Source organism: Mytilus galloprovincialis, chromosome 6, assembly GCF_965363235.1.
Source record: "Mytilus galloprovincialis chromosome 6, xbMytGall1.hap1.1, whole genome shotgun sequence".
NCBI lineage: Eukaryota > Metazoa > Mollusca > Bivalvia > Mytilida > Mytilidae > Mytilus > Mytilus galloprovincialis.
Window position 1 is genome coordinate 5329477 of NC_134843.1, and position 144179 is coordinate 5473655.

The 144179-nt window shown below is 32.2% G+C and overlaps 7 protein-coding genes across 9 annotated transcripts in view; 3 read left to right on the forward strand and 4 right to left on the reverse strand.

The window, feature by feature from the left end:
- Positions 1-6315: 6315 nt before the first annotated feature.
- LOC143078781 (glutathione S-transferase theta-1-like) lies at positions 6316-15383 on the reverse strand. Its single transcript, XM_076253746.1, has 4 exons — positions 15169-15383; positions 8713-8843; positions 7700-7819; positions 6316-6772 (listed from the first exon to the last, which is right to left on the reverse strand). The coding sequence occupies exons 1-4, from the start codon at positions 15289-15291 to the stop codon at positions 6412-6414; spliced, it is 735 nt and encodes a 244-aa protein (XP_076109861.1). The 5' UTR covers positions 15292-15383; the 3' UTR covers positions 6316-6411.
- Positions 15384-19798: 4415 nt separating this feature from the next.
- LOC143078784 (cyclin-D1-binding protein 1 homolog) lies at positions 19799-29753 on the reverse strand. Its single transcript, XM_076253751.1, has 10 exons — positions 29634-29753; positions 27181-27243; positions 26124-26203; positions 25274-25355; positions 24419-24512; positions 23891-23961; positions 22623-22699; positions 21216-21527; positions 20809-20855; positions 19799-19927 (listed from the first exon to the last, which is right to left on the reverse strand). The coding sequence occupies exons 1-10, from the start codon at positions 29707-29709 to the stop codon at positions 19819-19821; spliced, it is 1011 nt and encodes a 336-aa protein (XP_076109866.1). The 5' UTR covers positions 29710-29753; the 3' UTR covers positions 19799-19818.
- Positions 29754-29762: 9 nt separating this feature from the next.
- LOC143078785 (programmed cell death protein 5-like) lies at positions 29763-37662 on the forward strand. The gene is made up of 5 exons (XM_076253752.1): positions 29763-29941; positions 32145-32262; positions 32873-32964; positions 36524-36595; positions 37242-37662. The coding sequence occupies exons 1-5, from the start codon at positions 29885-29887 to the stop codon at positions 37281-37283; spliced, it is 381 nt and encodes a 126-aa protein (XP_076109867.1). The 5' UTR covers positions 29763-29884; the 3' UTR covers positions 37284-37662.
- A 7436-nt stretch (positions 37663-45098) lies between these two features.
- Positions 45099-57129, forward strand: LOC143078782 (uncharacterized). Of its 2 annotated transcripts, none has more exons than XM_076253749.1 (2): positions 45099-45182; positions 52875-57129. In XM_076253749.1, exon 2 carries the CDS (start codon positions 52878-52880, stop codon positions 55830-55832), a length of 2955 nt encoding a protein of 984 aa, XP_076109864.1. In that variant the 5' UTR covers positions 45099-45182; positions 52875-52877; the 3' UTR covers positions 55833-57129. The 2 variants fall into 2 exon arrangements, with proteins under 2 accessions (XP_076109864.1, XP_076109862.1); XM_076253747.1 differs by lacking the exon at positions 45099-45182 and adding an exon at positions 45225-45379.
- Positions 57130-57980: 851 nt separating this feature from the next.
- Positions 57981-62800, reverse strand: LOC143078783 (uncharacterized). Its single transcript, XM_076253750.1, has 2 exons — positions 62512-62800; positions 57981-59968 (listed from the first exon to the last, which is right to left on the reverse strand). Exon 2 carries the CDS (start codon positions 59963-59965, stop codon positions 58190-58192), a length of 1776 nt encoding a protein of 591 aa, XP_076109865.1. The 5' UTR covers positions 59966-59968; positions 62512-62800; the 3' UTR covers positions 57981-58189.
- A 23284-nt stretch (positions 62801-86084) lies between these two features.
- On the forward strand, positions 86085-110900 carry LOC143078786 (uncharacterized). The gene is made up of 2 exons (XM_076253753.1): positions 86085-87234; positions 109651-110900. The coding sequence occupies exons 1-2, from the start codon at positions 86499-86501 to the stop codon at positions 110034-110036; spliced, it is 1122 nt and encodes a 373-aa protein (XP_076109868.1). The 5' UTR covers positions 86085-86498; the 3' UTR covers positions 110037-110900.
- Positions 110901-139794: 28894 nt separating this feature from the next.
- Positions 139795-144179, reverse strand: part of LOC143078787 (uncharacterized) — a 12360-nt gene continuing 7975 nt past the window's right edge. For both annotated transcript variants that reach the window (XM_076253754.1, XM_076253755.1), the window contains 3 exons: positions 141865-141985; positions 141381-141475; positions 139795-140230 (listed from right to left, as the gene is read on the reverse strand). In XM_076253754.1, coding sequence (XP_076109869.1) covers positions 140069-140230; positions 141381-141475; positions 141865-141985 — 378 coding nt within the window. In that variant the 3' untranslated portion in view covers positions 139795-140068. The remainder of the gene's footprint in view (positions 140231-141380; positions 141476-141864; positions 141986-144179) is intronic.

The window sequence follows — 144179 nt, forward strand, 5'->3', positions numbered from 1 at the left end:
TAGACTATTTACCGGATTTATAATAACACGACTGTTGCAACATGTGGTGCAGGATCTGCTTACCCTTCTGGAGCACCTCATATCACCCCAGTGTTTGGTGGGGTTCGTGCTGCTTAGTCTTAGTTTTCTATGTTGTGTTGTGTACTATTAATTTGTCTATTTGTCTTTTTTTTTTATCCATGGCGTTGTCAGTTTATTTATCTATGAGTTTGACTGTCGCTCTGGTATCTTTCGCCCCTCTTTTTGTTATCCATTCGTTTGATGTGTTTAAGCTTTTGAATTTGTCATTTGATTAGGGACTTTCTTTTTTTGAGTTTTCCTTGGAGTTTGTTAGTTTTTGTTATTTTACTTTTGTGAGAAAGTTTGAATTATTTGTAATTACAGGTTTAAGGAACGTTGTTGATACAAGATGTGTACCCTCTAATAAACCAATGGCAACGTTCATGTTTTGGCAAGAGAAATCCTAAGAGTGAATCTTTCAAAGCAAAATAAGAGATGTACAATAGCATTGTATTTTTAAGATTGTGAGAACGTTTCATTAAATTGTAAATATGGGGTTTAGGAGAAGTTGTAGATACCAAATTGACTAGTAAAACAGATAAAAAATAAAGCAATGGCAGGGTCCCGCATTGGTAAGGACAGCACGAAAATAATCCTTACCAACTGAGCAATGATTGGTATGTTAAAAATCTGAGAAAGCTCATTGATTTAGTATAATTGGTTTTGGAGTAGACTCGGACACAAACGTGAAGTATAGTGTTAAGATATTACGAAGTTCAGGCCATTCCAAAGATAACTAAACAAATTTATTCAGATGAATAAAATGATATTGGGAGTGATAAAGTTCATTCAAAAGGAGGGACGAATGATACCAAAGGGACAGTCAAACTAATAAATCGAAAATAAACTGGCGTTCTCAAAGATTTACACAATTCTGTCAGGCTAATCAGGATCAGTTGGCAAGTACAAATAAAATGCTTCGCTGGCGCACCTTACGACCATGAAGAGTTGGGGCAAGTTAAGACACTACATTTAAGATTGATACAACTCTGAATTAGAATTGTGATATAAAAAAAATGGACACATCATATGCTCTTTAACAGAAGTAATTTGTTCAGAGACCTGAAAAATTGAGTTTGAATTTTATCTTTTTTGGTTGGTTCACTAGTATCCAAATTCTAAATACAAGATTAGATTCAGCATATCCAAGTACACCAAGAAATTAATTTATTGATTGTTAATCGACAAATGTGTGCGATTCATAAAATAAAATAAACATAGAAAACGGAACCCAAAATCTAAAATCTAAATACACGATTGGATTCGGCATATCAAAGAACGTTAAGAATAAAATTTTTGCACACACATAGTTTAGTTTTGAATACTTTGGACCTTAATTTGAATGAGTTTGAAAACAAAGCCCAAAATCCAAAACTATTAATACCGTTACATTGGGCACATAAAAGAACAAAGGAATTAAATTTGTTGATGAAATAAAACAAAGTTTATTTTTTGACCCCAACTTTGACCAACTTGAATACTGTGCCCAAAAAAAATAAAAAAAAATAACAACAACTCATAAACACGCTTAGATCTTGCATATCAAAGAACCCAAAGATTGATTTTTAAATCAAACAAAGTTCACTAATTTGAAAATAAGTCTCAAAATAAAGAAAATAAAATAAATGTTTTGTTTGAATAAGCACTTCAAACTTCAAACTTTTGAAATTATAACTTCAAACTTCTGGCGTATGAAATTATGATCCTGGTACCTTGGATAACTGTTTACACCACTGGGTCGAAGCCACTGCTGGTGGACGTTTCGTCCCCGAGGGTATCACCAGCCCAGTAGTCAGCACTTCGGTGTTGACATGAATATCAATTATATGGTCATTCTAATAAATTTCCTGTTGACAAAACTTTAAATTTGTCGAAAAACCAATGATTTTCTTATCCCAGGAATAGATTACCTTAGCCGGATTTTTGGGTATTCAATGCTCTTCAACTTTGTACTTGTTTGGCTTTATAACTATTTTGATCTGAGCGTCACTGATGAGTCTTATGTAGACGAAACGCGCGTCTGGCGTATGAAATTATTATAATCCTGGTACCTTTGATTACTGTTCAAAGAACACCAATAATTCAATTTTGAATGAAATAAAAAAACGTTTACTTTTGAACCCTTTGGACTTAATATGGAATATTTGTTATTAAAAAAACAGGACCGAAAATCCAAATTCAGTACACCCATTTAGACTCGGTATAATGCAAATATCAAGACTTTGAATTAAATCTCATCGCAAGAAAATGTTCAGGAATCAAGAAATAAGCAATGTATACAAAGTTTTACAAAAGTATTGTTATTGGCCCCTTTTCCAAAATCTTTAGGGTCATTACACCAAAAATCAACCCAAACTTTGCTTTTCTGATATAAAACCTTGCAGCACAATTAAAAATCAATCCAAAACCTTATGTTCAAGTAATTGTCCAGAAACTAGAAAGTCTCATTTTTTTGGCTCTTAAAACTATATTAAACGTTTTCAGCCATGACCCATAAATAAATCCAAACTTTCCTTTTGAAGTATGGAACCATGTGGTAAATTTCACAGGGATCTTTACTCCTTTGCAAAAGTTTTTGTCCTGCAACATTAGAATTCATATTGATGGCTCATTTCTGGCTCTTAATACTAAACAGCTACGACATTAACCTCCCTCATAAATCCCGACCTTTCAATTGTGGTATGGAACCTTGTGCTGAAATCTAATAGAGATCCATACACTTATACTCAAGTTATTGTCTGTTTACCAGAAAATAATTGTGAATGGCCCCTTTTTGGACCTTAATTACAAAACTGCTACTACAATAACCATATACTAAACCTTTCATACAGGTCCACACACTTATACTCAAGTTATTATCTACGAACTAATTTATTGTCTATGAACCAGTAAAAAATTCTGTTTTTGGACCCTTTTTGACCGCCAATAAACAAAACGTCTACAATACAAAAAAGAAAGGAGTAGGTCCGGTAAGGGCCGATTTTGGCCTAAATTTTCAAGTTCATCTGAGGAAACACTTTTTATACACTAACGTGTCTATTTCAATTGATTCAATTAGTTTATGTGAAAGATTTTAACTGATTAAGTCATTCAAAACGCTCCGATTCAAGCTTAAATATGGAAAATCTATCAAATATGCCAAAAATCGTCACTTTTCAGATGGTTTTTGTCAAAAATGAAAGTGGTCGTGTTCATCCTCAACCTTTATATATGTTATGGTTTATCATCAAATACAACTTACATTTCAATATTATGAATGAAAACGAATGCGGCCACTTTCATTTAAGACGGAAACCGTCTAAAATTTAACTAAAATGCTAAAATTGTGAAGATTTCAGTAATTTAGCAAGACTTTATGATGCTAGTACCCGATATATGTGCATTGTATTGTCAAAAACAGCCCATATTTATGTAGCAGAATCATCCTACTTTCCAATAAATAGCTTATCGATTACATTATCACAATTTTGTAAAACTGCTATATTTTGGGGCCAAAAAGGAATCTTACTGAACCTACTCCTTTGCGGTCGTATAAAAAACCACTTAGTGTTATCAAACAATAGAGTTGTTTCATTAGCACTCACACCACATCTTCTTATATTTATATACATGTATGAATATTTTCCAAATATTTTTCTTTCATTTGTTACAAACTAATATCTACAACTAATCTATTGTTGTCAACAACTTTATCTATTGTGATGAAAAATATCATTTGATAAAAATGAATTATTATCTTAAAAAACCTCTATAATTGTAAAATAATATAATGTAAGGCACAACAGTAAAAATTTCACTTACCTAAATATTCACTTCAACAGACAAAGGTTTATCTTATTTTTATGGAATTTTCAACCATAAAAAGCATTTCGTACTTGTTAATATTAACAGTCTTTAAATAGAACACAATGCATACACAATTATGACTAAAATTAATATATCGGAATCCGCATAATCTATTTAAATCAATTACTCAACTTAGAATTTCTAATAGTTATGCAATACATCTATTACATATTTAATATAGCAAAGTTTCTGACACAAAATGAAAGTATTCAAATTCTGAAGAAATCCAACAAAACCTACTTTTGGACACTTTGAACCTCAATGTGAACAAAAAAGATAACAAGACAAAAATCTAGAATCTACATGCACCCGAAATGTAATTTTGAACTTCAAAACTGTGCCCTACACAAACCAACTAATTATATTTAAAAAAGAAGATGTGGTATACTTAGATTCAGCATATCATAGACTCCCAAGAATTATTTTTGTTAAAAACAAACCAAGTTTAATTTTTGGATGCTTTGGAACTTAGTGTAGACCAGTTTGAAAACGGGCCTAGAATCAAAAAGTCAAAGCACGGTTAAATTGCACACATTAAAGAACACCAATGATTTAACAAAGTTTAATTTTGGACCCCGAATTTTAGACCCCGATTAAGACCATTTGAAAACCAAGCCCAAAATCAAAAATCTAAAACACTGATTGGGGTTTCAAATAACAGCAATAATTCATTTTTTGATGGAATCAAATAAAGTTTATCTATTATATAGTCATTTTATAAAATTTACTGTTTGCAAAAGTATGCATTATTCTAAATAAAAAGGATGCTCTTAACCCAGGCAGAAAACCCTAGCCGTATTGGTCGCAACGTTTTGGAACTTTTGGTCCTCTTTGTAATTTCAACTTTGTACTTTTTCGAAATATTTTCATCTGAGCGTCGCTGGTTAGTCTTGTGCATGTGGACACGCACGTCTGGCGTATTAAATTTTAATCTGATACCTTTTGTTAGTTTAAACATATTTTATTGTTCAAAACAGGTGTTAGCTATTATTCGTGTGTTTCTCTGTCCTTTATGTTCTCCCATTTATTTGTATTGTAGTCCTGTCATGTAATGTTTGGCATGCCACAAATCCAGGTTCAACCCACCATTTTTTTTTCTTAAAATGTCCTGTACCAAGTCAGGAAAATGGCCATTGTTATATTATAGTTCGTTTCTGTGTGTGTTACATTTTAATGTTGTGTTTCTGTTTTGTCGTAGTTTTCCTCTTGTATTTGATGCGTTTCCCTCAGTTTTAGTTTGTAACCCGGATTTGTCCTTTTTTCAATCGATTTATGAATTCCGAACAGCGGTATACTACTGTTGCCTTTATTTATTCTGAATTCTTTGGACCTTAATGAGGACCAATTTGAAAACAAGCCCGAAAATGAAAAAAATCTAAATACATCATTATATTTAGCATATCAAAGAACATAAAAAAATGATTTTTTGATGAAATTTATTGAACTTTGAACCTTAATATGGATCAATGCAAAAACAGACCTCGATCCAAACAATAAATACCCAATTAGATTTAGCAAATTAAGGAACCCCAAGAATTCAAGACTTTGAATTGAACCCCATTTGAAATTGCTAAAGAAGTCAGAATTGCAAACAAAGTATTACAAAAGAATTATTTTTGGCCCCTTTTAACTAAACCGTTACGGTCATAACCCATTAAATCAACCCTAGAATTAACTTATACACACATAAGTGTCCTGAAACTTGAAAAATGTTTCTTTTTAGCTCCCTTTTGGCTGATAATTCCTAAATATTTACGTAAATAACGCTAAAAAAATTATAAACTTCATATTGTGCTATGGAACCTTATGCTAAATTCTTATGAACCAGACAAATAATTGGTTTTAATAGGCCATTTTTGTCCCTTAATTCCAAAGCAGCTGTGACAATAACCCCCCAAAAATTAATCCAAACCTTTGTATTGTAGTGTGGAACCTTGTGCGAAATTTTAAGACATAATATAACTTATACTCAAGATATTTTTTTAAAACCAGACACACAATTATTTTGTATCCTCTCTGGCTCCTAAATGCAAAACAACTACGACACTTATCCTACATTTATTGAATGCGAACAAATCAATTTTCTACGAACCAGGAAAACTGACCTTTTTTGGCCCCTTATTGCTAAAGTGCTGAGACAAACCATCCAAAAACAATCCCAGTCATCATTTAGTGATAAGGAACCGTGTGCTAATATACTCAAGTTATTGTCTGGGAATAAAGATGTTTTCGATGCCGACACTGACATCGCCATAACATAATACGAGCGCAAATTTTGTTTGCAGTATACAAAAGTAGTACTAAAGCACGAAATAACGAATGAACAGACTGGCGGACTCCCTGAATCACTATATACCACTGCTTAAAGAATCAGCGTATACTAAATTAACTCTACCAGAATTTATAACATATTTTGGCAAACAAATTTAATCAGAAACGGTGCAAGCAGACGAAGAAATTCTTATAACATACTGTATCTTTTGATTCATTTTATAAGAAAAACGCTTAGTCGTATATCAAACTTGATCTTTGAATATCCTTCACAAAGTCGGCATGTGTTACGTGAACTTCGTCCCAGAAATGATGTTGTTTAACTCTTGTTAACCATGCTTCCACTTTCGGCCACATTTTGTAATTAAAGTTTGTCCATTCCAAGAGCACTAAAACAGTTGCTACAGATGTATCTGCAATAGTTGTCCTTGGGCCTGTTAGATATTTGTTATTCATGAGATACCGATTTTCAATAACTTCCAGAAGCTTTGTCACTTGACGCAGTCCATGTTCAATCAAACACTCATTTGACTCTGTCGTTTTAAGACTGTAGTAGTCCAAAAATTGTGGGTAAATGTAAGAATAACCAATTACCCTGAAAAAAATTTAATTTTAGATATTTACAGCAATATGTTTTGTACTTTTAGATGCAGCTATTGTTAAAATACCATATATACATATTAAGCAAAAAAAAAAAAAACCCAAATTAACAATAATGCGTTAAAGGTGTATGCTTTGTTATTTTTTAATCCTTGATGCAAATAAACTCATCATAGATATCAGGAAGCCTGATGCGCGTTTCTTAGATACAAAAGACTCATCAGTGACGCTCGAATAAAAAAGTTAAAAAGGCAATATAACAGAGAGGCAATGCAAATTCGTTAGTTCAAAAAAGACAGACAATCCAGAGTCCGAATGAAAACAAGAAGTTGCACGTGTTGTCATTCTAAGCGTACTGTTACTGGAGAAAAGTGTGACCAAAATATCAAGTTCGTTCAACCTATTGAAAAATATAAGATATCGGTATATATGAAGAAGCCGTTCCTTTGGTTCATGCTCAGTAAGCTGGGTATTCACAACATTCTCTAGAAAATGAATAGTTACGTCTTTAAATTTTGATTTAATGACTTGAAGAGTCGTGGTGTAGTGGTTAGTGCATCGGACACTAACACAAATGTTCCTGGTTCGATTCCCGTTCGGGATGAAAATTTCAGGAACTCAATTTTCGGCTCTCCCTAATTGACACCATTTGCGAGTATGGTCTGGAGGAAACGATGATAGTCCGTTGGAAGGGGACGATAAATGGCTGACCCATGTTAAGAGAGAGCCATATCTCTTGCACGTTAAATACACCTTTGTAGCTTTCGAAAAATATTAGGATAATGCCGCTACAAGGCAGCACTCGCACCCGCAATGTGGAAAGGGATTAATATTAGTTGCAAAACTTGTTTCCCAATCCACTATAAATAAATATGTTTAAACTAAAAGGAAAATGAAAAAAAAAAATAGTATACAAATATACCTGTGTACTTCACTAAAGCACCAACTAATGACTGATTCAGATAACATTTGCTGCTGAAGACTTAATCCATATCCGGCATAATTTGTATACTTCATCGCTAGGTATCGCAAAATAGCTTGTCTGTAAAATACAATTCAGAAATGTACAAAAGGAAAAACATCAAGTTTCTTTATTAATATGTACTGTGAACTTTTCTCCACTAATTTTACCAAGGCTCAAGGTTGTTAGGTACTGTGGATTAATTTATTTTCGTGGGCTATGTTTTGGACCGTTTTGTTGGTTACTCTAAAACGTGTTATACCTTTGTTCTCGAGCATACCAAATGAAAGAGTTTATGTAGTAGGGCTAATTTTCCTGAGATTTATTTCACGTCTAGACCTTTCAATCAATAGTCAAATGCATAGTATTGTATAGTGTGTATAGTCTTTCCGATACAAATTATTTCGTTTTTGTTAACGTCATTCGATGCAAATCTGACAAAACTTATAAGACTCCCGTATAGCAGTTATGTAAAATATACCGTGTCACCATGACTTATTCATACATACTAGGTTTCGAAAAAAAGATGCTCTAGACTACTGCAAATTATAAGTGCTAATCTAGAGAACGTAATGATCAGGATTATAGATCAGAACTTAAAAAGACATGACCTTTTCCATTGGTATAATAAATGGAAAAGACCTATTATTGCTGTTTTAACTAATGCTGGTGCAAAAAAAAGTCAAAGAGTGGAGGCATATTTCTTTACTTATGTATATATATAAATATATATAAAAATAACATTTAACGGTATGTGTATGTCGAAAACTTGGGTCTCTTCAGTGATTCACAAGGACAACAGATATTTCAATGAAAAACTTTATAAAATGTGTGCAAAACTAGAGAAGATTTATTCCTTAGTTCTAAATAGTTGAGAAGTACATCATATGATAAGATTGAATGTTAGAAAATATATTTCTGAGAAATGAAAGTAAGTTTATTGAGTTTTTTGTTGTTGTTAATAAAATAGATACCCTTCAAAAACAACGATGTCTCCATCTACTAGTAAAGGAACTTCCTGATGAGAATGACTTTTGAACACTTCGGGTATCTTCGTAGAATGCTTTGAGAAGTCTACATCATGTAAAATGTGTGGAATTTCGTGCTGAAAACAACAGAACAAAAAGATAACAACCGTATGTAATTATGAAAAGCAGTAGACATCACACATTGATTGGAGAATATTGTGAAGAAAATAACAAAAGATAATAAAAATATATAACTAGACCACGAATATATTTCTCCAACTACGCATACTTTTTTGCATTAGCTTGTGACAATTAATAAAAATACAGATTGTCACAGACATTGAAAAGTCCCTTCTTTTTTTGCTCGGACTCGTACTGCTTAATCTTAAGATTTCTTTGAAGTGTTTTATGAACTATTGTGATTTTTGTTTCCCCCTTTTATTAAGAAAAGACTTACATATTCTTTTCTACTTTAGACTTTTCTTCATCCCTTAAGTATAGTCTTTCTTTTTCTAAATATAATACACCAATGAGCTACACCAGTCGATAAATGTTATGGAATGGGCTGAAAAATCTTGGTTAATTTTATTACTAAAAAAAGTTAATCGGGAGATACCAAGAACTTGTTGGTAAATATTCAGTAACAACTTCACAATAACAATTGATGGTCTTCAAGTATAGATTCTAGGTTCTAACGTTGTTTCTCATCTGAATTACGTGTCAATTGTGTGTTTTTTTTTGCCTTTGTAAATTATTAACCTTTACAGTTAAGTAATTTTGGTAATATTCGTTTGGCGTGCCTGGGTACATAAGCCAGCCGCTAATGTGTTGTTGTGCGGTGGTCATTTTTGTTTTGTATTCCGGTCTTTAACTTCTTTTATATATATATATATTGTTTTTAAGTGATTAGAATTATAACACAATGTTGACTGCTGTACCTGTTTCTTTGATGTGTTTTTCATCTATTATGTATGTTAGTTTACACATTGTTGCCAATATAATGAAATTGTATGCCTCTTTCAAACAATTGGAAGTTTAGCTAGCTATAAAACCTGGTTTAATTCATCAGTTTGTACCTCAGGGAATGCTTTGACCAAATCAGGACAAGTGGCGGACAAATTAAAACAATTCAATGCAAACCAGATAAAACACAAATCTACAGAGCCGAAAATTCATAAAAGTTGTGCCACATACGAGTAAAGAAATTTATATGGGGGTAGAAAATTTACAGAAAATGAACATCATAATAGTTCATGTCAGTATAAAAGTGATGACTGCCGGGCTGGTGATACCCTCGGGTACGAGAGGTTTATAAGCAGTGGTATGTGACCAAGAATATATATTCAAACGTCATTAAAAAATTCATCATATAGAATCTCTTTATTTCTTATTGAATGACTTTTCCAGTATTACTTTAGATATTTAATAAGTTACTACAGGATATTTACAAAACCAACATAAAGTTACCTAAGACGTTTATGATTGAATTATTTTCGTGAATTGAAATACCATCTATGAAGAAATATCTTATCATACAATTTATCCGTTTGTAATTCTATAACTAGTTAATTTTTCTGCAGTCTATTTATGATAGAATTATAAAACCTGTAAAATTTTGGATGAACTCTTTTTAACCTATGAATTTCTTGTGAAGATATCAGTACAATAGGGATTTTAATTTCAAGTGTTCCAAAAAATGCCACCATACTGTTCCCTGGATGAAAATACTAAATCTCAAATAGATCCATAATAAAAGAAGATATTTATACACTTTAATTGGCATTTATTTTTTTTCTATTTTAATTCAAATCGCTGCACTATAGGTTGCATTTCTGTAAATATTGACAATGCAATTTCCCATAGGAACTCCTTTTACGGCTAAAACTGTACCACTTTTACTATGAAGTTTTGAAAAAAATCTTATCCTAGAATTGAAAGTTCATATGCACCACAATTTTTTTCAAAGGTCAAAATATAGGGCTGTGCGGCATATTTTCAACGTTTATATGCCCTGAACTTCGCAGAGTTTAAACTTACACTAATTTTCTTAACTACCCCTACCTCGAATGAAAGGTTACCACAGATTTCAATGTAAACAATATGCACGTGTTTATTTACTGGTAACATTCCCAAGTTCTGTCTCTGCGATATGGAACACAGAGAGCATAACTGGGAACCAGTATGTAAACAAAATGAATTTTCTATGAATATTCAATTACTCCCCAAAAGAGGCGTGTTTTGAGAAACAGCTGTATTTACAAAGTGCAACCTTTAAATAAAACTGCATACAAAAGGAAAATATGATTTGAGTATAAACGATGTTTGATCTATAAATTTTGAATTTAACAAAATGGATGACTATTTTCTCTTGCGAAATGCACAACAGCGTATGGCGGCCCTTTAGTTACAAGTGACTACAGAAATTAACAAGAATACATTTTTTTTTTCGTTGTGGTCTAAGTGAATATCTGATGTAACCCTTTTAAAGATATGACTTTTTTAAAAAGGAAGATATTGCTATTCCTTATTTGGTTGATCCAGAACTTTTTAAAAGGGGGCACTGACTGCCATAAGACGGGGCCTGCTATAGTCATCTTCTGTGATTCCTCATATAATCAACTAAATGTTCCCATGAAGCGCCCCCCTTTTTTCCCCCGCTGGATCCGCCGGTGGCCTTGTTCATTGCAAACGTATTGATCATCAGTTTCATTTTGACATTTTTTTTCTGTCTTATAATTATGTAACTTAATATATGATTAGGAAGTGTTTTTTTCCTTCTTCTTACATTTACCCTTGATTTCAATTGAGTAGTTCCCCGCCCTCCTATTCACAAATTGCTCTGTAAATAAAGAACAAGTCTGGTTTTAAATCAAAAGTTATTAACATAGAATTTTGTTTACTAATATTTTCCAGTTATGTGTGTAGCATAATTATAGTATATTGTAAAATTAAATAAGAGATATTAAAATAACAAACAGAGAGTATCTTAAGTAGTTATTTTAACCGATTATTTCTGTACTAGTTCTGTATTTATGAACATAATGATATGTTGATGAATTGCCTCGTCTTAATATGTACATTTAAATGGGATTTGAAAATAACTGTTAATTACTATATTCGGAATACTAGAAATACGATAAATTTCCTAAATTTTAAGTGATTTTCAAGGAGGAAATTCATGTGGGTATCGGGTATCGACCAAAATAAGGCCTAAACTTGTTTAGAATACCTTTAATATCTATCAACTTATTAAAGAGGATTTTATTTTCAGCACATAAAACTTCTCTGTTGACGTACACTTGTACTTTGAATTTTAAACATTTGTAACATGGCTTACATTGAAACATAAATATTTTCATATAACATAACAACCAGTGGAAAAAAGAAAGACACACTGGTAAACATTTAAACATTTAGTGAATACCTATGGAAATTAAGGTAATTAAAATCAAATAGTGAATGAAAAGCCCCAGTACTCTTTGAAATTCAATTTGATTATTTTCCTGAATAAATTATTCAAACAAAATGCGTACTCAGCCTACACATAAAGCATGTTTTGGGGTTAAACACCCGTTTTGTTCATATATTTAATAGTATGGGGAAAATTTCAACTAACATCTCAAATATACGACTTTAAGAGTTGACTTTTGTTACAGGTGGAAAATTTCATAAAATATTTCAAAATTAATAAAATTTTAAGAAACAATCGCACTCTCTGTTAGTGTAATGTATATGAGTACAAATCTTCGCTAGCCAATAGTAACGATCCAAGAGTGGACTGGATCGTAACCCTTGGCTAGCAAAGATGATCAAAACTACAATTTTATGTAATTCGTGATGACAATGAATCGTATTATTAGTAACCTAATATGTACTTAAAAAGCGGTATTATTATTTTTATAATATCCACGTAAATGCACAGATGAAAATGCGATTATAACCAGATGACTCTTGTGTCATGCCAAATGTTTCAAACTTTAAATAAGCATGTTCCTTGTTAGTTCTAAAGATGAATAACAAGGCTTAATTAAAGTCAAATTTTATTACACAAGTACATTTTCCGCTAAAGACTTCACATATTATAATCGAGCAATTTTTACGGATTTTACACAGAAACTTCCTAGGCAGACAGAAAAGAAGTTAGCAATATCATCACTTCACTTTACGCTATATAGATGACGTTTCTTTCACTAAATGATTCAAACATTATGTTGAACGCCTCTATTCCATCGAACTTGAGATAATGGACAAATAGATACAGTTAAGTTGGTATCTTATATCTTGACTTACCACTAGACGTTGCTCATGAGGGTCGACTGAAAACAAAACTTTACGTCAAAAGAGATGAGTATATAAACTCATCATAGATACCAGGACTAAATTTTGTATATACGCCAGACGCGCGTTTCGTCTACAAAAGACTCATCAGTGATGATATTCCAAGGTTTGTATTTCGTATCATGATTTCCTTGATTGATCGGTCGCTGCTCAGAAAGAAATTTTAAAGCAAGAGTTCCAAGTGGTGAGGTTGAAATAGTCCATTTGTAGATTTACGCCATACCCAGTTGGTTGACCGTTATGGAATATTAATTTGACAGATGACAAAAGATATATATTCCAACTGTCGTAATTGCAATCCCGTCCCCTTTCCGCAAATGTGACCGTCCGAAATAGACTTATTTCCGCTAAGTCCGATACATGCAGGTAGAAGAGCAAATAATTATATTGTCGGAGTCAGCATAGATGTCGCATCTTCTTGCTCACTGAATCTTTGTGATTATGCATGATTAAGCAAATTATTAGACATTAATTTGCATCGCTTATTGTTCAATCTTACCAAATTAAGACAACAGTAGTTAAAGATATTCAAATATAATTAATCGATTATAAAGACAAATTATGGTTACACACAGAAACTGAAGCTACTGTATGCCCTTCAAAAGTACTAGCGAGACGAGGTTCGTCGACATATGTCTATCAACAAAGTCAACTTTATAACTATTTTGATCTGAGCGTCAGTGGTGAGTCTTATGAAGACGAAACGCGCGTCTGGCGTACTAAATCATAATCCTGGTACCTTTGATAACTATTGCTGTATGTGAACTCTTCAAAATGCAAGTCTACTATAATAATTTATTGATTTTAATCCTTTTTATCAATAATTATTCTACATTACAGTTAAGTATATTAGATTTTGAAATATGTTGCCTAGGAGCCTTCCTCTTGATCTTTAACCCAGAAAATCTATTTGAAAGCAATACAATTTGTGTTTATGACTAATTTGCTAATTCATATAGAAAAAGAAATGTATACTATTAAACATTTTATTGAACCTTTTTAATTGAATTAAAGTTAAAATTTAAATAATATGGTATATTCATTTAAGCCTTTAACAAAAAGTAAATAATTCTATTTCTTTGGTTGATTCCAGTTAACATAGAAAAATGTTAAATGATATGTGATAAGTAGATAGGTAAATATCAAAAATTATATCCTTTTGATGTGCACTGCGTCACGAAATGCCAAAGTTCCGCCTGAGAATAATATTAAATGTTGAATTTAAACCGATGTTGTGTACTTATGTCTTTCAAAACAAAAAAGTTTAAGGAAGGCAAATAAGTTATATGGGTATATCTTTGATATTTTTTTTATTTATGGTCTTTGAATTCTGAAATTTATAAGCAGAATTTGATTTGTTTTTTGTCCGTTCGGGATTATGGATGTTTTTAAACTTTGCGTTTGTCCTTTATATTTTGTGTATTTCCATTTTATAAATTATACTATTATATATATAATGTATAATTCTAGTGATAAGCAGATGTTTGCTTTCTTTCCTTTTTGTTTTAGTGAACACATTACCTGGTGACAGTCATACTATATATCCTTAAATATATATCTTATTTACATTATATTGTCTACGTTTTCTGAGACACGTTTGCACTGAGAAACTCGTACTTTAAATCATCTATTTATCATTACAGTTATTTGATCAAGACTGTTATATAAGAAGGTCATATTGCATAATATCTATTACTTATTATGAACATTAGTTTTTTTTGTACATAAAAAATCATATTGAATTACAGGATTTAATTTGTTTAAACTTTACAACAACCTTTTTTCGCTTTTTTTTATTCATTCCATCATCATAAAAATAGAATAGACAGGGATAGAAATTAATTTACAAAAGAATGATTTATTTATTAAAAGAATATTTATTTATTTATATAGTTTTCGATGTGTTGACAAACCTGTAGCAGATATAGCAATACTGCTCTACATAGTGGTGATATTATGAAAATTTAATTTGTTATAACTTCACATACATTTTCTTTTTCGTTTTTTAAATTTTCATTCTATCATCATAAAAATGAGATACTAGTAGATAGGATTGTAAAAAAAAGGTATACAAAACTATGAATTATTTGTTTAATGAATAAAGTTTTCGATTTTCTGACTAACCTGTAATAGATATAACCATACTGCTCTGCATGGTGGTGATATTCTAATGAGGTATAATTCCATAGGACCTTTATCATGTTTATGAAATCCGTTTATCTTTTTCTCATCAACTCCGTTTTCCATAGTTTTTTATAGAGTACTTTCACATGCTTCTATCTTATCTGAAATTTAAACTTTAGTATGATACAACCTATATCAATACTACTTGATTTTAGAAAAATAAATTAACGGTTGATTTGAGATCTTTAAAACCACAAGTATTGACTGAAATGCTTATCTTTTTTCAACCAACAGGTACAGTACTTATATGTGTTTTTTTTTGTGTTCATAAAAGATAGGACCTTGAATTTCGTAAAAAATCTTGGTTTCATTAATTAAGTCATTAATTCGTAATTTTCAAATCTGGGGTAAATAATGTACATAATTATTTAAACGATTTTGTAGATAACCATCATTAAATGTTGTAAACATTTTTGACATCACGCAATATAAGTCGTAAACAATTTGTTTAAACTTCTAAAAGGCAGTTAGTCCAAACCAACAGTAATATAAAACCTTACAAGAAACATATTATAGAAACATTACAGGTAATGTATTTAACTATATATGCTGGTGTTATGTTACTACAAGAGAATGGTACGTTTCATTAAACGGAATTGACCCTAGTGTAGATGCCACAATGCCCAATGAGACATTTCTGATTCTACTCATAACTTCAGTTCTATAAGAAGTCGTTTCACTGGTTGATATAATGATTCTTTTTCTTTGTCACACGAATAATTAATTTTGAGGAATTCTCGAACTAAAACATAACTGACATCGTCATATGTATCTAATAGGAAATAATGTTGCTGCATAAAAAACGTATTACAAAAGTACCCAACTCAAAAGTAAATTCAAAAAGTGTAAGTTCACAAAAACTGACAAACCAAACATTGTCAACAAACGGAACGAAACAAATTGCATATTTTCCAAGAAAATGGTAGATTTAAGTTGGTTTTACAACTAGATAAACCTCCAAATTGTATGACAGTTAATTATTGGTCCGTTATATTGGCAAAATTGGGTCAGGTACCCAAACATACATTAAAGTTAATATAGCAATAATTGAGATACAGCAACCAAAAACTGTGTAAACGTATATCATGGATAGTTTAGTCTTTCTGGGGTTTTAAATAAACTCAGCTTCGTATGAGAATAAGAACAGATATACTAGCGGGGACGTGCAATTGAAACCTTATGAAAAATACCGATTTTCACCAGGGATATCAAATCTCTATGAATACTGTCGAACAAAGATTTTTCTACCGACATCAGGACTGGTTCTTCTTATTATGTTTTTGGTTAAATGGTTTTGGTATGCCCTGAAATTCCCATATCTGTATCAACGTAAATATCAAAATAAAGAGAGTATACAATATCACAAAAGATGTACTATTTTAGGCACCTTTCCGCTATCTAGACACACGACTTACATCTAATACCGATACATATGCTCACCTCTCTTTATGTTATAATATGTCTTATTTTGGTAATGAGCTGAAAGTTATGCAACAAACTACTTCACGCGATGAAAATAAAATACTAATCATATGCCTGTACTTGAGCAATTATACGAAACAACTCCTCCAGTTTTTAATTGTTACTCTCGATTTGATTTCTTAATCCGACATCGGTTTCAGACTTTGTGTATTGTTGTGTTTGTTTTTTCTATATTGGAATGTATAGAGGTAGGGTTGATATCTCAATAAACATTATAAACATTAAGAAAAAAACTATTCTGACGAAGACCCATTGCTGGCATTGGGCTGTTTTCTTCTCTTTTGTCCGGTGGTTGTCTGCTTGACACTTTCTTCATTTCCATTCTCAATTTCATAAACAGATTTGAACATCGGCAAACGACTGTTTTCCTAATCTATCTTAATTAGTATAGACAATATTGCAATTGTGTAGTAAATAAATGTTTTTGTTTATCCTTTGTGTTATCATTTTTAATATACTAAATTGGGAAAAAAAACCGTCTACCTGGTCTGTTTGACCCTGAAATAGTTATTTTCCACACAAATGCTAATTACAGTAACAGACTACCTGTTTTAGGTACAGACCCTACTTTTTAAATAACTACAATGATTCAAAAAAAAATTAGACCGCTTATGATTTCATCAAAATGATGGGCTGTTTGATTGGTAACACCTTTGCGGAGTTTGAATGATTGATATTTATAAAAGGCAACTGGGTTTCCTATTGGTACTAGTTGTGCACGCCTACTGGCCGACTTGTTTTGATACTCATATGAAGCATTATTTACAAAGTCCTGTCGTCTCATATACCCCAGTGCACTTGAGGTTATTGACAGTTCAAGAACTGTAAGGTATGCTTCATATCTTGATGTTTTTCTTTCAATTGATTGATTGATTGATTGATTGATTGTTGGTTGCTTAATGTCCAGTGGCAAATATTTCGTGCATATTCAGGACGAGAACAAATTAACAATAAACACAATAGGTAGGTTGTTATAATAGAGGATGATGGTCGGGGAAATTTAGACTGCCACTGGAAAAAGAGGGTATATTGGATAGGGACCGAAATTTTGCCTTGCAACAGGCCACCTACAGACCCCTCAGAGAGTTGTTGCAAGGGTTCTTAACGTGCAAAGAGCGTGGCACTCTCTTTATCTTTCAATTGAACGAAAGTACTTAATTGTTATATGATAAAGACATAATCCTTCAATCACTTTAGTTGAGGTCAGGCTGGCATTTCAGTAACTGCTAGTCCTTTATTAATTTATGTATCATTGTAATTTTGATTAATTTCTTTTGTTACCTATTCTGACATCGGACTCGGATTTCTTCTCAATTGAGTTTTACTGTTCTTATGCTATGTGTTTATTTATTCTACATTGAAAAGAGGTATAGGCTGAGGGTTGAGATCTCACAAAACATTGCTTAATCCCGCTGCATTTTTGCACCTGTCCCAAGTCAGGAGCCTCTTGTCTTTGTTAGTCTTGTAATTTTTTTTAAATTAGAGTTCATTTATATGTTTTGAAGTTTAGTGTGACGTCCATTTTCACTGAACTAGTACATATTTTTTAGGGGGCAGCTGAGGCCACCTCCGGGTGAGGGATTTCTCACTGCATTGACGACCTATTGGTGGCATATTCCCCATTTCCATTCTCAATTTTATAGACTTTTAACTAGAATCTTAAATCAATATAATGATTTCAACATTCCTTTTCTAGGTGCTCCTTAAATGCTGCACGAATTCGCATGGAAGGTAATGTAGGCAAAGGAGGATATTTCTGCCCCATCAACTGTACTATTTAGTCTAAGAGTGTAGGTACATACGATTCCATTGCAGGTACTTGAGTTAAATTGTACTACAATTTGCCATTACTTTTCATTTCATATATAAATCGATTTATGTGTAGTTACTCTATCTGTGTTTTGGCATTCTGATTAACCAATTGCACTTAAAAAACGTTTTTTAGTGCATTTTTAAGTGTTTCACTTGTTTGTTTGCTGATTAAAAAAAATGACAATGGTTAATAAACTCATCATAGATATCAGGATTTTGTATTTGAACTAGGTGTGAGTTTCGACTACAATACTAGTATCTTCACCAAATTTTGAAAGCAGAATTTGATGTCCGACTTTATACATTTGCTCTGCGATTACGAACTCAGCATTGATTTAATTGAGATTTAGAATATAAGAGGTAAAGTTCTCAAAAAACCTAGCTTAACCCCAATGACATAGTCCTGTGCCTGTCCAAAGTCAGAAATCTCAGCAGAAATTGTCTTAAATTGCTTGTTGTCATTTGGATAGTTTGATATCGATGACATTCTTTGGAGGTTTCAGCTATAACAGTTCATATTTAAAATGATTTATCCTTTTATAATATAAATAGGCTACAATAATTTACCAAGCAGCCTTTTTAATTCATCTCTTCCGACTCATATTTGTTTTCTTAAGGCTCTTGAAATGGTGTTAGTCTAAAGCAAGTGCAGTGATATAAGCAATGTTTCTTGTCATCTTTTTAAATACGTTTTTCATATTTACCATCAAGTTGCTGATATCAAAGGGAGATCATTTGAGAGCAAAAATTACTTTGTAAGACACATTCAAAATGATTTCCCTTTAATATCACATATTTAACATTAAAAATAATCTCCTCTTGCAAATAAATTTCAGGGTTCTTTTCAGAACGGGAGGGTCTAAAACGCGGAAGTGGAAAAGGTGGAAGTAAACAATTGGTATATTACAATTAATATTTCTGGAATCGCTTAAGATTGATTAATAAATAAAACTGATTTTGCAAGCTTATATAATAGTCTAGCCTAACTTAAGGTTAAATTAATATTGAATTTCTAGACACAATATTTTTCATGATCAAGGGTTGCATCCAAAGTTGCTTTTTTAAAAAAAAACTGTCATAAAATATGACAAAAAAAGCATAACCTTAATTGTATGAGTCTGAAGCACTTTTGTGGATTTATCATTACCAGGAAACCTAATAGCTCATAAGTGTATTTTCTTTTCTTAATTATGTACTTAAAGGCAAAAGAGAAGAAGTTTTAAAGGTTGTATGTCAGGGGATGGCCTCTGTGCTGCTTTAACAAATTACATATCAATATTGTCTAGGTATTTTTATTCAACTGACTTCATTTAAATGTGTGTTAATGTTTTCCCAGTTGTGTTGATTTGCTTTGTGTAGAAAATCTATCCACTGTTGATCATTTTCTGTCACGAAATCACATTTTCTGAAAAAGAGAGAGAAGTATGAAGTATTTAGCTCACTAAACAGTTCAATTAAAAGTTGTATATAATATGAAATGATATGAAAAAAAATCTGAATTTTTCTGGTTAAGGTAAAACCAATATTTTTTTCCAATTGTACTTATACTGGGGATTCATTTATTTTCTTGGGTATCAATTTTCATGGATTGATTATTGGGGACTTGCATTTTCATGGATATTTGATTTCATGGTTTTTGCCTATCTCTGCATACATAGCTATAGAAAATTTATTATTTGTTCATCATTTGAATTCATGGCTCACATGTACCCAAAATGACGTCATATGTCCAGTTCAAGCATTAAATTTTAACATCAGACGTTTTAAACTTTTTGTACACTTCAAAATGTAATATAATTTGACAAAAAGAAGATTTTCAGGCAATAAGTATGAGTGTAATGCATTTTATTGAAGAAATCACATCTGTCTAATGCCATTGACAAAATTTTCATTGTCTGAACCTTTGAAAGTAATCAATAACCTTAAAATGGCAAATGGAAATTAAATGTTGTGATATCGTTTCAGGATGCTCTAAAAACCAATCCATTTTTTTTTTTTTCATTTTTCATACGAGAAATATTTTTTCATGCAAGATATAGATGGCCACGACCATAAGAGAAAACACTGAAATATATAAATGACACCAGTCTTGATAATATAATTTTATGCATTTAACTGTTTATGAATTTAAGCTCTTTGAATTATTTGTGTTTAATACTGCTCTTGCTGGAGTCATTGATCCTTATTGTGATATTCAGATTTTTTTTTTTAATATAAGAAATTCTAACCATGTTCACCGACTCTAATTCTTTTTTTTTAACAGTCATATCACTAGATATAAATTACCTGATAAATTCTAACATAGTTCCTTGGATTTGGTAAACAGTCTTTCCCTAAAATTATTAGATATCACACTGTACAATATTCTTATAATTCATCAACATGTATTAACACACAAATATTTTTTTTTAATACTGTTAATAAAGTCTTTGTTTTGTAACACTTATCATGCTTATATTTTCTTTCCAGGGGTACCTCTTCCATATGCTAAAATTTTACGCATCAAGCTCTGCTATTGTTATCATTATTAATCAAGTTTATATATGCATGGGTGAACTGAAATCTGATATAATTTGTTTTATGCATATAAGCTGAGTGTATAGATTAAAATAAACCATAGAAAATATCAAAAAATAGTAATGACATGATATGAATATTTCCAGTGAACAAATAATTTTAATTATCATACTTACATTTTCATTCAATGTCTGGTAATGTAACGGTGGATACAAACTAGATGCCAATTCATCAACGGCAGGACTTAATCTGTCAACAAGATCTGCTAAATCATCAAGCTGTGTTACAGTCTGTTCACTATTACAACAGGCATTCTTCTTTACTGTGTCCTTCGTCTTCTTAAGTAATGATTTGGAGGCTTTCAGCAAACCAAGACATGGACCAAGTAATGTTTTATCTCGTTCTGACCATGTGTTTTCATTATCTGATCCGACATCTTCACCAAGGAGTTCATCAAGGTCATCTCCCATACCTCCACTGTCTACAGCCTAGACATTAATAATTTAAAATTACAAAAAAATTAACCAGTTTCCAATTAATTAAATGTATATAATTTTTGGTGGATAATGACACTTTCAGCAGTATTGGCGTTTGAGGTTGCCAGTTTTTATTGTTTGAATGACCAGAGAGAACCACAGACCATCAGTAGGTAAACTGGCAATCCAAGTCGATTAGGATTGATGTTAAATGTAACTACCCAGAGCAGGGTTAAAACTAACAACCATAAAAGTGTTAAAAGTCAGAATCTCAGTGTTCACAAGCTAATGATACAGTAGCTGAACTACTAAGATCCAATTTGAAATAAAAATATGAACAATGGGATGAGGAGATGAGACAGCAACCCAATTTTGTACTTTAACTTGACTTGCAACCGGAAGTAGTAATTTCTTGGCGTATTGTGATAATAAATATGATCAGTAGTAAAATGCCTTCAGGTTTACACTATTTGTCAAAGATTCAGGCCTCATAACTTTGTGTTTCAGACCTCGAAGGTGAGCCCACCCCTCCAAAAAAATAATTTTGTCCAATTTCAATTTTTGAAATTCGTATTTGAGCTCAAAATAAACATTTAAAAAAAAACATAACAATCAATAGTATAAGATTGAGGAAACATGCATACACTTCGAATTAATTGGCATTACAATGACCTCCAATTGGTGCCAAATAACGTTGGTCTGGGTACGGCCGTAATATTACGGCCCCCACATGGTAAGGGTTAAAAATTAAAACTTATATCTTATAAGATAACCTTTGATTCATCATTTTTTTTGGTATTCTGAAGTAAGAGTCGGATCCTGTGGATTCATTATCATTCTTACCAATTTTCGTGGATTTCATTGCTCATGGTAAATCACCAATTTTAATGTTTGATGAAGAACAACTTTTCTACAGGTTTGCTTTCAGATTTTTGCAAAACCACGACACATAATTTTGAATACAATTTTTCCTTAATCAACATAAATTGGTATCCATGTTAGTTTTAAGTTTGCATCATAATTTTAAAATTCATAAAAAGATGTAAGAGACATGCATGACAATGGTAAATCTTTTGCAATGAAATGACTTATTGCTTATTCTTGTACCTCTTGTATTTCTTGTAAAGCATCAGTAGCCATCCCCTGTGCCTCACATATAACCTTTAATACAGCTTCTCTATTATCTGAAAGTACAATACAAAGTAAATAATAGAATTATTGTCATAACTCAAGATCAAAGAGATATTACTATCAATTTAAAAAAAAAGGCTCTCTACTAAGAGTTACACTATAAGAAAGCTTTATATCTAACAATCAAATTTAAAGCTTGCTAAATTACATTTAATAAATAAAAATCATATCTTCAATAAATTTATATATAACTCAGCTGATCAGTAAACTTCTTTCTAAATTTTTAGGAAAGCAATGCCTCATAATCTTCTTGAGATGAAATTTCTAATGGTAATACAAAAGCCATCTTGATTTTATAAAACAGTATTTCATAATTCCTTGAAGGGGCAGATCCAGTCATTATTTTAAAGGGGGAGGGGGTTCCAACTACCAGTATATGTCCCAATTTAAATGCATTGATTGTCCAAAATAATAGGGGTTCTAACCCCTGGAACCCTCCCCCTGAATCTGACACTGCCTTGTACATTAAAACACTTCAGAAATTCTTTTTTTCTAAATTTTTGAACAGTTCAGCAATATAAATATTATTACCACTTAACTATAAAAAGTAAAATCACAAAAATACTGAACTCAGAGGAAAATCAATTCGGAAAGTCCATAATCACATGGCAAAATCAAATAACAAAACACATCAAAAACGAATGGACAAGAACTGTCATATTCCTGACTAGGTACAGGCATTTTCAAACGTAGAAAATGGTGGATTGAACCTGGTTTTATAGCTAGCTAAACCTCTCACTTGTATGAAAGTCGTATCACATTCCATTATATTGTCACCGATAGAATTTTAGTCAATCTAATGGACAATTCTTTAGTGGAACATGAAGATGAGCCAGCAATATACCGTTGTTTGTACGGAATTTTATGAAGCTTTGGTATCCAATACAAACAAGGTAAGTCCTCCGATTTAGTGTTCAATGTAATGTTTATTGAAACCATGAAGGACTTATGATTTGATAAAATCTCATCCTTGTCAAATGATATGTCTTTGTATGTGGGATTACCTGAGTGCTCCTTTATACCCAATTCTTTTACAAGACATTCGTAGTAATACGATTTACATACAAAGACAATATTATTTGAAGCTTTGTCCGCAGGAACAACAACATACTTATCATGAAGAGATGATAGACATTTCATGGCCTCTTTGTCTCTGAAAATGGACTTTGGTCGGACTATTTTACCTTTTGGAATCTGAGGAAATATATCAGCACCATTCCATACATTGCCTGTAGACTGTAACTGTTCAGATGATCTGGTATATAACAATAGATACTGCTTATAAAACATAGGTCTTCACAATTTATTATTATCAATAGTTATAGGTCAAACTGGGTTTTTTTTATAAAATTATCTTTATGTATTGTCACATACAGTCATATTTTGCTAGCTTGAAATATATGTGTCAAAAAATAATAATTATAATAATGTTGATAAAATCTGCTAGCTTTAATTAACAAATGCAATATATTAAGAAAAAGACGCTTTAATTAAGAAATGCAATATATTTTAAGAAAAACACAGAGTCTAAAAAAAAACACAGCATTACCCGGACTTTTTTTTTAAATATGAAAATTTCCCACTTTACAGTAAAGAATTTTGTAAAGATATTGAACATCACAGTTCAATTTGTTGACATGAAACTTTCAAACTATGTGTATCAACAGGAAGCTCTAAAATAATCAAATGTCTTAAGTAAGAGTTTTACTTACCCACATCCATACTGCTTGACAGCTTTAGCTAAATCTGTAATACCCTGTATCACATCAACCACAGCATTCTGTGTAGACTTCCTTAATCTAAGACCTATCAAAAGCAAAACACTGAACTTATTTTAGTAACAAGAATGTGTACACAGATGGCCCAATCGCACTATCATTTTCTATGTTCATTGGACAATGAAATTGGGGTCAGAACTCAAATTTGGCATTAAAATTAAAAAGGTCATATCATGAGGAACATATAAACTAAGTTTCAAGTTGATTGGACTTCAACTTCATCAAAAACTACCTCGACCAAAAACTTTAACCTAAAGCAGGAGACACCAAATGAACGCACAGACGAACGGATGGATGAACAAACGGAGGCACAGACCAGAAAACATAATGTCCCTTTACTATCGTAGGTGGGGCATAAAAATCACTTCCGTCATTATATTAAGTCAAATAGGTTTAGTTATAAAGCTTATGCACGTGTTGGAAGAGTGTCATTCTTAATAAATTTTATGTGCATGGATTAGCTTTAAGTGTAAATGAACTTCTATGTGAGCCAAGGCTCTATGTTGAAGACCATACTTTGACCTATAATGGTTTTTATTTTACACATTGTTACTTCGATGGAGAGTTGTCTCATTGACACTCATATAAATTCTTCTTATATCTAATTATTTTCCTACTGTCAGGGGAAGGGAGCAGCACCCTTTATTTACTTCACCCAAAGATACTGAAATAGAAAGCTCCATTTGTTATTGTTTTTTTCTTCAAAATGATTTGTATCTGTAGAGAACATAGTTTAGTTTTCAATCTAAATTAATTACTAGATTTTCATCAGCTCCAATTTCATCCTACCTTGAGATTTAGGTAAACAGTAATATAATGACACTAAAGCTAAAGTTGTTTTCTCCACTCCTGTTATTAATGATTCACACTCCTGCAAACAAAACTTTCAATTTTCAAATTTGTTAAATATCTTTTTAAATTAATGTCTATCATACCAAATCCATCACAGTCAACAAATAAAGTATCTTTAATTAATTAATGTGTATCATACAGTTTTGTCATCTGAAACACATCTCATTCAACAAAACAATCATTTCTAGTGTTATAAAAAAAATAAACAATCATCCAGCCTATTACAGCAGAGCAACCGCATGGAAAACTTTGGTAGCCTATCTTTGAGTGTATAAGTATATATATATCTACTGTTTTGACAAGACGATAAATATCTGTTACTACTGTTCCTTGTCATGATCATGTGTGTTACTTAAAATGAGTTTTAAAATTGAATGTAAAAATCGAATTATCTCCCTTGAAAGATGATAAATCATGCTTAAATGTTAAATTATTCCTTCTATAATGTATATAGCATTTATCCACTTAAAACTTAATTTAGAAAAAGGTTTAAATAACATTGGTGTTAAATTTGTCCTATTTGTCAATTTGTGATCAGAATAAAATTGACAATATTCAAAATTTACCTTGTGCAATGTATATTGTGAACAAGCATACAAGTCGTGCCATTATGATCTCTAACTGTAGTTTAGGCTAACAAAATTAGAATGCAATGAAACAAAAAACAGAACAGCAACAATGAATTAAAGATTTTTGTAATGATGATAGCTTTATACCTTGGTTATGATATAACTGATTGAAGGCAAGCGAAAACAATCAATACAACTTCATATATCTATACACTTACCTGAGAAGAAGGCAATGGAGGGGAAGAAAAAGTCAGGGATAATTTTGTAGCTTCATGTGCTATAGCTTTAAATACCAATCCTAAAATAACCAAGATATTATTAAATAAATTTATTAGGCAACATCCACATATTTTACATGCCACAAGACATAGGTATACATGTAGGTATAATTCATTCAAAACACAAGAACAGATATGTCATAATTTTAAAACCTTTGACTAAATTTCTCCTGTTAATTTAGAAATTATTACAAAAATCTAAGGCTCCATCCCAAGGACCTTAATCATGGGGATTTGGCTACTTTTTGTTGGTCTCTTTTGGTGACCACTCCACAAGTATTTACACCTTCTTTGTATTCAAATTTTTTGGTTTGAAAATTTATCGAAAATGGCCTTAGTGCTACACAAAAAAGATGTTTTATTTAGTTATTGCCCTTGTACCTTGGATAGATAAAATATACATGTGCAAACATGGCAAAGTAAGGAACATTGGAACTCTGTTCTTTTATTGAATAGAACTCATGGTATTTAAGCATTAGACTAGTGTATTATGGACTCAAGACAAACAAAAGAGAAACGGCAAAGAGGCGTAAATTTGGCCACAAAATTTAACTCAAAAACTAATATTTTCCATCTAAACTGTACAGATTTATATAGACGAAAAAAAATTATGAATGTTATTGTTCTTGTCTTGATTCCCCAATTTGTTTATAATTTAAGCCATACCTTCTCAAAGTGCAGTGATTTTGTAACCTTCATCTTATTAAATGTATTACAAAAATAAGACATGGTATGATTGCCAGTCAGACATCTATTAAACAAAGTCAAAATAACATGAATAAAAGCAACTAAAGGTCTCTGTACTATAAATATGGCCATCAACAATGACTTAAATAGAACTTGCTTGAAGTATTTGATTTTTCTTAGTGTTGAAACTAGTCATTTTCATAAAATTAAGTAGCAATTTTTTTGTTCCTCTTTTTAATATCAAGATTTTAAATATGTCCTGTATACCAGACCTCTCCCAGGACATGTTTTTAACTGTGCAATAACTCACCTAATCTGTTCCAGAAATCTTCTGCATTAAACTCAATTCCATCAGTTTTTTTAGTTTCTCCTCCTGTAAAATATAAATGACATGTACGGTAAGTTTTGGTTCACGATGATAATATGTACTCTTTCTTTATGATGATTAAAAGTCTTTTAAGATTTAATGATTTGGCGAATCACATTAAATTTTGTTCAAAAATAATGGTAATGACAATTATTTGAGACCTCTGACTAATCATGATAAGGATATTTAGACAAATCACATTTAAATTTTAAAGGGGCACTAGCTGTCAAATTCATGTTAACTGTTTTGACACAAATTCTCATATTTTATTCATAACAATGTAAAACATTTATTCCAAACTATCAAAAATCTAAAATAAACAATTTACAGGGCACAGGCTAAATGATATGTAGCTTCATTTCATGTGTATTTTAATCTAGAGGCCATCTAATTAACTATTGAGTTGACCTCCGATGAAGCGATGTAAATGTTCCAGACCATATGAGTATTTGTACTGTACGCATACAGTCCGGACCGTATGGGTATACTCGTACTGTCAGACCATATGTGTACGGTCGAACCATATGGGTATACTTATACGGTATATATAGGATGAACTAGACAATATATGTATTTGAACAATATGGGTTAATTTAAGATAAACATTTATCAAAATCTTTTATTGAATTTACAAATTTGTTTTCTTGCAATTAGATGAATAACATGAAATATGTCATCAACCCTACACACTAATCTGGAAAAATACTACAATGTATTAACAACTGGTATTATTAGAGTAACAAAGCTACTGTATTCATTCTTTGCATTAATTTTCGACAGGTTTTAATTATATTTTCAACAGATTTTTTTTTATAGATTTTGTCTAGTATCTTTGACAGTTTTTTGTAGAAAAGTTCCTAAATATTGTTAAATCTTTTCCTTCAACACTCATATATAACTTCAATTTCAGTGAGCAAAATTAAATATCATGTGTTACTGACATGATAAATACAAGAGCTATAAACAGATGAACAGATTGAATTAACTTGACCTTTTTAAATAGTTAAATTATTAAGTTTTGAATTCATTAACATTTAAACTTTTAAGATTAATTACAGATTTCTTTTTGTTGATTAGTAATATACAATTCTATCTAATAAACATGACATCTTAAATAAGCCAGACCGTACACGTACGGTCCGACTGTATGAGTATTTTGAAAAAGTATGTGTACGGTCCAAATACTCATATGGTCTGGAACATAAACATAATTATAGATATAAATAGAAAAGGGAACTTGTGCAATTGGATATTTATAGGTCTGTTTGATTTTATATTTTAGGTTAAAAATATATACTTGCAAGTGAATAGTTCATTATCAATGTTTCTTTAATAGCTTAATTTGATAAGATTGAACCATTTTGGTTGCTAAAAGTAAAATTATTATTTCACAATTTCACTTTCATAAATGATTGAACAAATAAAATTAAATTTTAGATCTTTTTATATCTCTTAGCTAGTGCCTAACCAATTTGATGCTGACCATTTGATGCCTGATGGTAAACATGGTAAAGGGCTTTTCTACCCTAATTGAAGAGTTGTATACAGTGACAGTGTAGTCTTCATACAAAGTTAAAAAAAAAATTGTCTTCTTTACAGATTAAAGTCTTTAAGATGATGAGATTTCATTATGGCAGAGGGTGGAGAATTCATCTTCGCTAGCCAAGGGTTACGATCCACTTCCCTCCTCTCTGATAAGTGGATCTTAACCCTTGGCCCGGGAAGATGGGAGAGATAGACTAAGCATTAAATTATTGAATGTAAATGCATCATAATCATATTTAAAAGGTGCCTTTTTTAAACAAGTCTATGTTTGTGTGCGCTTTCTTGTCCTGCATTTTCCCAGTCATAAATATACATATATCACAATATACAGAGCTTACATATAAAATTTTCACAACAGACACCAGCATGTATGTACTTCAAGATTCCGCCTGTTTAGACGCACCCCTTGGTCGACTGCAAGGGTACAGTGGATCCATATACACTCCCTAAAAATTAATGGAGATGTGTCCTTTCCAATATTATCCCACCACCAGAACAATCCCCAACCAACACCGCCCAAGGGAGCGTGTTGGACACTAGGAAGTCTGTTATTATGATGGAGGAAGCCGAAGTACTCGGAGAGAACCACCGGGCTTCTTGTCGTGAACAGACAACCCGAAGAGATTTCAGAAGATTGATCTACGAGAAAAGCTCTACTGTACTGTGATAGTCGACTTTGGTATATTTTTACCCCCTTATTGATAGGATTTCAAACTCCTCAGTCCTGTGAACCCACATGGTCATCATGAAAATTGACAAAAACTGAAAAAGTGTCAAGTGTGCTAGACAATTGTCCTTATTTTGTTTCTCCTTTTATCTGGTATCTATCTACTGGTAAGTGGTCATGTTACCTTTCACTTGATCTATTGCTATAGCTAAATTTGCTGTTAAATTGTGGAGTAGTTCAACATATAAGTTTTCTGCCATTTCCGTGTTTGGTTTAGAAATTATTTACACAATATTTTCGGATTTTCGGGGTGAATCTGTGTTCTTTACGAACAATCTAGAGAATAAAAATTCCGTTGTCATTCTCAGATTCTGAATCAAACACATTTTTCTCACCTTATAAGATCTTATAAATTTGTTTAAAGAACATTACGAAATGGCTGATGATGAATTGGATGCCATAAGGGCCAGAAGAATGGCAGAACTTCAAGGGGTAATCACAATGAATGAACTATGAATTTATGATTCTGACAAACGTGTTATGGCTTATGTCGTATGATATCCAGGTGTAATGATAAGTCGTTATCCTAGGGCTATTTTTTTCTTATTTTTTCTGTACACTTAGCTTTCATTTTTTATTACCATGCATTGTCAAGCTTGGTAACTCATAATTATTTGTCAGTAACTAAATGTACGATGCTGTCCCATACTGAACCTTCTGACCTTGTTTGTTTACATTTAAATTTCAATGGCGTCAAAATCACGTGATGTCAATTCGTTCTACCCAATCAAATTGCTCTACTGTCAATTAGGGGGTTTTTCAGTCTACGGCAATTGCGTTATTTCTTTGTGGGATATTGCTTCAAAATAGTTTGCAATAATTTTGGGTTTTATTCAACAGGAAAACTCTTTTTTTGCCATCCCTTTTGACATCAATGGAATTCTGTATGAATATTTATCTACAGTCATGATGGTCAGAATATCGATCTTTTTATAATGAATAAAAAGAAAATTCTATGAAAAATAAATGTAAATTATTTTTCATTAACCTACTCTATATTCCTGTACAAAATTATGGCATGGGCATCGTTTTTTCAATTAGTTTTCCTTTCATTTTGGTTAGGCTTTTTTCGCGGGAAAATCGCGAAAGACGTAAGGAGCATGTCATTTTAAAATTCCTAAAAATACGATTTGCTTGACCTGTATTGCCTGCCACAAGATTGATGACGCTGAATGGAATGTACACAAAGCAATGGAGGCCGGAAGTGGGATTTTGTGAAGTTCTAGAATGTTTTTAGACATTCGGAAGTCGGGATTGAAACGAGCATTAGAAATTTGGCATTTTTTAGCAATAATTGAAAACAACAATGAAAACTTACCTTCAGAAATGTTGTTTTATTCAAAAGTGCAGAAAAAACGTATTCTACATTGTTTTTCTACGCCGGAAGTAGCGTAGTGACGTCAATGCGGAGTTTCCCCGTGTGTTAAGTTCAAACACAAATACCTAACGAACTGACAAGATGAACGATTTTAGACTACGGTAGGATATATGTAATTTAATTTTTCTAGTCACTTCGGCACCTGGTTAAATCGGACTCTGGTCAAATCGTACCCGGTATAGTCGATTCGGCTGCTTGTCAAATCGGGTCATAGTTAATTCAGCACCCTAGACAGTTATTTCTCTACACTACTTCAGGAGCAAGTTAAAAATTTCTGCACCCTTCATTATGTAGATAGTTATTTCAGTACACTACTTCACTAGCTGCAGAACCGTAGCTCTTACATGTAGGTCCTTATATTATTGTTTGCAAATAGTAAAAAAAAAAAACATAAGATATACACCTTATCGCTATTTGTCCGTTATTACTGGACATTACACAGGTTTCCGTAAGCTTTTGATGTCATGATAATACAAGATGTCTGACACCACAATGAAAAAGTGATTGTTGTATGACGCCAATTGTTCAAGCAGGACAGATTCTCATTAAATTCTACCTTTGTATGGGCCATTTGTGTGTCTTTCAGTAAATTCATATGTCCCCAAATGGGTTTCAATTCTCAAACATTGTCAAACTCAAGTTTGCCAAAAGTGACTCAACCAAATGTTATGAAAATAGCCATATTGTATGCAAGTTGACTTGTATGCATTCTTTATTTTGTTTAAAGCTTGAAGCTTATATAAACACAATGTAGAAAACATGTCAGTCAACTGGCATATATATATTTTAGCTCCATAAAAATCTCTGATGATTTACATTGTGTAGGTGTTAGATATTCTTAAAAGGATAGGGTACAATGTACATCAAATCCAAGAAATGACCTGCAAAAATAACAAAACCCCAAAACACTATGCAATGGACCTAAAAGCATGTGTTCATTATTAATGTAAAAAAGTGGTGTAATTGATAATAAAAGCTATTATTTCGAATGTTTATATTTCCTGTATGCAAGTTCCTTGTGTAACAAAATTTTGGGTGGCAAAACATTACAATGCATTTTAAATTAGACAGGAAAAAGTCACTAGACAACAAAATAAGTGTTAACATGGCTCCATTCTCAATTTTATTAAAAGTAGAAAGTTCTGTTTGTTATTCAGATTTAAAAAAAAGTTTATATTGATTGTATAATCCTTTTGATTTAGTTTTACTTTTTTATGTCTATTAAAAGTACTGTACAATATTCAAAACATTTTTTAGGGAGGAGGAGGACAGAATATGCCAAGTCCAGAGGAGCAAGCTGAAAGACAAAGACAGATGAGTGATATGAAAAATGGCATCCTCAGCCAAGTACTGGATCAGTCTGCTAGAGCTAGATGTAAACTTTGTTTTATCATTTGAGCTTACTTGTTCCAATAAGGCCCACTTGTGAAGGCACCTGTTGTTGTACCTTAACTTAAGATAATATTTTCTCCTCTAAAGCTACCGCCATTTAGAACAAAAGTCATAGGGTACATGTGAAAAATGTAGATATGGTATGATTGCCAATGAGACAACTCTCTACAAGAGACCAAAATGACACAGAAATTAACAACAATGCATGGACTAATAAAACATTAGAATACATGCAACCTAAAAATTATTGTGTAGTCTTTCAAGATTTGTTTAAATTAAAGTGACAGTTACAGGTCAAAGTATATTTTTTAGTTATTGCTTCAATGTCCTAATTTGTTCAGGTGGAAACTTTATAATTAAACATTTATTGAAGTGTTTGATTTTAAAAATTAGAAGATGTTGTACACAAAATGTATGATTGCTAATGAGACAATTATCCACCAGAGATCAAGTGATAATCAGATATATAAGTTAACAACTATAGGTGACTTTTAACTTTGGATATTTATAATGTACATGTATTCATCTTTCATTAAATCTGTCATTTATTGTCTAATATTTCATTTTCATGTGATTATACTCTTTACTTGCAGTAAACACAATTTCTTTAGCAAAACCTGAAAAAGCCAAGATGATAGAAGGCATGTTAATGCAGATGGCTCAAAGTGGTCAGATACAAAATAAGGTATGTGTTAAATAGGTATACGTCTTGAAACAAACAAAAGAAGAACACATACAATGTAAATAAAGTACATGTATGTGTTATAAAGGTATTGAAACAAACAAAAGAACACATACAGTGTAAATAAGGTATGTGTTATAAAGGTATTAGGCAAATAAAAGAACACATATGATGTAAATAAGGTATGTGTTAAATAGGAATTGAAACAAACAAAAGAACACATACGATATAATTGGTAATATAGAATTGGAGAATGTGTCAAAGAGACAACAACCTGACAAAAGAGCAGAAAACAGCAGAAGGCATCCAATGAATCTTCAAACACAAGTCTGCTTCTGGAATATGTTTACTTTATAAGAAATCATATTTTATAGGATATACATGTACATCATATCCAGCAAAATGTTGATATAGTTTGTTTAAAAACTATTCAAAAGTTCCCATATCAATGTTGTTATTTTTTTTGTCGTGAGAACTACACTGCAATACTTCTAAGATGATAAGTTCATACTTTCTTGCAATTTCTACTGAAGTAAATATCCTAGATTAACATGTTTTATCTACAAATACTTTAATAACCTAAAGCTCTAACTCAACACCACAATGGTCCCACTATGTATTGGCTTTCAAAATTACATATATATATGTATATAGATATATTAAGTCAGCTTACATATTTTGATACACATATTTCGTTTTTTCTGACTACAATTGATAAGGAATTTTTAAAATATTGTGTCAAAGGGTATGTAAATGGCTACAATTCATATTCTTCTTTGAAGGATAATGTAGGTTGTCTCCCTTGACAGTTACTATATACAATATTTTTTCATATTTTTAGCTCACCTGGCCTTCAGGCCAAGTGAGCTTTTCTCATCACTCGTCTGGGGGTGTTAACCTTTACAAAAAATCTCCTCCTCTGAAACTAATTGGCCAAATTTAAAAAAACTTAGCCACAATCATCATTTGGGTATCTAGTTTGAAAAATGTGTCTGATGACCCGGCCAACCAACCAAGATGGCTGCCATGGCTAAAATAGAATATAGGGGTAAAATGTAGATTTTGGCTTATACCTCTAAAAACCAAAGCATTTAGAGCAAATCTGACATGAGGAGTTGTTTATCAGGTCAAATTCTATCTGCCCTGAAATTTTCAGGTTAATGGGACAACCCGTTGTTGGGTTGCTGTCCCTGAATTAGTAATTTTAAGGAAATTTTGCAGTTTTTGGTTATTATCTTGAATATTTTTATAGATAAAGATAAACTGTAAACAGCAATAATGTTCAGCAAAGTAAGATCTACAAATAAGTCATCATGACCAAATTTGTCAGTTGACCCCTTAAGGAGTAATTGCCCTTTAAGTTAATTTTTAACCATTTTTTCTCAAATTTTTGTAACCTTTAAAAAAATATCTTCTCCACTGAAAGTATGTAGACAAATTTAACCATACTTGGCCACCATTATAATAATAGTGTCTACTTAAAAATATGTGTCCCTTGATCCGGCCCACCAACCAAGATGGCCGACATGGCTAAAAATTAGATATATTAAGTCAGCTTACATATATTTTGCTACACATATTTCGGTTCTTCTGACTACAATTGCTAAGTAATTTGTCAAATGTTGTAACAAAGCTTATGTTAATGGCTACATTTCATACACTTCTTTGAAGGTTATGTTGTCTTTCTTGGCAGTTACTATATATACAATATTTTTTATATATTTTTTTTATAGTATTAGATATATAGATAAAGTAGGGGGATCTTACGATATACTAAAATATGAATATAAAACCAGTTCATTCCTAAATAATATTAAATTTTAAAAAATATAGACTAAATATGGTTTGTTTAATAAGGTATGCTGGCACAATACCAGCAAGGGCAGTCACCATTAAACTCTATCTAGCAGTACTCACTGTAGTAATAAAAAAAATATTCATCATGGACAGGCATTCACATATATTCATTTTTAGTGGCATGTAATAAAGCAAGCGATAAATAAGCAGAATAAGCAAAATTATACTAAATATGTTTTTATTTTATATAGAATATATGTATGAAGTATAACATTTTCATTAACATAATGATAATTTTGATTACAGTTTTAGCATAATTATACATTAATAATTCATATCTAGTCAGTGACTTTAAACCATTGGTTGCAGTACATGTTGTATTCTATATACAATATTATTGCATAGCAATATATTATTTCCTACAAAAAGTAACCAAAAGTTAGCGTGCAATAAATTCTAATATTGCACTAGTGCACTAAATCTTCAAAATTCATGACGTCATCAACGACAAAATCTTAGTTATAACCAAGTTTTACTTTCAAATATTATATTGCTATACAATAAAAGGGTTATTGCATGAATATTGGGGAATATTGTCCCTCGTAGTACATATATTGCACTCGCAAGCTCGTGCAATATAAAATTCTACTCTGGACAATATTCCCCAATATTCATGCAATAACCGTATATTACCAGATGATAATATCAAACATAAAATTTTCCTACTGTAAATCCAGAAATTATTGCATGCATTGATTATTGTGATTTTGTCATTTTAGACTTAAATGCGATTTTTATTCTTTTTTGATTTTGTGAAAAATCCTGTTTGATTCATATAAAAAGATTCTAAATGCGAGTTTAGATTAATGTGTTTACAACTCTGTTGCATTTTTCGCAATAATAAAAACCTCGCAATAATTTCTGAATTTATTGTACTTCAATTTTAAGTTCAGTCATAACCTAACATTCCCTTCTTACAATTTCTTTTTCATTTTATAAGACTTAAAAGATTTATTTTATTCTTATTTGACATGCAAAGAAAATATGTTAGCTATTAGTTTTTTGTTTGAAAATGTTTATGTCGACATTAAACTATCTGAACAACAATGTATGATTAAACTTCACAAAATACTTAACAGGTCAAGGTTTATCTGATCAGCTTATTTCAGAAAAGTCACATAAACCATTTTCCAGTTATTGCCCTTCAAGAAAGGACCAAAACAGTATTATCTACAAAAGGTCAAACTGCCAAAATGCTAGACAATGAATATTAAAGAAATAAAATATCATTTTTAATCCAAATTCTGTTGACATGTTTTAGAGAAAACACAGTTTCAAGAGAAAAAAAATGCATATTTTTTGCTGTCTTGTTTTTCCATATAGATTATTTACATTTATGATCATATTTCATGTGTTTATAGACCTTTTTTTTTTAAATACTTGGTTATATTTTGCATTACAAAGACTACATATTATTTTTTCTACATTCAGATGCGGTTCAAGAGTTCTATATGCATACAAAATTTCACCGAATGTATTTTATTGTAAAAAAGGAAATAAGAATTTGCAACAGATTTTAAGAAAAAGTCTTCAAAAAATGAAAAAGAAAGTGACTCAATAAAATTTAAAAAAATAATATTATAGGAAACCAAAAAATACAACAATCTATATAATTTGTTTTTGTACTAACACATTGCACATTTTTATGCATCAACAATATATGAAAGAACAGATATAATGTTTCTCACATCTATTAATATTTCAGCTTGGTGAAGATCAGTTAAAAGGATTGTTAGAAAAAGTCAGTGAGAGAACAAACAAAAAAACTACAGTAAACGTATGTCAAATTAATTCTATCTTAAACTAAATCATAAGGAAATTTAGTGAATATTCATGAGACACCCATCCTAACTGCTAGACTTGAACTAAGCATATACATGTATCCTAGAATCAGCACTTTTATTATGCCCCAGATAAGATATTTTCAGGAAGTTATAACAATTGAAATTTAAGTTAAAAAGAGGCATAGTTAATAACTGTAAACTAAGGTGATCCTGAGCTTGCTGGTTACACATCCTCTGCCTAATCTTAAGGTGATCCTGAGCTTGCTGGTTACACATCCTCTGCCTAATCTTAAGGTGATCCTGAGCTTGCTGGTTACACATCCTCTGCCTAATCTTTTCTGTTCATAAAAAAACAACATTTTCTTTTTTCTTTTGAAAAATAATGATTTTATATATATATTCTTTTTTGTTCAGTAAATGGGAAATCTTCAAAAACTGAAATCAGTCCAAAACATTTTGTCAGACATACAGATGTCATTTAACAAAATTCCGCAAAATCAGCATTTCTAAAAATGAAAATGAAAATCATCCCAATCTTGTTATTTTGATAGGCTCATCCATTCTATAAATAAAACCCTTGGTTAAAGGAATCTTTTAGCAATTCTTATTCATTTTTTCCTATCTGTTTTTTTTTTTTAGTTTAAGAGAAGAGGATTAGACGACTCGGATGATGAGTTTTAGAAAGATTGTGCTGTAATGAATGTTTCTTGAGGATGATGTTTGACATTCTGTGATGAAGCCAGAAGATAACATTGTATGAACTGTGAATGGCTTACAAATGACTTGTTAATATTTATTATCTTTCCAAAGCAAATGTATTGAAAATATAGAACTGAGAAATTTCATAAGTAAAAAAATATATAGGCTAAAAAGTTTATGGGTAAAATAATGGTTTTATAGATTGATCTCAGTGTATTTGGATAGGAATGTTTTATTGTAAAGTGCAAAATGTAGTTCAAAAATGAAAAGATTTCTTCAGTGTAGCATATCACCAATTTTAGAAATATTTAATGCACATTGTGATCATTGAAGTAAATTAAGAAATTATCAAACATATACATATATATGATTTATTCATTTTGTTTGTTATGATAAAAAAAATTAAGATTTCATAGAATATTAAATTGCTTGCCAACTAAATTTCTAAATATGAATCCAACATAAGGTAGGATATGACATATATATTTAAGGAACCAATTTTTGTTAATCTCAAAGAAATCCAAGAGTTACCAAGCATAAGAATTTCATGAATTGCCTAAGGTTATACAATAAGAGTAAAAACATCATAAACAATGTGAACAGAATGAGGCATGAAAACATCCCTAAAGCTAACCAATTCTAATTTTGTTGGTGCATTGAAATAAAAAAGTTTTTAAAAGAAGATATCAACACATATTTTTCATGATTTTAATGCATAATATCACCCTAGTCTCTAGTACTTTTTATGTATTCTGCTTCATACAAGTTTAAATTGTGCATTAACAGTGGTGTGTAGAAAGTATTCCATTTCCTATCTATAATTACTGACTACCTCATTGTTTTGATCAAGTCATCTAGTTAAGGATTACTATTAAAGATCGACAGTAATGTGCCATTATTAGAATGAGATGTTTGCTTCCAAATGTTGCAATGTATTTATTGCTTGCTCTTTAAAAAGTATTTATATGACATTTTTACCAAATAAAATTGAACTAAATGACAAACATAGTAATTTTATTGTTTTTACTCCATGGATTTCAGAATCTGTTGTTTTTGCCATTAGTTTTTAGAAATGTAGTATATTTTAAGGATAACTGTGAAATTAATAAGAGTTTGAAGAGAAATGTTCATGTAAGTGGTTATAATGGAGATTACGAGCACAAAAGTTAAAATGTCAAAAGTCTGAAATTGTACCACAACAGGCCAAATCAAGCATTTTTGTAGTTTCCGGACAATAACTTGTGTGTTAGTGTGTGGATCTCTCTGACATCGTACCACAAGGTTCAATAGCACAATAGGAAGGCTGGGATTGAGTTTGGCTGTAATTGCCCCATACATGCAGGAATTAGGTACAAAAAGGGCAAAAAAAAAAGCATTTTTCTAGTTTCCAAACAATAACTTGAGTTTATGTGTATGGATCTCTCTTAAATTGTACTTTAAGGTTCCATACTACAAAGGAAAACTGGGATTGAGTTTGGGGGTAATTGAGCAAAGGGTAGGCTTAAAAAAGATTGGGGGGAGGGTTCCAATTTTTTTAAGGTGTTCATATTTTTTTTTCAAAATTTTTCAAATTTCAAATTTTTTACAAGTTTTAACAAGAATTTCAATTGCAGTATTGTTAAATAGATTTGTAAGATCTTTGACCAGATTTTTTTTTGTCAGAAACCTATATTATGTAAAAAATAATCACAATTCAAATTCATGCAGTATCAAGCTTGAATATTTTGTCCAAATTTGCTCCTAGTGTTCAGGGTTGAATCTCTGCAGTCAAATCAGGCTGATCACATTCAATGCATTCTGCTTTAAGTTTTTAGCTTACCTGGTCATATGTCTGTCTGTCTGTCAGTGTTTAAAAAATGTCTTCTCTAAAACTACTTGGCAAATGTATTTTAACTTTACCTTTATTATTTCTGATCGATTATTATAAAAAATATCTAAATATTTGTTCCATCACCAAACATGGGCACTGTTGCTGACCATAGAACATAAATGGGTGAAATTCAGTTTTTGGCTTATATTGTATCTCACAAACTTGAGCAGTAAAAAATTGGAAAAATTGAAAAAAAATTGAGGAAAGCATAATTTTGATGACTCAAAAAAGTTGTTAGAGGTCTTTAATCAGGATTATTTCATTTGTTTCCAGATTTTGTTATTCCGGAAACAGATGGTTTGTAGCTATAAACACAAACAATTTGACATGTGATCAAATGTTTGAATTAGTGGGTAAATCAAAGTGTGACTGATATGTATATAATACCAGTATGACAATCTCCAATAAGTTCATCTGTAAGTAGTTAAAAAAATACAGTATACAAATGTAAGCTTATATGATTAAACATGTTATTTGGGCATATTCTGTTTGTTATGCCCCTATTTATATTTCAAAACGTAGGAGACCTGGATGCTACATATCGTGTATGCAGGTACCTTATGTTACAAAGTTTCTGTCAATCATTTGTTCATTGTACTTGACCTCATTTTCATGGTACAGCAACTGCTTGAAAAAAAAGTTTTGATTTTGTTTTGTCATTTTAATTTCTCAATCATTATAGTAATAGGAATTTGGACAACAGAAATGTATGCATGTTGGGCAGGTGGAAAAGTTTGCAAGAACCAACGTGGTCTGAAGATGCATATTGGAAAGATGAAATGCAATCCAAATCAGAGCATAACACAATGCACAGGTCAGCCTGGTGAGACGGAGGAGTAGGTGGTTCAGGATACAAACCACACATGCCACAGTGACCACAGCTTCCCTATGTTATACAATGAGGAGGACATTATAGTAGAGAGGAGTCAACAGGTACAAGAGGGTTAATTAAACAACAACCGGCAGCCACAAGAGCCAAAAAGAACATCAGACACAAGCAAGTGCAACAAAAGGGGGAAAAAGAGTGAAATGGCCCAACAATAAAAGTAAAAAGTAATGGCAACAGTTTGATGAGGATGTAGATGCAATTTTGAAAACAACATTAGCAGGTAGCATAGATACTATGATAGAATCGATCACATCATATATTTACAACATTGGTATGGACAGATTTGGTGCAGATGAGAAAGAGGTGGTGAGGCGTGAGGGTCAAAAGAACAGACGAGAATCCAAGCTAGCGAAGCTGGGGAAAGACCTTAGACAACTTAAGAAAAGATATATTTAAGCTGCAGAGGATGAAAACCAGTTTTATCTGAACTTAAGGAAACCATCAGGAAGAACCTCAAGATTACAATGAGAGCAGAGAGAACTAGGAAAAGGAGAAAAAAGAGAGAAAGCAAGAGCTTAATTTACATTTTCAAGATTGTTGGGGAAGAAAGGGTACTGAAAGCTAGTACATAGGAAGTAGAAGAATATCTAAGAGAAAAGCACAGTGATACAAAAAGGGAAGAAGACCTACCGGAGATAGAACAACTAAAACGCCTGGAAGACCCAGAGCAGGCTTTTATGAATTACCACCAAAGTGGATAGGGGTAGTAGATGTCATCAAGAAAAGAAGAGCAGTATCAGCACCAGGTCCAAATGAAGTACCATATAAAGTATACAAGAACTGTCAGAGAATTATAAGACGTTTATGGAAACTGATAAGGGTCATTTGGAGAAGAGGTTGACTTGCAGAGAGTTTGCACAAGGCAGAAGGGTGCTTTACACAAAAGGAAGTGAAGTCCGAGACGGTGAAACAGTTTAGAACAATTTCACTGTAAAATGTGGAAGGAAAAATATTTCTTGCTATTCTTGCCAAATGACAAACTACATGCTGAGCAATAACTAAGTTGAACTTGCAGTACATAATAATGAAGGTGTACCAGGTTTATCAGGCTGTATGGAACACACACCTGATTATCACAGATAATCCGAGAAGAGAAAGATTCAAAGGGTGAGCTTGCAATCGTCTGGTTGGATTTAGCGAATGCATATGGGACCTTACCACACAAGTTAGTTGAGTTATTGCTGGAAATATACCATGTACCTGACGGAATAACAGAGCTGATAAAAGAATATTTCAACCATCTACAGCTAAGATTTACAGTTGGAGATTATACAACATCATGGCAACGTTTAAAAGTGGAAAGAGTGACAGGATGCATGATATCTGCCATCCTTTTCTCAGCAGTAATGAATATGACTTGTGAAGTCAGTAGAGAAGAAGAGCAGAGGGCCATGGATGAAGTCAGGAGTACGGTAACAACCAAGAAGGTCATTCATGGATGATATGACAAAAAGCACAAAGACAGTGATTAAAGCCAGATGGGAAATACAAGAGCTTGCTAGAATGGTCAAACGGTCAAGAATGAAAATAAAGACAAGCGAATCCAGAAGTTTGGTGATAAATAATGGTAAAGTTTAGGAGGAAAGGTTTAAAATAGGAGACGAGATATTTCCATCAGTCTCAGAGAAGCCAGTTAAATGCCTGAGATAATGGTCAACAACACTTTGTTAGATAAGTTGAATGTGGAAGATACATATCAGCAGCTGCACGACTGGTTCAAGGAGGTAGATAAGAGCGGATTACCAGAGAAATACAAGGCATGGATTTACCAGCATGGGATATTGCCTCGGCTGTTGTGGCCACTTCTTGTGTAGTTTGTACCAATGACAACGGTAGAGGGAATGGAGAGAATTTCAAACGGTACTTACGAGATGGCTTGGAGTACCACGCAGGTTTAGCAGCGTCGGCCTATACAGTTTAGGAAGCAAGTTACAGCTACCACTCAAGTCAATCGCTGAGGAATTCAAGGTGACCAAGGTAAGACAACATCTGATGTTAAAAAACCAACAGGGATGAGAAAGTACGGTCAGCAAAAATAGACATAAGAACAGGAAGGAAGTGGTCGACAAAGAAGACAATAGAAGATACTGAGTCACGATTAAAACACACTGAGATAGTTGGCAGGGTTGCAGTTGGAAGACAGGGGTTGGATGTAACTTCTACAGCAAAACGGAAGAAAAAATCCCACCTTGTACAGAAAGAGGTACGATCAATGTAAAAAGAAAGTATAATGGTTGAGGCAGTGATTATGAAGAAACAATGACGCTGGTTAAACAGGGAAGGAGCAAGGCAGCTGTAGTTAGGATGGAATGAGATCTGGAAGATGGAGCCATACAGGATGCAATTCAAGCTGAAGTCAGTATATGATGTATTGCCAAGCTCAACAAATCTAGCAACTCGGGGATTGATAGATGACCCATAGTGTGTTCTTTGCAGTAAGGCAGCGAACTTGGAGCATATACTATCTTCATGCTCGAGTGCTTTGAAAGACGGGAGGTACACATGGCAACACGACAAGGTATTAGGGATATTAGCAGACACACTAGAGAGAAACATCAGGAAGCCAAGAAAGAACAAGGAAGGCCTTACCTTTGTCAATTTTGTTAAGGAAGGAGAGAAAGGACAGAAGAAGAGTGGGGAAGGAAGTGGTTTACTGGGAACAGCAACTGATTGGCAAATGTGGGTTGATCTGATGCAGAAATTCCAATTTTCGCCACAAATTTCCGTAGTAAACCAGCAACCTGTCATCGTCATTTGATCAGCCTCAACAACACAGGCAATCCTGCTGGAACTTTTGGAAGAACGCATAGAAGATGCCAGCGAAAGAAAGAGATTGAAGCATCAAGACCTACTTGCATAATACAGAGACAATGGGTTGAGGGTTTGGTTATTTCCAGTGGAGGTGGGAAGCAGAGGGTTTGTTGGGCAGTATATGTGGAGGACATTGAGAGCACTTGGTATTATTGGAGGGGAAAGAAGTAAGCTGATTGGTAACTTATACAAAGAGACAGAGACATCATCAATGTGGTTATGGAGGGAAAGGTCTGAGCTGTGGAAGCAGTAAAGTGTAGAGGCAGGGATGGATAGCCATGTGGTTTCGGGCTGGAACTTGATCGCCCCAAACTGTGCACCACTGGAGGCTGTAGTGGACAACGCCGAAACTGCCGAGGAAGGAGGATTCAACTGAAGACGGAACCACGCATCTTTCCAACAGGATGTATTAAGGTACTAAAAAAGTAATAGGATAACAACATTTCACCTGACCTTGACCTCACTTCATGGATCAGTGATAAAGATTTGGGTGATAAGGTCTGTTTCTGAAATACTATAAGTAGTATGTAAACTATATTTGGTTTATGAAGTGATTGTTATGGGTATAATTCGAGTCTGGCAGTTTCATTTTACCGTGACCTAATTTAGATGGTTCATTGGTCAATTTTAATTTTTTGTGTTTTGATCAAACACTGTTTTTATAAGTCCTTTGAGCACTACGTCAACTATACTTTGTATATGGAATGAGTGTAAGGTGTACTAGTCTGTCTGGTAGGTATAATCTTTTACCTTTACCTCAATTTCATGGTTCATTGGTCCATGTTAAGTTTTTGTGTTTTGGTCTTTTTCAATTTAGCATACGCAATAGGTCCACTATATTTGGCCAGGAACAGTCTATAAATTGTATAGACTGTACCTGATTTAGTGTATGAATAAATTGAAAGGTGTATATATATGTATGACAAAATTTATCTGACTTTTTCCTCCATGACATTTTCTAAAAATGTTATAAATTTTTGTAATGCTTTTAGTTAAACCTTCATTCTTAAGACTTTCAGCATAAAAGCAATTGTCAGTAAAGCAGGCGATGCATTTTAGCGTGTCACTCTTGTTCAAAATATAATTTCCGACAAACTGGTAGAGCAGATTTGCGACTTATGGTTACCACCCCAAATGCACTTTTTTACTTCTTTGTCTTGCATAACTTTGTCGGTGAAGAAATCAAGAAAAAGCAGGAAATTCGGTGCATTTAATTTTGAATTTTATCTTGTACTGACACACGTATATTAGTGTAGTTTATATCTTAGATTTGTCCGCAAATAATTGCAAGTCGTGCAGATTTTTTTCTATCAAAAAGATAAAATGGTATCGTTCCCTATGCTTACCCCGTTATTCACCAAAAGCTAATAAGCCTGTCAATATGTACATATGCACACAGATTCAATGCACGTTTGGTATTTTACCTTGCCTGCGGTTATCTGTTAATGTATATATTTGGTGTCGATATGCATGTCAAATTATCTTAAACAAACTTTACATCAAGTTAATAAGTCGTTGTAATTACACATTCCGTTTCAACAAATAAAATGTCAAAACTACAAATATATATATATTGTTCTTGCAATAGAATACACAAGTATGCACCTGTCCTAAGACAAAAGGCTGTTCAGTGAATTGTCGTTTAATAGTCGAATTGTGTGAATAAATAACAATCTGTATAACAAACAACAAAGATCCAAAGAGGCAAATTAATCGGAAAATGTCAGAATAATTAATTGAAACCTCAGTTGGTGCACGCGTTTTAGAACTAGAAAAGGGAAATCAACAATAAGAAAATTACGAAATCGATAACAGCTAATGCATATTATTCACCTTGAGGGCTTTCCAATGTAAAACGTTTATACGAAAATTAGATATTTATACCTATAGCGTGCAATACATAATTATAAATTCCACTGAAAATAACCTGGATGATCTATCTTTTGTGATAATAATGGAGTTCTCATACTGTCTTTGTTAAAGGATGGGAAAAATAAATTGTAAATTTTGACATCCCTATTAATTGCCTTAAATTTATATTAAAATGTACTTAAATTACTCATCACAACCCATCCAAACATTTGTACATTTTATGAACAGAAATTTATTCCTTTTAACCAATAAAACATAGTCAAAATGTAACAATTTATTTTACCTATACACGAAAGATCTAGACATACATTATAGGTGTTTTTGACCTGCGGTTAAAATCCTGACGTAATCTAATAGATTATTTCATTAAAGATTATTTCATATATGTCAAATAGGTCACCAAAATCAATAGATATTTCCATATCTATGTTTAGTATAGGTAAGTTATAAGTTTTATAAATTTATGAACCGTATAAACAGCGAATATATGCTTTGAAGATTAAGTTCAAAGGTTGATCGCTTCTAACATACACAAGTTTTTATAACCAAAGGGAAGGTAGATGTATGTGTTAGTGGTCTATACCGTAAAAGTTACACGTTTATAACTTGAATGGTTTACAGTATTTTACGTTGGTGGTATGTATTTAAACTTTATTTGAATACTTTCTTTATTTTTGTTTCTAATATTTTAAATGACCAATTGATATTTAATATGTTATACTGTTTTATTTTAGAATTAATCTTTACAGAAAGATTTTATTTGTTAATCGTTTAATGTTTTGTTAAGATTTAAACCACCACACCTTTGTATGTAAACATATTTTTATATACAAGAAATTTCCCTATTTTCAATTCTAATTGTTTGAAACGTGTATTGTTATTTTCTTTCCAATTTGTAAGAAACGTTTACCAGTAATTTATTATCAACAAACTTTGTAAAAGGCTATGAAAAATATACGGTTTGTACAGGGACTGTTAATGTGTATTAGTCTAAGAAAAAAACATTAGAAAGAAAGTTTGGAATTATCCTAGTATATGTGATTTTCTCAACATCATTTAAAATTTCGAGAAAATCCAAGAATTAGAGATTACTGAAAGCCAGTGACAAATATTTCATACACACCAAGTAGGCCATGTTATAAGACCAATAAAGTTTGTGTGTATCTTTTATGGTCTTCAAATAAATAATACATATCACAAATAATGTAATAACCGTCACATTTGCCTTCACGGGCAAGTATCTCTGTTGACCTGTGTCAAATCCGGAGATAATGCTATTCAGAATCTAAATGGATATATTAATTAAATGGCATCTTTCAAACATAGACAATCAAAATATATTAAACTTTAATAACCCTTTAAATATTGACGTTCGTGTTTGTTAGGCTCGTCAATTTGCATTATTTGTTGTTAAAACAGGTTTTATGCCAATACCAAACACAATTGAGTGTATGGCCCCCCTACTTTGACAAAATTGCAATGCCTATCCTAGAACACTTAATGGACATTTTGTTAAGCACAATTAAAGTCAACATTTTCCTTTTTGTTTATGAACATATTTAAACTAAAAAGAATTATCTATCTACCTTCACAATGATTTCTGTCAGGAACGGACAGGAAACAAGTATATATATGTTTTAGCCTTTCTTAAATTCAATTGTTGGCCTTAATTTGCTTTGTATAGAAAGCAGTACACTTTTGTTTCAAACGCATGTCTTTGTTTCGGACTCGATCAACTTTTTAAAACACTGCGGTGTCTACTTCAACCTTTTTAATTTTCCTTTGTTAGTTCATATTTCAGATTTGAATTTTATTTCACTTAAGAAAACAATACAAGAGCAATCTAGTCACAAGTTTTTTTTTTTATTGTGATTTATTTTGTTCTTAATTCATATGTATATGTTCCGGACCATATGAGTATTTGGACCATACGCGTATGGTCATGACCATATGGGTATATACTCATATGGTCCGACCGTACGCTTATGGTCCGACCGTACGCGTATGGTCGGGGTAATTAACACTCTGTTACAGTTTACTTTTAATACTTCTAAACTCTTCATATCAAAAAGACGCTATCATATAGGTAATTTTATTATTATATTATAATAAAAAGATAAGCTAAATAAAAATTAGAAGTATCACCAAGTAAATTTTATTTACTTGTCAAAACTATAATAAACACATTTTATACTTATGGTCATTACCGATGGTCAATATCGATTTGTTATTGCGAGTGAATGGCAATATTTCGAAAAAATAACTTTTAAAAATATCTTAATCAGAGGCGGATTTAGGGGGCCCCCTTTTTTGGAAAAAAATTGGTTGCTTATATAGGGAATCACTGAAGCGTGACTGGAGCGGGCCGCCTCTTAGGTCAGTTAGTGGGCCCCCACTTATGAAAATTTCTGGATCCGCCACTGTTAATGAACTGAACAACATTTATGAAGTACTGGAAAGTAACATAGTTTATTTAAGTGGTTTGTGAATATAATGTATTGCAGTCATGTTATGATATTTGAGATCTAGAGCTTCTTTTGAAAAACACCGTAGACATATTGGAACGGCCCACGACCTCGGTGTCACTGTACGCAGAGCTACAAAAAGGCTAGCTTTTCACTCGCAAATAAAAAGTGTAAATGAAAAGGATCGTGCACAACCAAGACTTGCAATTGCAAAAAAAAAAACTATCATCGGATACCGTATTGAAGTAAATGTCACCCAAGCCTACATGTAAGAATGTAATTAACGATGAAAACTATGGCATCAATGTTTAATTTTTACGTAGTATTTGTATTATAAAAATATTACCTTGTCATGTTACCATCATTTTGTTTTAGATAAGGTTTTTGTATTATTGAAACTTTTATAATGTAATTAAAAAAAATATATATACCTATATGGTCCAAATACTCATATGGTCCGGCCCGTTAATAACCAAACGAGTATTATACTCATATGGTCCGACCATACGCGTATGGTCGGACCATCTGAGTATACGCATATGGTCATGACCATACGCGTATGGTCCAAATACTGATATGGTCCGGGACATATACATTCCTTTTTTTCCAAAGTTTTGGTATGATTTGTTCTGTTTCCTGTTTGTTGTGGGTTTTTTAATTTATTTTTAGGGGTGCAGGGGTTTAATCGTTGTGTTGAAGACATGTATTGGTAGCATTGGACTGTTTTCTGCTTTTTGGTCGAGTTATTGTCTCATTGACACATTGTCCATTTCCATTCCCAGTTTTATTTTTTTCCACATTCTAGCAACTGCTACAATATTTATAATAGGTTCTTTAAACAATGCATAAATGCGAATTACAGTGTTTTATTCTGGAGGTTTTATCGATGACTTTGACATCATAAACTGCATAATATGATTATTCATAAAATTTAATTCTGACAGGTTTAGGATGTCCGGTTTTTTTCAAGTTGCAGTTTTTATACAATTAATGGAAATATATTACATAATCTTGAAAGGGAATGGCTACCTAAACGTATACATACATTAAAACAATCAGGACATCATGGAAATTACAAATCTTTGAAAGAAATATTACTCTTTGAAGTCAAAGCTGGACAGTGGCGGATCCAGAACTAATTGTAAGGGAGGGAGGGGGCAGCCCAGTCATTCTTCAGTGATAACCTCTATAATCAACCATTTTTTTCCCACAAGAAAGGGGGGTCCATGTCCCCGCTTCGATCCGCATGAAGCAATAAATATAGAGTTATTTCTTAAAATAAATATTTAAAAACACATCAGTTTGCAAATACATATTTTCAACAAAGAGATCACATTGCTATTACAAATTATACAGTAGAACAAATGACCTATGTCATATTTGTCATAGGTACAAATCGGTACCACTCAGATGTCTATATAAAGTAATAACTATGTAAAAATAGAGACATATTATTTCTGGTCAAAACAATAAAAGGGGAATATTCCATTATTTTAGCCTGAAGCAATTGTTATTATTTTCACTGACACAGTTTAGGACCATCAATACTATGTAGATCTATGTACTTTATACATAATATCACAATGTTCGAAAAGCAAACGTCGTAGTCCTATATCTGTTATGATTTAAACCTGTCATATATTACATTTATATATTGGTATAAACAACAGTTAATATGTCAGCAAGAACAAGTTAAGAATTAAAACAATCGCCCTATTTCCCTGACTTAAGCCCAAGTATTTATACTTGTTTGAGTTCTTCATTTTTAGTTATAGTTTTTCTGTTCCAAAATATTACGAACTCGATCGTAATTGAGAGTCACACGTGTCTGCCCACTTATGTATGCATCAAACGAAATATTTTGAAAAATAAACAAATATTCATAAAACTAAATAATTCACAGAATGAAAATACAAATTACTAGAACCTGGGCGAAAAAAAGCTACGATACGAACATTCATAAACAATGAATTACAGTTTCGTTGAAGTTGTCTATAAATCTCTGTTTATGCATATATTTTAGTGCACAGTTTGGACTGAATCGGTAAAGTATATCAATAAACATATTGAAGGTGAAATTCATGAAGAAAATGCTTATACATACACTTTTATAATATGTCACGTTTTTAATTAAGAACTGTAATGGGGCTTGTCCGTCGACCGAGACTAAGTCCGGGGCCTATATACCTAGTTAACAGACTCGTTCATCAAAGGTTCCATTTTGAAGAGAAAAAAACGAAACCTACAACTTTCATACATGTGAAGCTAAAACTGTTCTTGTCTTTCCCCTCGCTATCCCACTTTCATTTTTTTAATTTTCAAGTTTGATAAAAACTTTTAGATTCTGTTTATCGCTTTAATGAAAACAGCAACTCTTTTTGGTATACTTGTGCAGTTGTTATTTGTTTTAGTTTTGATGTCAACTAAAAAATTTCAATGAATTAGTTGTCACATAACACATTTCTTCTTTTCTAGACATGTTCCCCGGATACAAACAAATCCGTGATTATAACATATGTGACGGTAAAATATGACGTCTACAAACTATTAAACAAAGACTATATCGTTTTGCCGAAAGCAAAATGAAATTTTTCATCACATTTAACACAATTTTCATTTTTATATTCCTTTAAGATCTTATATCACCCCTTATATCCATCAGCCAAAGGCGTTGTAATAATATATGTTTCAAGGTCATTTTGAATAATAACTTTCCGAAATGTATCCAAGAACATTGCAGGTTTAGAAAAAAAACAGACCCAAATTGAAAAACAAATTGTACGCAAATGGTAACAAGCCCTGCATTTGTGAAGTACAATGTATACAAAAGCTCTGTTTAACTGTTATAAATTTGATAATAAACTATGCAAATGTTTTCATTTCAATAAACTGGTTGACATTTGTTATACTATTTCGGTAATAAATATTATTGAAGTGTAAGTCATTTTAAATCTGTTTTTATCCATATGCATCTTGGTATTAGTATGTATATTGAATCTTAAAATATTGAATTTGCTTGCTCGACATTTGCCTTCACATTATTTGAAGAGAAAACTTAAGCTTTATTATAAAAATATTTTTCACTTTTAAAGTTTAGTGAAAGGTTAAACAGGCTTACTTTCAAGTGAAAAAGTACTGAATGACGCTTCAACAAAATTAAGCAACATGTGCTCGAATTCTGATTCAGATCAACACCAGATATTTATTTGAAATATTTTAATTCGATCGATCTATGCATGTTTTAAACAAATTCTTTGATCCTTTGAAATATTCGATGAGCTGTTTCTATACAAAGTTCAATAAGGAAACAAATTAATAGACCTGTTTAATTCAAAAGCAGAGCAAAAGTAAACAGAGTAACAAAATAATCACCTTAAAAAGGATATACAAGTACCCGGCCACTCTGTGTTTTGTTATTTCTATTTGTATCCATTTAATGAGTTAAGCCTTTTCAACTGATTTGTTTGTATTACACCACTGTCTCAGATTAAGGGGAGGGTTTGGCGCCCGCTGACATGTTTGGCCCGCCACATTCTATATTTGTCTGTCCGACACCAGAAGCCTATAAATGAGTGGTTGTTGTTTGTTGCTGTTGATCATATGCGTTGTTTGTTTATTGTTTTATGCAGTTCTTGTATTGTTCTGTTGCACCGCTGCCACATGATTAGGGGAGGGTTCGGTGCCTACTAATATATTTAACACCGTCACATTTTGTAAGTTTGTGCCTGTCCAACTTAAGTCAGGAGCCTTAATTTAAATGGTTGTCGTTTGTTGCTGTGTTACATATTTGTTTTTCGTTTGTTTTTTGTAAATAAATTAGCTGTTAGATTTCTCGTTTGAATTGTTTTATATTTGTCATTTCGGGGTCTTCTATAGCTGACTATGCAGTACGGGCTTTGATTAGTGTTTAATCCGTACTGTGACCCATAGTTCATGTTATTTTTTTTGTCATTTGATCTCTTGTGAAGATTTGACTCATTGGCAATCATATCACATCTTCTTTTTTTATATATTTTAGAGTGCTTTAATACCATACCGTCCGTTATAAGGTTTTTTTGCAGTCGACTTTACAGTATAGATTTCACTTATTGTTGAAGGCCAATCATACATGTGTTTATAATCGTTCTTTAGTGGATAGTTGTCTTATTGGCAATCATTCCGCATCTTCTTATAAACAAATGTATAAAGTGCGAATACAACAGTATCTTATATATTATATGGGGACAATCACTATTTTTGATTGGGCACAGGTGACCCGTGAAAAGTCCAAGAATTTGACCAGAATAGTACAAAATGACCACTGCATTAATTGATTTTTCTTACATGTTCTTCGTATTAGTTTATTAACTGGTTTACAGAAGGCTGTTATTTCGTTATCAGATTAGGGTGTCTCGTAATACAAACGAAATATATCAAATAATAAATAACTTCAATGTCAATAGAAACCAAAAATTGCTATTGATCCTGGTAAAACAGTTCTTAGTAGTGTGATAAAATAATCATATACCACTGTGCAATGTCTATATCTTAGTAACTTAAAATGTACTATCACCAAAGTTTAGAGTTAATTTCAAATTTCGATTATTGAGTACTGTCATCGAAATAGTCAGTTTTGTTTTAACACAAAGTCAACTTATACTGATGGTTTGGCGACTTAGTACGACCTCAGTCTGTCACAAAGAAAACACGAACATGTCTGTATAACAAGCGAGTGAGGACAGACACTATTGTACTTTATATCGTTTGCTATTGGTAACTTTTCTTCTTAAATTATTTCTGAAGAGATATAATGATTATCAGTAGTAATATATAAAAAAGACTTTACAACAAATATATTTTGTTCTCAGATTTAGGCAACAGCAGTTAACAAATTAAGTCAGCAACAAACAAAAACTAGGCGAATTGCATGAATTTCAAAGGGAGAGAGACCGGGTAGGTCGAAAGGGTAAACGTCTCCTTCTTTGCACCAAAGGTCATGAGCGGGTTATATGCCTGAACATATGAACTTATATATTAATGGCCGGACGTGTGACCATATTCTCTTCAAACAAGTTCATTTACTACATGCTGTCTTACTGTCAAAGATCTTATTCTAGAATATATCAAGTTTTTATTCTATCAAATTTCATTTTTGTACTTCCTTTCCACTTTTATTAACTGACTGTGTATATCAGTTAACATAAACCCAAATGTACAATGGTCTACCTAATAATGACAAATAGTTAACAAGAGCACGAATTGTGGTAATTATACAAATATATATTTACACATCTTACATGTGCACTTTGACATGCATAGTTTTATCGCCCTGTTATAAGACTAATATTTTGAACAACCTGTATGAGTCATTAACATGTAGGTAAATATCAAAAGTACACTTTCTATATATACTAACCCCTGATTATATCACCTATCTTTTTAGGTGTTCTTATGTTATAATATTTCGCTTCACTTAACAAATCAGCCGTATTTCGATTCAGAAAAGTTAATTCATTTATTCGTTATTCAATAAATGAATCGCCCCAATTTTATCACATTTACATGCATTGTCAACATCTTTCTATGCTGTGTTTCCTAAAACTTGAGACACGACAGGAACTGAATGTTCAGAATATAAGTGCAAGCTTGGACAAATTGACTCAAATTATTTAATTCTTTTATTTCAGAAAATGGGTAAATGGGATGTGATACAGTGGACAAGGAAATCAACGAACAGTGTACGTGATAAACAACCAGTAAATTCCTGCTTTGGATTGTATCCACAAGTATATACCCCTACAAAATTGGTATACAAGGCTGCAATAATCTGTAATGAATTTGAAAAACCGGAAGTAGGTGTCGTCAAAGCTAGGCGATATAGACCAGGGACAGAAAGATACTGGCAGGGAGAACTGGATCAAAATCGCTATGCACATCAAGTAGCAACCGCATTTACAGACCAAACGCTTGCTGCTCGAATAGAAATCGTGGACCAATATCTAGCACCACTCCATAGACACACCAGTTGGGACAAAGTCTGTCTAAAACTAAAGCCAAGATATTTCAGACAGTTGTTGAAGTTTGAAATTGTGTTACTGGAAGAAGTTGTGCGAGATCTAAAGCCTTTCAAAAACGATAGAGTTTTAGATGCGTTTTCTCATTTTTCATATTCAGAAAGCAATGGTGAAAACATGTTGAATGCATTTCAAGGCAACAAAACAGATGATGGAATATATCTATTGTTAACCCCAGACATGTTAACTCATAAGTACGATATTCACAAATGGTTTGAAAAACACACGTGTAATGACATTTGTGGCAAATTTAAAAAGCCACCAAGTATTACTGAAACCATTCAACCCATGAATATTCCACCAACCGACAATATGTTCTTTAATTTTCAAAACGATTCTCGACCGCCGAGCTACGAAGACGATATGTCGAGAGATGCACCGAACGAAAAGGGTAATGATAATGCTAACTTAGAAACTACTTTTGGAGCTAAATCTTGTGATGGGTCGTTTTCTGTCGTCACTGCATTAGTACATTCCGACAGTTTTGGGAAGAATAAACCATTATTACAGGAACAAACTTGCAACCAAGTTGGAGAAAAGTCGGCACTTACAACAGAGCAGCTACCAATCGACAATGTGGATGTTACCGACCAAGATTGCCTTGACGGGAGAGATAGTCACATATACGATACTGAACCGACGAATATCAACCTTTATAGATTTAAAAGTTTAGACGAAGATAAACAAATGAATAAGACTATTTCTTTAAGAAGTGAAAACTTGCCTGGAAATGACATTGAAGAAATAGAGGTCGGCAACTACGACATGGCAAGTTCAAAGTTCGAGGCAACAACCCTTGTCATGAGACCTAACTTTTATTCTTTAAATGTCAGTGAAATAGGAAATGAAGACAATGTGAATAGTGCTGAGCACTATGTGGACTTAGAGAAAAAAGAACAACATGCAACAGTTTCCATGGAAAATTGTTTCGGTGACGAAGAAATACCAAGATATGTGAACAGCTTTGGAAGAGATATAGTAACGTCATCAACATTGCCTAATCAAAATGGGGCAAATGAAAATGATCCATCACAACAATATACATCCGAACAGAATTCCTCATCTCAAGAAAGTAGTCCGTTGATACAGCAACAAATTCTATCTGAAGAACATTGCACGAGTGAAAATTCTGACATGACACAGAATCATTCAGAAAACAGTGAATTATCATTTTCATCCACATTATCATGTGAACCTGAACAACCAACAGAATTTCAAGTCTGTACTTCTGTACTACAACCGCAATGTCAAAATACATATAACATTTCACAATCAGAAAACATATCTCCATTTATTCATACTGAACAAAATACTAACCAACCGCAACAACGAAATGAACAATATAAGCCTCTTGTTACTGAAGAATGGAACTCTGAATCAAATACATATTGTGAAATACAAAATGTTGGAACTATTTCTTTGCCAGTGACAGAGGTCTCATCTTCGACTATGATGGAACCAAACACTTATGAGCATGACATTTCGAATGAAAGTACACTAAGCTCCTTAGAGATGTTTGCGAGAAATTATATCATACCTGAATATGATGCAAACGAGCAAAATAATTCAAATCCTTTTATGTTTAAGGATTTAAAGGAAACAACCGAAGAACTGATACCAGATATCACAGAAAATGTTGAAAATAGCAATAAACATGAATCAGGAGTAGAATCAGGAGTAGAACGTATTTGTGAAGAACACGACAAAGCAACTCCAAACGCAGGAACAAATATAACAACCAGTACACTTCTTGTGAAAGAAGAACCGGAAATATCATCTAAAGCAATAGAATTAAAAAATAACTGTATTAATACAAATCCTACTGATTGTGAAAATGTGTCGGAAAGGGACGTAACAGAACCAATGTCTGTCCTTGACGAAAACAAAATTAAAGAAAAACCCGTGGAAACAATGGAGCGTGCAGATTTAATGGCAAATGATAAGACCGAGCAAAATTCTTTTCTAGACAATGATGATAACGATGTCCAGAAATTACTTGATGTACAGAAGTTACTTATATCAACCTCAGATAACACCGATTCTATGGAAAAAGAAAAGAACGAACGCAACTCTCGTCTCAACAGCGATCCTCATAAACCATCCAACCCAGAATTTTTGATAAAATACAATTTACACGAGTTTGTTGATCCAAACGAGAACGGAAGTTATTGTCATTCTCCAAACTCTACTCCTGCGTCAATACCAACCACTTCAGAACTATTGGAACAACCAAGTTCACCACATATAACAACTACCGAAGCAGAAGTAGTTCCATTTCAACGACAAAAGCCGCTTACATCATCACTGCGTTCAAGTAAGCAAAAACACAAGACTAAAAGCGTGAAATTTGCAGATGATATAAATGTTGGGACAAGAAACAATATTAATGGACAGCAGACTGAAAATGATCTGGGACAAAAACCACAAACAATATCACCAGTGATAAAAATTTCAACGTCAGATTCTACAGAAACAAAAAGTTTAGAGCCTATAAACTCGGTGGATGCAAACTGGTATACACATATTCCTTGTGAGTGTTGCGACAACCAAAACATAACCGGACGAGACTGAAGATAATTTTGCGTTTAAACCAATGCTGTAGAACTTTTACTGGAAATTATTCAATGCACACATTGGTTCGGTTCCGTGTAAAAGAAGAATTTATCTCGATGTTAAACACATCTGGACAACATTTTAAGCTTACTTATTTCTTTGTCGAGCCAAAAATGTAAAGGTTAGACAAACTATTTCCTTGACTGGATTAATCAACTCCTTAGATATATAAACGAGTGATACCGATTTCAGTAAAAACCTTTATCAGGTTTGTCAAAGTCAGGCACTGTCAAAGTCCGGCACTGACTTATATTTAGCAAACGGAACTTGGATTTTTCATAATGGTTCACCTAACGTACAAGTAAACTTGTACACCCGAAAATGAAAAAAGTCGTGGACAAAAACTAGTCGTCGGCTTTACACGTAGTTCAACGGTAAACAAATTACGGATATCGTATTTCTATCAACTCTAAAACTCAGTCAGAATTATGTGATAGCTTGGCATGGATTCCTAATTTCAAACTATGAAAATAGTTGTTTGTGTTTCTATTCATACATTGGATTACGTAAACAACGTCAAGTTAAGACATAATAATATTATGCAATTGTAAACAATGCTGTATATCAAAATGTTATTACATAAATATAACTGAAATTAACTATTAGTTTATGTGCATGTAGTGCAATTAATTATGTAAAAATAAATCAAATTGGTAGTTTTCCAAACAAGTGCAAATTTCATAGCGGATAGTTTGATTCAACAGTTGGTCATATGAAACAGAAAATGCAAACTTGTTGGAAAAGGGGGGGGGGGGGGGGAGGGGGTAAAGATCTTTTTGCCAACTATGTATTTGAAAGCAATTTATGTATTACTTTTTAATATATACAGTAAATCAATATTTACATAAATTGTTCAGTTTAAACGAAATCCGGGTCAAACGTTTGCAAAATGGCTATTACTTTAGAGCAGCAGAAGGAGGGAGGGGGGGGGGGCAATCTTTTTAACGTTCCTTTTTTTAGAAATATATTTCGTATGGATATGAAATGTAAGATAACTGTGATATTTAGATCCAAATTTGTACAACACATTTTTGGGGAAATAAACTAATATATAATATAATATAGTCCTGGTGTGAAATGAAATTATTGGAAACTGTTTATGTTTTTTTAATAAGTTGTAAAATTTCAACGAAATAGTAACAAAAATTTAAAAGTCACACAATTGATGCAATCATGGGCAATTACTGTTTTATATATGCGATATAATTATTGTTTTCTTAATTTACTGCTTAGAATTAAAAGTACGTCTATGGTTTGTAATTATTCATGATTTTTAGCAATTCATTACAAAAGAGCAGAAGACTTTTCTCTATCAGAGAATTTCATTATATCTATTATTATTCTGAATATATCAGACAATTCTTTCCAAATTTGAACACAAGTTTTTTCAGACGAAAAAAAAACACATAACGCTTACGCGACCGGCACCAATGGATGTCAAATACTTATATGATTGAACTAATGAGATGATCGTGTTTTGCTGTTTTGTACGGGTTTCTGATGAGTTATTATAGCAGCAATACATGGTCTTTGAGTCGAGGCCAAATGGTAAGCGATAATCTACGTCAATGAGACAACCGCAGTCAATTTTTTTTAGCCTGATGATTACGGAAAATTAAGCCAAACTAATTAATTCAGAGACGATGGTCATCATCAGCGACATATGTCACGGTAGGAAGGGGATGACTTAAAATGTTGGAGAGCAAAACATGACTTGACTTAGTTTGTTGAACACTGGTGGTAAGGTTTCCAGATTTATAGCTTCAAGTATGACTCTTGTACTGTTGCACATCTCATAATAATGTACTGAAGTGTTTGCTGTCACAGAAATTGGCAATTAAAATGGGATTGTTTGAAGGTGTCCGTTAATTCAAGTGAATGATATGCAATACCTGACTATACGTATACGGTATGGGTGTTGTGTATTGTTGTAGACTGAACGTTGGTTTAATGTCCCCTACATCTACGATATTTTTGTTTCTGGCGGATATATAGTTAGCTCTTTGGCAGTCATACCACATCTTCTAATGATATATAAGGTTTATATAAACATAGAATTGTTTCATGAAAATATGTGTTTGATTGAAACAAGTAACAAATAAAATATGCAGGTCTCAATATCAGGTCTCAAAACCCTGGTTTAATAAGAATTTCGCAGTAAATATTACGCAACACTTAAATCGCCTCTCTGGACAAATACGTTACAAGTTTCGAGTCAAAAACATGTTTAAAAGGCAGACGGATAGCGGTTTAGTAATGAACAATTGCATATTGTAACTAAATAATACTGGTATGTAATATATATAATGTATCCATTAAGAGGCTAATGTAGCCTGTTTCCGAAGAGATTTTTTAGACTTTACTTTGATTTCACTGACACTGTCGTTGCATTTCGGAGATTCTGCTGCTGCAATGTTGGGTGGATTTACATGTATACTAGGTTCCCGCAATGAAGTGTTAGGGAGGTCTTGTTTGTCTGAACGATGTTCTAATTCATTTTTATCTAAATGAGGTACTAAGATAACTTTTTCCGGTTGACTTTCCGGTGTATCATTTGTTTGTTCAGATGGCCTATCACTCAGATTTGATTTTAGGAACATTTGTTCTTTGTTGACAACTTTTGGTAATCTATCGGGGAGATTTTGTACACTTTTAGTTTCCTGGGTTTGCTTTTCATGTAATTTTAACTTAGGGTCTTGTTTCTCTTTATTAGCTATTCTGGAGAAACGCAACCTGAGTTCATCTTGTACGGCCATTTTATGAACACCGTATTTATCGTCAGTACCTGTATCATTTTCATTGTCTATCCTTTCTTGTTTCTTTAATTTTGGTTTCGGTTTGATTTCAGGCTTTGGTTTTACTTCGGGTTTTTGTTTGATTTCGGGTTTTGGCTTGATTTCCGGTTTTTCTGTCGATTGAGCGTTCATCTTTTTTGGCATCCTAACATTTTGAACGTCCATAGTATGAACTCTTACCGGTTTATTTTTAGTACTTGGTGAACTATGTTCAGTATTAGTCCGTTTTAGAACATGAACATGTGAATCGGATCGGTCCTTTCGGATGGCATTGTCAACATATGGCGCACTTGTTCTTTTGATTGACCCACGCCTCTCTTTCTCGTCTTGTTTTTTAAGCGAACCTCGTCTCACTTTTTCATCGCTTTTAAGTACTGACCCCCTTCTTCCTCTTTCGTCCTGTTTTGGATCTTCATGAACATAAACGGCATGCATAATAGTGGTCACTTTTTTCTTCGATGATGCAAATGATTGCTCCTGTGGTGGGGCAGATGGATTTCTCAAAATTCCAGGTGAGCGGTGTGGAATTTTAATCTGTGAGGCATGTTCACCGGGTTCGTGGACTCGTACAGATGTTTGTCGTTGTAGTTTCAAATGTTCGCTGGAAGCAGGTATATGAAATAATGGTGTATCTGTTGTAATCTTAACATCAGGCTTGCTCCAGCCAACGCACAAATCGTTACAAGCATGGTCGTCGAAAAATTCATTAATTTCCTTTTGTTTCTGTAATATTTTTGGAGTTAGTAGATGGTATTCATTACCACTTTTAACTCCTTTGAATATGGCGATAACAGACTGATGATTTCCTTCTATAAATGAAAAATGCGAAAAGGCATCTAAGATGATATCTCCTTCAAAGAAAACCATTGTATCCGAAAGTAAAGGTTCAATTAGCACTATTTCATCTTTTTTAAAATCTCGAAAATCGTACTGTTTCATACTCCGACAAATTTTATCCCAACGAGAATATCCTTTTAAGGGGGCAAGATACTGCTGAACAAAACTGATTTTCCCCGCCCCAGTTTTCTCTGTAAAGGCACTAGCTACACCAGCAGCATGGGTATTTGAATCTAAACGAGGCTCCCAGAACTGCTCCGTTCCTGCTCTGAATCTTCGGAATTTAACAATGGCTTTCTTTGGTTTGGGAAGATGCTCGCCATACATAACAGCATCATAAACAAGTTGTGTGTACGTTACATCTTTGGGATAAAATCCAAAGCATGCCCACACCGATGGTTCGTCGTCTTTATTCTCCAACGAGGCCTCCGTAAAGTGAACTATATCAAATAGGCCCATCACCTGTAAAAATATATATGTAAAGTAGTAAAAGATGCTAAATAGACGCCCCTCTTCCTATATACTTAGTATATCATTTTCCTTTCAGTCAATTATTACCTTGCTGTGTCAAATAGTAACTCATTTAACACTGTTTTTTCTTTTTAAATGTTAAAGTTGTGAATCGTCTATCGAAACATTTTTGATATTGTAGTGTTTTGAGCCATCTTTGTCACATGGTTTCATGTTCATAAACATTACATAATGCTATCAAAACACAAAATAAAAATATGTAATCAGGAGTATAATTGCAAATTAGACAACTATCCCGAGTTCATGTTTGTAGCTATCATATCTGTATAGGATAAAATCTTATAAAGGTCGTTCGTCCTGAATATATATGCATGAAATATTGGTCGCTGGACGTTAAGCAACTAACAATCAATCATTATAAAGGTCGTAGAAGTTGTTTAAAAATAGCCAAAGTGTTAAATAATTTCAGGGACATTTGTTCTTCCTCCTACAAATATACTACATAGGGTTTCCTTCAAAACAAGTGATAAATTGACCACTTCCATTGTAGATAAAAAAAAGTGTTTGCTTTTGTCCATGATTTACAAGTATTTACATTTTAAAGGGTTTAAGTCCCCACATAATTTCACAATGGAAATAGTCGAAGCTTATTGATAAAAAAAACATCAACCAAACGAAATACCCAGACATTGAAGCTTGCACTGGTAATATTATATGAATATGAAACTATTCGTAATCCTAATGGAATAGCCCGTTTGGGATGTATTATTCAATAAGAGGTATACATTAACTGTGTAAAAATACTTTGATTTCGGAGAAACGATTTCAAATGAGTAAAATCGAAAGGCAAACACTTTCTGGTTACATGACGACGAATCATTCAAATTCCTCATGTAGAGTTGGTATCGTCATGGTAACTATCAAAACAAAAATTTCTACATTTTTAAAATATTGGGCGCCGGGCGTATGCGTGTTATTTTTTCTTGTAACACGGAGGACATTTGCGCTACAGGCACTATATGGCAAGTACACTACAAATATTTTGAATAAAAAAATTAACACAACCATCCCTTTTATATGACAGAAAATTGAGCGCCATTAGTGCATGCTAAACAGATCGAAAACCTTTACAGAGACAATCAAAGATAATTCGTTAAGAATTGGACCACACTATTGCTGCTTCCTATGAATTTAAAGGCAGCGTCGAAGGCCTCGTACAGAGTAAGAAGAAAGGGTATCATTGACCAGCAATCTATTAATAACATCAAAATTAGGTATGGTACACTTCAGTCCAGAACTGAAAGAAGGAAATAATTAGAGATGTGGGATAAAAACCAGTCAAGATAGTTTCATCTCTGGGTTACATGTATCAAGCTAAATCGGGCTTGTGATGACTACACATGTCCTACACTCATGTTTTTATAATTTCAACTACTATAGGTGAATATAAATATATGAATGTGTTGTTTTGTTTTGGATATGAACTCCTATGAATGTAACCCTATGAAGGTCAAACTTGTGGGTATTTTCCGTATGAAGGGTGAGGAAAGTCACAAAACATTAAATCTCAGAATGCTGTTTAGATTAAGCGCAAATGTCAAATGTCCTGTAGAAAATCGCAAATGTCATAGCAAAAAGAGAAAACGTCCCAAGCCTTATACATTCGGATGAAATTCATTCTAAGATCGTTTGAAATTTGTAAATCTATATCCTAAAAGGATTAGTCCAATCATAAGAGATATGATCTATAAAGCATCTTGGTAGTTGGGTTACTAGTAACTGGAATTCGTTTTTGTTTTTTGTTTTTTTTTCTACTTTGCAAACTTTCTTGGGTTGGTATTTGAAGCATGAAGCATTAAATAAAAGGGTAGGTACGGAAATCCTGCCTTTTTTATAACTCATTTGATGATTGGTCCTAGCCTGTTGTATAGGAAGATATTTAAGAGATCCGGATTACTAAAAACTTAAACAAACGAGTTTTATGTAACTTACAAACGCCGGGGGGTGTCAATAAAGGTGCATTTCGTGAGACTATTTGATACTAAGCCCAAATATAACGTGACTTTGAAGTGTAAAATTGAAATTAAGTGTATTTAAATCTAGTTTAAATTGCAGTGTGTCGAATTTCGTTTTATTTAATGTCCCCACAAAAGAAGTAATTTTGATTGTTGATTCTTGCTTGCTGAAAGTCCAGTGGCAATTATTTCATGCATATTCAGGACCAGACTTCTATTATACATTAAACAGGTTAAATGTTCACATTTAGTCTGACAACACTGGTATTCAGACAGAATGTCCTGATAAAATCAATGAATTGATAGCGGTTTAGGTGTTTGTTTACTTTGAGCCGAAAACATTATCTGTCAACACAATATATATCTATCAGAAATATATACCATGTGTATCATAGGTCACAGGTTCATATGTAAACAACAGTAGACATAATATTTCTGTGATTAAACGATACTGTGATTTAAAAGGCTAAAATAAAATAATGATTGTATATAAGAAACCTTCAATTTTGACAAACTTACCTTTTTCACTTATACATGTTATACACATATCTGTACTACATAACGGTCAATTTAGTCGTGGTAGATGCGTGAAACAAAGGTACAATCAGCTCATTTGCAAAGTAAAAGTAGATATTTCTGTCCCATCTATGGATACCACGTGTTTCATAGAAAATAATAGAAACAATATACTTTGTTTACACATTAATCCTGGCCACATGTGTCACATTCCTTCGTCACAGGTGAATTTTCATAGGTAAACTTACGCGGGTGGAGGTATTGGTGAATTTAACAAGTTCATGGTCTAGTTGTTAAAATGTGAAACGTCAATTGTAGTCTATTTATAGAACGTTACTTTTTCAATGCTATATCTTGAGTGCGATAAATAATTTATGGACTGTGCGCATTTGAAGAGACTGTACTAATTATCTCATAAATCATAAATGAGATTATTAGACGGCACTAGTCAAATAAAGGTTAATTGCAATATGCTTATTATCGTCTAAATGCCCCCCTCTAAATGGTAGGGTAATAGAAGAAATGGAGAGAACAATATGCATGTAGATAAAGATTTAGTTGGGAGACGTGGAAAGTAATTTTTAAAGGTCAAAGGAAAAATAGGAAAGGAAGGATGAAAAACGGGCATAGTAATCTATCTGTCCGTTTATACAACAGAATTTTTTAAACGCAACTGTAGATTTTCCTTTTTAGTTCAGTTCAGATCATTGTTAGGCTTTTATGCAATTTTGTAAAATTAATGTATAAACATGAATTGCATTCGCATTCATTTTTTTTATTTTTATTTTTTTATTACTTCATTAGAATGAAAAAAAAAATGCAGTTCGAGATTTTAATTGATCACGCCATGATTGATCTTCAAACCATGTGATATACACTGAAACACTAGTCTACTGAGTTCCCCCTTATGTAAATACCTTGGCATTTCAGTATATGGGACACCTTCATGACAGGAACCTGTATGCCATTGATTTCGAAGCTATGATTGCTAACGAGTGAGCTATCGATCAGGCAATTGACTCTGAAAAAAAAACCCCACAAAAAACCACCTTAACAACAGTCATTTCATGTACTTTTCGCAGTTATCAAGTTTATCGACAGGATTTAGGTATATTCCTATGGGAGCGAACTGTGCTTCTTTAATATCAGACATGTGTTACCGTGATGATATTTTCACTTTAAATCAAACGTATCCTTATTATACTGCGGAAGTTTCCTCTATGCAGGAAATTGACTTTTAAAAGTAAATTTCTTATGATCAGCAATAAAATTCCTTTCAGTTACTGAGTATAATGATAATGATAAAGTAGTTTTTTAACGTCCAGTGGCAAATTTAAAATGCGTATAAGGACAAAAAAATCCTATGATATAATTCTTTTTCAATTTTCAATTGTTGTTAAATATGACTTTAACATGTTTAACGAATTATTTAACAAAAATAACGTAACGAATTATTTAACAAAAATAACGTAACGAATTATTTAACAAAAATAACGTATCAAATGGTTTTTATGGCAAAGGGATGACAACTCTAAGACTCATGAATAAAATGCATATTCTGCAATCACGAATGTACAGTAAGAAAGTATTTATGCATCTTAGAATGATTTTACCAAGGATTTTAGTTTAAACATATTTATTTATAGTGGATTGGGAAACTAGTCCGATGCACTAACCACTACACCACGGCTCTCCACAAGGAATTACCATCAAATTTTGTTGTAGATCCGGTATAACGAAAAAACTACAAATTGTGTCGGGCAAAAATTGATTAGAAATATATTGAAATCCTAGTATATTTCATTTAAATCTTTGCCAAACTCGATGGGGCAAATATTTCTAAAGGCCTTGTGTCAACTTTTTCAAGCATATAAATGATAAGACTTTATCATTTGGATCCCATGTCAATGCTCTTCAACTTTGTACTTGTTTGGCTTTATAAATATTTTGATTTGAGCGTCACTGATGAGTCTTATGTAGACGAAACGCGCGTCTGGCGTACTAAATTATAATCCTGTTACTTTTGATAACTATTTATTACATTACATTTGTCATAACATATAGGCAGTACAACTTTTTAATTTCAGATGGTCAAACTCTGTTTTCCTATATAAAGAAAAACTAAAGTTCTTTACACGACAGTTTAAAAAGAATCGGCAAGAACATGCTTGCAGATACATAAGTATGCAACAATATTTAAACCGACTTCCGACTATAAGAGGTAAATGGCTAAAGGAACTATCATGTACCAGTTGTTTTGATGCAGACGAACTTAATGGAAAGAGGCATATTTCTAAACAGAGAACCCTTGTCCAGCCTTCTATGGTTAAAAGGTAATTTCTCAAAAATACTGCTCCGAGAAAAATTTAAACCGAAAGTCCGTTATCAAGTGGCAAAATCAAAAGCTTAAACACATCAAATAGATAAGCGAATTGTAATATTCCGGACTTGGTGCATTAAGGATTTGTAGGTAAATGTAACAATCTGAAATTAATTATTAATGAATGATTTATTGTGACACCACCTGCCATAGGAAGCGAAATTATATGGAATGGATGAACACATGAAGTTTAAGAGCATGAATTTGTTGCTTTCCTTCATTTTGAAGGTTGTTTAAAGATGTGGAAAAAAGCCAAAGTACTAAGTACCTTATTTTTGAAAGGAGACAGACACTTGAAAATTTGGAAAAATTAATTATATGAAAAATTGGATTGTAAGCTCTATCAAACATTCGTTTCTTGAGAATTATTGCTGTAAAATTTCAATCGAAGAGGTATATAATAAGGGTAATTTCGAAATTCAGCGCTGATAAAGTTTATAAGAGTTACGTCCCTTAAAATGTAAATTCTGTAGAAATTGCATGGTAAGTAATCTGAAGTTTTAAATACTTGACAGATATTTAAGAAATTGATATCAAAGTTAGGAACTCAGCGCCGATCAAATATTTTTGAATAGGTTTAAATATCATTCATTAATGTCTCGGGTCGTTTTTTAATTATGCAGCGATGATCTATTATTAACAGGAGTTATGTCCCTTGAAAATAGAATTATATGAAAAATAGTATTGTTAGCGATATCAAGCCTGAACTTCTCTTATATATTTGTAAAAAAAAAAAAAAAAAAAAAAAATCAAAGACCAAAAAATGTGTTTAGTTGTTAAGTTAATTGTGTTAGAATATGCGCAACTCGGGGGAAACTTGAACTGAATTCTTTTATTGCATATTATATGAAAGTTTATATATATGCATACACTTTCTTTAAGCTGTCTGTGGGGAAGGTAGGTAGTTTTTTTGCAATTCAAAATTCCTGTTTCTATCCAATAAAGCTTCATTTCTCAGTGACAGTGCAATTCATCCAGGTTTACACATCTTTCTTAACCTTCCTATTACATCGATTTTTAATTTATTTTTATCCTGAATACGCATGAAATATTCGATACTGGAAGTAAAGCAAGCAACACTCAACCTATCTGGTTACATTCGAGGTATTAGCTGATAGCCATGCCAGGCGGAAACCCGGTTGAAATAGAACAAAAGAATCGAAGCTCTGTGTTAGAGAAGGCGATAAATGCTGTGACGTTACGCACGGTATTCGGTCTATTTTTCATTTGACCATTTCTTGATTCACCAATCGGATCGAAATTAAATAAAACCTGATTTTAATAAATTCAATGTTATGTATTATTACATAATTAAGCAATTATCCCGTGTTCATAATGCCATTTTTGCTGTGTAAGACGTAACAACAATAACTAACCACCCAAATATAAACAAAGAAAACATACAAACTACTGAATGAATTTCGATGAAATTTGTACAGATGGAATATAATATGATCATATTTATGGTGTGAAACGGTCGAGATAAATATCCTGTCAGTTCGTAATCTAGCGGCTATTTACGAAATTCAAAAGAGCTGTGAGATTTGAAAATTCGAGTATTCAAAAATGAAAGCAAGCACTTTCATATATCAATATGTTCACATAAATTATAGAAAAGGTTTGCCATCTCTACATGAAAATGTGATTTTATTTAATATTACGTACACGTTTTTATTTCTAACACAGCTTCTCTCATTTTTATTTTTTTGAGTATTTTCCGTGTCTCCCTTAAATGTTACCATAGAGAAATTGTTCAAGATTTTTCAGTACCATGATAATTTGCTGTATTTCAAATTTGTGACAGACAAATAAACTATGAAAACAAATGTTACTACTGAAATGTGATTTTTTTAAAGATTTGTTTAAGCCTTCAATATTAAGGAAATGCTATCTTTTTCATCAATTTCCACGAAGTTGTCCGTGTCTCCCCAAAATGTTACCACGTCCAAATTGAACGTTTTTTTCACGGAACGTCAATGTAACGTAATGTAGCAGGAACAATTCTGCCTAAGATTCGGGGATGCGGACCACAGCTAATTCTAGTTTGTAAACTGATGTGTGCGGAAAACGACTGATGCCAAAAGTGATGCGCTATAATATATTTAAGTAAATGAAAACCAAAAACTGAAAACAATATATAATTTATTCAACAAAGTACAACTTTTATCATGTAGAGCCAAAGGTGAAAAGAAATGGAGCATTCAATGACTTCAAATTAACCCGTACTATGGAGGCATATAGCAAATGCACTAGGCTAATGGATCCTTGGTTGGAAAGCCTGGCTTTCCTTAATTGGACTGAATGTCAGTCCTCAGAGGTTTCAAACTAAGAATCTAAAACTACTTATATAAAATATATAAATTTCTCACAGAAGGTAACCAAAGAATTTGCAACGATGCAAATATTAAAGAGGGGGGGCAAGGGGGGTCCCAATAACAGCAAAACAGCAAATTGATTTGGCTCATAACAGATAACAAGGAATTAAAATGGACAAAAACAGATAACAGTAAATGAAATATTTAAAAAAATCGGTCTTTGACAAATCAGTATTTCTTATTACGGATATAATCCTTTGTAATGCATTCCATTTTCTATGACTATGTTTTTAGTATTAATTTGTGTATCTAGAATGTGTTTAAATTACTACTCAATATATTATAATATTTTTTATACGCTCGTTTACGAAACGTATTATGGTATACTGTTGTCCGTCTGTTGTCAACATGTCGGACATTAACTCAAAAACTCTTTAACCAATTTGCATTAAACTTTAGGAAATTGTTTATATCTATTGACGTGAGCTCCCTTTTTGTTTTTTTTTATAAATTTTAGATTTTAAGTTTCTGGGTAATGGGTTTTTATTCAATAAAATTGGTGCTTTCACAAAGCAAGGATTTTTGGTGAATAGTTTATATCTATTAACATGAGGTCACATTCAATTTTTTATAAATTTTAGATTTTACGTTTCCGAGTTAACGGGTTTTATTAATTAAAAAGGGGGATTTTCCAGTTTTCAGACATTAACACAAAAATGTTTTCAGCAGTTCTCATGAAACTTTGCTGAAATGTTTATATCTATTGTTGTAAACTCCCTTTCGATTTTTATTAATTTTAGATTTTATGTTATTGAGTTAAGGGATTTTATTCATTAGAAAAAGGTGGAATTTTCTAGTTTTCAAAAATAACTCAAAAATGCTTTCAGCAGTTCTCATGAAACGTTGGTGTATTGTTTATATATGTTGACTGAAGCTCCCTTTGTTGCTAATAAAAAGAATGACCTAAAAGAGTTTGAATATTCTGACTTTTTCTAAATGATCATTTAATGAGGTGTGTGAATTTTTCTTAATAAGACTATGAGGCAAAGTGGTATATAGGGTAGCAAAATCAAAAGCACCAATTATAAGCATGCAATTTATCAAGTACTTCGAACGAATTTTGACACTCCAAAAGCAATTTATTCCACTATTTTCAAAGGCCTTATTTGAACAATTTTTTATCAGCTGAGGTTTTTGATTGTACCAAGTGTACTAGTTAATAGAATACATAGTTTAGTAGGGAAACAATGGCTTGAAGCGAAAGAAATCTCTGTTTGTAATGAGTTATGTGCAGCTTGGGAGCCAAGTACATGGTTGGAACTTTCATTTTACAATGCATTTGGTTCTGCTTTGAAAAGAATCACAGAGATGAGTCTATGTACCATATTATATAAAAGGTTAACTGGTTGTTAGGACCTAGTCCTTAATTGAGATCCTTGTCAGATATTCCTGGCCATATGTTTTCCTTTTTGTCATATTAAGAATTGTTTTAATTTAATATGTTCGTACGGGAAACAAGGAACATTATTCTCATACAAAAAATTAAGATCATTCTAAATACACATTCATAAAAAAATGGAATTTATTACAAAGGATAATCATAATTTATACTTGAATTGTCCTGGACCTCACTTCTGTGATGGGTAAATGTTAATGGAATCCTTCTCTGAATACAGGACAAACATATTAGTAGTGGTAGACCCGGCCAATGTCCAATGATTTTCAATTTATACCGAATATTGACTGTCAAAAAAAAAAAAATGCTAACATTCCAATTTTCAATAACAGTTAACAGCAAATACATTATCACAATAACAGATAACAAAAAAACTAATAGCCCAATAACAGCTAACAAAGAATAAGACAATAACAGCTAACAGCAAATATATTTTCAAAATAACAGATAACAAAGAATTAAATTTCCCCATAACAGCATAACAGTTAAACCACTTGCCCCCCCTCATTAAACTTTACAATATAAATAAATATCTTTAACCAGTGAATTAAAATAGCAAAAGCTATGTAATTTAACAAATATATCCTTAATAAGCTTCATGTAAATTAATTAACAATGAAATACATCAAATATGAAATTTAGAGTTTTACCAAAGGGAGCTAAAAATTAAATAATAACTCTGTCTGCTACAGTAATATATATATAATTTTATTTTCCATTGACTGAAAGTTTAGAATTTTTGTGTCTTTAGCAATTGACACGTTCTGTATAATGATATATTTGTTGGAGATAATTTTTAATAATTTCTTTTAAAAGTTAATAAATAAACAAGGAAGTTTGACCTCCATCAAAGTTTTGTAAACATTTTAATGATCTTAAAAGCGTCGAAGTTTTTGGTAAAAAAATAAGTTTTCTATAATACCGAACCTTTCGATTTTGGAACATTAGAAAGATAAAGTTGATAACATTTATACGCTTCAAGCCCTAACAGCTTTAGTACTGGCTGTATCCACGCGATATATATGTCTAGATTTAAATACTTGTGATGACGGAATCCTGAGCATCATATTACAGTATATGCATTTTGCAACAATTGACATGCTTGGGCAGTGACAAATATTTGAAATATATTCTTTCAATAAGTAAAGTTTATGAGGAAATACAGTTTATTTTTTCAAAAATATGTAATCAGTCATGTTTACAGTCTATTTTTTTAAGTAGTTAAACATCAAAATGTCAGCTGTATTAAATATAGTGCAAAACTTTGACGTTTTGTACAGAAGTCGGTTGAAATAGACATTCACCATTTCCTTTCTCAATTTTATTAACTTTCGAGTTCGATGCATTTCCGTCAAAAACTCTGGTTTTAGTGAACGTCATTTGTGCGTTTAGTGGCGTCGTCACTTCCATTCCAATGTTGAGCGAGTGGTTGGAAAACTATAATTCTATATTGTACGAATTATACGACAAATTGAATTATCAAAATTGACTATCAGCATTGATGTCATTAGGGAATTGTCATTAAGTACCTACAGAACAACCATTATTTCTAGTTTATCCTGCACTATGACGATCACCAAGACGCTTGATGAACGTAAATAGTGCAGGGATACAGGCGACCCCCTCTATCTGGTAAATGACGTCATAAAGGCGTGTATAATTGACGAGTTTTTTCCGGTGACGGATGAACTCGTAAGTGGTCTATTGAAAAACTACGTCGAGTAACGTTACCATTACTAAACCGAACACTGTGCGTAACGTCTTACTGTAATGTTTACTATAGTAACAAAAAAATTAAAAGTTAATAGAAACAAATAAAATGACAATTTTCTTCTCAATTACGAAGTTTTCTATTATAAAAACACCATTTTCATTAGGTTTCAATTTATCTATTACATAGTTAAGCAGAACAATTAGATATCAAGTCGACGACATGGGTATCTATCAAGTTAGATGTAGAAAATGCATAACCTCCGTTTTTTTTTTTTTTGAAAAAAAATACCACGGACGGAGAACATATTAATCTATTAGTTCTGTAATTTTCGTGTCTGCCCTTCTTTTATGTGACTCAAGAAAAAAATCTAAAAAATGGGTAATTATTGTACCGAAAAGAGAAAATCGAGTGCACCTTTTTATGTTAGGGCGTGTTAGAGTTGAATTTTTTGTCTTGAAAACGTACAAAGCAAGAATATTTGATACATTATCTCGCCTCAGATTCTATCATTTTTATATATCAAACCTACAGGTTGACTTTGTAACATAAACAAATCACAGTACTAAATAAAGGCAACAGTAGTATACCGCTGTTCAAAACTCATAAATCGATGGACAAAAAACAAAATCGGAGTAACAAACTAAAACTGAGGGAAACGCATTAAATATTAGAGGAGAACAACGACACAACATTAAAATGTAACACACACAGCAACGGACTAAGCATTAGACAAAATCCGATGAGAATAACCAATATAAAATCAAAACCGAATACATGAATTTGGGATAGAAAAGTACCGTGACACTTACGGTACCGTATAGTAATGTGAATTCACACTCAAATATAGAAGAAAACAAACGACACAACGGAAACACAACGTAAAAATATTACACACACAGAAACGATCTATGATATGGCCATTTTCCTGACTTTGTACAGGACATTTTTAAAGAAAAAAATGGTGATGGCATTGTTAAATATAACATTAAAATGACAACATAATAATACAGGACTACAATACAAATAAATAGAACTTATTAGGCAAAGAAACACATGAATAATAGATAACAAAAGGCATCAGGTCTAAAATTCATTACGTCAAAAACGCGCCTCGTCCAAACAAGACTTACCAGTGACGCCCAGATATAAAAGTTCGAAAGTCAAAAAAAGGGGATGTACAGCTCTGAAGATCAAAAGTTGAAAAAGGTTGTGCCAAATACGGCTAGGGTTTTCTGCTTGTGATAAGAACATACTTATTATATAGAACAATTTATATTAGTGCAAACAGTAAATTTTATCAAATGAATATAAAAGATTTGCATGATAAAACTGACGTCTTAACTAATTAAAGAAAAAAAAAAAAAAAAAAAAAAACCGAATACATAATACATTGAAGACCAACACAGAAAATAGACACACCTCACTCAGACCAGGCCTGAACGCAAAAAGTCATAACAATGACGTGACATACGAAGTGGTGAAAAGGCTTAATATTACGTCACGCAGACATTTGAATTTAGAATTTACTAAAAGATGAAATATATGGGTCAAGTGAAATATCTATCTAATGAATCATAAAAACAGAGAAGGTGTGTTCGAATAGCTATTTTTTTTTACTAAAAATACTTGAAGACAGTCTTTCAAGTTGGCTGATGAAAATGCATATCTTCGAGAATTTTTTTTTTTTGTGTGACAACTAAAGGTTGATAGTCTTCAACTTGTAAAAAGTCTAGTCTGCCCTTCCACGAAATATTTAATTAGATTTTTTTTTAATGTTTATGAATTTTCAAAAATTCCACCTTACAACCGATTAGACAATAGTTTTAAGTTGAATCAATACAGACAAGATCATTAACTGATGCTCATTAGCTAGTAGATACATTTGTCTTTTAAAATACAACTGACATATAAGGATCGTATTGGTCCTATGCGGATAAATTCATCGGTTTTCATGAGCAAAATTGGCAGCGCGTCATCCCTACAATGGCTTCCATTTTACGATTGTGAAAATTAACTGGCGTAATGCGAAGATAATTTTGACGAAGTGGAATCCTGACTGATACGCTGTCACGCGGTGTTGGCATATTTGCAGCATAGTGAATATTGTGATTGGGAACCAGTCTACACTCAACCAATCATAGCATACTTCTTAACGTTTTAGAAAGTTCTGATGATTCTGATGATACAAGTTTACGTCATTGTTTCTTGTATTGATATTGGGGCTTTAGTATATTCTTTAAGCACTGAATAGTAATTAATATATTACAATGAAAAAGATTTTTATGCCCCACCTACGACAGTAGAGGGGCATTATGTTTTCTGGTCTGTGGGTCCGTTCGTCCGTCCGTTCGTTCGTCTGTTCATCCGTTCGCTCGTCCCGCTTCAGGTTAAAGTTTTTGGTCGAGGTTGTTTTTAATGAAGTTGAAGTCTAATCCTCTTGAAACTTAGTACACATGTTCCCTATGATATGATCTTTCTAATTTTAATGTCAAATTAGATTTTTTACCCCAATTTCACGGTCGACTGACCATAGAAAATGATAGTGCGAGTGGGGCATCCGTTTACTTGGGACACATTCTTGTTTTTTATATAATCTTTGTTCTCTTGTGATATTCATGTGTCTACCCATTCCAATAACTAGGGAATGTGCACTTAATCTAAGTTTTGATAACTTATTGTCTAAACGTGAAATAATTTTAATATTCCTCAGTCTGACAATCAGTTTCAAACTTTCCATAAATGCAAAGTTTAGATAAGGACTGTACTCTACAGGATCATTACAAGCCATTGTACCATAGAATAATTGCCTCTTGAGATATCAATAAATAATAAGTCTAATTCATGAAGAAATGAAATATTTAGATCATTATGTCGCTATTCTGTAGTTCAACGTTTGACGTTTGATTCGTATACGTTAACACATTGGATTATATCTAGATAACAATCTGCAATCATATTCTAATAAAGACAATACTGCGTAAATGAAAGCAACAGTAACGGAGAAAAGTACACACACCTGTAACTACATTTAAAGACGATTAAAAGTAAAATCACAAAAATACTAAACTACTATAGGAAAATTCAAAACGGTTAGTCCCAAATCAGATGGTTAAATCAAAAGCTCAAACTCATCAAACGAATGAACAACTTTCATATTCTTGACTTAGTACAGGCATTTTCTTGTGTAGAAAATAGTGGATTTAACCTGGTTTTTTAAATAGCTAGCTTTCATTTGTGTGACAATTCCATAAAATTGACAACGATGTGTGAACAAAACATACAGACATAATAGGTAAAACATAAAGCGTAAATACGTGTACACGCAAATGTAACTGAAAAAATACAAACACCTGTGACCACAATGAGACAGATTTTGATATATAATTTTATATAAATTTGCGGAAATTTGGAAATTGTTATGCCGACACACTCACAAAAACATATCCCATTACTGTTTGGGGGATACCTGAAAATAATAGTGTTTTTATAAAAGAGGGACGAAAGATATGAAAGGGACAGTCAAACTCATAGATCGAAAATAAACTGACAACGTCATGGCTGGAAAAGAAAAAGACAAACAGGAAAATAATAGTACACAAGACACAGTATAAAACATTAAAGACTAAGCAACACGAACACCACCAAAAATGGGAGGTATAACACGCACAACTTAAGACGATTTCCCTTAGATTCTTTTATGGAAGTATGTATTTATACATATTGGATAAGATTTGCTTAAATAGCAAATATGGTATAAATGTTAAAATGGTACGCCAAAGGGAATTCAGATATTATCACAAAGGTTACAATGTCTACATAACGGTTGTAGTAAGAGTGATATACATTTTTAAAACAGACAATTTTTATAGAAAATTTGTTCTGTGATGAGACAACATGAAAGGCAAGAAGAAGCCTTCTGATGGCGACATTTCATTCATTTTGAAATAGTATCACTTTGTTTTAACATTTTCACTTTGTTTACATTTAGCATCGACTAAATATGCATTCGCCTATTACTCAGGATAATGATTTAAATGACAGCTAGCTGTTTAACATGATTAATTTGACAGTTTTCTGAATGATAGAATAAATCTTTAATGTTTACATGTAAGAGAGGCTAGACATTGAGGAAGTAAAAATTTCAAAAACGGAAGGAACATGCTTATTTATAATCAATGTATTAAAACCATCAAACCAAGACTTCAATGAAATTAAGTAGTGAATGTTGACTTGCTTTCATGCATTGGTTCTGTTCTCCTTTTTTTCTGTGTTTGTTATTGTTTATTTTTTAAATATCGACCGTCTAGAATTGGGCTTCTATTGACAAAGAAGGGCATGCAAGGTATGACCATTTCTAAGTTTATTTAAGAATTGAATGCTCTTTTTTGTAAATTTATTGGGGTGTAAAAGCGTTGACCGAAGTACATTTTGTATGAAGCGCGGAAGCGCTTCATACTAAAAATGTGCGCACGGTCAACGCTTTTACAACCCTATAAAGTTACAAAAAAAGCATTCAATACTTATAATTACATTTTTACCTATAGGATCATGAAAACACGCCTTTTATCAAGTTTTAATTTCATTTACCTGTGCACTTTATTGTGGGACCTCGTGTCATCATGAATGAAAAGTTGTATTGTGTAATGCAATTGATTAAGGAATATCACGAGATTGCTAGTTAGCCAATCAGAATAACGTATTATAATGAAACATACATCTAATGTAATTATTAATATTGTTTTAATGCACATTTTGCGTTGTACTGTAGAGAACGGGTTATCAGATTAAACGCCCCATATTCCAACTGTTTATTGGATTTTTGCTCAAAAATGAATTTGGTAAATGAGTTTTACTTTTTTTGTGCCTATATCGAACATACTGTTTTTACGGCAAAACATACAAAATTCAAGTTTCGTTCAGTTCATCATTCCACCATTAGTCCGGCCGATCGGTGAAAAAATTGCTCAAATAATGAGGAAAGCACCAATTTTTGCATGATGGTACATTTTTGTGTACAGAGCAATATTAGCCATGGTCCCACCCTCAAAATTAAATATGGCGGCTTATTTCAAGATGGCTGCCGTACGTTCTAAAATATTTTCCATTATTGAATAAACCACAGAGGATTTGATGCTGGAAGCACAAATATCAACTTATTTGAATGACTTGGTGTACTTAGCAAGATTTTGTTTTGATCTATCTTTGAAATACAAAATGGCGGCTATTTTCAAAATGGCCACCTCGAAAATTAAACAAATATTCATTATTGAGAATTGACCTGAATATAAGCATTTTATTGATGTTTGGTGTCATTTAGTATTTGTCCCAGTTCTGTTCTTTTTGATTTTGCCTTGCTTGTCATTTCATGCACAAAGTATAGTAGCTTTCATAAAAAGATGCAGTAGTAGCTTTTCATTTTGTGATTTATCTGCCTTAAGATATTATTCAGTGCCTATCATTTCTTGGATCGCAATATTTTGAAATTTGAGATATTATACTGTGAATTGAAAATCATTTAAACACATATCAGTGAAATGGCAGGAATTGAGGACCATAAGGAAAAGAACATTGAAATGGCAGAAACTGAATCACTTGGGGATATGGAGAAACCCACAGATGAAAACGCTTTAACAAAGGACAGCTTAAAAATGACTATTAAACAATTGTACCAAGAATTTTTAGCAGATAGAAAATCTAATACTCAAAAATCAGCTGAGATTTACCGCAATATAAAACATTTTTAGCAGATAGAATATCTAATGCTCACAGAACAGCTGAGATTTACCGCAATATAAAACAGAGCAAAGCGCGAATTGATGAAATATGTGTTGGTCTCATTATGATTCAAACTGAACAGAAAGAGGCAATGCATATTAATAACGAACAGATGGGAGCAATATCTCAGCAACTTCAGTAGTCTGAAGACAGGATAAACCACAAGGCTAGTGGTAATTGCTTGATGGTCAGACCAATAAGATATTCAATGTTGTGGTGAGACGGATGGACAAGCTGACAACAGCAGGGTACCTTTCAACAACTGACATCTGTTGTAAATTAATTAGTGGACAATCGAAATAAAGCAGTTAAAATTCCTGCAATGGACACATCATCTAAGCCAAAATTTGACCTTAGCAAGTACAACGCAAGTTTACAAAAAGTACACAACAAAATCTATGCCTTGGGTCTTTCCCAAATTGTAGTTCGCATGAACCATCAACCGCGCCAACTATGTAGAAGGTGTTTTCACCTTAAGTCAAAAGTCCTATGTCAGGGCCCTTGGCCCTGCATGAGACAGTTCAAATTATTCAACAACAATCTCCATTTTAGAATATACTATAAACCTCTAGTACTAATCAAGGATACCAGCAAAAGGCTTATATGTCTTCTTACACACACTTACCATCTACTATGAGTCAATGATATTTGGTTCAGAGCAGCACACCATTACAGAAACAATTGGCTGCAAGTGGATTCTATCAAGTTTCTCCAATGCGGAATGCAGTGCCTACTTACGGTATCATCCCCGTCGAGTCAATGGCAAATCCCACATTTATCACTCCAATTATGACAACCTCGTCAGCTCCTGGAGCTCTAAGAGAATTCCCATAACAGCAAGCTGACTGATCCAAGAAAAGGCAGAGGAAACCAAAATAGTGTGGCATAGCTCTTCTTCAGACTTCTAACTGGAGAGAGAATATACCCGATGGCAAGAAAATCTTGGTGCAAGAGACCGAAGCCGAAGAAAAATGCAAAAACTCAATTGAAGAGGATTCTTGAACTGGGAGGCGTTCATTTACCAATTTGAACGAACTGCCGGTAGATGAAATGGGAAAACAGGAAAAATGTGTGTAGGCCCCAGATTGCCAGGCCGATGTTGGCTTTGAGTACGCTCGCAAGGTAAACACAAATGATCATTCCAAGGCCTTAAAAAAAACATTCATTTGGAGCAGCGCTTCAGCAAGAAAGACGATCAAACCAGATTGGAACCGAAGCATTCCTCCGAGGATGTAAAGACAAAGATTCTTCAAGGCTTGTAACAGAGAGGAACCCAGAAACATTCAACAAGGCTTTAAAACAATTAAAAACCTCAAAATCAAAACCAGGTGGCGATATATGGATCAAAAAGTGCCAATTATGACCATCGACAAGTCTACTTTGCTGATGGCGCAGTATCACTGACCGATAAACGAAATATGAGCAGTGCTTTGGATAATGAGGTGCGTAACCTCACATAAATTGTCACAAAACTAGATGATGTTATGCTTTCAAATAATCAGCATAACCGTGGAAGATCACCTGATCAATATACACGCGGTAAATCGCCAGATAGAAACACAAACAAGCTTATAGTATATCGATCAGCAACACCCCCACTAAGCTATATATCATATAGTCCCTAAAGACAACGGTTAGCATCTCCACGGACAAACTCCAGAAATCCCGGTTATTTCAGACAACGGTCACCTTCACCAGGATACGTAGCAAAGTGCAACCCCAACAATGGAGTCTTTCAACAGCAAAGGGTCGGGCCAGTAGGCCAACGCACGATTCCAAAGTCTATTAGCCATGAAACATCACCTCATTACAAAATCGAACAGAGGCCCACGGCCTCGTCCGATATTGTCATTAGACGAACCATTTAAAATAGCTTAGCAGTACGAGGTACTATACATGACCAGAATGTGAGCATGATTGTGGACACTGCTGCAATGATAAGATTAGTAAATGAGAAATAAATTCCGCCAGAAAATGGAGATTTGGAGAACGTAACGCTACGTGATTCAGGTTAACAGCTTGTTATTGGGAAGATTATAAAAAATGACTCTCGACATTATTAGAGTAAACATACAATGGAATGTTTGCAAAGAGCCATTAACAGACGATGTTATTCTAAGGCTAGATATTTTGGACACACTTAGCGCAGTGATAAACCTGAGTACTCCCACAATTACCATCAACAGTAAAGTGATAAATGCGGCATTTGTTAACAGCGGAAACGAGAATTAGACTCCGAATTTCTTTTATACAATTGTATGCCTGAAATTTTATGCCTGATAGTTCTGTACAAATTTTTCTCATTCATGATAAGTCTGAAATGTCTTCCCCACAGTTATAATATCACTCTCTTCCATTTTAAGAATATTTACTAACTGAGAAAAAACTGTTCACTTACATATATATATATGTGTATGTTTATAAAAATTCTGAGTAGTTTTAATCAATTTATTCACTAATTGCAACAAATTCCGTATATATTTCACGTTTGATTCCCGATCCGATGGCATTTTAATAGAAAACCGGATGTGGGTACGCGCAGCCTAGAACGACAATTTGACTATTCGTACCCGCATGCGGGTACGCGCAGACACTGCCTAGTTGGAAAAGGAAATAGTTGCCCCATAACCCTTTTAAATGATGGCAATCGTCTAATCTGCCTGAAGATTACATAGAATAATTTGACGATGTAGTGGGGACGGCAGACGAAAACGCGATAAGTGACGTAAGACGTGGCATTGATGAGACACGAGACAAGGTGCCGAAAACTGCCTCAAAGTTCAGACGAGTTACCTACTATTCCACCACATTTAACCGACATATATTAACGTTCAATCGACTCGTTTGAACCTATTTTATTCCAACCATTAAAACTGAAAGCTTTTAAAGAACAATTACAATAACATGTAACATATTGATTAACATTTATAATTTCACTATTTGTTTTTGTATATGCAGCCATATTTGCAAATGTATGTGTTATAGAAATAACCAAAATTTTTTTAAATATTTTAAAATTAATTGATAACAATTTCAAGAACATGAAGTCCGTTTTAGACAAATTTCCTGTTTACCAAACTTTGAAATTTTTGAAAAACTAAGGATTTTCTTTTTCCAGGCATAGATTACTTTAGCCGTATTTGGCACAACTTTTTGGAATTTTGGATCCTCAATGCTCTTCAACTTTGTACTTGTTTGGCTTTATAAATATTTTGATATGAGCGTCACTGATGAGTCTTATGTAGACGAAACGCGCGTCTGGCGTACTAAATTATAATCCTGGTACCTTTGATAACTATTAGTGGAATCATTACTTTAATTTCAGAAATTATATACAATACCTTTAGTACAATCTTGATATTTATACCTTTTTTCCGCCATCTTGAAAATGGCAGCCATATTGGATTTTTCAGAGTGGGTCCATAGCTGAAATCAAAGGGTATATAACCAAGAACTACTATGCAAAGTTTCATGCTTTCCTCATCAAGTGAGCAATTTTGCTCTATATTTGCACCAATCGGCCGGACTACATGGTTTCTTTAAAACGACCCCTCTTACTGTTTCCACTATTAAGAGCACTAATTGGTTTTTCTAACATTGTGTGCATTTAACTCTGTAATATATCAAGAGATTCACAATTAATATCATGTATCTCAATTTGATTACCCCAAAAAATAACAAGAAATAACAAAATTACCGAGCTCCGAGTAAAATTCAAAACGGAAATTCCCTAATCAAATAGCAAAAACTCAAACACATCATACGAATGGATAACAACTGTTATATTCCTGACTTGGTACAGATATGTTCTTATGTAGAAAATAGTGGTTTTACCTGATTTTATAGCTAGCTAAACATCTCACTTGAATGGCAATCGCATACAATTCCATTTAATTGACAACGTATGAACAATACAAACAGACATACTAGACATGATAGACATAATAGGTAAAAATGCCAAAAAGGGAAAGGGGGGGGGGGTGAACATCGGTCAATATTGTGTTATAATTTAATTTTGGATGTAACGCGTCTTCTGATTGGCTGACGTTATTTTGTTATCAGCCCATAGACATAATTTAGTCATGTGACCGATACGTCATCAACGTTTTTTAATGGTTTTCTACGGTTTAAAATGGAATTTAGTATTAAATTATAAGAAATGACTGTAATATTTTTTCTGTCTATTCGAAATAACATAAAAAATGTGGTGCTCACTGTTACATAACCCGCTACGCGCGTTATTCAATGTGCACCAAATTTTTTTATGTCATTTCTTCATAGACAGAAAAAATATTACAGTCATTCCTTAAATAATGGTAATCACTATAAAACAAACAAATATGTCAACAACAAAAAAAAAAACACGAAAAGGCATGCAGACACATCACACCAGCAAAAACGAAAGACAAGATAATAAAACACAACAAACCCATGACGAGAAGTACAAGTACAGTCACACCAAATGGACAAAACCAAAACATTACTAAACAGTAAAAGTGATATTCACACATACAACAGATTTCTTATAAACGTTATTTAGGAGATAAACAATGTCAGTACAGTTGCACTTCGAGACCATTCTGTATACACATTTAATTAGCTCTACCAATCTGGAAGCTTATTCTAATAAAGAAAAAAAATTGGATTGTTTGCACTAATTTGGAAATTATTATGCAAACACGCTCACAATAAATTTCATACATTTTTGGGGGATAGCTCAAAATCGTAATGTACATATAACTTGAGTTCTATTCTAGAAGATTTGCAAATAACTCATTATTGATACCAGAATTGAATTTTGTTTTTACATAAGACGCACGTTTCGTCTACAAAAGACTCATCAGTGACCCTCGAATCCAAAAAAAATTTAATAGGATAAATAAATATGGTAAAATGTTAAAGAGTATGCTAAAGGAAATCCAGATAATTACCACAAAGGTTGCAATGTCTGAATAACGGTTGTAGTAAGAGTGATATACATCTGACATACAATTACATATAGTAATATTGCAGATGTGATTGAGACAACATGCAAGACAGGAAGAATCATTCTCAGGTGACATTTCATTCTTTTTTAAACTAGTATTACTTTGTTTACAACAATTACACTTTGTTTACATTTATAATCGATTAAATATGTATTGGCCTATTACTCAGGATAATAATTGAAAAGACAGCTAGCTGTTCTTCTTGATCAGCCTGATAGGTTTACGAATGATTGAACACATCTTTATCGTTTAAGGAAGACAAGAAATTAAGGAAGTAAAATTTCTAAATAGAAGGAACATACCCATCTATAGTCAATATATTGACCCAATAAATCAAGACTTAAATGAAATTGAGTAGTGCATATTGACCTGTTTTTATGCATTGTTTCTGTTTTCATTTTCTCTGCATACTTTGTTATTGCTGTTTTGTGTAGTTTCTTAAACGTAGGTCGATCGTCTAAGATTGGACTACTACTTACAAAATAGTGTATGTTCGATATGACCATCTCAAATATTTTTGAAAGTATGAATGCAAACTGCGTGGCACTCTAAAGAACGGGTTGTCGGATTAAACGCCCCTATGACAACTGTGTGTCGGGTTACTATGTTTTTATTAATCCCTCATATGGGTATACTTGTACAACGTGGAAAGTGCAAGTGATCAAATTTATATACTTAAGTAAACCCTTTAGTATAGCAGAAATAAGAATTCACAAGGTGCATGTTCAGGATAAGTAAATTTCTGTACAGTTGTGAATTATATATGTATTCCACTACACCACGTTGTGTTGATGAGTTTAAGGTTTTCGGAAATGCTACCGACAGTTTTCAGTACCCCCACAAAACAGTTAAACTGTTTTTTGAAATTCATAAATTTCATTAAATGGCGTTTACGTTGATTAAACACATTATATTGAACTTGACTAGAGTTTCGATTTCCGTTTATATTTAGAAAATTTGTTTCACATAAAGTAATAAATCATTTTTGCATGCATAGCAGCGAAACTCTGCCATCATTTTTCCGGTTTAAACGACAATTTACCTTTTAGATTTCAAGCAGATTGCTTAAAGTGCAAAAGAGTAATTTCCTGTTTCAGTATAAATAAATATTAGTTAAACGGAAATAAATCTAAGCTTGCGTAACCAGGCGAAACGTGTTAGCTCATTTTCTTTTCCAAATGAATGTTTTTTTCTCTTCGGAAACAACTATTTGTCAATTATCTTTCCGCTTCTCTCACTTATATAGCATATAGTTGGACTTGATTTATGAATGTACTACATTTCGCGAGAGATATGAATTGCATAAACTCAAATTAAAATATAAATGCAAAATAGTCACGGGTAAAGTTAGCTAACACGTTTGTAAAAACTGAACAAAGCAGGGTAGTGAAAAGTAAAAACATTGAACTTCAGCGAAACTTAAATTAGGAAATTAAAATCCCTTATCAAATGGCAAAACCATGAGGACATTCACATCAAACGAATGGATAACAACTGTCATATTCCTGACTTGTAACAGACATTTCCTTACGTATAAAATGGTGGATAAAACCTAGTTTTATAGCTAGCTTAACGTCCCACCTGGTTGACAGTCGAACACAATTCCATTTTACTGACAATAATGTGTGCACATAACAAACAGACTTAATACTAGCAGATGAAAATGTCAAAATAAGGGTACAGCCGTACATATAATGATTTTTTAATAATAGTATGGAGATGAATAGTGCAAACTCCTACGCTCTGACTATTCCCAGCTCTTAAACTTATGCAAGGAAAATATATTTTCATGAGCAATGCATGAACTCTGAACAACGATTTTTGTTAGATCAATGTAGAACTCATAACTATCATGAAAAAAGTCATAAAACATACCAATGGTACGAATGTTATGGCAGAAGTGATCAAATAGTTCGTTTATATGTGTGTTGGCGTTTGTTTTGGTTACACTTCAGTGTTCCTGGTGTTCCTTTGTGTCTCTTATAGTTGATGTTTTTCCTTGGGGTTTAGTAACCCGAATTTGTATTTTCTCAATCGATTTATAACTTTTAAACACCGGTATACTACTGTTGCCCTTAATTAGCATTACAAGGGTGAAGCACCATTTGACTATTCTGTCTGAAGTATCGCCAGAGGCATTCGAGCCTCAATAAGTTCAAAGACTGGGCAATAATGACTAATATCCTTTGGATTGATACAAAGTGATGTAAACTTAGTACACTGTATAAGACTATAAGCATTACAAATGGTATTCAAACTATTTCCTTCTGTCACATATTGTAACGCCCCGGTGATTTGAAAGCTGATATATTTTACTGTGGTCTCCGTTCCACACTTTATACACGCAGATGTCCGTTGTTGTATTGTAATTCGTATTTTACAGAAGAAATAGCTTACTTAGACCTTATATTGTATACTGACTTCTTTAAATCTATATATCAACTCTATTTATGTGTGTAATTGTTCATTTTGTATTTGTTAATACTTTGTTTCAGTATAACGCGCCAAATGTAACGTTACGTGTTCTTGTTTATGAATGACTTGTGTATTACGTCACACGTTGTATAAAATACGGAACGCATGTTCCTACGTTGAGCTTCTCTCCAAAAACCTCCATGCAGTTAGCAGTATCTCTTAAACTATAATGTACTGCACCAAGTAAAATTGCTTGGTGAAAATATTTATGCTGTTGAACTGTTTGCTCGGGTAAATGACTTACCATGCACCGAGTATGCAGAGTATTTAAATGCATTGCACCAAGTAGATTTTCCTGCACCAAGTAATACAGTGCACCAAGTAAGAACACTTTGTGATAATGCAGTACACCAAGTAAGAGCACTTGATGTTAATGTAGTGCACCAAGTAGATTTGCTGCACCAAGTAAAGTTGCTTGGTGAAAGCATTTGAATGCAGTGCACCAAGTAGATCTTCTTGCACCGAGTAATCCGGTGCACCAAGTAGGAGTACTTGGTGATAATATTTAATGCACCAAGTATGCAGAGTATTTTAAATGAAGTGCACCAAGTAGATTTGCTGCACCGAGTACGCTGAGTAGTTGAATGCCGTGCACCAAGTAGATCTTCTTGCACCGAGTAATGCAGTGCACCAAGTAGGAGTACTTGGTGATAATATGTAATGCACCGAGTATGCAGAGTATTTTAAATGAAGTGCACCAAGTAGATTTGCTACACCGAGTACGCTGAGTAGTTGAATGCAGTGCACCAAGTAGATTTTCCTGCACCAAGTAATGCAGTGCACCAAGTAGGAGTACATGGTGATAATATTTAATGCACCGAGTATGCAAAGTATTTTAAATGAAGTGCACCAAGTAGATTTGCTGCACCGAGTACGTTGAGGAGTTGAATGCCGTGCACCAAGTAGATCTTCTTGCACCGAGCAATTGTTTTTTTAAACCTGGTACAAGTAATACACCTTGCCGTATTGCTTATTATATAATTAACGTATTTTGTTTCATGAACCACTGTAGTTGATGTATTGTTTAAATAGAAATAATACAATTAAATGACTTCCATAATGATTTTTATTATTACTTCCTTCACCGGAGACCCACAAAAGTAACTACGGGTGTATATCCTGACAAGAAAATCCGGAACGTTACAATATATAGATTGTAAACTTGAATATTGATTGTTGTTTAAGAGTTACATTATGTATGGAACTTTACTTTTTACAAATGTCGCGATAAATTAGATGTCTTTCAGCTCTCAATAAAAAGAAATCATGGTATAAGGGCTGTACATGAATGGAATAGGAATAACAAACACGAACGACATTTCTCCCATTTTTGCGTTTGCCTGATCTACCTATAAACATTGAACCCCAAATTATAAAAGAATGTAAAAAACCTGGTCAGATCGACTTTTTCATCCAGTTGTAAAACCCACTCTAGAGAGTTGCATTGTTTTTTTCTTTCACATCGGTGCTTCTGTTTTGTTGTCGAAATTGTACTGTTTGTTTGTGTAATTCTTTGTCCTGAATGTTCTTGCATTTATTTGTACTGTATTCCTGTCATGTAATAGTGTCATTTTAGTGTTATATTTATCATTGCCATAAAAGTGTGAGGTTTGGCTAGCCGCAAAACCAGGTTCAACCCACCATTTTTTTCTTTAAATGTCCTGTATCAAGTCAGAAAATTGGCCATTGTTATATTATAGTTCGTTTCTGTGTGTCTTACATTTTAGTGTTGTGTTTCTGTTGTGTCGTAGTTGTCCTCTTACATTTGATGTGTTTCCCCCAGTTTTAGTTTGAAACCCAGATTTGTTTTTTCTCAATCGATTTTGAATTTCGTTCAGCGGTATACTACTGAAGCCTTTATTTCTAAAATAATTTCAGATAGCTTTCGACAGCTCCATGACTTAATCGTAACAATGATTAAGGTACTGCAGTAAGAATGATAGCAAATCTTAATTATATCAATTACCTGATGGTAAAAATCAAATTAATTGAAAGCCCAATAAGGCGCAAACCAGGGCCGACTGTGCGAGGGCTGTATAGCCTGTCAAGGTCGTTAAAAACTTTCATCATCATCATTAACTGGTAGCACAGTTTACGATTTGTGGCATATGGACAACCACTCATCTATCCATCCATTCATATGGACATAATTGATTCTGTGTTCCTCAATAAATATAAATCTTATAGAAGTGACCGTTTTCACTTGTTTTGATGACATCTAAAGATCGAGTAAAGCAAACAGACCGGACATTTGCCAGTGAAGTAAATAAACAACCCAAGGTGAAAAATAACATTAATTTAATTTCAGAAACTTTATACTATCGAATTACGTTAAGAAATAAATTTCATTCTGTTAACGAACTTCCTCTTATTGAAAGGTTAACTTCCTTAATTACACTAGTACTGATGATCTGTTTTTGTCACCAAACACGATTTGCTATTTGTATTACCTACATTATGAAATGGATCTTATTGGAGTATAAAACTATTGGTATTTTCCGGTTCTACAATTAAATCCTATTAATGTCTGTGTTTACCATTAGTTAATGCGAGTCAAAGTGGCGAACCTTTTTATTGCCAGCAGTATTGATCAACATCAGATACATGTGTGACACAGGTACGATCAGAGTCATTTGCTGTTTTTACAAATTTTACAAGGAAATAGATTTTAAGGATCTGATTATGAATCAACAACTAGAATGATCAGTACAGGATAAACAATTAGATTTGTAAAACGTATTTTATTCTAAACATTTTGGACTTAAAATGCTTGATACGAGTGTTGAAATTAAAATCTGATTGAAAATATATTTGTGCAATTAAACTTTTTTTCCGAGAAATATATGTCTTGATATTCCAAAACTTTTGACATTTTGACAATATAATAATGTCGGCTGAGCCAGAGTCGTCCGTGGAACCGGAGCCAGAATACACTTTGTCAGAATCAGAACCAGAGACAACTGTAGAACCTGAAGTGGAACCCGAATCTTTACTGCCCGAAAGTTTCATATTAATCAACAGCGAGCCTCAAGCTGAAGCATGGCCAGAACCAGAACCGGAATGGAATTCTGCATTTAAAGAATGGGGCGTTGCATGGCCGTTACATGTTTATATTTTTGGACTATGTTACGTTTTAGCGGTAGTGTTTTCAGCCATCTGTATAGCTGCATTACTGAAGTCTGTGAAAGCTGGAAAAGGAAAACTGACTTTATCTTTACTTCTCATGGTGATATTTTTCAGCACCACCCGGACTGTATCACTTTTTACCGAACCTTATTATGCCTATAATAATATTCCCTTTCTCACAGCCAGAATAATGTGGTCAGTTGGTTTACCTTTCTTAACTTCATCATTCAGCTTGGTATTTTTAGTTTTACTGGACACCACTAAGATGGACATAGGACCACCGAAATTTCAGAAATTTTCAGCTATTTTGATCATTACTGCAGTTCATTTGGTAATAGTTGTAACTTCTGATTTTGTTGTATTTTATGAAGCCTCTGCAAAAGTTATGCTTGTTCTTTGCCAGATCGTGTTTTTAGCCTATGGATTTTCACTCGCTATTGGATATTTTTATGTGGGGTTCAAAATGAGACAAAACTGTTCAGCTGGCAGTATGCACGGTAAGTAAAATAAATTTAGAAAATAATTATGTCACGGTTTAAATAATGGAACAGTAGTTACCAGGATTATAATTTTTTAATACGCCAGACGCGCGTTTCGTCTACATAAGACTCATCAGTGACGCTCAGATCAAAACAGTTATAAAGCCAAACAAGTACAAAGTTGAAGAGCATTGAGGACCCAAAATTCCAAAAAGTTGTGCCAAATACGGCTACGGTAATCTATTCCTGGGATAAAAAATTATTAGTTTTTCGAAAAATTCAAAGTTTTGTAACAGGAAATTTATAAAAATGACCATATAATTGATATTCATGTCAACACCGAAGTGCTGACTACTGGGCTGGTGATACCCTCGGGGACGAAACGTCCACCAGCAGTGGCATCGACCCAGTGGTGTAAATAGTTATCAAAGGTACCAGGATTATAATTTTTTAATACGCCAGACGCGCGTTTCTGAAATGTCAACAGTGAAAAAGTAAACAGCTAGTATTGCCGTCATCAAATTTGAAGTCATTACTAAGATAAACACGTTTCCATTTTTTCTGATAATCCTCAAAAACGTTATTTCTCTCTTTTGAGGTGAAATAGCTGCTAAAGTTATATTTGAGTATGAACTGTTCTCCTATTCATTTGCATATGCAAACTGTGAAATTATTCCATTTGACCATATTCTTGATCTGACTTCTTTGCGTATAAAATCTTGGCCCAATTTTCCAGTGAATCATTTTCCGAATGGTTTTCGTTCGAGCGCCTCCAATGACTCTTATGTAGACGAATAATGCGTCTGGCGTACCAATTTATAAGTCAAGTATCTTTGATGAGTTATCATTCCTAAATTTCTTTATTAATTCTATATATTTGATCAAAACATTGAAGTAGTTGAAGGATTTCAAGTATCGGATATAAGAACAATACACACTAATAGCTTCCTGGTATTTGTCGAAATAGTTTTAATGTCAATATTTTGTTGCGGGTTTATTGAAAACTTTTATTTACATAAATTAGTTCTCTTCATCCAGCAATTAACCGAGTTATAATCAAAGTTTTTATCAATATTTCAAATGTAAGACACATATTACATTTTCAGGTCATTGAAGTTATTATTTTGGTACGAAGTAAAATATCGCTGCTATTTTTTGTTTGTAACTATTGATACGAAGTTAAATATTGCTGCTATTTTTTTGTTGTACTTTATGATACGAAGTTAAATATTGTTGCAATTTTTTGTTGTAACTTATGATACGAAGTTACATATTGCTGCTTTTTTTGTTGTAACTTATGATACGAAGTTACATATTGCTGCTATTTTTTGTTGTAACTTATGATACGAAGTTACATATTGCTGCTATTTTTTTGTTGTAACTTATGATACTAAGTTACATATTGCTGCTATTTTTTATGTAACTTATGAAACGAAGTTACATATTGCTGCTATTTTTTTTGTTGTAACTTATGATACGAAGTTACATATTGCTGCTATTTTTTATTGTAACTTATGATACGAAGTTACATATTGCTGCTATTTTTTGTTGTAACTTATGATACGAAGTTACATATTGCTGCTATTTTTTTTGTTGTACTTATGATACGAAGTTACATATTGCTGCTATTTTTTTGTTGTAACTTATGATACGAAGTTACATATTGCTGCTATTTTCTATGTAACTTATGATACGAAGTTACATATTGCTGCTATTTTTTTTGTTGTAACTTATGATACGAAGTTACATATTGCTGCTATTTTTTGTTGTAACTTATGATACGAAGTTACATATTGCAGCTATTTGTTTGTTGTAACTTATGATACGAAGTTACATATTGCTGCTATTTTTTTGTTGTAACTTATGATACGAAGTTACATATTGCTGCTATTTTTTTATGTAACTTATGATACGAAGTTACATATTGCTGCTGGTTTTTTTTGTTGTAACTTATGATACGAAGTTACATATTGCTGCTATTTTTTTGTTGTAACTTATGATACGAAGTTACATATTGCTGCTATTTTTTGTTGTAACTTATGATACGAAGTTACATATTGATGCTATTTTTTGTTGTAACTCTTTGATACGAAGTAATTTATTGCTGCTTGGTCTATTTGAATTTTTGTTGACATATTTGCTTGTTTTTGTAGTGATTAAGATTATAACACAATGTTGAGTGCTGTACCCTTTTTTTGGGACATTTTTTACCTATTATTTGTCTGTTTGTTTTGTTCATACATCGTTGTCAATATAATGAAATTTTATGCGATTGTCATACAAGTGAGCGATTTGGGTAGCTATAAAACCAGGTATTATCCGCAATTTTCTACAAAAGAAAATGCCCTTCCAAGTTTGGGATTTTGATTTTGCCATTTGCTTAAAAATGGACTTTCGTTTTAGAATTTTCTGATAACATTAAACAGCCCATCGAACTCAATGTTTATTTTACAAGTAACATTTACAGAATTTTCAAATAGTTCCCATAGATTTAAATAAAAATATTTTCATAGAAATTACGAATATTGTCAAGCTCTAAGAGCCACATTAATTAATTATTTTTTTGACCTGAAACCGTAAATTTTTAAATTGAATATCCGTGTTTTATTAATAAAATTATTTACCACATAATGCGGTCTTGCGAAAAAAATCAGTTGTATTTGTTCTTTTCTTCTTGCAATCAATCAACTGTATAGTCGTTTGGTTTTAGGCCATAGGACAAACAGTTTTGTGGAACTTTATGAATTCTTGTATATTCTGTGAAAGGTTATATAGGTAACTGACCGGAAAAAAAGTTTAGAATCCCGTATACGTGTCCCTAAGTGAACACACAAATGCAAAAAAAGTTTCAATGAATCTTCATCAACTTATTGACCTAGAACATGGTACATGTTAATACTTTTTACAGTTTCTATGAACAGTAAAAGTCGGCTTACTATCTGTTTTCATCATATACCTGTAAATACTTACATGTGTTTTGTTGGAAACAGTATTTTGATAAATTGGAATATTTGTCGACAGGAAATGTTGTCCTTAGTGAGAAATGAAATCAGTTATAATCAGTATACGAACTAATTCATCCATAGGAAACTTATTTCCCGGATTAAATTTATGCATTGAATACCTTTATTTATTATCTGTTTTAATTTACCACAAGGAAGTATTAAGTCCATAAAAAAGCTGTACTAAGACACTCTCGGATAAGTACATTTTGGTCATATCCAGTCGATCGATTGAAATCGAAGAAAAATGGTGGGAAACTGAACGTCAGTTTTAAAATGATAATATTTGACTGAGATATTCAATTTAAACTTGCAAAATTAATTTATCAGATAAGAAAATAGGAAAGAGGACATTTATATCCGACCATTAACGGATATACGTACCTTCTTAGACCACGGTATCACTAGTCCGAACATATTTGATATATTGATAACTGTTCGCATGACATAAAATAGTGAAGATAATTGCAGATATCACGTTTCCAATACTTTTTGATTTGGCCTTAGTTAGTACATATTCACTAATAAAACGAAAAATGTTTACTTCATTAAATAATGTGCGTCAGTTTATGAATTCATTAGCCTAAATATTGACAGCATATTAATAGCAATAGAATATAAATGATACAAAATTTAAAAAAGATGATAATTATGTCATTAAGGTATTGTCATCAATTCCAATGCTCATTGCAGTAATAGAAAGAAAGAACCCTATTTTGTCTTGTAATTTGACCTCTTTAAAAGTACAAGATACTGAAAAGGTATAAGTGTTAATTTAGTAAAACCATATATCATTTTTGTCTATTGAAGCAAATGGAGCTTAAAATTGTTCTTCAAACATAGCACATTTTAGTGTTGAGGGTGGGGGTCAATGAAGATTGGTGATGTCAGATACTTAATTGTTTTACGGCGTCTCTGAGACTGAGCTTTTACTCGTTTATATACATCTTGGTCTTTTATTTTTGACCGGATATATCTATTTCTTTTCCCCATTTACTGTAGTTTGTTATGCTTACATTTTTCTCATATTTTAGACACAGGATGTCTTTTAAATATTTCCTTGCCATCTTATTTTTAAACATCAAAATGGTTCTCCTTTACGTAAAAGCCCAGGGAATTGCCACAAACATTGCTGTATTTTTGTGTATGTGTTATATCATAGCAGTATATCAAAATTATCACAATATTTGTTCGTGTTTGTATACATTTCTCAAACTTTTGTTGTTACCACACTTTTATGATAAATGTTGATTGTTTGTAAGTACTTGTAATATTTACTTTGCTAATTGTTTTGGACCTACTTTATTCACAGTTGGTTGAGCAGAGGAAGATAGCAATTGCGGTCTCGTTTGTTGATTAATTCGTTCGTTTGACCTTCTGCTCTATGTATCAGTGACTCATCCTTTTTAAATAAAGGCAACAGTAGTATACCGCTGTTCGAAATTCATAAATCGAGAAAAAAAAATCCGGGTTACAAACTAAAACTGAGGGAAACGTATCAAATATAAGAGAAATACGACTCAATAGAAACACAACATTAAAATGTAACACACACAGAAACGAACTAAAATATAACAATGGCCATTTTTCTGTGTTTGTACAGGGCATTTTAAGAAACAAATGGTGGGTTGAACCTGGTTTTGTGGCATGCCAAACCTCCCGCCGTTATGGCAATGTTAATTATAAATGACAACGTTACATGACAGGACTACAATACAAATGAATAGGAGAAAATATAGAACAGAGAAACAAACGAATACTAGCCAACAAAATGTACCAGGTTAAAAAAAAAGGATACGCCAGACGCGCGCCACGTCCACACAAGACTAACCAGCGACGCTGAGATGAAAAAGTTTGAAAGCCAAAACAAGTACAAAGTTGAAAATAACCGAGGACCAAAATTTCCTAAAAAAGTTTTGACCAATACGGCCCTGCCTGGGACAAGAACATCCTTATTATCCAGAATAATTCATACTTTTGCAAACAGTAAATTTTATAAAATGAATATATAATAGATATACATGATTAAACTGAAGTGGTAACTAGAGACAGCATGAAAACGGATACACTATTAACCAGTTTCTATCTTTAAACTATTTCATATACCTGAAGATCCAAGCAATTCTGTGGGTATATTGTGCGGATGATCTGTTTTCCAAGGATTTTTAAGTAATGCAAAAACTTATGAATAATACTCTTTCCATCCATGCTTGTTTATTCGCGCATTTCCTTTAAATGTAAAATGTTTGGTAGTACTTTAGTCTCATTGCTCTCCTACTACACAAGAAAGAGTATGCTGCATAATTTTCAAGCTACATCAATTAAGATTTAGATTTACGACATGTAGTCTAAAATAACCCCACTTTTATGCACTTAGTAATTATATGCACCTAAAATCCATTTGCAATTTCCTGAAACTAAAATTATTTAAACCTTACTATCTAGTTACTTTGTTAGAACCGTATAGTAGATCAGCTTGACTGATTACTTTACACTATCGCTTGGTAGATGAATGAGTGTTTGGCAATGATAGAAGGTGTTTTGAAGAAAACAAAATTGTCATTTGAATTTTATTTACTTTTTGTTGCATGCAACAAACGTTAGATTAAAGAGCTGAGTATAATAGGGAAACTAAATACAACAGTAAATAACCGATATATAAATGTCCAAAATCAATTAACAAGATACAAATGATAACAAACCGAAATCATGCAAAACATTTATTTGTAAGTTGGCATGACACATGCACAGCAACAAACACACAATTATCAAAAGAGCATTGCTTTAATGTTCTTTCTTCAAGGCTGAGTACAAACTATAATACGTTCTAGGGAAAACAACAAAGAAACGTCTTAATCCGATTTTAATACTTGATAAATAAAAAAAAATTATAGACCTATCATTAATTTCCTTTGTTGATCTATTCAGTGGACCTAAGTTTTAGCAATTGCTTCTGTCCGTTGTTATGCTTTAATATGCATTATATTATTGTACAAAGGATATATTTCCTCAAAATTTGAAATCTCTGGCAGGAAACTTATGGATATTTCTTGCAAAATAAAAAAAAAATGACAACAGGATAGCCCCATCATGAATATGTCATACATAATCTTACAAAAATTTAAGAGCTGTTAATAAAATTGATTGTTTATTGAGTGCAATTATTAATTATTTCCTGTTTACAAAAGCTTGAATTTTTCGAAAAACTAAGGATTTTCTTATCCCAGGCATAGATTACCTTAGCCGTATTTGGCACAACTTTTTGGAATTTTGGATCCTCAATGCTCTTCAACGTTGTACTTGTTTGGCTTTATAAATATTTTGATATGAGCGTCACTGATGAGTCTTATGTAGACGAAACGCGCGTCTGGCGTACTAAATTATAATCCTGGTACCTTTGATAACTAATTACGTATTATTCAACATTTATATATCATCTTTTATGCTTATTTCCTCCATAGAAAAATATAAGAAGACACACTCATGAAATATTTTAACGTTTTATGTCTGTTTGTTTTGTCCACATTTCATTGTCAATGTAATAGAATTTAAAGCAACTGTCATACATATGAGAGGTTTTGCTAGCTATAAAACAAGGTTTAATCTACCATTTTCTACATTTGAAAATGCCTGTAACAAATCAGGAATATAACAGTTGTTATTCATTCGTTTGATTTGTTTGAGCTTTTGATTTTGCAATTTGATTAAGAACTTTCCGTTTTGAATTTTCCTCGGAGTTAGATATTTTTGTGATTTTAGTTTTTACTTCAATCATGATGCGTTTGGAGTTGTAATTATTCTGCAAATGAACTTGGATGACATTTAATGATAAAAGGAAGTATTATCGTATTCAAATAACATTTTCTGCAATCATATCATTTGGGACCTGAATGTATCATTCCATGGACGGGTTCATCTAAATAAATCCAAATATCAGATTCTTTTATTGTTTGGATAAATAAAATTAAAAATATTCTAACACGATCGTATTGGAATAGTAAAGCGAGTGCTAAAAAATAATTTAACCTCGGTATACAATTTCGTGTATATGTTGATGGTCTTAAAGCTCGTTTGTTTATTAATATCACCTCTTATCACATGTCCCTTAAAAGAGCATTAGCTACGATTCAGATAAAATCATATAGATTTTTTTGTTTAAAGTATCATTAGAAGCGAAAAGTTTCATTGACTTGCAAGTCAATAATTCAATTTAATCGAACACGTATTTATTTGACGTACAACTTAACCTCTTCGCTGAAGATGGATACGAATGTACTAGGCGTGTCTAATTTTTAAAAGGAAAATAACGTCAACATTAAAAGTGAAACAAGAATTTCTAACACAAGTAAAACAATGAGTAACATTTTGTTTTCAACCTATATTAGTACACCAGATGAAAATATCCATTTGCACGTGCTCGCTATCTATTTCCATTTGTTTTTCTTTCGGGTAATATGAACGTCGACAGTAATTGGAGGTCATCTCGATGGTTGGTGTGATGGCGTATAGACAAAAAAACTCGAAATAATGATTCATATTATCGAATGTAAGGTAAAGGGCATTTTAAACTAGACGTATTGTATAAAAAAAATATCTTGTGGTAACGACTGTATGTTGATATGTAGATGTGTTTTTAGTTCATTTGAGTTGCTGTTTTATATCTGTTATTATAAATATTAGTTTCAGGTTATTCTCCCAATAAACTCTCCTTTGTGTTATAAATTGTTGCCGAGACGTAATATCTCGACGTAAAATATGAGTGACAAATGCGATTTGAAGAATGAAAATAAAAAAGATAGAATTATTTGCGGTTAACTGAAGCTTAAAGCGCTTTTATCATCTGACGATAAAGGCATTGTCATTCTCCTTACTATCAAATAATTCTATGATCTTGAACCAAACGATCTCTGTCAAGATTATACTTTTAAATATAAAATAAAAATCGGGTTTGATCTTGCATTTCTAAGTAGCCTTTATGCTCAAATTTGGTGAATTTTCAAATAACATTTAAAGTCCCTCATTGGTTACATCCCTACACTAACAACTTGTAAGTTGATAAGATTCGTTTCGATGTTGATATTTTTCATTTATTTATGGTTGTATTGTTTCTCTCACTTTAAGGTTTGTCAATAAATCAAAAACATATACATATATGCGTGTATATTGACAAAAAGTGTGGAAAGTACTACTCAGGAAAATGTTTGGCTGCTGCTTAATCACATTAGAGTTCATTCATCGCTCCATTAGACAGTCCATACAAACAGTCAATCACTATCTATAACTACTGTGCTGACATAAAACTCGTGTCACAATAATGCATATCACTATGACAGGATACATTAATCATCCGATTGCAACTTCCAAACAGTGAATAATAATTGATATTTCAAGTTAATTCATGATATAAGATGATAGAAAAGTTGGATATAGGAATATCGTCACTCAGTCAGACTTAGATTTTTTTAAAGAAATATCTTGAAAACAACCCACACCTTCCAAAAGGTCATTTATTTTATTCAATGAATCATGTACCAAATATATTTATATATTGACATCTGCAAATATTGCCATAACACTTATTACCAAGAAATGAGACTAAATTCATAAGAAATAATGTGTAATGGAATGTTTATTTGTCTTGATTAATAATGTTAAAATTTTAAACAACGTTATCCGTTTTTTTTTTTACCAACTCCTAGGACTTGTTGGTGTTAATGGTATATTTGTATTTGTTAATAAAAATAAATTCTTAGCATGTCTCTTCATCGCGTGTTGTGAAACAAACTGCTATAATATGTTATATGCTGTATACATAACTGTTTTTTTTATATTTATTATTTGAGGGCTGTCAAATCTGATTATAAAAGAAGACATCTGTCCTTTCATTACATTGAAAATAGAACTGTTTGTCATAAAATTGTTTAATGGGCTGAACTTTCATGATACATAATGGCAGATCAAAGCATGACGATTTAATTGGACATTGGGGAAATATCTACTTGTAATTAAAATAAAACATCGACGAAAAAGTTTTGAAAATGCATTTGACAGTTTCTACTAAAACTTCCTTATTAAAAATCCACCAAAGATAACCAAATGTATTTCCCAACTGACAGTGTTCCGTTTCCGGCATAATATAAATAGTTCGCTGATGATAATCATTTTCAATTTTCATAATATAAATCATGTGTTTGTACTAAAAGTTATTCTGAGATTTTCCACAACTTTTACTATTGAATGTTTCATTTGTTTATTGGTTTAATGCTCCAAAGTTTTATGTGATTGGTTGTACTAGTATATATGTGCCTGATTGGGCGTGTGCTTGCGATATATAGTGGTGCTAGTTCATCAGAAAGGCCGGTGAGACTATTTAGTGTTTTTAGAATACAACATCGTATGTAACCCAACAGTTATTAATGAAAGTATCGTTTCTATAAAAGAAGATAAAAACAATTATCAGGTACCATCTTAAGGTGGTATGGTGTCTAAATTAAAAATGATAGAATTTGTTCATACTTTGCCAAAACGTAGTGTCTATTATATTAAGTACAAAAATTAAAAAAAAAATGATAGGAGACCGTGCATTTTTTCAAGCTACAGGTTGTGACAAAATGACACATTTTGTATGGATTATACATTATGCGATTAGAAGCTAAACTAAATGATAGAATTGTAAAATAGAATTGTAAAATAGAATACGAAAAGATAGCTTTTAGAAAATTTTATTTATAAAAAAGAAGAAGTGATATGATTGCCAAGAACACAACTGTCCACAAGAGATCAAAATGACACAGACATTAACAAGTATAGGTCACCGTACGGCCTTCAACAATGAGCAAAGCCCATACCGCATAGTCAGCTAAAAAACGCCCCGATATGACAATGTAAAACAATTCAAACGAGAAAACTAACGACCTTATTTATATAAAAAAAAATGAACGAAAAACAAATATATAACACATAAACAAACGACAACCACTGAATTACAGGCTCCTGACTTGGGACAGGCACATACATAAATAATGTGGCGGAGTTAAACATGTTAGCGGGTTCCCAACCCTCCCCTAACCTGGGTCAGTGGTATAACAGTACAACATAAGAACGAACTATAAAAAGCAGTTAAAAAAGGCTTAACTCATCAGATGGACAAAAATACAATTGGACGTGGCCGGGTATTTGTACATCCTGACAACAAAAAGACACTAGGAACAGATCTGAGAGTACTCGCAGTTATCTGACAGCTAGTTAAAAGCCACTAACCACTAATAAAAACATCATGCATCTGAGACTGAACTATCAATCCGTACACATCCAAATTACAATGGATTAAGTGTAACGACGTCATAAACAGTCAGAGAAAAACATGACCTTGTGCAATGCCAAGTTACAACAGATTGTAGATCCATGAATGTGTGTATGTATATAACATACTAGTAATATTTATTTTGCTTTTAATTTACTGATAACAAAATCAATATTTATACAAATAAAAACAATATTTAATGATCTTATTACAGTGTAAAATTGGTAACTTTTTAGAATAAGTTTATTTAACGGAGCGATAAGTTTACAAGGATCATTTCTAAATTTCCTAGCACGGTTAACAACATTTCCATAAAAATGAGGATGGGCTATCCCGTTTGAAATAAGTTTTCTACAGGTACAACCAAACTTCAAAACCAACTCTTTATATCTATGGAAAAATTAAGAAAAGGTTTTAAATGATTTATGGTAACGATATCCTTGGTTCAATAATTTACCAGTAATTCATAGATTGCGTTCGTTAAAATCAAAAACGTCACAACAGACACGGACATAGTTGTGAAATATAAACTCCGTAAGATGGTGCCTAAGGAACATCACCATCTAAAAATGGAAAATTAACAATAGGGAACGAAAAATCGTCCCTTTTGTCGTAAATTTTAGTGTGGAGTTTCCCGTTTAAAACAGAAATATCTAAATCCAGGAAAGGACAGTTATTATCGTATAAATTTGATTTATTTAAATTTAGTTCCATGGGGTAAATTTCAGCAGTATATTGAGAAAATTCTTGATTATTTAACGAAAAAATATCATCAAAATAACGGTATGTGTTGTTGAATTTATCAATTAAATGCAATTTCGACGGGTCTTTACTGAGTTTAGTCACAAACTGTGATTCGAAACAGTACAAAAACAAGTCTGCTATTAAAGGGGCACAATTAGTGCCAATGTGGATACCTACAGCCTGTCGATGAACTTTGTTGCCAAAACGTACATAAATATTATCAAGGATGAAAATTAACAGCTTCAATCATCTCATCACACCTCTAGTAAGTATATCTAGCATATTTACCTTTCTTATTAGAGAAGAAGGCTTTAAATGAGTTGCAGCAAATATATTTGCATTCAGCTTTACCAAACGACCATTTATTTAAATAGGAAAACTTTTGTTTAATAAGATAGTGTGGAAGTGTAGTGTAAAGAGTAGAAAAATCAAAACTGTCAACAGAATCAAAAGGACCATCAAAAGCACTTAATTTGTCTAAAACATCCAAAGATTTTTTTACACTCCAAAAATGGTATAATTTTTATTTATTAATATTTATTTTTTTCTTTGTACCAAGTCAGGAAAATAGCCATTGTTATATTATAGTTCGTTTCTGTGTGTGTAACATTTTTACGTTGTGTTTCCGTTGTGTCGTTTGTTTTCTCTTATATTTTAGTGTGAATTTACATTAATATAAGACGTGTCACGGTAATTTTCTATCCCAAATTCATGTATTTGGTTTTGATGTTGTATTTGTTATTCTCATCGGATTTTGTCTAATACTTAGTCTGTTTCTGTGTGTGTTACATTTAAATGTTGCGTCGTTGTTCTCCTCTTATATTTAATGAGTTTCCCTCAGCTTTGGTTTGTTATCCCGATTTTGTTTTTTGTCCATAGAGTTTTGAACAGCGGTATACTACTGTTGCCTTTATTTATACCACTATGTTCATATATTTTATTTCAATAGTTTATGATAAGCTCTTTAATAGTAGTTAATGCACTTCGGTGTTGACATGAATATCAATTACATGGTCATTTTAATAAACAAAAAAATTAATTTTTCGAAAAACTAAGGATTTTCTTGTCCCAGGAATAGATTACCTTTCCATTCTCAATTTTACCTTAGCCGTATTTGGCACAACTTTTCGGAATTTTGGATCCTCAATGCTCTTCAACTTTGTACCTGTTTGGCTTGATAACTATTTTGAAATGAGCGTCACTGATGAGTCTTATGTAGACAAAATGCGCGTCTGGCGTACTAAATTATAATCCTGGTACTTTTGATAACTATAATGAACTGTTAAAAGCACTGAAAGATAAGTTGTAGAACACTTACTAGAGGCCGAGATGAAACGATATTTAAATGTTTAGTTAGTGTAGTATTTACGGCATATCACCACCACATTTTTGGCTGCTTTGTCGGCCGGTACAAACACAAACCGCTTTGAAAGTTCTTGAAGTTTATTTCTTATTCTGGAAATAGGTGTATTATGTACTCTATTATTTACTTCTAAATTATTTTTAGAATGTGATATTCTCTTACCTTCCACATTCATACACTTATAAGAATCAAGAGATTTTTTATCAGATTTTTCCCGTTTACACCACTTTTTACAAAACATCTTTGGTGACTTGACGACACTCTTTCCAATCTATTTTAGATAGAGGACGATATTTTGGTCCTTTTTTCAAAAAGTTTTTAACCTCTCTGTCCTGGACAATATTGAGGTCCCCTGTAATAATATGGCCAAAGGGAACATATCTGAACTTCGACGATTCACAGTTTCAAGTTAAGGGAGTATTATTATCTATATTCACGTCTGATGTAACCGACGTATAATTAAAAATTAAACTTCTGCTGTTTTTTTGTATGTGTGTGAAATTATGGGTGGTTCTATGTTATCAAAATAGGGAGGTATAAAGTTTTGAACGGTAGAGTCATTTGTCTGTTTGTCTTTGTCATTTTTATCCTTGGCGTTTTCAGTTTATTTTCGATCTATGAGTTTGACTATCCCTCTGGTATCTTTCGCCCCTCTTTTGAAGGACACGTAAGAAAAGATGAAAAAAAATGTTATGTGGTATCATAGATTCAATACAAAATAAAATACAAACAAATTCAATCAAAGTTTTTTTTATATTTCATAAATGATTGATTGATTGTAGATTGCTTCACGTCCATTGGCAAAAATGACATGCATATTCAAGGTAAATGTGTCACATAATAAAAAAAAATAAAGGCAACCATAGTACACCACTGTTCAAAAGTCATAAATCGATTGAGTGAACACAAATCCGGATTACAAACTTAAACTGAGGGAAACACATTTTTACCTATTATGTCTGTTTATTTTGTTCACACATCGTTGTCAATATTATTGAATTGCATGAGACTGTCGTACAAGTGAGGGGTTTTCTAGCTTTAAAACTATGTTAAATCCAGCATTGTCAAAATTAAAAAATGCCAGCACCAAGTAAGACATAGGACAGTTATTTGATATGTTTGAGTTGTTGATTTTGCAATTTGCTTACTGATTTTCTGTTTATAATTTTCCTCGAAGTTTGGTATTGTTGGTTTTTTTTTTACTTTTTTTCTGTTGGTAATGTTTAACTCATGTTTTACTATACTCTTCTGCTTGTTATGTAACTATCTTATGATTCCCATTTCTTCCATCTCTAATACATAGATAATCCTCTTTACGTTATTAAAATAACAAATGAACAAAAAGAAAATTTGTTGAATTTCCGATAGTTGTTGCAGAATCAAAATTATTGTTACAACTAAGGATTATTTGCCTTTGTTATATCCTAAGTAAGCTTACTTTGTGTTTTCTAATCTCCGGATTTGATATGAATCAAAATATTGTATTCTTCCACTATCCATTTGCAAATGTCTGCATCATAATATTTTTCCAATAGAAATTTTATGATTGCCTTGACTCTCTGGTAGGAATTATACAGCATCCGCAAAATGAAATAAATAAACAACATTTAAAAGATGAATATGTGTTGACAATAAAGATTGTAACCGCTACATTTATTTATATTTCAATAATGAGTACAGTTTATTAAGAGAAGTTAACGGAAGAGACTAGGATGAAAAAAAAATAAACAAAAGGAAAATACTAGTCGTTTACTCAAAATTGATGTTGGGAATATTTCTTAATACTAATGTTATTTCACAGCTGACAATATTGACCAACCCATTATTTACAGACAGGTGAACATGAGTGTGACAGGAATAAAACAGTTGTTTTCCAATCGTTCTTTTGGTTGATTGATTACATGAGTGTGACAGGAATAGAACAGTTGTTTTCAACTCGTTTCTTTGGTTGTTTGATTATTTACAGACAGGTGAACATGAGTGTGACAGGAATATAACAGTTGTTTTCCACTCGTTCCTTTGGTTGATTGATTACATGAGTGTGACAGGAATAGAACAGTTGTTTTCAACTCGTTTCTTTGGTTGATTGATTATTTACAGACAGGTGAACATGAGTGTGACAGGAATATAATAGTTGTTTTCCACTCGTTCCTTTGGTTGATTGATTACATGAGTGTGACAGGAATAGAACAGTTGTTTTCAACTCGTTTCTTTGGTTGATTGATTATTTACAGACAGGTGAACATGAGTGTGACAGGAATATAATAGTTGTTTTCCACTCGTTCCTTTGGTTGATTGATTATTTACAGACAGGTGAACATGAGTGTGACAGGAATATAATAGTTGTTTTCCACTCGTTCCTTTGGTTGATTGATTACATGAGTGTGACAGGAATAGAACAGTTGTTTTCAACTCGTTTCTTTGGTTGATTGATTATTTACAGACAGGTGAACATGAGTGTGACAGGAATAAAACAGTTGTTTTCCAATCGTTCTTTTGGTTGATTGATTATTTACAGACAGGTGAACATGAGTGTGACAGGAATATAACAGTTGTTTTCCACTCGTTCCTTTGGTTGATTGATTACATGAGTGTGACAGGAATATAACAGTTGTTTTCCACTCGTTTCTTTGGTTGATTGATTATTTACAGACAGGTGAACATGAGTGTGACAGGAATATAATAGTTGTTTTCCACTCGTTTCTTTGGTTGATTGATTATTTACAGACAGGTGAACATGAGTGTGACAGGAATATAATAGTTGTTTTCCACTCGTTCCTTTGGTTGATTGATTACATGAGTGTGACAGGAATAGAACAGTTGTTTTCAACTCCTTTCTTTGGTTGATTGATTATTTACAGACAGGTGAACATGAGTGTGACAGGAATATAATAGTTGTTTTCCACTCGTTCCTTTGGTTGATTGATTATTTACAGACAGGTAAACATGAGTGTGACAGGAATATAATAGTTGTTTTCCACTCGTTCCTTTGGTTTTTTGATTACATGAGTGTGACAGGAATAGAACAGTTGTTTTCAACTCGTTTCTTTGGTTGATTGATTATTTACAGACAGGTGAACATGAGTGTGACAGGAATAAAACAGTTGTTTTCCAATCTTTCTTTTGGTTGATTGATTATTTACAGACAGGTGAACATGAGTGTGACAGGAATATAACAGTTGTTTTCCACTCGTTCCTTTGGTTGATTGATTACATGAGTGTGACAGGAATATAACAGTTGTTTTCCACTCGTTTCTTTGGTTGATTGATTATTTACAGACAGGTGAACATGAGTGTGACAGGAATATAATAGTTGTTTTCCACTCGTTCTTTTGGTTGATTGATTATGTCAGTTTTTATGGAATTTCCCCTTTGTGAATTTTTGAGTTCGGGATTTTTTTTTTTATTATTATTATTATTTTTTACAATCGATCAACAAAACTTCTTAATCGTGGTTTTGCAAATTGGAAATAACCAGAATATTTTGACTAACATAAAAAACACTTCCCTTCTATTTATATATTTATACAACCATGGTTGTAAAGTTTCACTTATTTGTATTTTGTGCTTCAGTTGACATGAAAGCGTGAATAAACTTGTTGATTTAACGTTCAAATATTATACTTAAATCAAATTTTCTGACATCGAATTTTATTATATTTCCTTAGTCCATGTATTATTCATGATGCTTATAAAATTGATACATTAACTTACAAACATTATAAGTTTTATTATGTTTGAATCCTAATCTAGAGTCATTAAAACAAGTTGTAATGTTACAAATAATGATATAAAACTCAATAAAATAGTTTATGGGTACATGTCATCAGAGGAAAACCATTATATTTCAAAAAAACTTCCTCAGTCCTCAGTGCTGAATACCCATTTACAAATAACACATTTGACTTTTTGACTGTAAGCCAACTATACGGTATTGGTTCTGTTCTTTTTTTTTGGCCATACGGTGACATATAGTTGCTAAATCTGCGTCATTTTGACTCTGTTGTCTCTAAGAAAATTATATAACACCTCCTTCTTTTAAATTGTTAATTTAAACGTAATGTTTATATGTCTGCAATTGCTTCATTGTTATATTTTTATCTAAGGTTTATCAAAGATTTCGACTGATTACAGCGAGTGTTTGCGTGCTAGTATACCCTTTGATGTAAAAACAAATTGCTATGGGATCTGAATGTTTCATTTTGATTGCTAATTTGATTCAATAAAAATATCATTTTCTTTAACTGTTTGTACTTATGAAATCAGATATATTAAATATGGTTGCTTTATGGTTACCATCACGAATTGGTCGGTCGATTCAATGTGTTTGTGTTTCAGCACATAGAAGACATACGTTTGCGGTCTGAGATTTTTTAGTACCAGAATGTTCGTCTGGTCTGTAAATTGACCGATTGTGTCGGTCTCCCTATTGTCAATTTTTGACATGAATATCAATTAGGAGGTCATTTTAATGAATTTCCTGTTCACAAAACTTTGAATTTTTTGACAAACTAAGGATTTTCTTATCCCAGGCATAGATTACCTTAGTTGTATTTGGCACAACTTTTTGAAATTTTGGATCCTCAATGCTGTTCAACTTTGTTCTTGTTTGGCTTTATAACGATTTTTATATGAGCGTCACTAATGAGTTTTATGTAGACGAACGCTCGTCTGGCGTACTATAATATAATCCTGGTACCTTTGATAACTATTTTGACAGTATATGAAGATTTGCATGGCGAAGGTTGGTTGATGATTAGTTACCTATACTGTCGACATACCCTGTCTCGCTACATGTAGAGTTCATGTGATTTCCTCAATTTTAGTTGTTTTCACTGACCTTTGTTTGTATATTCTAAATTATAAGATATGATCATTGGTATAATCATTTGTGAAATTGAACAAACATCAATACCGCCCCTCGCTAAATGCCAATTTTTGTAACAAACTTTTTTCTTATAATCAATCCAATAGCAACATATGTTAGATGATTTTGCTTATGCTTATGAATGAATAATAAATCATAATCAGTAAACTGTTGTTGCTTCTATATAAAAATGCTTAACGCTTGCTTGTCCTCTTAGAGATTTGAAGGTTAAATTTTGCCTGGCTTTTCTCTTTTAATATTAGTATAGAATCAATGGTTGGTGTTTAGTAACACTTTGATGCCTTCATTTATGTCTTGTCATGTACCAGTAAAGGTATGGTAGGTTGACATTATTTATCTAAACGATATCTTCATCTTTTCCCTTGTTTTCAAATACACAAAAATAAAAAAAAATGACTAATTAATTGGCATAGTATAGATAATGTGTATGAAGGTAATTCCTTTGTATATCTTATGTTATCTTATCGCACGATTGGTTTTTTTACTGTACATTATTCAGTAACAAGTACACAAAAAAGTAAAGAATATTTACAAACATTGTCGGCAATGCAAATAATTACTTCATTTTAACCTAAAGGTATATTTCCAATTTTGGAAGTAAAGTTTATTAAATTAAAAATTAAAGAGGCAATGTTTTAGCGAATTAAAAAACATATTTAACGTAAGCGATAAATTACGTTCATATGGTTTTAATCGCTCTTTTGTTGGGTCAATTAGAAATGCATTTTTGATGTCAGAACCATATTGTATTTCAGATGAAATCTTCCTTCATTTTTTCAACGTCGGGATGATTTTCTTCACTTTATTTCATAAAATACCTTTCGACATGGACGTATTCTTTCGGTTATATCAGTTTGTAAATTTATTTCCGTAGTGAAATATTTTTGCAACATCATGTTAAATAATGTCTTCGTCATGGAATGCTGTATTTAAGATATATCTTAGTTTTAACTTGTTTGTGAGAAGAACATAATGTCATAATGTCTTGGCTAGAATCAGTCAATTTTGTTTTTGCTTTCATATCACTTATTCTTATAAAAATTTCTTTTCTATACATTCATTTTATAAGCTATACACTTAGTTAATATGAAGTTATAATAGTTATCAAAAGTACCAGGATTATAATTTATTACGCCAGACGCGCGTTTCGTCTACATAAGACTCATCAGTGACGCTCATAAACAGTTTGTATCCATCCTTTATAATATTACAAAAGATTTATGAACTGAAGATTATTTTGTAAACAGGTAATGTAAAATTTGAAATGAACTAGGCAAAATTAAAACAAAAGCATTTGATTATAAAATCTATAACTCGTCAAAGTTTGATATGTAATACGCTGCATGGTACCTGCTTAATGTCCTGTTAACTTCATTGCACTTAGTCATTAAAGGATAGGCATTTCTATAACATTTACTGATTTAAAATATTTATTTAAAGCATTGATTTTTTTTTTTGATTTTTTTTCCTGATTTATGTTTGCAAATTATTTCTTAACATACTATAAGCAAACAATTTACTTTCGTTTTCGGTAATAAGTGATTGTTAGGTGTATATGTTTGACTGGCAGGGTTATCTGAACTTAACTGCATTGTGTTCTATTGTTTCTTAGGTACAATAAGCAATATGATCTATATTTGGTTATTGTATTTATTGTTAGGTTTACATTTCTGTCTGATAGGGTTTAACTGACCTGGAACTCTTTGTCATTGTTAGTTTAAACATATTTATTTATAATGGATTGGGAAACAAGTTTAATACAATTTATACTAATTCCTTTCCACTTTGTTGATTTTTCAATGTTCAGTTTAATTGGTTACGTCTTTTTCTCAAATATGTTAAGCAATAGATCAACTATCTTTGTTGCATGGAAAGATTGTAAGATGTGCATGACTTATCGACAGGGTTCGTCTCATCTTAACCTCTTTGGGGGCTCTGCTATATTTACCTTACCCCAAACACAACCATATTAAAGCAAGTTATGTATAAATACGTTAAAATTTTGTTTATAAGATTAAAAAAAAAGTCAAATTTATCTACGATAAACAATGCCTGAGGGAGTTGAGCCATAGTTTCTTATTAAGTTTAGAAAGCAAAATGCAAAAATGCATGTCATTATCGAAGCAATGACTACCTAGCTAGTGATATCACTAGGGACAAGAAGCTGAGTGGTCGCCAAGTGGTAGCAAATAGAAATGACACTTCTTTTTTTGCATCAAAACCACTTTTAGTTCACCAGGAACGTCCAGTACTGAACATTAAAAACCACAGGACGTACAAATTCATAAAAAGGAACTTTTTGACGAAACAGAACCATAAAATAATTAGAACTGCTAAAGTCAACTTTGCCCGAGGGAGTTGATTTATCAATGGTAATATGCATACTATTGTCTCCGAATAGCTTGTGTCGCTAACCTAGATCTATGTGCATATTCAACTATGGTCCTCTCCAACATTCTTTACTTAATATAGTTTTAAAAACTAAAATCATCATAATTCATGTTTTAATAATATTTTTTTACTTTTTACATTTGCTCCTTGTCTATTTAATTGCATATCCAACAGTTTATTTCTGACGGTGAGAACTTTTCCATTTCAAATATATAGGCTATGTGCTACTTTTTGAGTAAAATGAGGTTGAAATTTCGGATATTTGCCCAAAAGTAGGATTTGTGGACGTATTTTTCCTACTGACAGAAATGCATAAAAGAGGAACGAAAGATACCAGAGGGACAGTCAACTTCATAACGTTTTTGTTTTAAAAGATAAACACAAGCTGTTTTTTGTGAAATTATTAATAAGTTCTCTTTTATTTAAGTATTCTTATATTAATGAAATATTTTGTTTAGAAATAACTTAAATTTATCAAATGTTCATGAATGTAGAAAAAAACTTTTTTTCTGTATATTTGTCAAATTTTAAAAAATTGCATCATTGACTTTTTCATGAAATTTGGTACAAATAATCTTCAAACGTAATCAAACCAAATGACATTTTAAAAAAGAGGGGTCGATGAACTCGTTTTCAAGTTAAATCAGTTTTAATGATAAAAATCAGTCGAAAAAAATATCTTTTCCCGATATGTCACAGTTTGACGTCGCTAAAATAACATTTTACGTTAGCAACATCATTTTCTCCCCTGTAACTGTATCATATGCCCTTAAGTTGTTGCCCATTTACGGAAACATGCGTAAAATTAGGAGCTCGGTGAAGATTAGTTAAGCTATGGTTTTGCAAAGCAATGTCCGAGAACTCACTCGGGGAAAATATCTACAAAATAAGGACGAAATGGTTTTCGTAAATTTGACGTTTTTGTGTCGTTGTGGAAACTAAACCCTCATCATTATTATCTTGGACTGAATAAAAAAATGTAACATGTAATAATTAAGTATAAAACATTATTGTAATCAATAATGAAATAAACATCTATTGAAAACAAACGATTACATAGTCAAATCAGTTATACTTTGTAATCGTAAAGCAAACACATTTATAAAGGCGTTATGATTAGAAAACACTGATGCGGTTAATCATTCAGCGAGAGTAACCACTGTGTGTGTATATTTGGTTACTAATGACGGTGATAATTCGAAAAAAGTATAAAATACAAAGCTCATTTGAAGTAGGTTTGTGTAACATGATTCACATTATCGAACAATCACATTGGGGAAACTCGGGACGTGATTGGGGTTACTACAACTGGAACATATCGTTCGTCATGTGTAAAACAAATTTTCCATCATAACGGTCAACCAACTCGTGATGGAGTTCGTAAAATTATTAAATAAAGCAAATATAAACTGTCGCAAAATAGGCATTTATTTCCGTTTAATATTGTATTGCTATTTTCAGTTTTTGACTTTGACTTTTTATGAAGGGTTACGTTCAAATTTTAAAAGATTTCAATATACAAAAATAATTATAAAGTACTGACAATTTTTTGTTTGGCTTCCCGTCGTACAATGTGTTCACGTATAATATTGATTTGCTTATTGTTGCTCTGATATCAAACAATAGCACTTCAATACATAGATAATGTTAAATAAATTATTTAAAACTTGTAAGCAATGGTTTAAATGAATCGACATGAATATGCAGATTGTTCGATATTGTGAATAGTAATATAAAAAAGTACTACATTAAGCCATAAAATTGAGTTTGACTTTTTAAATGTTACACGTTATTTAATATATCTATAACATTTGGTCTCTTGATAGTTGTTTCATTGACAATCATACACAATCTTTTTGTTTAAAATCTATTTAATGTTATAAGAGTATAATGTTGTGGATGTCAGAACTTAAACGTATGCATGCTGGGTGGACATGATATTTATGTTTCCGTTCTTACACTGTTGACAAAAGAGTTTGAAAACTTTTTGTTATTGTTTTAACAGTAACTGTACAGCATTAAGTCTCAGAATTAATATAAACATGTCATTCTGTGTCTTTCCTTTCATTTGACAAACTTAACACCTTGAGATCGTATCAACTTTTCTGAAGGTTACCAGTAACCATAAGAGGTAAATCTGAAACTGATAGCAAAGAAAAATAAACAGCAATGTGATAACAAAAAACAAAGAACAAAATGCAAAACAATACTCAGAAAGAAAGATCCACACGAACCTCCATCAAAAGCAAATGCATGAGATGGTCGCTTTTTTTGAAAACAAGTGTGTCACTTTTTAGTCTACTTTTAAATTCTTCTTTGGGTAAAACTGCTTGACAGGGATGTTTAACGAACAGTACTAATAGTCTAGTCGATTTAAACTGAACTTGATAGTATGGCCACCAGGGAACTACTTTCCCTTACACTATATTCGGTTTATATTTCAAATATACATTTTGTATTGGAATGTATCATTTGCTTTGCAAATATCCATGCAAATTCATAACGAGGAGAACTTTTTGGGAGAATGCGTAACAAAATACTAGACCCTTAGTGATGGAAAAAACATAGATTTACAATTATTCAAACTTTTTTTGAATTGAATAAATAGATATTATATAACATATGGCTTGCCAGTGCAGTCTGTATATCTTTGCAAAGAATGTATATATAATCTTCTTTTTTTATTCATTGGCTCTCATAAGGAAACTTATCTTAATAATCAAATGTTCTTTCTTTTTTGTAGAATCAAGCACAATAAAACGGTTGATAGTTCTTTGTTTCGTATCGTCAGCGACATCAGTGGCTATTGTTGGGACCCATATCTACAGTGCAGTTGGTGTATTTGGTGTTTACAGCAATAATAACATAGTTGATGCGTGGCCATGGTGGATTTTACAGACTTGTCTAAGGATAGAAGAACTTGTATCAGTGTGTGTTGTTTTAACAATTGCTTCAAATTCAGGACATCTAAAACAACTTTTAAGTCGTTGTGGTTCGGTTGTTGGGCATTGTTTTCGAGGTCGAAATCAGGTTCAAGAAATTTCTATTCAACAGGAGTTTAATAAGAATTGTAATTTGACCAAAGACGAAACAATAACAAAGTCCGAGTTTTATTCGGAAAAGTTGTAAGTAAAGATGATGTGGACGCCTTGATACTTATATGTATATATATCTAAATAATATTAAATCAAATCGAATGCACCAAATATAAATTATGACAAAATTTACATTCAAAGCTATATAAAACTATTTACTATCCAAAAAAGTAAAATCACAAAAATACTGAACTCCGAGGAAAATTCAAAACGGAAAGTACCTAATCAAATGGCAAAATCAAATGATAAGTAAATAGTAATTATAATGAACCATAACAAATTTAATTTATACATAACAAAAACTAGACAGAAACAGAGTAAGCAGCGTTTAAGAAACGGAAAATAGTGTTAATTGTAACACATAAGTTAGCATTCTCATTTTATTCAAAAATCCATTTTCATTGCATCTGGTCTGTTTGACTTTTTATTCATTGCTTCCAATGAATAAATCAGAAGAAACTATTTGATTTTACGTAACATTATTCTCTGTCCAAAACATGATTTGAACACGCAAATGTATGCCGAATGTTGATACAATTATGAAAATTAAATGTTTTCGGAAACTATGATATATTCTTAAATATAGATATCAGTAGTACAAGGTACCTCTAGGTCTCATAGTTCACAAAAATAAATACATCTCTAATGTTGATATTTTGAATCCATCTGTCTTATTTTATCATTGAGGTAATAGTGCTGTAATGATTCGTTTCCTTTAGAGTTCGATATTTTTGATATTTAACTTCGTAATATAGATTGCAGCAAGGTTTCGTATGATTTGATAAAAGTTTGGACACTTAACAAATGGCATTAGTGGAGATTCCTTATATCATTATGTATTATACTCATTGCTATTTACATATATACCTATACCTTAAAATAAAGAATCGTTGGCATAGACTTTATTTATCATTATATAGTGAACTTGAAGTTGTATAAAAACTCGAATAAACTGTATAAACTTTTATGAAAATATAGAAATTAAAAACATGGATGTATGCAAATCAGATGCTAATCTAAAAACACACCAGTTCATAATTGACACTCCTAACTTGTTTTCAAATAAGTCAATAAAGGCAACAGAAGTATACCCCTGTTCGTAAGTCATTAATTGATTGTGAGAAAACAAATCCGGGTTAAACCGAGGAAAACACATCAACTATAAGAGGGAAACAACGAAACAAAAGAAACACTAAAGTGCAACAAAAAAAAAAAAAATGCAACAGAGTCATTCAATATGGGTCCTTTAAAAAACAGCATCATAAATAAAAAAATATTGAGAAGAAACAGCTTTTATAAAATGCCGATACTATTAAGCTGTTTATAGCTCAAAACATTATATCAGTACTGTTTAACCGTTTTGGAATGCCTCAGTCGGAAACTCAGACTTTTTTTTTTATTATGTCGAATAGTTACCAAAATTACTATTGTCATCGGTGATCTGATTCCACGAATGAATACATCAACGGAAAAAGTTTTGCCTCAAATCAGACTGTTGTGAGTGAAGAGAAAATACATTGTCTTTGGCTTACACTGAAATAAACCGCTTAATATGATGCGTAACCTTAAAATTATCATTTATATATATTTTAAGCATGATTGTTTTGTTCAGACACTGTTGCCAATATGATAAAATGATTTATGCGACTGTCATACAAGTCATACAAACGAATGAAAAACAACTGTGTTATTCCTGACTTGGTACATGAATTTCCTAATGTATAAAATGGTGGATTAACCCTGGTTTAAAGCTATCCAAACATCTCACTTGTATGACAGTCGCATACAAATCCATTATATTGACAACAATGTGTGAACAAAATAAGCACACATAAAAGGTGAAAATGTCATAAATATAAATATATATAATACGTAGTCAACATTGAGTTATTAATCTTTATTACTATAAAACAAACAAATAAGTCAACAAATACAAACAAAATGGCATATAGTCAAAGTACAAAGGTAAAAATGAAGACAAGAATACAAAGCATGACCACAGCACAACAGATTGGTGGGATGCATAAGTACCGAACCACGCCAAAAGAATATTGCAGTAATGGTGAATACTTTACAAAGACATATAAAAGAACAATATAACTCGTAATGAGATGATAAAAACAACGTCAGTGCCTAGAATCTATACCTCAAGACCATCATGTATTATTTGGGAAGTTGATACGGAATATCTGTCATCAATGTATTGGTATCTTCCGATCAACTTTTATTTTTTAGAAAAGGATGAATCAATTGATGGAACCCAATCGGAAAAGTTTGGATTGTAAAAACGGAAAGAACATCATTAATAAGTCTGAATGTGAAATTAATTGATCTTATTGTTTTTCAAAAGTGTCTGAAGGACTACTCAATTGAAAATGGGAAGATACATTTTAACAGACATTAGATATTGATAGGTCATAAAATAATTGAGAGTCAGAAGGTGAGCTTTAAAGTTTTTAGTATATTTGGTATAATTTTAAAGAATTTTCGAATTTCAATAGTCATCCACTTTGTTTTTTAATTGCCCTTGTATAAGTTCTGATTCGAACGCCACTGATTAGTCTTTTGTAGACAAAATTCGCGTCTGGGGTACCAAATTATAACCTTGGTCTTTGACGAGAGTTTGCTTTAACAGATCAAATCTATAGGAAATTCTACCTTTTCATGCATCTTTATGAAAATACAAGAAGTATTTTATTTTTATTCAATTGAGTGTTATCATGAAAAATATTCTTGTTTATATAAATATTGTCGTCATGGATTTATAAAAAAGGAGCGAACTGTACCAGAGGAACAGTCAAACTCATAGAATGAAAATAAACTGACAACGCCATGGCTAAAAAATCAAAGGACAAACAGACAGATAAAAGTACACAAGACAAAACATAGAAAACTAAAGACTAAGCAACACGAACCCCACCATAAACCGCGGGTGATCTCAGGTGTTCCGGAAGAGTAAACATATCCTACTCCACATGTAGCTCAACACTATGACGCCCAAGTAACAATCTCAGTTTCTTGTCAAATGACTTGATAATGAAAGAAAAGCTATCTTTATCATAATTGTTTCGGGATGGAAATAAAAGTTATATTGTATAGATATGAATATTTATATACCAAAGATGAGTCATAAAAGTAAATATTAATGCACGCCAAAAAAAATAGAAATGAAGCCGTATCCTTCGTTAAGAAATGACTTATAAAATTAAGCCGACAACAGTTTACCGATATGCAAATCTCACGAATCGATTAGCTAGAGACAAATGAAAGTAAATAAGTGTTAGGAGTTAATAATTTCACCAAAGATAACAGATATATGATTTTTGTACATTAGAAGACAAAAGATTCAACAGTGATCCTCGAATCAAAAATTTAAAAAGAACGAAATTCTAAAGCAATGAGGACCAAATGATGGATACCAAATGATAATGTCTTGAGATTATACCAAACAATAACCAACCAAACTTTTAGATTGTAAAAAAAACATATATTTGTATAGGTTTATATTTTCATTAGCATGTTGAATCCAATTGAAAGTTTGGGCTTCACAACAAAATAATAACTTTTCACAGCTAATTGATTTAATACACAGAAGGCATAGTAAAATCATTTATCGAAATATTGCAAACTAATGTAGACATCAAGTGCGTTTATGTAAACTGTGGTATAGCAACCATCAAATTCCCCTCCCTCAGCTGAATTTGATCTTACATTGTAGTAAAATAAGACATAAAAGATGATAAAATCCTATATTCACCAGTTTGCTGTTATAAGAATGTCTGTTTCACAATTTTTATTTTCTTGCAATTAGACTATTCGAATTGAATTAATTCAAGTAATGTATGAAATTACTTTTGTTGAAATGAGTACATTGTTTTAAGCTGACTGATTCAGATAATTTAATCTAAAAAAATATATTACTTTGCCAGGGCAATTCTGTTTTCAACAACAATCAATATTTTCATTAAGCTTTTTTTCAAAAAGGCATAAGATTAGATTTATTTTCGTGATAATCTGCTTGAAAATCCATATAATTTTAATAGAGCTAATTAAGGTTAGGACAGAGATGAAAGGTATTTGGATGGAACTGATTATTACAAATCCTGTGAAATATATAAATAAAGGCAACAGTAGTATACCGCTGTTCAAAACTCATAAATCCATGGACAAAAAACAAAATCGGGGTAACAAACCAAAACCGAGCGAAACGCATTAAATATAAGAGGAGAACAACGACACAACATCGAAACGCAACACACACAGAAACAGACCAATCATCAGACAAAACACCACGAGAATAACAAATGTAACATGAAAACCAAATACATGAATTTGGGATAGACAAGTACCGTGCCACGTCTTATCTCAATATCTCAAAAATAAGAGAAAACACAAACGACTCAACGTTAAAATGCAACACAAAGAGAAACGAACAATATATAACAATGACCATCTTCCTGACTTGGTACAGGACACTTTTAAAGGGGAATAAAAGTGGTGGGTTGAACCTGGTTTTAAGGCATGCCAAACCTCGCACTTTAATGGCAAAGTTAAATATAACATTGAAATGACAACATAATATTACAGGACTACAATACAAATAAATAGGAGAACATATTAGACACAGAAAAACATGATTAATAGATAACAAAAAGCATCAGGTTTAAAATTCAATACGCCAAAAACGCGCCTTGCCCACACAAGACTCACCAGTGACGCCCAGATATAAAAGATCGAAAGTGAAAAAAGTACAAAGTTGTACAGCACTGAAGATCAAAAGTTGAAAAGGTTTCGCAAAATACGGCATTGTTTTTATGCCCGGGATAAGAACATTCTTATTATATAGAACAATTCATGCTATTGCAAACAGTAAATTTTATCAAATGAATATGAAAGAGATATACACAAAGAAACTAAAGTATTAACTAATTACAGAAAACTAAACCTGAATACATAACGCCTAGATATAAAAGATCGAACGTGAAAAAGGTACAAAGTTGTACAGCACTGAAGATTAAAAGTTGAAAAGGTTTTGACAAATACGGCATTGTTTTTATGCACGGGATAAGAACATCCTTATTATATAGAATACTTAATGCTATTGCAAACAGTAAATGTTAACAAATGAATATGAAAGAGATATACATAATGAAACTGAAATATTAACTAATTACAGAAAACTAAACCCAAGTTTATCACAAAATAGACACACATCCGAATCAGTCCAAGCGTCAACGTAATTAAAAAAATTGTGACGTCACATACGATGGCGAAAAGGCAGAAACGTTATGCCACATTTGAATTTATGAAATTTAGAAACAGCATGACGTCACATATGAAAAACTATCATTCAAAAATGAGATAGAATTAGGATTGATTTAGAACTAAATAAAAAAGATATATTCGTTTAGTAACTTCTTAAGATTTATTTCCCTACCGTACTGAAACTTAATTTACATTATGTTTAGCTTATAATAACGAAAACTACTGGTGTATAGTGGATCATTATTGATAGGTAGGAAGTCACTGTGTTTTACCGATACGATGTTCTGATCTCTTTAATCTATTTACAATGTACAAACGAAATGAAAAAAATCTTTAGGGAATTGCATTTGCTTATGATTTGACTAGATAGTTAAGTAACATCTATACTATTAAACCTCATTTTGTATGTCGCTTCTCTACCTTCCACAATAAATCCTCAGGCCTCTGTGTTCTATAGGTAACATGCATAGTCGCATTTGTCATCCATTCTTATGATTATTCAGATTGAGCTATTTTTGGAAAATAACGACAAAAAAGGAGTCCGGATATGATTCCGTCATCAGACTAAATTTTAGTCATAGATAAGACTTCCGGTTTGAAACATGCACAATTACAACCAATCGTATGAGAGATAACAAAACTGAAAAATAAATAACCAATCAGAGCGTTCTCAATATCATGGTGTTTAGATCGCAAGATCGCAAGAACCACAACTATTATACCTCCTTATAGAGGACAATTACTTTTTGCGTTTATCTACATGTAATCTACGATTATACTACTTCAATATATAGAGACTCTCTGTATTCTGTCTACTGTTTCTTTGAAATGTTAACGTATATATTAAAATAAGTAAAACATGTGACACAAGTACAACCAATCGTATGATAGATAACAAAAATGAAAAATAAATAAGCCATTCAGAGCGTTCTCCATATCATGGTGTTTAGATCGCAAGAATCACAACTATTATACCTCCTTAGAGCGGACAATTATTTTTCGCGTTTCATAATATCATGGTATTTAGATCGCAAGAACCACAATTATTATATCTCCTTTAGAGAGGAGAATTATTTTCGGCGTTTATCTACATGTAAACTACGATTATACTACTTTAATATATAGAGACTATCTGTATTCTGTCAGGGACTTTCTATGTTAGTATAGAAAGTCCCTGATTCTGTCTACTGTTTTCTTTGAAATGTTTACTATTTAAGGGGTCATAGATCTACCACTTGCATATATATTAGTAAGTAAAACATGCTCAACTTCATCTAAAACTACCTCGACCAAAAATTTAACCCGAAGCGAGACGGACGGACGGACGAACGAACGAACGCACGGATGCACAGACTAGAAAACATAATGCCCATAAATGGGGCATTGACAGTAAGTTAGAGATTAGAGGGAGACAGGACCTTTTTCGGGGCGTCGGAATCGGGTGTTTTAAGCTCGGGATTTGGGGATTGATCCTTACGGAATCCGGGAATATATTTTTCGATTTCGGGATATGAATTTCTTTAAATTCTGCATCTCGGGATTTCATGATTTTAAGCCCGGGATCAGGACCCCTCCGGTAAACCCTCTAATTAGCCTAAGTCGGTCTTAGTCATTAATACATGATTCATATCCTACCATTGGTATGTTAATAAGGCTATCAAAAGAAAAGGCACTGATGCATTGTCCTAGAAGCATATTTTATTAGACTAATGATGGTCTATATATAAGCAGCTACATTCATTTCATGTTTGAAACGGTGCAAATTTTTAATTTGATTTGACTTTTACTGAAAGAATCATTGTAGCAAAGGAGAAGAATAATTGTGGTCTGAAGCCAGAAACACGAAAATAATTGATTTTAACAGAAAGGAAACACATATCGGACATTGGTAAAAGGGAGAGGGCTTTTGATACCTTTTATGAAATTCTCCATACATAATTGCCTTTATAAAATCATCCTACGACAGTTTACAAGCTGTATATGCCACCGATTAAGCGGGTGTGTTCTAGTTAACTTTTGAAATAACAAAGATATACCATTAACTATCGTCAAATCTTATTTTTCTCTTTTTTAACAATCTAACAAACTTTAGTGTACAACTACTGAATAACATTTTGACCAGATCACAGCACTATTATGGGTTGTCCTGTAATGAGTGTCACATGTGGAGCAGGATATGCTTCACTTCCGGAGCACCTGAGATCACCCCCAGTTTTTGGTGGAGTTCGTGTTACTTAGTCTTTAGTTTTCTATTTTGTGTCTTGTGTACTATTATTTGTCTGTTTGTCCTTTTCTTTGTTAGCCATGGCGTTGTCAGTTTATTTTCGATCTATGAGTTTGACTGTTCCTCTTGTATCTTTTGTCCCTCTTTTGTTTAGAAATATTACCAATAGGAAACCTACGCACCTTCATTCTGACAAAATGGTATCAAGTTCACGCCTTATTTGATAACCGAAGGTTACTGGCATAGATCTGCTGTAATCAGTTATAAAAAGAAAGCTAGTTTGAGTATTTTAGTTTTCACACTTAATTTCAATATCAAATGAAGTCGATACAATATGTTGTCTTTCACAGAAAGTAGATAGTTTATATCTTCATATCTATCTTTTTTATTTTAATAAGACAGATAGTTAGACAGAAGGAAACTTTACGCCGTTCCTAACCCTGTTCAATGTACTTGTTTATATAAATGTTTTCTGTGTCATGTTATTGGTTTTTATTTGGTGCATTTACAACTTGAAATCCATTAAAAAGTAAATCGATGTCATTTACTGTGCGTGTTAAAATAAATCATAAAAATACCTTCACTTAAATCGTATAATTTGCTTGATGAAGATGAAACACTGTTGATTAGAAAATAAAATAAAAAACCATTAGAGTAATTGCATATATATGTTCTTTATGTGCTAATTTTCAACACTCCGATTCCAACCAAACCTTTTTTGATCTGTGATAGATCGGAGTTTTCAGAATGTTTTTATGTTTTAAAGTAACCTATAAAAAATGGAAATCCAAAAAAAAAGGCTTTGCTTGAACTAAACTTTGTTACAATCAGTATATGAAAGGAAAATTATGAACATAAGTGAGATTCAACTTTTGTAGAAATATAATATTAAAAAGAAGGAAAATAAAATGTGTATGCTGTTTCATAAATCTGTCCCATGTACTCAATTGCCATTACCTGAACACACAAGTCAAAGGATTGTCAATATATACATAAAACTTTCGCAAACTATAAAACTAAAGTATTTCCATTTACTTTAATAAAAGCAGTAATCAATCGATTTCAAAATTTTATTATACATGTATATCGTTAAGTCAAGTTAAGATATCAAAATGCTATACATACAACATAATTGCGCACACGCCTACAAAACATACAAACAAATACGTACATACTAAACAGAAGCAAAATCTTATCAAGGAAATGCTCTTTGTTGATCATTGCTCTAGACCTAGACAACTTGTATGGTTATGTTTTATTTAGATGATATTATCTAATTGAAGCACACCCTAATATCTTTTTTTAATTTGTGATGACAAAGTTATGTGCCCTTTAAACAATAGGAACTCGGTAAAACTAAGAGTTTTGAAAATAATTTAACAGGTTTTACGAAAGGGGTTCAATTCATGCTATCAAGATGTGCTTACGACTTCAGTATGTATACTAAAGAAATTTATCCTGTTGAACTTACTTTAAATAAAGCTAATACTAACAATGATCACTGCCCTTTCCTCGATCTTGATATATATATCATTAACGGAAAGCTTAATACTAAAATTTATGATAAAAGAGATGATTTCTCATTTCCTATTGTTAATTATCCATTTTTAGATGGTGACGTTACCTTGTCGATATCACAAACTAGTCAAAACATTTACTAAATTTTATCATCGGTATAAGGACATCATTCGGAAATATAGCTCAACATGCAGACTTCTTATACGTTCAGGTATTTCACATCCAATATTTTATGGAAAAAAGTAAAATCACAAAAATACTGAACTCAGAGGAAAATCAATTCGGAAAGTCCATAATCACATGGCAAAATCAATTAACAAAACGCATCAAAAACGAATGGACAAGAACTGTCATATTCCTGACTTGGTACAGGAAATATTCTTTTTAAAGCACAAAAATGCCAGTATTCACCTCAGAAGCTAACAAAACCTTTAAATAGACTTATTAAGAAGGGATATAGTTACGATACTGTTGTCAGGTCATTAAAGATTGCATATTTTGGCGTTAATATTGATTCACGTATAGGGTCTTTGCATCGGAACTAAACATATTTATTATTAATAAACCAGTTGTTGGCATGACACGGGTTATGTTCTTCTCATATATGTTATGATGGTATGATACTAAACCCCTCACGGGGAGGATTGTGTCTGATATTCATATGATGAAGACATAATTTTTCAATCAGTTTAATTGAAGTCTGGAGCTGGCATGTCAGTTAACTGCTAGTAGTCTGATGTTATGTATGTATTATTGTCATTTTGTTTATTTTCTTTGTTTACATCTTCTGACATCAGACTCGGACTTCTCTTGAACTGAATTTTAATGTGCGTATTGTTATGCGTTTACTTTTCTGCATTGGCTAGAGGTATAGGGGGAGGGTTGAGATCTCACAAACATGTTTAACCCCGCCGCATTTTTGCGCCTGTCCCAAGTCAAGAGCCTCTGGTCTTTCTTAGTCTTGTATTATTTTAACTTTTAGTTTCTTGTGTACAATTTGGAGTTTAGTATGGCGTTCATTATCACTGAACTAGTATATATTTGTTTAGGGGCCAGCTGAAAAACGCCTCCGGGTGCGGGAATTTCTCGTTGCATTGAAGACCTGTTGGTGACCTTCTGCTGTTGCTTGCTCTATGGTCGGGTTGTTGTCTCTTTGGCACATTCCCCATTTCCATTCTCAATTTTATTATGACAATAGGGAGTTGTTTGATTTTTTTCATTTAACATAAAGTACGAACTGCATACTACACAGATAGATAATATGAATTGTTGTTTTTGAATAAAATAATTCAATCGTGCTTTTAAACATCTAAAGAATAAAATTAGAACACAGTTGTTTTATGAATAAGAAAATATGAATTGGTAAAAACCAATGACAATTCACGTTGTAAAGAGTATGTTTCTGAAAAGGATGTAATGAAATTTCAATTTGGTTTATTCCCTGAAGTCCAATTCATGTATTTGAAAAAGTCTGAAGATTTATTTCCATGAATGATTTATAATATATGATACAATAATTACATTTTATAAATGATTTTGGTTCCATCAAATGGAATTTGTTTTACTAAAACCAATCATAATTGCACATCAATTAATTTTATCTCATCTGACCCAAAGGGTGCCCATAAATATGTATGCAAAACACTATTTTTATCTTCAAAAGACTCACCATTGGTGCTCGGTTTGAGATAAAGAGCATTGAGAACAAAAATATCAGTTATAAAATTTTATATGTCTTTAAAGGGATACTGTCTGGCAAATTCATGTTCACCGATGTGACTCAAGTTATCATATTTGATATATAACATACTAAAACTAATATGTTTATTTTGATAGAATTATACCAAATTGGCTGCTAAAACGAATCATCATTTCATTATTTCACTTTTATTAATGATTGAACTAAACGGAATTTTATTGTTGTTTTTTTTGTTTGTTTCTCGTAGCTAATGGCCCTTTAATTTACATATATGAATAAGTACATGAAAAAGAGATAATTTATAATATAAGTCAGAATGCGAACTCGGAATTTAATTCGATATTGAGCTATAGAAGTGTAAGCTGATCCTGCTCCACGTACTGCACCTAGTATGAAGTTCATGGTAAGTACACATTTGGTGAAAATTTCAGTCGAAGAAGAATTACGGGCTTGTTGCAACAAACAATTGACAGCTATTTTTCAAGGAAATTATGACAGGAAAGTTCTGAATTATCGTTTCATCTGGTAGATAATTCATCCATCTGAATATGCTGGTTTAATGTTGGAATAACTAAAAGAGAATTCACAATTGAGAAGCTGAAATTATCTTTTCTTTTTTAGACCGACACTCATAGACAATTTCGATATGAAAGTCAAGAATTGAGCAAGATTTTATTTATTTGTGGAATCCTATTAAAAGTTGGATAGTTGTGTTCAAAATAGACATCACACTTTGAACTATTTAGTGAGGAACATCATCTATATAGAGGAACGTCAAATGATAATGTTAGCTCCTTTACATTCTTCATGAAAAGCCCCCGTTTCAATGGTAATTTATAATTATGTTGACGCCTCGACAGAAAAAGGTAGAGGGTCAACCCAAGACTTTAAAATGTTTAAGATATATAGATTTGTTCGTACATGAGTTTTTTTTCATCATTTTATTTTCAGTAATATGACTTTTTTGAACATACGACTTTAATTGAAAATGTTAACGTCTTATAACGACATAGTGTAAAGTCTATCTTTTTTTTTATATATCATCAATTATAGAAATACTTTCTTTTCATACTTCAAAAGACACATTATATTTTCCTATGATATACTTTCACATCTAGACGCAAAGGAATACTTCAAACAGTATACTTCAAAAGACGCCACCACTTTTTTAGTCTTTATTATTACAATATTCATTTTTATTTTCCATATTCCGTTCTTAATCTCTTCGATACTGTTTCAATCGATGTAAAATCGTGGAGCAAGTTACCAACGGTACATTAAAAATGCAAAAGAAAAAAAATTAGGACGACAAAAGCAAGTTCACCATTCAATCGTACTTATGAATGTCGGTATTAATAAAAGATGTATTCCAAAGGACACAGTTTGATGAAACAGCTGAATTGTAAATCGATAAATGTCGTCTACGGAATAGAGTGCAACCTTTGCAGATTGGTATACGTCGGTGAAACGAAAGGAAGGCTAAACAAACGTATGTGCAGTCATAGATCAGACATTAACCTCAATGCTAACGACATTCTGTACCAGCATTTCAATCAGCTCGATCATTTCATCGTTTCTATGACAGTTCGCATTATCGAAAAGATATACCATAGCTCTAACAATCCTAATCTTTCAACGACTCTCCGTAGACAAAACTACAAACAAAAGAGGACTATTGGATAAGACAATTTGGAACTGCGACACATTATAGTTGCAATGACAAAATTGATGGTATAGGTATTCTATCTAGTCCTTCGTGTAACTCGGTGAATGTGATGAATATTTTCAACTCGACTCCTCGACGTAGGCGCATTCGTGGTCATCGTCATTATACATCACCTTCTCTGCATGATGTATCTATTAATGACTTGCTGCCATTTATACAAAAGCCGTTAGATATTCATCATATTCGCACGAAACTTTATTCCTTACCCCTTTCAAAACTTCATTCTTTGTTCAATTTATGTTTGGAATCCACTGTTACAAACCCTCATTCAAACCAATACAAACTTGAAGCTATAATTTCGGATATTGCACGTCACAGACTTTACAATCCAGTTCGCATTGGCAAAGATGAAAAAGAGAGAAAAGTCTTTTCCCAATCTTTCCTTTGCCAACAAAGGTCTCGATGGCGTCAACTTAGGCAATATCATTATCATAAATTAGTTCAATCGAAAATACCTCCTTATTTCAAAGACCAGTCTGTACCAATCATTTCTTATACCTATACCAAACCTATTGCAACTAAAATTTTCAATTACAAACACGTTTTGCAGGATCTCGATATTGACGACTTCCAGTCTAAACCTCCTGATTGCACCTGTGCTAGTTCCCAATTCCCAATTCTCTACGAAATGTGTTATCGAAAGGTCCGAAATATCGTGAGCCTAAATCCATCAATTTGAAATACAACTTTAAAATTTTGATGGATTCAGTTGAGGATTGTGCCAGGCAATGGGCTAAGCGCGAGAAGGAAGACGTAGACACTCTTTCCGAATGGATTAAGGCAGTGAGGTCGTTGATCAGAATTAAGAAACTGAATGGGTCCTTCAATGTCCATGCTACGTCAATCTTTAAAGACCCAAATGATGCAAAACACCTATCCTACCTCCATGACAAATGTGTTGTTGTCCCCGCAGATAAAGCCCCAAACAACATCGTTTTTGTGTGTAAAACGCATTACATTAACTGCTTGATAAACGAATTAGGTATTGACAATTCACTTGGAAACTCAACATATACCCTCACGACACTTACCAAAGAGAAAATCCTGGATAATCATAGGTCTGTTCTGTGTTCCTTTGGAATTTCAACCAAAGATGAAGAACTGGATCTTCCATCACTGTATTGGATACCTAAACTACATAAGTGTCCTTACAAACAACGGTATATTGCTGGGTCTTCCAAGTGCTCCACGAAACCTCTTTCTAAATTATTCACATCTATTTTATCAGCAATCAAAGACGGGCTTCATAGTTATTGTGAAACTGCCTATTCTAGAGGTGGCGTGAATCAGATGTGGATACCTAAAACTTCCAAAGATCTTTTAGAGTACATACAATATAACTCTATTTCATCTCGTAACACTATTAAAACATTTGACTTTTCTACTCTTTACACAAGTATTCCACATTCCAAACTAAGAGACAAATTGAAAGAATTGGTATTGCTTTGCTTCATAAAAAAGAATGGCCAACGTAGATACAAGTATCTTGTCTTAGGGAAGGATAAATCCTACTTTGTAAAGGATCACTTTGATTCAAACAAAAAATTCTCTGAAACTGATATAATCAAGATGCTTGATTTCTTGATTGACAACATATTTGTTACGTTCGGAGGACGTGTTTTTCAACAGACTGTCGGCATTCCAATGGGAACAAACTGTGCCCCTCTTACCGACTTGTTTCTTTATTATTACGAGGCTGACTTCATGCAGGAACTTCTTAAGAAGAAAGACAAGAAGTTAGCAATATCCTTTAACTCTATTTTCCGCTATATAGATGATGTTCTTTCACTAAATAATTCAAAATTTGGTGACTATGTGGAACGCATCAATCCCATCGAGCTAGAGATAAAGGATACTACAGATACAGTTAAGTTGGTCTCATATCTTGACTTACATCTAGAAATTGACAATGAGGGTTGGTTGAAAACAAAACTTTACGACAAAAGAGATGATTTCAGCTTTCCAATTGTGAACTTTCCATTTCTAAGTAGCAACATTCCAGTAGCACCTGCATACGGGGTATATATCTCCCAATTGATACGATATTCCCGTGCTTGCATTTCCTATCATGATTTTCTTGATAGAGGGTTGCTGCTCACAAGGAACCTATTAGACCAAGAGTTCCAAATAGTGAAGTTGAAATCATCCCTTCGTAAATTTTACGGACGCCATCACGAGTTGGTTGACGTTATGGAATAAGCGTTTCACAAATGATATCGGATTTGTTCCTTACGTCGTAACTACAATCCCCTTCCCTTTCATGAATGTGACCTACCGAATTAGACTATTTACCGGATTTGTTTTCACATAAGCAACACGACGGGTGCCACATGTGGAGCAGGATCTGCTTACCCTTCCGGAGCACCTGAGATCACCCCTAGTTTTTTGGTGGAGTTCGTGTTGTTTATTCTTTAGTTTTCTATGTTGTGTCATGTGTGCTGTTGTTTGTTTGTCTGTTTCATTTTTAGACATGACTTTGTCAGTTTGTTTTAGATTTATGAGTTTGATTGTCCCTTTGGTATCTTTCGTCCCTCTTTTCGTTCTCGTTTCTGATTTGCATGTTTGTGAGTTAACTAGTGTTTTGAGCAACGAAGTCCAGATGTGGTATTTCTATAATGTATGTTAACACAATTTTGGCTGTTGAGTCCAAGTTATTGTCATGTTAACCAATAACATAAAATTGAGAATGGAAATGGGGAATGTGCCAAAGAGACAACAACCCGACCATAGAGCAGACAACAACAGAAGGTCACCAATAGGTCTTCAATGAACGAGAAATTCCCGCACCCGGAGGCGTCCTTCAGTTGGCCCCTAAACAAATATATACTAGTTCAGTGATAATGAACGCCATACTAAACTCCAAGTTGTACACAAGAAACTAAAAGTTAAAATAATACATAACTAACAAAGGCCAGATGCTCCTGACTTGGGACAGGCGCAAAAATGCGGTGGGGTTAAACATATTTGTGAAAGCTCAACCCTCCCCTATACCTCTAGCCAATGCAGAAAAGTAAACGCATAACAATACGCACATTAAAATTCAGTTCAAGAGAAGTACGAGTCTGATGTCACAAGATTTAACCAAAGAAAATAAACAAAATGACAATAATACATAAATAACATCAGACTACTAGCAGTATTTGACATGCCAGCACCAGACTTCAATTAAACTGATTGAAAAATTATGTCTTCATCATATGAATATCAGGCACAATCCTCCCCGTGAGGGGTTTAGTATAATACCATCATAACATATATGAGAAGAACATAACCCGTGCCATGCCAACAACTGGTTTTGAAATAAATGTGTTTAGTTCCGATGCAAAGACTTTATACGTGAATCAATATTAACGCCAAAATATGCAATCTTTAATGACCTGACAACAGTATCGTAACTATATCCCTTCTTAATAAGTCTATTTAAAGGTTTTGTTAGCTTCTAAGGTGAATACTGACATTTTTGTGCTTTATAAAGAATATTTCCATAAAATATTGGATGTGAAATACCTGAACGTATAAGAAGTCTGCATGTTGAGAGTTATAATTACGAAGGATGTCCTTATACCGATGACAAAATTTAGTAAATGTTAGCAAGTTTGTGATATCGAAAACCCTGGTGTAATAATTTTTCAGTAATACATAAATTTTTCTCGTTAAAATCTAAAACATTGTTACATACACGAGCGAATCGTACAAGTTGAGTTATATAAACACCGTAAGATGGTGAGAAGGGAACGTCACCATCTAAAAATGGATAATTAACGATAGGATGCTATACATTTTACAAGCAGAGCCGATGGCAGCCACAATTAGGGCTAATCCGAAAATTCAAGGAATAAATTTACCCCACCCTGACATAGAAAATGAAAAGAAAGAGGTTAAGATTAACATGTTTGCAGACGATACACAATTTTTTAATAGAACAGAGGAATCAATCGAGGAAACATTCAAGGTTTTAGAAATATATGAGAAAGCATCGGGTGCTAAGATAAATTATGAAAAGACTGTAGGGGTATATTTGGGTCGTTGGAAAAATAAAACACCAAAATATAAAAAAAATTAGGTGGTCAAGCGAACCAATTAAGACATTGGGAGTCATGCATGGAGACAGTGTTGATATAGAAGCTATATGGTTAGAAAAAATAAAGAAGATCAAGGCGTGTCTGGGGTTTGGAAATCTCGTGACCTAACATTGAAGGGCAGGGTCTTAATATTAAAATCATTGATTATATCTAAAATAGGGTTCGAAATCGAAATGCGAGGTATACCTGAAAAATATAAAAAAGAAATAAACAATGTCATGTGGAATTTTATATGGGAGGGAAAAGTAAATTTAATTAAAAGGGACGTGTGTTGCTTACCGGTAGAGGAAGGGGGGATTGGTATGATCAATATAGACTCGTTCATTAAATCCAAACAAATCAAAAGTATGCAAAAGATTTTAAGATCAAAAACCGATAACTGGAAAACAATAGCCAAATGGTGGCTACAGAAGTTTGATATCAAATATAATTGTGATAATTTTTTAGCAAAGTGTTCGGACTTACGAAGATTATAAATGAAAAATTTTCCAAAATACTATCTTGAGTTAATTAAAACGTGGTCAAAATTTTTAAGTATACAAAGTCCAATACATAAAAACGATATCATAAACCAACAACTTTTTGGAAACATAAAAATTCAATACAACAAAAAACCTATTTTTTTCGCTAACTTCGGAAAAAGTGGAATTGGGATGAAGAAACGAAAAACATCAAAAGCGACAACTTTATATACAATACTCTTAAAGATAAGAGAAACTGGATCTCGGAATGGACAAGGCTGAAATTAGCTATTCCAAAATTGTTCAAGGACAGACTAAAAAACCCCCCAGAACCCCCCAAAAATGGTTATTACATTAAAAATACATTTGAATTTTACGATAAACAGAATAAAGTAGTAATCCCAAGTGAGATATCTTTGAAATTAATCCAATATTCGTTAAATTTAGATATAGTTCCAAACTGTCAAATAAAATGGAATATTCAGTATAATTCGGAATTACCGTGGAAAAAGATCTGGATAAATTTAAATAAAAGTATGTCCTCTAGGAAAGCAAATCAAATTAGCTGGAAAATTGTTCATAACATTATCTATACGGAGCAAAAACTATTTAGAATCGGCAAATCAAATAATGGCAAATGCCATTTTTTGTAAAACAGAAAAGGAAACTCTCACACACCTTTTTCACAGCTGTAACATTATAATGGTTGTTTGGGAACACATTTTTGATGCGCTTAAAACATATAATGTACTTAATAACACTGTATATATTCCATTGAGCGAAGAACTTATCATACTAGGAATGTACGATTACAACAAAAAGTACAATGTCATAACTAATACGATTATGAATACAGTTAAATGGATTATTTGGAAATGTAGGAATATAATCAAATATCAGTCTAAAAGTTTTACTTCCAGTCAATTGATAGCATATTCAAAACGGGAACTGTGCAGTTTAATCGAATCTATGGACAAATCATTATCGTCTAAAAAAGAAAATTTTGCAGCTGAAATAAAACTTATAATAAATCTTATACATTAATTAGTAAGTGACGTGATAATTTGTACTTACTTTCCTTTCCTTTTTAGAACATAATACATCCAACGATAGAAATATACAATACACGCATTTACAAGGTCGAGCATGTGACCTATAAAATCACTGACCGACACATAACAATGTAATCCAGGTGTTAAAAGTACAAAAAATAAAATGTCAATTATATAAGTAAATGTAAATTATTGTGTAGATTGTAGTGTGTTTTGGGGGACGTTTGATGTATTTTATTTACTGGTAGAATATTGTGAATAATTTATACGCAAACTCAATCTGTGTAATTAATATGAATGTATAACTTTTGTATGGAAAAAATATAAAATAGAATTTTTTTTTTAATAGAGTCCACCGTTTACCCCTGGACGTTGGATCATTGTAAACACAGGGCCCCTTGATTTTCAATAAATGTATTTCAAGTCTTAAAAAAAAACAAACAAAAAAACGATAGGAAATGAAAAATCATCTCTTTTATCATAAATTTTAGTATTAAGCTTTCCGTTAATGATATAAATATTAAGATCGAGGAAAGGGCAGTGGTCATTTTTAGTATTAGCTTTATTTAAAATAAGTTCAACAGGATAAATTTACGTTTGTTTTGGTTATTGGTACTCTTCTGTCAAAATGATGAAACAATAAACAACTATAATACAAGTGGGAAGTTTAGCTAGTCATATAAGAAATATGACAGTTGTTTTCCTTTCTTTTGCCATGTTTAATGGACTTTATTTGGGTCTTTTTAATTTACCTTTAAATTCGGTATTTTTGTTAAGACATTGGTTTTGGAATATTTTTTAAACAGAGTTATATGGTTAGAATCAGTTTTCTGGATCAACCCAGGTAAGAAAACAAGTTCAGAAAACACTAATGATTCCCTGGTTAAAGTATATCATAATGTCAAAGCGAAGAGTTAAGTAAACACCACTTCACTGATTATTAAGTCAAAACTAATTAAAGCATTTCCTCATCATTATTCAAAAGAAGCAAGAATGAAATTAAACAACAGAAAAATACAATATTCATGCAGACTTATAACTGATCTTAGGTAAGTCGAATAACTAACGACATATCTGTAATTACTTTCGAACGAATTTGTCTTTTACAGGTGTATTATATCTTTTACATGAAAGTCCACTTAAACTGTTAGTCTGTTCTCTGTATTATCACGTGACACATTCAAGTGAACGTTGTGATCATAAAAATAGAGTTAGATATTACAATAAAGGAGAAAAATCTATACAAATAAGAACTTGAAATAAAACCCAACTTACAAACCAATGTATACGAGATTAAATCACGGATGTTGATATGTTACTCAATCAAATCACAGTGTAATGCTGAATATCGTAAACAGTTTTTTTTTTTATGACAAATGCCTTATTTCAGCTTTAGAAAATAGAATAATGATAGATAAAGCCAACAGTAGTATACCGCTGTTCTAAATTAAAAAATCGAATGAGAAAAAACAAACAAATCCGGGTTACAAACTAAAACTGAGGGAAACGCATCAAATATAAGAGAACTACGACACAACAGAAACGCAACGTTAAAATGTAACACACACAGAAACGAATGATAGGAGTTTTTAACATTCTTGACTAGCTGTGCATCCCTCGCATAGTGAGGATTAAAATCTGAATTCATGGAAGACAGAAAGGTCATGTTAGTTTTTAAAGTATTAAAACCAATGTATGATAAACCACTAATGTTCAAAGCAACTAAAATATGTTTTAAACAAATTATAGATAAAACAATTAAAATAACCATTTGTTAAAACAGATTCCAGGCATAGATTACCTTAGCCGTATTTGGCACAACTTTTTGGAATTTTGGATCCTCAATGCTCTTCAACTTTGTACTTGTTTGGATTCATAAATATTTTGATATGAGCGTCACTGATGAGTCTTATGTAGACGAAACGCGCGTCAGGCGTACTAAATTACAATCCTGGTACCTTTGATAACTATTATGTTTTAGTTTACGACTTGTTTGAAAAACACATCATCGTGTCATCTATATTATAATATTCAGTTGTGATGCCCGAATTGAAATAGTCAAAATAGTTACATGCGAATTTGAAAAACATTAAAATCCTACGTTCTAAAATGCTGTGTCGAATAATCTATATAGTTTTCAAAGGTACCAGGATTATAATTTAGTACTATACCTGGGGGTAGACATGTTTCGTATTATTCAATATTTATTAATAATTGCACCGATCCAGTGGTTAGGAAAATTTCATCAAAGACACCAGACTTCGTCTACTTATATATAATTAAGACTCATCACAGACTCTGAAGCTTGAAAAGCACATGTATGAGAAAGATAATGAAAAATGGAAAAATCACAAAAAAATCTCCGAGGAAAATTCAAAACGGAAAGTCCCTAATCAAATGGCAAAATCAAATGTAAAAACACATCAAACGAATGGACAACAACTGTCATAATCCTGACTTGGTACAGCCATTTTCAAATATAGAAAAATGTTGGATTGAACCTGGTTTTATAGCGCTAAACCTCTCACTTGTACGACAGTTGCACCAAATTCCGGCTAAATATTCTTGCCAAACAAAACAAAATCTCCAACTAAGACCTATATGAGATTACCAACACTTTTTGCTGAAACAAGAGAGATGAAAGTGGCTTGGTCGTGTTATACGCAAACAGTCTGAAGACATGACCAAGGTAGCCCTTAGATAGACACAAGAAGGAAAAGAAAAGAGGAAGACCAAAAACAACATGGAGACGCACTATAGAAAAGGAATTAAAGGTAAAAGGATAGTAGAAAGGAAAGCAACCAACAGAGAAGAGTGAAGGAAACTTGTTCTTACCCTATGTGCCATAAGGCATAGCAGGGACAAAGTAAGTAACTACCGTTCGGAAAGACCAAAGCAAATTACATTAACTACTGGGCTGTTGATACCGGCATTTAAATTCTTGTTGGTGTATATGCTAATTCCTGTTTTTATTTTGCTACCTTGATTTGTCTACGTATGATTTTTGAGATTTGGACATCGGTATACTACTGTTGTCTTTATCTAATAAAATGTTCATAACATCCAGTTTAATGGAATATTTTGAATAAAAATACTCAAAGCAAAAGCAACATGTAAAGTAATATTATTTTTTTCAAAACAGAAATCATCGAGTATTTGTCTACAAGCTTCTTTCGTGTGCCAGTTTGTTTTATTTACACCAAAGTAATCATTATTTTACACATGATTATCTACGTTTTTTTTTTTATTTTAAAGACTGAAAAGACGAATCTCGCAAATATAATCAACCGTATTTATCATCTGGTGTATCGGTGAACTACAAATGAACTTAACGGTATGTTGTTTTACATGATATTCCGATAAACTGTCCAGTCATTTTCAAGTGATGATGTCTTACCGTTCAAATGAAATCAACATCAAAGAAAGGGATTTAATAAAATCGTGTAATTTGTTAAATGGGCTATAATGAAGAGGAAACGAACATATCAGAAATTAAATTGGAAAATGTTATCAATTGAAGACATGTGTTTTATACGGGTATTAACCACTATAAGGACTTCTTCAGTGATTTTCTTTTCTGCAAGAACGGCCGAATTGACTAAATTATAAGGCACAAATGTTATAATAAAATACAAATTGACATCTCTCGACTTGCACTAAGTTTTCAAGAGATTCCAGAAATTCACGAAAGTACATGTTGCCTTCGTTCTTTCATCCTTAACAATTTTCTCAGATCTTTTCTATACATGTACGTGGAAATAATTTCTTTGAATTAAAGAAGGTTTATAGTTATTTTAAGATTGCTTATTCATTTCTAAACATAACAGTATAAAAAACATTATCGTTGGAGTACGGGCTTTAAAAATAACATCTAATTAAAATATAGAACTTTGATTTCGTTATACTATATGAGACTCATATTTTAATTATAATTGTAAAAATTGTAGACACTGTAACTGTTATATCAATTAGTCCGAACGATAGCTTCAATGATATAATATTTGATCTTTGAGTTCAGTAACTTTTGTAACACTATTTTATAGATTATTTATGACAAATGTTCATTACATCAAACTAGAAGACAATAATAGCTGTAATTGCGCATTTAATTGTACGAAAGAAAGTGGTAATAAAATCGTTTTATTAATGATAATTGAAAACATCGGTATTAGTATGCGGAAGATACCAAATGAACAATCAAAGAGTTCTATTTACAGTAAATGAAATACTTCAAATTGAAGATATAAAATTCTATTGGTATTATTTAGTGATAAATCATAAATTTCAGGAATTAAAAAGTACTAGACAACAACTGTTCCAGTGTATTCCTTGTATTAACATATGAAGGGGGGGGGGGAAGTAAAATTACAAAATTACTGAACTCCGAGGAAAATTCAAAACGGAAAGTCCCTAATCAAATGGCAAAATCAAATGATAAAACACATCAAACGAATGGACAACAAGCGTCATATTCCTGACTTGGTACAGGCATTTTCAAATGTAGAAAATGGTGGATTGAACCTGATTTTATAGCGCTAAACCTCCCACTATGACAGTCGCATAAAATTCCATTATATTTACAACGATGTGTGAACAAAACAGACGTAATAGGTAAAAATTAAAATAGGGGTACAGCAGTCATCACTGTGTCACAAAGTTAATAAAAACAAATACAAACAAATATCTAAAAAAGAAGCACAAAAAGCATCTATCAAATTTACAACCACATTCATTGCTAAGAGTACCCATAAAAATATAGAACCAACTATTAACAAAAGGTAGAAGTAATATGTCATAAAGCGTTTATGATTTAAGCTTGTCAAAACTGCAGTTTAAAAAAATTGGCAAATTTAGAGGGCTTATCCCAAAATTGAAAAGGGAAAACATTCAAACCCAAATCCTAAATCCTAAAGACAATTCTAACGGAAATGTATCTAATATACAAAATAATTTACTTTTGTCCCTAATGTTCTTTAGTGCAGATTTTTTTGATACATACATTTGCATCAATGAACCAAAATTGGTTTCAAAAGTAATGATAGCACGCAAATGCATTCCGATTTCATCTAGACTTAATTTTTGTGATTCATGTTATCTTTTTCATGTATTACATAAGTACACATTATGCAAATATCTATATCATATTCCAATTTCACTTGTAAATGTGTGTGCTGAAAATTAGCTTGAATGTAAGCATTACTTTAGCTCATATATTCAATGCTTTCGGGTTGTATAATAAGAGACTGTTCTAATGAAAGGTGTAAAATAACAAAGGGACAACGGCATGGCTAAATCAAAGTGATGGAAATCACTCATGGAAAGTTAGAAGATTAGTTTGAATTATTTCATATTATATTAATTATACATTATCATATATATTAATAAAACAATATTGCTGAAAATTGCATTAACAGCAGGTCTTTAGAAGGAGACGTGCTTTTCCAGTATGAGGATAAAATGGGCTCAAATTAAATAATATGGGTCTCTTAATTTGCACAATTGTATTCCAACTACAGTTTATATCTTATCGAAACAATGTTGCCTGTTCTGAACATGTTTCAAAAAAACAAAAAATTGCAAATCAAAAAGTCTTCTAGTAAATGTTACCAACTATTCTTGTAAGACCTAAAATAAGTGTCAACAAAAATAATCTAAAAATGTTGTGTTGGGGCATTTTGTAAGTTGAAACAGAGGTTAAATGACATTGAAGATTTAAAGTTGTAGAGTGCCTTTTGATCAATTTTTAAATTATTTTTCAACACAGGGCATTGAAAATGTACCTTTTCAACGTAAACAAATTAAAATACTTATTTTATTGAAATGTGGATGATTTCTTGATTGCAAAAATATATATTCACTTCTAATAAAAGTTCAAATGACTAAAATAGACATAATGATTGATGGGGAATAAACTAATAAACAATGGTTTGTTTATAATAATTAAAAGTTTTAAAATTTTAAAACTGTTTCAAGCCAATTCCTGATAAATAAAAAAGTGAACTAATCTAAATTGTTGATTAATTACAGATCATTATTGCAAATTTATCAGGTAAAAAATAGGCCTTACTTGAATACCTTTTATATATTCATATTTATATTCATATTTCATTGTTATCCATTAATCATTTATCTTTCAGATATAATTTACAAAATCACTTTATGTAATGTAGATCAAAAGTAATTAGCAATTAATAAATCTATCATCCTTATATATATCAAACATCTAATATATACAACTGTGTATTCAATTATGAGGTCAAATATTTGTATATTGCAGGGTCTGTATAATTATGTAAGACTGAGGTTGATAAGTAATGTGGTCAATTTGATTGACAGTGTAGGAGGTGGGGCATTGTAATTAAAGGTCTACCTTGTCTCTGATCGTTTAGTGATAATGACAGTTGTCAATCATACTAGTATTGTATCAATACCCAATTACCTATTAATCAAAATGGTTTTTTTTAAAAAGCCTGCACGTCAACACACCTTAATGACATACATTCTTAAATGAACTGCTCCAATAATATACCCATTTTTTTCCAGTTTATATGTGTATTATGTGCACATACATGAGAACCATAGGGAACTATATTTCAGTGTGAATACATTTAGTAACAGTAGCTAACCTGTCGTGTTTTAGGGAGGCCGGTGCCTTAGTAAAGATTTAGAACAAGTTCTAATCTTTCCAAAAAGAAGACAAAAACCTGTACACAAATAAACGCAACATAGAAATCTAAAGACTGAGCAACAATAGACCCACCTTACACCGGGGATGTTCTATAAGGGTAAGCAGATCCTGCTCCACATGTGACATTCCATAGTAAAAACAGACAATTAACCCTAACACAGACATATTTTTGACTTTATGAATAAAACGCATTGGAAAGTTAACCTGCATGCATTGCCAATATTAAAATAAAACTCTAGAAACCCGTTTGAAAACAAAAAGTTCTTATTAGCTTCCCTTTTTCGAGTGTCAATGTTGTCTTCTTAAGAAAGAAGCAACAAAGAATAATATTACTCGTACTTAACAATGCGAAGAAAACATATGTACTAAACCATCTGTGTCGATTATCAGTTACAAGAAGAAGCATCTAAGCAGTAATGATTTTCATGATCTATAAATGGTCAGAATATTCTGAATTATTAAACATTATCATCAACTCAAAACAATAGTGTCAATTGTCAAACAGATAAGTGTTGGTAAACAAAACTAAAAGGCTCAAAACAAGAGCCAATTCTAGCGTTTCAAAAGAGTAAGGAATATTCCGCACAATTTTGCAATAACACCATAAATATATACGATAATTTCATTATATCCTTGATTGAAGTTCTGATAAAACACAACAGATGGTAACGTTAAGGTATTATCACTTGTAATATTCAAACAATTTTACATGACAATCTGGTTTGAGTCTAGAACAAACAGGATAAAAGCATTAAGTGTTTTGTTCAAATTTGAGATATTTATAACTATACAAGTCGAGGAAAGTAATGATACAAAAGTTAAATATAATAATGAATAGGAAAAACAGAAAAAATTTCAAATTAAAATAATATTAATTTGAAAAAAAAGGATGCATTATATTTAGAAAATCTGACTAAGTTTGAAAGTTATATTATATCGTATTATTGAACGATGGCAATACAATTTTGCAGAAAGTTGACAATAATCTGCCCTTAAGTAAGTAAGTAAGTAAGTAAGTAATGACTTTATTTAAAGAGGGTGACTCAATTAGCTTTCACTAATCTACCTTGAGGCCCTCACAAAGAACAAACAGTACAAATATTACAAAGCTTACAGTTTCTAACATATTATGTAAATGCACAATTCATACTAACTATAAACTGTCTGTAGAACAAGAGAAAAATAAATTCATATATATATATATATACATGTATATATATACATAACATACAAATCATTAGAATATTTGAGTAAGTTGTTATAAATCATTTATAGTCAAGAAATCAACACATTTTTGTTTAAAAGTGTCCAGGTTTTCACATTTTATTTCATTTGGTAGTTTATTCCAAAGTATAGATGAGCTATATGCAAAAGATTTCTTCATTGAATTGTGTTCGATCGTACAACAGCTAAATTATTATTTGCAGATGACCTTAGATTTCTACTATGTAGGTTAACAATTAGACAACAGAGTTCCTTTAAGTAATCAGGTGCTTTATCGTTTAGAATTTTATGTACAAGAAGAAGTTTATGATATGAAATTCTAGATTTGAAATTCAACCACTTTAGCTCTTTAAATAAATGTATACTAGGTGTTAGTATTGGTGCATCAAGTATGATCCTTGCAGCTCTTTTCTGCATTTTAAGAATTTTTTTATATCCATCCTCATAGCAATTTCCCAATATTGAGCAACAGAAATCAAATATGGGCAGAATATAAGCATTATAAAACAGCTTTCTACTACTTATATCCAAAAATTTCTTAATTCTAGATAGCAGTGCGATACGAGAACTTAAGTTTTTACATACATAGTCAATTTGAAATTTCCAGTCCAAATTTTTGTCAATATATACACCCAAAAGTTTCTGTATTTCAACGGGTGTGATTGGGCTATCTTGTATACATATATTCATATCATTTCCTAGCAAAGTCCGTTTCTTATTTGTTCCAATCAACATAGAAGTAGTTTTTAAGGGATTTATAACCATCCTATTGTTCAGACACCAATTATTTATGGTGTTGGCATCGTAATTTAGTTTCCTTTCTATCTCTTCCTTATTTGTTACATATGTATGAAGTGTTGTATCATCAGCATACATATCAATGGGTGTATGAGTGGCTTCTAAAGTCATGTCATTAATGAATAAGACAAACAAAAGGGGACCTAAAATGGACCCTTGGGGAACCCCATATTTGATACATTTAGATTCTGAGGCTGTATTACCAGAGCACACTTTTTGTTTTCTATTAGACAGGTACGACTCAAACCATTTTATTGAATAAGAGACTTTGTATAAATGTAATTTATGGCAGAGAATGGTGTGATTAACGAGATCAACTGTCTTTTTTTTAATCTAGAAAGACTGTTCCTACAACATTACCATTATCAATACATTTGAGCCAGGTGTCAATTAATTTGGTAAGGGCTGTCTGACATGAGTGGTTAGATCGAAATCCAGATTGTGCCTCATGTAATACTTTATATTTTGACAGATATAGATAAAAATGTTTTGCGACAGGTTTTTCAAATATTTTTGATAATGTAGGAAGTATTGATATAGGTCTGTAGTTTTCTGGCATATGTTTATCACCATTTTTAAATATTGGAGTTACTTTAGCTAATTTAAGATTTTCTGGGAAAACACCCTCTAGTATACTTAAGTTTATCGAATACGTTATACTTGGGGCTAAAGCTTCCGATGACAGTTTAATGAAAAACGGACCAACTTCATCAAGTCCAGTTGCTTTTGATGTTTCTAGTTTAGAAAGTAATTTCTTAGTTTCGTCTAGTTTAATAAACGGAATCGTGAATCTAACACCAGCGGGTATTTTATCTTGAACATAATCATTTAATTTATTTGCTTGATATTGCGTGTTAAATGTAACATATTTATCACCTATTGTTGTAGAATTTGAATTTAATTTAGAAGTTGAGAACTTAAAAGTATTCAAGTATCAGCGAATTTAATAACAGTTTCAATCACACAATGACTTTGTTGTAAGTTGTTACATCGGTTTTAGATATTGTTGGTGCAAAAAAGTAACACTATAATTGCAAATATACTGTTAAGCGATTTTGACTTAAATAAGCGATTAGTTTTTTTACAATAAGAAAACACATATCTGGGTGTATTAGACGATTTGGACAATTTTTACTTTGTATCCTTAAATGGCTGCTTTGTTTTTTCTAGTACATGTATATAGCACGACTTTGTTAAAACAAAATCCTCAAAGATACCATGCTTAAAATTGTATTCCAGACACGCTTTCGTCTACAAAAGACTTACCAATGAGGTCCCATTCAAAAACATTTAAATTAATGAATCGCTGAAAAATTAAGTTTGATTATAAATGTTGTTGCTTTTGTAATACATTGGATTATAAAAACATGTTGAAACTATTAAAAGGATGAAATGGGTATATGACATTGAGACTCAACGACAAATATAACAGACATTGCTCAACGTAATACTTCTACTGTTCACTGATTGTATACATCTTTCTTTTTAGCTCTTCCTTTTTTACTGGTTTGGTCATTTATATTGTGCTCATGAATTAATTTTTATACAGTTAATCGATTTATTCAGTTCAGATGAAAATGACAATATCAGTACAGAAATGTATCCACTAGTAAACTGCTTAAATAGCATATCATGGTCTAGCACTTTTGAACTTTGCTGGAACACCATCTTTACCTAGCATAATCTAGCCCGTTTGGAACAAAATTGAAAAGTAACAACTGAGGTGATTCCAACTAATTAAAACCCAGAACACTGGTTTGGAAAAGGTAAATGCTGTTCATTCATGCTGCAAACAAGAGAAACAAAACCCGAAGTAAGTTTCTTAAACAAACTACATATATGTAAGGGTTGAAAGGATGATATCAGAATTGAGAATAATTTGGCCTAAAACAAAATGGGCAAAAATAAGGAATAGTGAATAAGGGGCGATTAATATATATATAAAGAATAGGCTCTTTATACATGCGCTGATGGAATGTTGCTACATAGAAATTGAAATTTCACAATTTGGAAGCTGAAATCATCTCTTTTGTTGTAAAGTTTTGTTTTCAACCAACCCTCATTGTCAATTTCTAGATGTAAGTCAAGATATTAGGCAGACTTAACTGTATCTGTTGTATCTTTTATCTCTAGTTTGATAGGGTAGATTTTGAACTATTTAGCGGTAGGTAAAGTTAAAGGATATTGCTAACTTCATATCTTCATTCTTAAGAAGTACCTGTATGAAGTCAGCCTCATAATAATAAAGAAACAAGTCAGCAAGAAGTGGGACACAATTGGTTCCCATTGGAATGGAACAGTCTGTTGAAAAACTTGTCCTCCAAACGTAGCAAATATGTTGTCAATCAAGAAATCAAGCATCTTGATTATGGCAGTTTCAGAGATTTTTTGTTTTTAATCAGAGTGATTCTTTGCAAAGTAGGATTTATCCCTCCCCAAGACAAGATAATTGAATCTACGTTTGACATTCTTTTTTATGAAACAAAGCAATACCAACTCTTTCAATTTTTCTTTTAGTTTGGAATGGGGAATACTTGTGTAAAGAATAGAAAAGTCAAATGTTTTAATATTGCAAGATGAGAGAGTCTTAGATTGAATGTACTCTAAAAGATCTTTGGAATGTTTTAATATCCACATCTGATTCACGCCACCTCTAGAACAGACAGTTTCACACTAACTTTGAAGCCCTGCTTTGATTGCTGATAAAATAGATGTTAATAATTTAGAAGGAGGTTTCGTGGAGCACTTGGAAGACCCAGAAATATATCGTTGTTTGTAAGGACACTTTTGTAGTTTAGGTATCCAATACAGTGATGGAAGATCCAGTTCTTCATCTTTGGTTGAAAGATAGAGTCTAGTGGTGATAAGACCTACTTCTGCCTTCAACAATGCTGGTAAAAATCATTATCAGTATGTTACATGAGCAGCATTTGGAAATAGAGATATTTCTAAATATAGCTTCAATTTGTAATAGTGCAAATTGCCTTTTGGTATTTTCTTATTCTATTGCTTGTATGCTTTTTTCTAATTTCTAAATATATTGACAACACTAAAACAATTAAATATTATTATTTATCTATAAAATACAAATTCTATTGTTCTGAAATGTCTTCTTCTAAACACTATCTCTGTCATCAATAAAATCTAGTTATATTAGTGAACACTAATCATATTAGTCTACTTAATTAAATTCATGATAATTTGCACTTAGCATCACCACCTTGGCACAATACAACTTCAGCCTCTTTACAAACTTATCACTTTATAATCTAGCAAAAAATAAATATATCACAGTAAAAAATGCCATCCAACTATCAACTTCCAGAAGTTCATTTCCATTTTGATCTGTCACCTAAAATGTTCTTCTCCGGATGAGGATAAGGAATTCCAAACTTCACGCACATTTTTCTTAATGTCTGTTCATATTCTTTGTTTAATTTTGCTGACTGTTGTAAAGCAAATTTAATATCCTCTATTTCTTCAAAGAACCCCTGTAAAAGTAAAGTATATTATTACATTGGTTGCAGTGAATTATATTGATTTCCCAGTTAAATAAAAACCGATAATTTCACGTGGTTATTTCACTCTCTGACGTCATACAACAATAGGCATTGTCAAGACGTCGATAACAGCGGATCAAAACAAATTGTGAATTCGTAGAAAAAAAATATAGTTCCTTACATGTTTTACATTAATTTCTTTAAAAAAAGCCATTTGCCAATGTAATAAAAAGAATAACTAATTAAAGAATTCAAATATCGAAAAATATTCAACTCGTGACCGAACAACACTGATAATTAACTCATGTGCTATGCGCATTCGTGAATTAATGTGTTGTTCGGTCACTTGTTGAATATTTTTCTCTATTTGAATTCTTCGATTACTTATTCTAGAAATATTATTAACTATGAACACAATGTCAATGTCTAACGTCTACATATATTAAGCTCTAAATGACTCTGACCATATGTAGACCCTTTTTCCATTTCATTTCTTTATTCTTTGAAAGAAATGCTTTTTATTCAATATAAATGACCACAAATTTTGAGAAGTTTCAACTTATAGAAGAAGTTAATTTTCTGGTTCCATATGGGATGTTAACTCACCACATGTAACCATACATTTTAAAGAATAACAAGAATGTGTCCATAGTACACGAATGCCCCACTCGCACTATCATTTTCTATGTTCAGTGGACTGTGAAATTGGGGTCAAAACTTTAATTTGGAATTAAAATTAGAAAGATCATATCATAGGGAACATGTGTACTTAGTTTCAAGTTGATGTAACTTTAACTTCATCAAAAACTACCTTGACCAAAAACTTTAACCTGAACTTCGCACTATCATTTTCTATGTTCAGTGGACCATGAAATTGGGGTCAAAACTATAATTTGGCATTAAAATTAGAAAGATCATATCATGGGGAACAAGTGTACTAAGTTTCAAGTTGATTGGACTTCAACTTCTTCAAAATCTACCTTGACCAAAAACTTTAACCTGAAGCGGACGGACGAACAGAGGCACAGACGGACGGACGGACGGACGAACGGAGGCACAGACCAGAAAACATAATGCCCCTCTACTATCGTAGGTGGGGCATACAAAAAGTCTTCTATACATGGGATAAAATCTCACTTACCAAATCTAAACCTTTCAATTCTTTCTTGAGCTTTTCATTTTCCTTTTTTACCTTTACACATTCATTCTTAATATGTGAATATTTATCTTCTGTATCTGAAAAAAGATAAAGGTTAAAATATTTATATATATATATATATATATCAGTATTGCACAAAAAAGTAAAACTACACCCATTCCTCCTTTTTCTTACTTACAAAATAAATATTATGATGTAGCTTAGTTTTGCATGTGTCTGTGTATCATTTCATTGATTGGTTGTTTATGTTTTATAAACACCTCATTCAGCACTCTTGGATTTATATATATATTGGCACCCAGCTTTTATCTGGGGAAGCCAGAGTACCTATAGAGAACCATTAATCTGCAGTAGGAAACAATCAATGTATTAAAAAAAGGCTATGAATGCTGGAAATATAAAGTTTGACATAGAGAGCAATTGGACCATGAATTAGTGTTTTTTTTTCTTTCAAGTTATTACCTACCTTCTTTCTTCTGTGCAATTTTCTTATGTTTACCAACATGTAGATCTAGAAGTTCTTTCTGCGTCTTTTTGTGTTTCTCACTTTCATCAATCAGCTTTCTCTCTAATTCACTCAGTTGTATCTGTAAATCACAAAGCAGAAAGGTTAATGAAAAATGCAGATAACTTTCTGTATCTGCGCAATTATTAAAGAAATATTGGACAGCAAAACTAGAATACAATATCACAAAAATTAACTACTATATAGATAAGGAAGGAAGCATCTGTGTACCTAGCTGAAAAATTGAACTATAACCAGAAAGTATTCAATATTCTTTGAGAGACTTATGTCAAGGTAGTTTGATAGTTATGAAGCCAATTACAAAAATTAAGAAGTTTAAGAGATCTTGATTATTTCTTGATCAGTTTAATGAAATGGGCTAACACACACAATAGTGGCAATACTGAAGTGCAAAACACTTTAACCCTTAAAAATATAGAATCACATGTACTTAGCACTGCTACAATTTACAAATAATGCTACATTTTGTATTTAAATTTCAAAATAAAAGATTATATTTTTTCAAAACCTTTTCAGTCACAATTTTTGCAATAACAAAACATTGACAAATAAAATGCTTCGCTGATCACAGACTGATACTACTGCCGAGGTTGAACCCTGAACAGTTGGGGCAAATTTGGACACAATATTCAAGCATGATACTTTCTGAATTTGGATTGTGATCAAATTTTTGACATAATATAGGTTTCTGACACAAAATAAATGTGGTCAAAAATCTTACAAATCTATTCCACAATACTACATGCAATTGAAGATTTCTCCTTGAACTTTTCAAAAATTTGAAATTTGGAAAACTTCGAAAAAAAATATGTACCCCTTAAAAAAAATAGGAAAAAAATCCCCCCAACCAACTTTTTGAATAACCCTTAGGAGCAAATACCTCCAAACTCAATCCCAGCCTTTCCTTTGTTGTATAGAACCTTGAAAAATTTTAAAGAGATCCATACACTTAAACACAAGTTATTGTCTAGAAACTAGAAAAATGCTTGTTTTGCCCCTTTTCTGTCCCTCATTCCTGCATGTTTAGGGCATTACCCCTAAACTCAATCCCAGCCTTCCCTTTGTGATATGGAACTTTGTGGTACAATGTCAGAGAGATCCATACACTTAAACATAAGTTATTCTTTGGAAACTACAAAAATGCTTTTTTTACCTTTTTTTGCCCTCAATTCCTCAACTGTTGGCATCTTAACCCCCAAAATGAATCCCAAACTTTTACTTATGTAATTGAACCTTGTGGTACAATTATAGAACAATCAGAGTACTTATACACAAGTTATTGTCCTGAAACTAAAAAAATGCTTGTTTTGGCCCCCAATTCCTAAACAGTTGGGACTTTCATAAAATTTCATACACTTAAACTAAAATCATTGTCCGGAAATCAAATGTCTTAAAACGACACAGACGATGTGATACCAATATACAACTGCAAAATTTTATGTGGTCCTATAGAGAATAATACATGGCAAAATCCATATCGTATGCCCTATCATCCCGAGATACCAATATCAGCCACAGGATATTTAGGCCCGAGGGATGATATTGGTTGAGGGTGATACAGCATGTGATACAGATTTTGCCATGTTTTATACGCTTTATCATATATTTCAACAGGAGAGTACAGAACATATGAACAGCTTTCTGATCCCTAGCACCTGGGTTACCTTCAGTTCTACTTTTGTCTTGTTTTAAAAGCTTTAAAAGAACTGCTCAATTACTCATCTGAAGCACCTGGGTTACCTTACAAATTGCGTGCTGTTGTTCAAAAATTATTTTGTTTATTGTATTTTTTTGTGTGTTTTGTATGGTATTTCATTGAGTTCTTTTTATAGTTGCATTTCGTGTATCAGAAATATGAAAATTCGAAGTTTGTGACTTCATATTCCAAACAATGACATCATTCAATAAATTGCGCCACGCCCTAATGACCATTCATAAAGAACCCATTTTGAGGGAAAAAAATTCTGAAGAAGCTTGCATAAACTAAAACAGAGTTAATGTAAAAAAAAAAAAAAAAAAGTAGGGGTGCGATAAAGGGTAGAGGTGTGATAAAGGGTGTGAAAAAGGGTATGATAAAGGGTGCGCATCAAAGTTGCGCAATATGGATTAAACAGCAGGCTATTTATCAAATATTCAAAACTACTTTATTTACTACTAAATGTATGATAAATAAAAATTATGAATCTACAATATAATATATGTATAATGAGGGCTTTGAGAGAAAATGAGATATTGTAATTACTTTAAAAAAATCA

What these genes read in the sequence shown, in the direction of transcription:
- LOC143078785 (XM_076253752.1), top strand. Translation starts at nt 29,885, where the DNA reads ATGGCTGATGATGAATTGGATGCCATAAGGGCCAGAAGAATGGCAGAA. An exon ending in GAATGGCAGAACTTCAAGGG is followed by an intron (nt 29,942 to 32,144) that starts GTAATCACAATG and finishes AACATTTTTTAG; the next exon opens with GGAGGAGGAGGACAGAATAT. An exon ending in ACAAAAAAACTACAGTAAAC is followed by an intron (nt 36,596 to 37,241) that starts GTATGTCAAATT and finishes TTTTTTTTTTAG; the next exon opens with TTTAAGAGAAGAGGATTAGA.
- LOC143078782 (XM_076253749.1), top strand. Translation starts at nt 52,878, where the DNA reads ATGGGTAAATGGGATGTGATACAGTGGACAAGGAAATCAACGAACAGT.
- LOC143078784 (XM_076253751.1), bottom strand. Translation starts at nt 29,709, where the DNA reads ATGGCAGAAAACTTATATGTTGAACTACTCCACAATTTAACAGCAAAT. An exon ending in CTTTACAAGAAATACAAGAG is followed by an intron (nt 21,528 to 22,622) that starts GTACAAGAATAA and finishes ATTAATGTCTAG; the next exon opens with GCTGTAGACAGTGGAGGTAT. An exon ending in ACCAGACATTGAATGAAAAT is followed by an intron (nt 20,856 to 21,215) that starts GTAAGTATGATA and finishes TAATAATTTTAG; the next exon opens with GGAAAGACTGTTTACCAAAT.
- LOC143078783 (XM_076253750.1), bottom strand. Translation starts at nt 59,965, where the DNA reads ATGGGCCTATTTGATATAGTTCACTTTACGGAGGCCTCGTTGGAGAAT.
- LOC143078786 (XM_076253753.1), top strand. Translation starts at nt 86,499, where the DNA reads ATGTCGGCTGAGCCAGAGTCGTCCGTGGAACCGGAGCCAGAATACACT. An exon ending in TTCAGCTGGCAGTATGCACG is followed by an intron (nt 87,235 to 109,650) that starts GTAAGTAAAATA and finishes TCTTTTTTGTAG; the next exon opens with AATCAAGCACAATAAAACGG.
- LOC143078781 (XM_076253746.1), bottom strand. Translation starts at nt 15,291, where the DNA reads ATGGAAAACGGAGTTGATGAGAAAAAGATAAACGGATTTCATAAACAT. An exon ending in GACATCGTTGTTTTTGAAGG is followed by an intron (nt 7,820 to 8,712) that starts GTATCTATTTTA and finishes TGTATTTTACAG; the next exon opens with ACAAGCTATTTTGCGATACC. An exon ending in TGCTTTAGTGAAGTACACAG is followed by an intron (nt 6,773 to 7,699) that starts GTATATTTGTAT and finishes AATTTTTTTCAG; the next exon opens with GGTAATTGGTTATTCTTACA.